General features: G+C 35.6%; 10 protein-coding genes across 11 annotated transcripts in view; 4 read left to right on the forward strand and 6 right to left on the reverse strand.

The window, feature by feature from the left end:
• Positions 1-1,704: 1,704 nt before the first annotated feature.
• Positions 1,705-4,358, forward strand: LOC306876967 (C-X-C chemokine receptor type 1-like). The gene is made up of 2 exons (XM_079428454.1): positions 1,705-1,812; positions 2,532-4,358. The coding sequence occupies exon 2, from the start codon at positions 2,554-2,556 to the stop codon at positions 3,571-3,573; it is 1,020 nt and encodes a 339-aa protein (XP_079284580.1). The 5' UTR covers positions 1,705-1,812; positions 2,532-2,553; the 3' UTR covers positions 3,574-4,358.
• Positions 4,359-9,695: 5,337 nt separating this feature from the next.
• mettl5 (methyltransferase 5, N6-adenosine) lies at positions 9,696-13,590 on the forward strand. The gene is made up of 8 exons (XM_079428016.1): positions 9,696-9,729; positions 9,845-9,991; positions 11,351-11,465; positions 11,556-11,737; positions 11,886-11,968; positions 12,061-12,112; positions 13,041-13,090; positions 13,201-13,590. Exons 2-8 carry the CDS (start codon positions 9,892-9,894, stop codon positions 13,240-13,242), a joined length of 624 nt encoding a protein of 207 aa, XP_079284142.1. The 5' UTR covers positions 9,696-9,729; positions 9,845-9,891; the 3' UTR covers positions 13,243-13,590.
• On the reverse strand, positions 13,387-20,897 carry LOC306876672 (kelch-like protein 23). Its single transcript, XM_079428015.1, has 4 exons — positions 20,553-20,897; positions 18,156-19,373; positions 15,312-15,464; positions 13,387-15,162 (listed from the first exon to the last, which is right to left on the reverse strand). The coding sequence occupies exons 2-4, from the start codon at positions 19,366-19,368 to the stop codon at positions 14,852-14,854; spliced, it is 1,677 nt and encodes a 558-aa protein (XP_079284141.1). The 5' UTR covers positions 19,369-19,373; positions 20,553-20,897; the 3' UTR covers positions 13,387-14,851.
• A 1,258-nt stretch (positions 20,898-22,155) lies between these two features.
• On the reverse strand, positions 22,156-34,494 carry LOC306877165 (D-3-phosphoglycerate dehydrogenase-like). The gene is made up of 12 exons (XM_079428731.1): positions 33,972-34,494; positions 33,232-33,383; positions 32,237-32,302; positions 31,880-31,934; positions 31,477-31,575; positions 31,250-31,382; positions 29,979-30,127; positions 29,708-29,860; positions 27,296-27,434; positions 23,597-23,724; positions 23,254-23,467; positions 22,156-22,534 (listed from the first exon to the last, which is right to left on the reverse strand). The coding sequence occupies exons 1-12, from the start codon at positions 34,107-34,109 to the stop codon at positions 22,380-22,382; spliced, it is 1,581 nt and encodes a 526-aa protein (XP_079284857.1). The 5' UTR covers positions 34,110-34,494; the 3' UTR covers positions 22,156-22,379.
• Positions 34,495-36,364: 1,870 nt separating this feature from the next.
• LOC306876606 (FAST kinase domain-containing protein 1, mitochondrial-like) lies at positions 36,365-47,636 on the forward strand. 2 transcript variants are annotated; one of them, XM_079427906.1, is made up of 15 exons: positions 36,365-36,621; positions 38,084-38,455; positions 39,105-39,173; positions 40,094-40,219; positions 40,297-40,695; positions 41,252-41,362; positions 42,227-42,358; positions 43,406-43,892; positions 44,551-44,665; positions 44,754-44,882; positions 45,624-45,755; positions 45,885-45,998; positions 46,679-46,826; positions 46,913-47,027; positions 47,098-47,636. In XM_079427906.1, the coding sequence occupies exons 2-15, from the start codon at positions 38,121-38,123 to the stop codon at positions 47,191-47,193; spliced, it is 2,508 nt and encodes an 835-aa protein (XP_079284032.1). In that variant the 5' UTR covers positions 36,365-36,621; positions 38,084-38,120; the 3' UTR covers positions 47,194-47,636. The 2 variants fall into 2 exon arrangements, with proteins under 2 accessions (XP_079284032.1, XP_079284033.1); XM_079427907.1 differs by having other exon boundaries at positions 43,406-43,781; positions 47,098-47,376.
• Positions 47,316-52,124, reverse strand: LOC306876607 (kelch-like protein 41a). Its single transcript, XM_079427908.1, has 6 exons — positions 50,950-52,124; positions 49,695-49,852; positions 49,514-49,621; positions 49,249-49,434; positions 48,330-48,476; positions 47,316-47,832 (listed from the first exon to the last, which is right to left on the reverse strand). Exons 1-6 carry the CDS (start codon positions 52,042-52,044, stop codon positions 47,721-47,723), a joined length of 1,806 nt encoding a protein of 601 aa, XP_079284034.1. The 5' UTR covers positions 52,045-52,124; the 3' UTR covers positions 47,316-47,720.
• An 823-nt stretch (positions 52,125-52,947) lies between these two features.
• Positions 52,948-57,716, reverse strand: LOC306876587 (BBSome complex member BBS5-like). The gene is made up of 12 exons (XM_079427883.1): positions 57,517-57,716; positions 56,451-56,533; positions 56,296-56,361; positions 56,063-56,112; positions 55,864-55,991; positions 55,138-55,273; positions 54,936-55,031; positions 54,781-54,843; positions 53,970-54,104; positions 53,799-53,882; positions 53,504-53,527; positions 52,948-53,418 (listed from the first exon to the last, which is right to left on the reverse strand). The coding sequence occupies exons 1-12, from the start codon at positions 57,576-57,578 to the stop codon at positions 53,317-53,319; spliced, it is 1,029 nt and encodes a 342-aa protein (XP_079284009.1). The 5' UTR covers positions 57,579-57,716; the 3' UTR covers positions 52,948-53,316.
• A 1,097-nt stretch (positions 57,717-58,813) lies between these two features.
• Positions 58,814-89,627, reverse strand: LOC306876671 (uncharacterized protein). Its single transcript, XM_079428014.1, has 36 exons — positions 89,531-89,627; positions 88,553-88,708; positions 86,052-86,626; positions 83,701-83,721; positions 83,281-83,340; positions 81,989-82,042; positions 81,710-81,754; positions 80,668-80,694; positions 80,535-80,579; positions 80,382-80,426; positions 78,022-78,075; positions 75,615-75,683; positions 74,444-74,512; positions 74,248-74,316; positions 72,664-72,732; positions 72,254-72,322; positions 71,320-71,388; positions 71,143-71,211; positions 70,941-71,012; positions 70,738-70,806; positions 70,532-70,603; positions 69,096-69,164; positions 68,856-68,924; positions 68,021-68,089; positions 67,809-67,877; positions 67,193-67,261; positions 66,946-67,014; positions 65,527-65,595; positions 65,204-65,284; positions 65,057-65,092; positions 64,824-64,860; positions 64,179-64,736; positions 61,142-61,395; positions 60,821-61,034; positions 60,030-60,221; positions 58,814-59,629 (listed from the first exon to the last, which is right to left on the reverse strand). Exons 2-36 carry the CDS (start codon positions 88,695-88,697, stop codon positions 59,622-59,624), a joined length of 3,630 nt encoding a protein of 1,209 aa, XP_079284140.1. The 5' UTR covers positions 88,698-88,708; positions 89,531-89,627; the 3' UTR covers positions 58,814-59,621.
• Positions 89,628-94,497: 4,870 nt separating this feature from the next.
• LOC306876778 (coiled-coil domain-containing protein 89) lies at positions 94,498-102,064 on the reverse strand. Its single transcript, XM_079428180.1, has 7 exons — positions 101,789-102,064; positions 99,031-99,503; positions 98,563-98,693; positions 98,007-98,143; positions 97,545-97,621; positions 96,990-97,089; positions 94,498-96,908 (listed from the first exon to the last, which is right to left on the reverse strand). Exons 1-7 carry the CDS (start codon positions 101,840-101,842, stop codon positions 96,822-96,824), a joined length of 1,059 nt encoding a protein of 352 aa, XP_079284306.1. The 5' UTR covers positions 101,843-102,064; the 3' UTR covers positions 94,498-96,821.
• Positions 102,065-103,258: 1,194 nt separating this feature from the next.
• Positions 103,259-143,809, forward strand: part of LOC306876874 (low-density lipoprotein receptor-related protein 2-like) — a gene marked incomplete at its 5' end in the record, with an annotated part of 108,373 nt that continues 67,822 nt past the window's right edge. The window contains 26 exons of the mRNA XM_079428315.1: positions 103,259-103,316; positions 114,850-114,963; positions 116,253-116,375; positions 116,810-116,926; positions 119,278-119,388; positions 120,279-120,392; positions 120,496-120,612; positions 120,720-120,863; positions 121,762-121,881; positions 121,970-122,098; positions 123,724-123,893; positions 129,689-129,912; positions 130,477-130,683; positions 130,786-130,988; positions 132,256-132,396; positions 132,557-132,760; positions 135,145-135,337; positions 137,009-137,134; positions 137,405-137,535; positions 138,171-138,308; positions 138,481-138,762; positions 139,168-139,407; positions 140,169-140,288; positions 140,459-140,575; positions 141,717-142,097; positions 143,213-143,227. Of these exons, the coding sequence (XP_079284441.1) occupies positions 103,259-103,316; positions 114,850-114,963; positions 116,253-116,375; positions 116,810-116,926; positions 119,278-119,388; positions 120,279-120,392; positions 120,496-120,612; positions 120,720-120,863; positions 121,762-121,881; positions 121,970-122,098; positions 123,724-123,893; positions 129,689-129,912; positions 130,477-130,683; positions 130,786-130,988; positions 132,256-132,396; positions 132,557-132,760; positions 135,145-135,337; positions 137,009-137,134; positions 137,405-137,535; positions 138,171-138,308; positions 138,481-138,762; positions 139,168-139,407; positions 140,169-140,288; positions 140,459-140,575; positions 141,717-142,097; positions 143,213-143,227 (4,039 nt within the window). The remainder of the gene's footprint in view (positions 103,317-114,849; positions 114,964-116,252; positions 116,376-116,809; positions 116,927-119,277; positions 119,389-120,278; positions 120,393-120,495; positions 120,613-120,719; positions 120,864-121,761; positions 121,882-121,969; positions 122,099-123,723; positions 123,894-129,688; positions 129,913-130,476; positions 130,684-130,785; positions 130,989-132,255; positions 132,397-132,556; positions 132,761-135,144; positions 135,338-137,008; positions 137,135-137,404; positions 137,536-138,170; positions 138,309-138,480; positions 138,763-139,167; positions 139,408-140,168; positions 140,289-140,458; positions 140,576-141,716; positions 142,098-143,212; positions 143,228-143,809) is intronic.

Raw genomic sequence — 143,809 nt, forward strand, 5'->3', positions numbered from 1 at the left:
TTATAAACCGTAATCTCTAGCTTCCGCTAACTGTCATATATGCTTTCACTTGAGAGTAGTGTTCTAGCGGATGACGTAGGATGTAGTGTACGCTCCAGGTGAGAATATGCTAGTCTTGCAAAAACCAAGTTTTGTTTACAGCAAAGGAAAACCAGTCTCCTCTTGGCTTATATCGAAATCCTCTCACATTTTTCTTTACAAATACTCGTTTTGTACTTCTGATTTTTGACTGTTTTTTTTTATTATTTGCTCTCTCCACTGTGCTTCAACATTCGTGGAATGCCACTCTCTAGTGAACATGCGTACAACAGTTAGCGGGATCTAGATTACGGTTTGTAAAGTTTTAAATATGGATATTTTTCTGACAAATGCATTTGCTTCAGAAGGTAATTGTTAACCCCTCAGAGCCGTATGGAGCACTTTTTTTGATGGATGGATGCACTTTTTTGGGCTTCAAAATCTCAACACCCATTCACTGCCATTATAAAACTCAGAAGAGCCAGGACATTTTTTAATGTAACGCTGATTGTATTCGTCTGAAAGAAGAAAGTCATATAAACCTAAGGTGACTTGAGAGTGAGTAAATCATAGGGTAATTTACATTTTTAGGTGAACTATCACTTTAACTTGAGTGCAAAGTTGTAGAATGCAATGTCATGGGCAAGGATGTGAGACTCGAGCGCAACGTTTAAAGACATCCATCTAGCATCGCGTTTACATTGAAAAACTGTGGAAAAGTATTGAAGTTGAATGGAAATATGCATTCTGTGTGAATTGAGATGGCAGAGTAATAATTTACATTTATGCATTTAGCAGACGCTTTTATCCAAAGCGACTTACATTGCATTCAAGTTACAGTTTTTACATTTTATCAGCTCTTGCTTTCCCTGGGAATCAAACCCATGACCTTGGCGTTGCTAGCGCCATGCTCTACTATTTGAGCTACAGGAAAGCATAGCTTCTAAATAATATTACATAAAACAAAAAAAAATTGTATAGACCAACATATTTGAAAATTCGACTCAGTTTTTATATCCAAGAAACACATTTTAGACCACCACATATTAATATGTCTTAGATAGGCCTACACAATTTCAGCAGTTTTACCATGAATACAGACAAGTGACACCACCAAAAGTAATTGTATCTGCTTTACTATAAAACATGCTCATTGTGACTGCTTCACTAACATGTAACACACACTCACTGCGACCCATTTAACAGATAATTTTATGGTATGTTAGAACAGCCACCGGTGACAAACAAGAACAATACAGTGAAATATTCAACCAACTACGATCCACCCTCTAAACATGAAAAAACATATACCATTAGCTTATGGAAGTACATTCTTTGTGGTGCAGGATGTTTGTGTCAAGAGTGCCAAAATATGCCTTTGTGAATCAGACTGTTCATAAATAAGTTTTTGCTGTAGTAGCCTAATATTAATGCTAGAGATCCTATGTACTTGACAATTGATTTTTTTAAATAGACTATTTTATTTCATTATTAAAATCTATTTTCATATTCATCTTGAGTGAGGAGGCAGCTGGGCCTGAATAAGTTTACTGTTGTTTTTGGTTAACTCTCTTGTGAAACCAAGGTGCTGATGATATCTCTGCTCTACGTAATTTTTGGATTATTCATACAGGAAGGAAAGGGATGGTTAGCCTAGTAATAATCAGTTGTTATCAAACCAGCCATTCTCAGAAAATTAACAGTTAGTATCTAGTAATTTTTCACTGAATGGTCCCTAAATCTCAGACTGCCAGACCTGAGCAATAAATCAATAAAATCACAGAAAATACGACGGTAAGAGAATACACTTTTGCTCTATACGTATATTGACAGTTTGTTCAACTTTTAATTAAAGATTAATGGATTAGCCATTATGACTTAATGTGAAATGTTTCACTGAATTAAGTATACGTTTTGATTTATGCATTTAAGACCAGTCAAAATTTAAGACATATCAACTTATTTCTTTATTATTATTTTTGCACTTTTATGTATGCATAAGCAGATTCACTGCAATAAACAAGAAAATAACTTATGTTGTACATATTCAATTATAAAACATGCATCATTTCAGATGTAAAGCAGCTCTAAAAAGACAAAAGTAAATTTTCATAGCACAAAATTCATTAAATTAACCTTTAAAAAAATGGTTGTTTCAACTAAACAATAAATGTTCATGTTGCCTTAAACATGAACCTTAGACAACTCAAATATCCAAGTTGTCATTTAGAGCAACGTAACATATTATTTGAACTAAATTTAAGAATTTTAAAGCAGCTTTTTCAAATTGAAACCATTTTTTTTGCAATGTGAAATAAGCTTACTTTGGGTATAAGCAGCTGTTCAGAGTTAAGAGAGTCATTAAAACTATAACATAACACAGAATATGTGAGTATATTTATTTATTTCATAAATTACATATTGTACAGAATGTCCAAACTTTTGACTGATAATGAATCATTTGAATGATTTATATCTAAACATGCTGGCTCTAATAAAGTTGTCCCCCACAGTTGGCAGTCAAACATCTTAAACATGGAAACTGCTACTCCAGATTATGATTTGGTGACTATCTGCCCAGACAGCATGCAGTATATGAACAGCACGGTTTTAGTCGTAGTTTATGTCATAGTCTTCTGTCTGAGCTTGACGGGCAACACAGTGGTGATCTTCGTGGTGAGATGTATGGAGAACAGCAGGACTTCTACAGACGTTTACCTGATGCACTTGGCCATCGCCGACCTGTTCTTTGCCTTGACTCTCCCATTCTGGGCTGCTTACCATCACGCCAGCCACTGGATGTTCGGCACATTTATGTGCAAACTGATTTCAGGCTTAGAGGAAGCCACATTTTACTGCTGCGTCTTCCTGCTGGCTTGCATTAGTGTTGATCGCTACCTGGCCATCGTGAAAGCAACCCAATTCCTCACCCAAAAACGCCATCTGGTCGGTATAGTGTGTGCGGTGGTGTGGCTATGTGCCTTTTTGTTGTCCCTGCCTGTTATGGTGAATCGTGAGGCCTTTATGTCTGGATATACGGAGGAGTATGTATGCCATGACAATTTGACCGCAGAAACCATGGACAGCTGGAGGATGGGTTTGCGGATTCTCCATCACACTTTGGGATTCTTCCTGCCATTAGCCATCATGATGTTCTGCTACGGTTTCACCATGTGCACGCTTTGCCGCACACGCAACAGCCAAAAGCAGAAGGCCATGCGGGTCATCCTGTGTGTCGTGCTGGCTTTTATCATCTGCTGGCTGCCCAATAATATCCTAGAGTTCATAGACACCCTGATGCGAGGCGGCCAGGTGATGGAAACGTGTGAGCTGAGGGACAGCATAGACTTGGCCTCGCACGTCACACAGGCAATGGCTTTTGCCCACTGTGCAATAAACCCCATTTTGTATGCCTTCATTGGAAAGAAATTCCGCAACCAGCTCCTGATGTCTCTCTTCAAGAAAGGCCTGTTGGGGAGAGACACAATGTCGAAATATCGAGTGGGATCTGTTTATAGCTCTGGAAGCACTAGGCAAATGTCAGTGACTCTGTAGTCAACTGTTATCCTCTTATAATATTAAAATTATACATATTCTTGGCTATACTGTTAAAGAAATAGTTTAGCCAGAAATGCTATCTCGTTACTATCTCATCCCTGTCGTAAAAATACAGTATTGAGGTTGTCAGTAATTACAGAATTGTCATTTTTAAATGAACTGTTCCTTTAAGAAAATTGTTTCCACATAAACTAAATTCTGTTTTTATAGAATTATAGATTTAAAAGTATAGATAAGAGTGTGTTTGTGTATGGTTGACTTTCTGTAGCTTTTTTTCAGATGATAATGATCTTTGAAAGGGTTTTCTGTGGCTTGAGGCAGCACACCACGCTTGTGTCCATATCAAAATGATCTGTAAAAAACACTCTGCAGAGGATTCAGGAAATTAGTAATTTTGGTTGGTTGGTAAAAATCTCGTTTGCTCACCAAGGCTGCTTATTTGATCAAAATACAGTAAAATATTAATATTGTTCAATATTATAATTTTTTTTTTAAAAGTTACTGTTTAAAAATGTAATTTATTCATGTGATGCAAAGAATTTCCAGCATCATTACTCCAGTCTTCAGTGTCACATGATGCTTCAGAAATCATTCTAATATGCTGATTTGCAGATTTCTTATTATCAAAAAATATCTTATTTTTTATATCTTATTGACCACAAACATTTGAAAAGTTTTATTAGTTGCTTGTTTCAGGACTTGCTATTTTTTGTTCTTATTCTAAAATAATGTAAAAAGCAAATTATGTTTTGGCTTCATGTGTGTAAATAAAGTTGCTTCAGAAAAATATGTCTCTCACACTTGTACATTAAACTCACACTTGTTTGAGTAAACAGTCTGCTCTAGGTCAGGCAATGACATGATTTCACTAATGTCTCCACTTCCTCTCCACAAAAAACAAAAAGACAAAAAACAGAGAGAAGTGAAGCAACCTGTTTTCCTCCTTCAAAGAGCACAAGCCTAAAAAACATTACAACATCATGCACAAACAGATATATGCAAAATATGGGTAAACTGTAAAAGTGGTATTAGGTTTTATATTCTAAATTATATTTTTTAAAAATTGTTGAATTAATTTTAATGGCTATTTTGACTAGGTGTTAACCAAGATAAAATTGCACCTGTCTATGTGCACGTCATTCATCGATCTGGTTTGCATAGTTAAAGTCTTGAGAAATGGAAACAGGAAAAGGGGCTTTTGAAACAATACAGTTCACTTCTGTCTTTTTGCATGAACAAACTCTTCTCTAATTCTTAATGCTGTGTCCATCCCGTAATCTCAGATTTATCCTCATTATTAGTGTTAACCTCATTTTAACCTATTAACCTATGTGCCTATTTCTGTGTGTGAGAATTAAAGCATCCCCCTAACCTGACCCCCCCCCCCCCCCCCCCCCCCCCACGCCCCCTTCAAAAATAAATAAAATAAAATAAATAAAACCTTATAAAATAATTCATATTTTTTTGCCTTGTCCTCATTATCGTTGAGAAAACCTAATTCTAAGATAAAAGCTTATTTTAGGATGATCTGTGAATTGATTATGTGCACCAAACAATCACTAAGCAAAGAAGAATTAAATATCTAGCCTAAGGGTGTGCGATATAGACAAAAAATCATATCTCGAGACAATATTTTGCTGAGTGTGTTGTGCTGCAGGACTGCCTTGGACAGCTGACTCCTAAAGTTTTTGATATTCTTCATATTCTGAGTGGTCAGTTCACAGCAGTGACAGAAATTAATCTTTTCCAACAAGTTTACCTTGATTTTTACCCTTTATGGACATTTTTACCTTTATAAAGCCTTTTTTTTAGAAGTGTGCATTATATTTTGCAATATCAATAAAGTCAAATAGAGTAATAAGATATTTGGGGCTGTAAAATAAAATCATTTTCAACAAAATTAATCTTTTCAATGCAAAGGAAACACAGAAGCTGCATTTAGATGCATTTACACACTGTTTAATGAAGGATATGAATGCATTTAACCTGCAGTTACAAATGCATAAATAATGTTTTGATATTTTAATCCTAAAACGTTGAGTACTGATATTTGAGAAAAAAAAAAAAAAAAAAAAAAGGTACTTTAAATGTGAAATTAAAGCAACTCACTGTTAATAAGCGAGTCATTGCGACTGAACCGAATCATTTAAACGGTTGATTCATTCAGGAACAATACAGCTGTTGCTCAGAGACACAAAACAGCACTGTGGCTTTGTTTGGAACCATTTTTGTCGGCTAAATAGAGCAAAAATATTAAAAAATAAGTCTGTTAATATCAACTTCTTCTTTATTGAACTGTTGAATAAAATCAATATCACATTTGTGATTTTTGTGGAAAAATGGCACTCCGTGTGATATTGATTATCTATATGAAATTATATAAATATACACATTTTCTGCCCCCATGTCTTGATTTCTGGGAGCATTCTAAATGCATCTTTTTCTTAATCTGACCGCCTCTGATTGGCCACTGCATTCCTAAACTCAACAGAATCGTGTGTGATCGGTTATGATAAGCAACGCTGTAAATACGCGTCAAAATGAAATAGGATGTAACATAAGCAGGTCTAAATATAATACAGCAATCAAATCTTTTTTCATTTTCACTAGTTTCATGTTTCAAGTATTATAGTGTTGTTGAAAATCCAGGGGACCCAGGCAGGGGACCCAGGGGACCCCCCCCCCCCCCCAAGTAGGCCTATATTTTGTGGGTGTTATGGGGGGTCCCTTAATGCTTATGGGAGGTTTAATACAATAGTTCATTAACAAGAAGTTAAAATTAAAGTGACGTAAATTGTCTGACTACAACAATATTGCCTTATTTTGCTCTATATATCTGCTCTAAATAGTTTCGACAAAGTAACAGCTGAGCGTCTGCACATCTCCATTCAAGCACAGCAGTGTTTCGTTTATGAACGAATCTAGTGAGTCAATGATTCATAAAGACGTACTTCGTTCCTGAATGAATCAGCCGATCAAACGAATCAAATAAATGAATGATTCAGTGATAAAATCAGTGACTTGCTGCCACCTTCTGGCAGTTTTAGTTTAATTTGTAAAGTATATTTCCTCATTTAAATCATTTAATATTTCTATATTCAAAATTTTATATTTCAAACATTAACCTCAAGATGAATTTATGAATTCAATTGCACTCTCAGCCTCATTAAACGTCTGAAAATACACCTGCAAGCCACTTGTGTGCTGTTCTGTGCCAGCTCTGTAGTTAAAATGTATTCCTTAAATACTGATTTCATTTGATTGATAACTTATTCTTATTCTACTTTTTAATTCGAAATGTTAAAAAGCTTATACATTTTTGAATTGATAAATAAAAAATGATATACTTTTAATAAAGTTAGAAAAATGCCATTACAAAGGTAAAAACTAAATTCCCTGTAAATCACTTTAAGGAGTCACATATCACCTCGTAATTGGAAGGTTAATTTTTGATCAGAATTTTTAATTATTGATTAGAAGGTGCTCCTAAATTTTTGACCGTGCTCCTAAAAAGAAAAGTAAGCGTAGAGCCCTGTTACTCCATCAGTTGATCTGTAAATTATTGCAACATTTCATGCATTCTTTAGCTCTTAAAGTCACATATGTAGAACAGTTTTTGTTTTGTCTGACAACAGAAACAGAAAATATGTAAATTAAGCACTGACAGCAGCATATTTCCACACAAATGTAGGGTTTATGATAAATAATCGAAATGAAGAGGAAGGCAGTCGACATATCCACCTTCTTCAGCAAAAGGTCTGTAAATTCTGAGAACACTTAGGGCTTCATTTACTTGTTTTGATGAAGTGGGTTAAACATCTATGCTTCTTGTTTACTTTTACTCTCATCTGAAATTAATTTACACTCCAAATAAACATGAGGGTACTTGCAGTTGAATTGCAGAGCGACTTTTTTTCTATTTTGCTCTATACAGAAAATAGTAATAGCCTACTGAAGTTTTGAAGCCTATAACTTTTTATGTTCCCAGAATGAATAGTAACACCAAAAATGGTCTGCCATTAGATTTAGGCATGCAACACTTTTTTGTATTGTGCCACCCTATAAAAAAAATCCTGGAGGCGCCACTGCCCAGAAGGTTCCAGGACGTGGTTTCTCACTCTGTATTAAGTCAAAAATAGTCTAAAAGAAGGTGGTTAGACTTTAGCAACAATTGCTGCATTATATGGTGAAAGTTCAAGAAAGTGCACTTCTTGTGTTTCCTCTTGTCAACAGATTTTAATAATAGACTTATTGATTCCCGTGTAAGAATAACAATTATCTTTCCAAAGATACACACACACACACACACACATTGGGATTCCATGTTTTATGAGGACGATCGGGCGTAATGCTTTTTCTGCTGTACAAACTGTATTTTCTATCCTCTAACCATACACCTAAATCTACTCCTCAAAGGAAACTTTCTGCATTTTTGGATGTTCAAAAAATGTAATTCTGTACGATTTGTAAGCTTGGTTCCTCATGGGGACCAAAAAATGCCCCCACAAGGACAAGGATTTTGGATATTGTCATTTTTTTGCTAAATGTCCCCATAATATAGGGTTACATAAAAGCCATTGCAAAAATAGCATGCGGGAGGCTTATAACGCAAAGAAATCATCTGAGGGACAGCATAGAAGTAGCCTCGCACGTCACACAGGCAATGGCTGTGCAATAAACCCTATACTGTATGTCTTTATTCTGAATAACCAGCTCCTGACGCCTCTCTTTAAGAAAGGCCTGTTGGGGAGAGACACAATGTCGAAATATCGAGTGGGAACTGTCAATAGCTTTAGCAGCAATAGGCAAATGTTGATCAGTCCATCTCCTTCTCCTCAACCAGGGGCTTTGATCCCTCAAGGGCCACACCAGTGAGTTTTTAGATCTTGCTCACCAAACCCTCTACCCATCAGTGGTCTTTGTATTCCCAGCCACAGCACGAGAACCATGACCCTTCTCGGACCTTTGACACTTCACCTCCACATCATCTTTTATCTGTTCAGCTTTTCTAGTTTAGTTCCTCAATTTGGTCTGTGTATTTCTACACCATTTAGTTCAGAAAAAACAAAATTTATTTGAAATATAATTTTTTTTGTGTTTTTGCTGTCACCTTTGATCAATCTAATGCATTAATTTCTTTAATAAAAAACTTACTGACTCAAATTTTAGTTGTTGCCTCCATTTGTTTCAGGGCATGTTATTTTACTTTTACTCTGAAAATGTAAAAAGCTCATTATTGTGTGTTGATTCTGCTTCACAGGTGCAAATAAAGTTGCTTCAGAGAAAAATAAAATAGTTTCTCACACTTGTGCATTAACGTCTGTCATGATTTCACCAATGTCTCCACTTCTCTGACAAAACAGGAGATATTACAGAGAGAAGAAGTGAGGCATCCTGGTTTCCTCCTTCACAGGGCACAGACATGCCAAATAAAGTTACGCTTATAACTTCATATGCAACTAAAGAATGTGCAAAAGTTTTATTAAATTCTATTCTTTAAATTGAAAATATATTAATCTGAAATATTTTTACACAAGGGTGTGTTCATATATAATTTCCTGATTTTTGTAAGATTTTATTAAAAAAAAGAAAAGGAAATGTCACTTGCATAAGACACTTGCATGAATAGGGTATTTTTAAAGGGAACAGTTAGCAGCTGTTCACATGAGGATGTCAACTCGAAATATGTTAAGCTGATAATAATTGTAACTGGATCCAGTTTCTGTAATTTTATGAAAGGATGGAGTGTTTTCAATTCACACAACCTAACTAACAGCACAAAGCATTGCAGAATGTGTTGCTGATATTTGTTTTTATTATAGGCTATTCCAGAAAATGTTAGAATTTGTGCTGAACTACATTATTAAAGTGAACTACAAAGGGAATAAGGAGTCATTTCAGGCATGGTTAGTAGTAGCAACAACAAAACACTTTTTTCTTCTTTGTGTGTGTGTGTGTGTGTGTGTGTGTGTTTTACTAGGCCTTTTTATTTAGGCTAATATATATATATATATATATATTCATTGCCATTTGTTCATGATTTTTTAATGATGACTGTGTGCCATGGCAGTAATCAGCCAGCAGATGGCGCTAACACCCTCAGCTGGCAAGATCAGCTTGCAGAAGTAGAAGAAGAAGAAGAAGAAAACACATGCAAGTGCACTACATGTTTTCATATTTGATCCAATGCATATTTTCTACTTGAAGGAAGTCACTATATCACTAGAAGTCTCAAGATCGATCGTGACAACATCTCTATGATCTACAGAAACACAGACTGATATGAGCAGGATTCATTGATCATCTGATGTAGATATGAAGCTCAAAGAGCTAGAAAGCTGTCTTCAACAGGTGGATGGATTTGAGGAGCCCAAAATACTCCTGGAGCAGTACCCCACCAGTCCGCATATAGCGGGTGAGCATTATATAGTGGTTTTATAGACCTGAGAATTTCTGGATGCGGTCGGTTTATGTATTAGCATTAGCATTAGCATACTTGTATACTGTTCTTACGATTCCTGTAGTATATACTGTGCGCAGTTTGCATAATATGCATAATGCAGCGTTAGGTTACTTGTGACCCTGGAGTATATTTGGGGTATATTTGAAGCAATAGCCAAAAATACATTGTATGGGTCAAAATGATAAATTTTTCTTTTATGACAAAAATCATTAGGATATTAAGTTGTCAGTTTCCTACTGTAAATATATCAAAACTTAATTTTTGATTAGTAATACGCATTGCTAAGAACTTAATTTGGACAACTTTTCTCAATATTCTGATTTTTTTGCACCCTCAGATTCCAGATGTTCAAACAGGCCAAATATTGTTTTATCATAACAAACCATACAACAATGGAAAGCTTATTTATTCAGCTTTCAGATGATGTATAAATCTCCAAACTTTGACCCTTATGACTGGTTTTGTGGTCCGGGGTCACAAATAACTATCAGTAACTATATTTTCTTTGCTCGTTTTTTTAAGAGGTTTAAGAAGTTTTAATAAAATTGTGTTAACAATAGAAACTGTTTTATGCAAAATTACAACTGGAAGTCTGTTTCTGCCACAGAAAAAAAAAAAAAAATGAATTGTGATTTTTTATCTCTCAATTAATCTCTTAATTTCTCGCAGTTCTGATTTTCTATCTCACAATTTTGAATAAAAAAAAACCTCGCAATTCTGACTTTGTTGCGTGTTCATCTCAATTCAGACGTGTTTTTCACAGAATTGTGAAGTTATAACAATTCTGAGTTTATATAAAAAATATACATTTCACAATTCTAACCTTTTTCTCAGAATTGCACATTTACAACAAAATCTTGACCTTATTTCTCACAATTTCGACTTTAATTTTTGAGTTCGCTCACTTTGCATATTTAACTTGCAATTGCGCAAAATAAAGTCATAATTGTTGTAAACTCGCAATTCTGAAACGAACTCAAAAGTACAAGAAATAAAGTAGATTTTTGAGAGAAAAAGTTTTCATCTTTATATTTTGGTTCACTGTAGCCACTCGCGGAATTAAATATGCACAAAATGAGGTCATGTGAAAATGTGAAAACTTTTTATCACTGCATAATGCATACTGTTTCACATGCTACTTTAAAAATAGTAGGCATTATACATTTTAGAGACAGTGTATGAATATTTAATTCATAATATTATTGTACATTGGTTGTCTTTTGTCTGGGACAGATGGCCTTGATTTGTTTTAATATACTCTATTGGCATAAGACACCATCCAGTTGTTCTCTGTGTTCTCTCTCACTGTAGGCTGTATGTTGTACACCATCCACAACACTTTTGATGACATACAGAATAAAGTAGTTGCAGACTTGGGCTGTGGATGTGGGGTGCTGTCTGTAGGAGCTGCAGTGCTTGATGCTGGGTAAGACCAACTCCATCTTTCCATCCGTGGCATAGAATTACTCGTTTCTAAAATATATGAATCAGCATCATTGTAATCTTTCCTCTTAAGACTGTGTGTCGGATTTGACATTGATGAAGACGCCTTGGACATATTCAAAGGAAATGTTGAGGATTTTGAACTGTCAAACATTGATATGGTCCAGTGTGATGTTTGCTCTATTGGATCCTCTTACGCCAAGAAGTTTGACACGGTCATCATGAACCCGCCATTTGGCACGAAGCACAATCAGGGTAAGAGTCATCTTAAAGTCAACATTGATGTTGACATAATCTGATGCATTTGCAAAACTGCCAAAATAATACCTGTTGTCGAACAGGCTTCCCATATTCCATTGGTTAATTTTGATTCACGTTACTGTATACATATCTTACATTTTAGGTATTGACATGCAGTTCCTGCAGACAGCGATTTCCATGGCAAGTACAGCAGTGTATTCCCTTCACAAGACCTCAACGCGAGATGTAAGTTGCCATATTACGTCATCATTCCACCGCTATATATATATATATATATATATAAGAAAAACTTACAATTGTATTGCATTTTCATGCAGCACATTGAGAAGAAAGCAAATGACTGGAAAGTGAAAATGGAAGTCATTGCAGGTAATATTTAATGAATCTATAAACATACACTGTAGTTCAAAAGACACATTAAATTGGTCAAAAGTAACAATAAATACATTTATAATGTTAAAAGGTTTTTATTGATCAGAGAATCCTGAAAAAACTGTTTCCTGCATTGATGATAATGCATTTTTCCTGAGCAGCAAATCAGCATATTAAGAATAATTGTTTTGAATATATATAATATTTTGAGACACTGAAGACTGGAGTAATGATGTTAAAAATTAAACTTTGCATCACAGAAATAAATTACATTTTAAAAAAAATATTCAAATAGAAAACAGTTATTTTAAACTGTAATACTATTTTACTATATTTCTGTTTTATTATATATTTTTATCAAATATATGCTGCCTCTATGACAGTGCTTGTCAAATTCCGGGCCTGGGCCCGCCTCCATTTCATATCTCAAGAGCACTAATTATATTTCCTACTTTGATAAAGTAATGTTAAACTTTTAAATCATTTGTTTAGTTTTATTTGATCACTTATATGGCCATACTTATAGAAGTGTCCAAGTGTTTCTCATAAATTATTTGTTATTAAACAGTTATTTGTGTCGGCCCGTCACTATATCAAAACTGACCGGCACAAATACCTACATTTTCCAAAAGACTTATACTTCGTTGAAACATGAGCATTGCACGTTTCAAAAAAATGCACCGCATGTGTTTTTATATGAATGTATCTTTGAAAAGAACCGACCGTTTTCTGAAAAACTCAGTCGTTTTTATTTAATCTTTCCTTCAAAAACATTATACAAAACTTTTAAACGGTGGTTTATGTTTTATAGTCTGAACACCAAGAGCATAAAGGATCTTATGCAGAACCCTGTAAGCTGTAATAAGCTTTATAGCACGTTATAATATGATGGTATTTATCCTCATCTGGTGTTATCCCTTCACAGAGCTCAGATATGACCTGCCAGCATCTTACAAGTTCCACAAAAAGAAGTCGGTAAGTCAATGTTTTGCCACAACAATATTGCACTGGACACATGTAGACACATTTTCTCAGACTTTACAAAGACAAACTAGTAAGGTTTTTTTTCTATCTTATTATTTTAGGTTGATATTCAAGTGGACTTCATTCGATTTACTCCGACATAGCAAAAAGGAGTTTGTGTTGCTTTGCAAAATTTTATGTTTTTTTATAGATGTATCATCTAAAAATACACTGTTCTTCATAATAAATTTTATAAATGACCATACTGCATCATTTCGGGTGGATACCACAGAAATACCAGTCTATGTAGGATTTACAAACACGCTTGTTGGAACTTTATTTAAATTTGTGCTTTTCATATTTTTGGCTGCATACATGGTTAATAAAACATCACAAAAACAATAAATTACACCACATATTTATAGTAAAATCCTAGGATCACAACTGTCTTACAAATACAGAATCATCCAAATAAATATAAATAATAAATACATTTCTTGATTTAAAACACCAAAACAGATTTGTTTTTTTTTTGCTGCAAAACATTACAGTCTACAAAAAGGTACTGTGCAAATAGTGAAGTGCTGTAATCTGTTATTTGGAAACAGCCCTTTATCTTCCAGCACAGATAACATACAAACTGTGTCTCACACATTATCAGTGACATGTGTTGAACAAATATAATATCATTTCGACATCACACTCACCAGTTTAGAATTATATAGCGAGGCCCAAAAGTCTGAGATTTTCAGGATAACAATTCAAGTGATCAATTGAATTGAAAATGAAGAATTCTTATTGGTCTGTCTCCCTTTTGGAGCTGATGTGAACAAAACCTGATGCCCATGTTCTCCAGCATGATTTGAGATCATCACCAAAGAGCATCTTGAGCTTCAGTGGACAAACATCTGACCATCTATACAAAGAGTAACATGATTCATGTAACAAATTTGCAGGAGTTTTAGTCATTTCCAAGTCTGGATAAGTATGGAAAAATATCTGTTTCCATATTTTTTTCTGTTTTCTAAAAAATTTATAATTTCCAAAAATAGTCATATTTTTCATCATTTGGAGCGGCAGTCTGTGCAGCCATAACTTTAGTAAATATGACAGTGGATTTTTCACTTTGTAAGTATTTACAGATAATGCTGAAAATAACCTAAAATAATGTTATGTGGATGAATACATTATGGATGAGGATGTGAATGGGAGTGATAAATATATTATACTGGATGGCATACATTTGCTATTATTTCGAAAATAATATATTCTCATACATTTCATGACGATAATATTTTAAAGACAGTATTATTTTTTACATTTAAATAAAGTAATCAGTGACATTATTTAGAGACACTATTACTATTTTGTATTTATTTTAACTTGTGATACGAATTTGAAATATTCCACAGGTTTGCAGTCGGTGTGAAAATGTGTTAAAATAGTCCTGTATTTTAGAATTTCAGGTTTTTTTTTAAAAGTCTACATGGCTACAATATTCCATTATTTGGCTAAATAATAACAGCTGGATTTTAAATAGGTTTATCAAATGTTAATTATGGTCTGGAAAAAAAAATCCATACCGGAAAAGTATGGCATTTTTAAATGGAAAATATGTAGGAACCCTGAATTAGTGCCAAATCTGAAGTATTGCCGATTCACTTTAAAACATTTGCTCTAACACTTCATTTCGATGTTTAAATAGATAAAAGTGGTCTCAGATTTTTAGACCCCACTGGAAGTGGCTCCACAGACAGTGATTGTGCTGTGATTTCACACGCTGAACACACAAACGCAGCCGTGAGAGCGTGCAGCCGATGGGAGGTTTCCTACAATCTCCCAGCAGTCGATCTCAGGGTCGTACCTCTCTATACTCTGCAGATACGCCCCTTTAGAGTATGAATACCCACCTGCTACATAGATGCACCCGTTTATAACAGCAGATCCGCACTCCATCCTTCTCTCCTTCATCGCACACATCTGTCTCCACTCATCTCGCTCGGGATCGTAAGAGTCTGTGATGGTGGTCTGACCACCGACCAGATAAAGCTTATTGTTCAAGGAGACTGAGCAAAGGCCGTACTCTGAAAGTAAAGAGTCAAGAGATGATTAAATCCAGATGGGCTCATTTCTGTTAGGATGCTGACGTAGAAGGCAGCAACCAACCTATGGTGGCTGTAGCCTAAAGATCTGAACCGTTTAGCTAAGCTTACACAAAATGTAGGTGGCTCACCAGGATGTGGACATATCGTTGTGATGCTCCACTCATTGATATCTGGCCGGTAAGTCTGAATCTTCTCGTAACTGCAGGTTCCTCTGTACCCATAATGCCCTCCGGTTACATAGACTCTGTCATTCACTACACAAGCGGTTGCATTTCCCACACCTTTAAAGTCAAAACAGAATATTTATGATATTTAAGTTTCTTATATGTAAGTTTTTCTAACATTTTTTAAAAAGCTGAAATCCTGGTGAAGAACTGCACTACGTATTAGATTTTAATTCTGAAAAAAGTATTATTCTCATCATGGCTACATTAATACATTTAATTTGAAAAATAAATACAATTTTAAATCACTGTTTTCTATTTGAATACATTTTAAAATGTAATTTATTCCTGTGATGCAAAGCTGAATTTTCAGCATCATTACTCCAGTCTTCAGCGTCACATGATCCTTCAGAAATCATTCTAATATGATGATTTGCTGCTGATTTACTGCTTTGCTACATTTGTGGAAACCATGATACATTTTTAGGATTCTTTGATGAATATAAAATTCAAGATAATTTATTTGATAGATATATATATATATATATATATATATATATATATGTGTGTGTGTGTGTGTGTGTGTGTATATTGTAAATGTAAATGCCTTTGTTTTTTATTTAAAATATCACTGAACTCAAACTTCTGAACAGTACTTTATATATACAGTCATGGCCAAAAATATTGGCACCCTTGGTAAATATGATCAAAGGCGGCTGTGAGAATTAATCTGCATTGTTAATCCTTTTGATCTTTTATTTTAAAAATTCACAAATCTAATAAGAATTTAAAATGGGGAAAATATTATGAAATAAATGTTTTTCCCTAATACACATTGGCCACAATTAATGGCACCCGTTTATTCAGTATTTTTTTAAACCTATATTTGTCAGTTTAACAGCTCTAAATTTTCTCCTATAATGCCTGATGAGGTTAGAGAACAACTGACAAGAGATCAGAGACCATTCCTTCATCCAGAATCACTCCAGACCCTTTAGATTCACAGATCCATGTTGGTGCTTCTTCTCTTCAGTTCACCTCACTCATTTTCTACAGGGTTCAGGTCAGAGGACTGAAATGGCCAGCAGAAGCTTGGTTTTGTGCCCAGTGACCCATTTTTGTGTTTGGATTATTGCACAGTTGGAAGATCCAAACATGGCCCATTATAAGATTTCTAACAGAGTCAGTCACTTATTGATTTTTATCTGTTGGTATTTGATAGAATCCATGTTGCCATGTGTCTAAACAAGATGTCCAGGACCTCCAGCAGAAATATAGGCCCACAACATCAAAAATACAGCAGTATATTTCATTGTACACATGGGGTACTTTTTATCCCTGCGTTCACCAAACCCATCTTGAGTGTTTGCTGCTAAAAAGCTCATTTTTTAGTTTCATCTGACCATAGAAGCCAGTCCCATTTGAAGTTCCAGTCGTGTCTGATAACTGAATATGCTTGAGTTTGTTTTTGGATGAGTGAGGAGAACTTTTCTTGAAACCCTCTCAAACAACATGTGGTGATGTAGATGCTGTTTGACAATTTTTTTTTAAGGTTTTCTGACCCCGAGACTCAACTATTTTCTGCAGTTCTCCAGCTGTGGTCCTTGGAGAGTCTTTAGCCACTCAAACTCTCCTCCTCACCGTGCATTAGGACGATATAGACACACGTCCTCTTCCAGGCAGTTTCGTAACATTTTCTGTTGATTGGAAATTCTTAATTATTGCCCTGATGGTGGAAATGGGAATTTTCACTGCTCTAGCTCTTTTCTTAAAGCCACTTCACTAATTTGTGAAGCTCAATTATCTTTTTCTGCACATCAGAAATATATTCTTTGGTTTTTCTCATTGTGATGGATGATTAAGGGAATTTGGGCTTTGTTTTCCCTCCTATTTATATTTCTATGAAACCGGAAGCCATGGCTGGATAATTTCATGTTCATAATCAACCTGGAGTGCTCAAAATTATGAATATGAATGGGAATATACTTCAGAGATATTTTACTCATAAGAATTTCTAGGGGTGCCAATAATTGTGTCCAATGTGTATTTGAGAAAAACATTTATTTCATAATGATATTTCCCCCCATTTTAAATTCTTATTATCCAATGAAAGGTTAGATTTTTGTGAATTTTTTAAATAAAAGATCAAAAGGATTAACATAGATTAATTTTCACAGCCTTCTTTGATCATATTTACCAAGGGTGCTGATATTTTTGGCCATGACTGATATATATGTCTGAATATTTTCCCATACATTTAAATTGATGTTTTTAGACTTTTAATTTGTGGTTTAATTTAAAATGTTTTCAAGTGAGATGAAAGAAATTTACTTAATTCAACAGTTCAGTAACTTGTTTACATTGCTTTCATCTCGCTTGTGATTTTTGGTAGAGCGTGCAGACATTTTTCAAGTATTTTACTTTTTTGGAAACTTTTTTTTTTTTTTTGAAGGCGCGGTGAGTCTCTGGCTGTTTTCCAATTAAAATGTTTTACCATGGTTTGTGATTTTTATTATGTAACAAATCAGTCATTCCAAATGACATGACGACATTTAAGTACCTTTGTACAAGACTTTTTACAAAGTGTTTTTTTTTGTCTATTTTATATACTTTTTGCTTAAAATTAAATGTTGTGATGTTGCCATTCATGTTGGATCTGGTAGATTTGGTTAATGCCTCTTAACTGAAGTATTTTTTGAAATCTCTAAAAAAATAAAACTTTCATCATCGCCACTAAAAAGGTCTCAGAACTCCTCTTTTAGACAACCAATCCAACAGCTGTGTGTAATTAAACTGAAATTCTCATACCTTCTATCATATCAGCCACAGGAAACCATCTCTTCTTCAAGGGATCATAGAATTCAGTTTCTTGCGTAGGAGCTCCTGCCGTATATCCACCAATGACGTATATGCATCCACATAAAGCCACGGAGCAGTGGTAATATCTGGCAGAGATCATGGGACATCCTTCTGTCCATTCATCCGAGTCTGTGTTATAAATCCACACGGTCTCTAAAGCATCCACAGTCTGTGTCCTGTATCCTCCAGTCACGTAGATATCAGGGCTTAGAAGTGCCACACTATAACTCTCTCTTTCAAAATCAGGCATGTCTTTGCCCTGAACCCACGTGTTGGAAACAGGGTCCCACATATTTACTTCGCACAACGGATGCCAGTAATATCCACCAATAACATATAAGCTGCACGTTAGTTTTTTGCAGCTCTGTGAGAGACCTTTGCTCGGCTTTAAGGAGGTGAGAATTGAAGATCGCAGTTTGTTTTCAGAGCAATGTCTGCGTAGATCCAAAGCAGTTTTGAGGCAAGCATCATCCACGTCGAGATGGATGCAGTTGAGAAGCTCTTGAAGGTGGTCTATCCGAGGAGCAGTGTCATGGACGACCCATTTGACCACCGCATCCAATAAAGTCGCTTCTTTCCACACATTGAGGTTTTCTGTAGCTAATATCTTCAATAGCTTTTGGAAATCCACCTCTAGGAACTCCTCCTGAAGTGTGAGTTCTTCAAAGCGACTCAGTATGATCCTCAAAGCCTCGCGCTGCAAATCACAGCACACGTGAAGCTCGGCGAAAGAGTGCATCCCGAGGCAGTTATCAACATCCAGCACACGAATCAAGAAGTTCTCGCAGGCTTTCTTGAGCGAGTTGAACTGCAACAGATCTGCGGCTTCCAGAAGACTTTGGACATTGTTCTGGCTTATGCTGATCTTTGAAGTGTAGATGTAGCTCACCAAATGTCCCAGAATCTCTCTGTTTATGCAAGGCAGGTTGATGGTGTCGTTCAAACGTTCTCTCATGTCTAAGGTGAACATTACCTTGAAATAGGAGCTGCGGGCAGATAGGACAGCCTTGTGGCAATAGAAGAGCTGTCCGGATGAAGACTGCAAGGTGACGTCCGTGAACAGACCGCTGCTGTGAAACTCATGAAGAGCTTCCAGCACCTCGGAGGAGTGAGAGGCATCACAGAACTCGTAGGAGTAACCGCTTTGAGCTTTTCCTGACATTGCAACTGGAAAGAGAAGATTTTCAAATGAGTTTAAGTGTCCTAACAAAATTAACTCGCTACTAAATTATCCCCCATGAAAATTCATAGAAGTTGTAGGAATTTAGTAAACAAACCTTAGAAAATAAATGTTTATAGTTCACCTCAGTTCTAGTTTTGTTTATTGTCCTTGACTATAATATATTATTATATGATATATTATGTATGATATAATGGATTACAGATAAACACAAAGCCAGATGCATGTTTTAGACACTATTTTTATTCCAGTAAATATTTCTCATTATTATTTTTGAAGGTAACTTTCTGTATTAACGCAAACCTGGTCCTATATTTTCACAAATGTTGACGTATGTTGTCGTATCATACGGGTAAGTTGTCTCACCGGCCATTAAACATTTTAGGTGTTTTTAGCAAAATGTAAACAGTAGAACAATTTTACACAACCCACAAAAGCTGAATGCAAAATGTAAATTGTAACATAAAAAATATGAAATTGTTTTGGCACAGTCATTTATTTTTCCTATAATAATCATTCAATTGTCTAAAACTACAACTTTAAGCGAATGTGTCAACTTGCACTGATATGACATTAATATAATTTTATATATAAAAAACATTTTACCATATTTTAAAAGACCATTTTAGCCTCTTCTCAATTTCAAACTTCATTATATACTTGACTCTTGTCTGAACGTATACTCGTGTGTTTTTACTGGGTTCATTGCCTAACAGGTTTTACATTATATATCTACATTTTAATCTCGAGTACAAAATTCACTAAAATTATCCTATTTAAAGGCCATTTTGAACCAGTGTTATTTAGCAACATTGAGATACATTTTGTAATACTTTGATTTAGCTTTTTCTTTTCTTCTAAATTTACTGTTTTATAATATGTCTATATAGCATAGTTTCTATGTATTTGAATTTTTTTCTGCATTTCAGTTTGTTATTTTTGTACATAAAGTGAGAATGAGAAAAGACGCCTCAACTAGCTGAAATAATTAGTTTTTAAATATGCATTTGATTTTAAACAAAAATCTTTTAAATGTTTTAGATTTAATAAACTAATAACCCCGTTTTGAACTACAGTAGGTTTTTGGAACCAACCCACAACAACACTGGTAATGAAAATGAATGCATTTTACATTGTGTAACAGCTAGTTCCTATGTAAAGCTTACCTGACCCGTATAATGAATGATTGACACTTGTCCTTTCTTCTCTGGAGAAGAGTTATCCCCAACAGTGTGCCTTGTGCTCGGTCAGATCAGACATGTGGCCCCTGTATTTAGCGTCAGACACTAGACTAGAGAATGTGGAGCTCCTATTTTGGTATCAGTGTTTATCAAGAGACTCGCTGCTGTCTGTCAGCCGCCACTAATGATTCAACACAGCCGTCCTTTAGCCATGTGACCAAACCGAATAAATAAAGGTTCAAAAAGCCGCAATTTTGATTTTTCAATCAACTGAGACATAATACCAGTTTTCACGTGTCAGTTGTTCAGTGTATAATCCTTATAAGGATTATTGCCGTTGCATAATAACGCCTGAGGGAAACGGTACCAAGGGCGGCCGAGCACCAAGAACTAATCTATTCTAAACGCTTCACCGTTTTCTGAACGCAAGAGCGTTTGTTTATAGCTTAGCGACGGTGAATTATTGGTGTGTAGTTGCCATTAAGTCCACAGGGTACAGTAAAAGGACAGAAATAACTCAGTTGCCATGGTCAGTCGATGAAGCGAGCTCCTTTTCCTGTTTGATAGAGGCGATTTTAACGCATATTTCTGTGAAGTGACTTCAAATTATTAATGTTTAAGTGTTAATAATTCAAGTGTTTAAATGGAATGAATTCTGCAATCTCACAATGAATAAACATTTTAATCCCAACAATGTTTGGTTCCTGGAACGTTCCTTGGAACATTAGTTTAAGGTCATAAAGGAAATAAATGCTCAAATTAACCAATATAAAATGCTCCATATTTGTTCTTATCAGATAAACCTTTCAGCAACATTCTGGGAATGTTACACGAACAATATTCTTATGTTAAGGAAAGGTTGTTTGGATGCATTTATACCTTGGGTAATAGTTTAATTTGACATTGCAAGCCTTGTGGTCATGGTCATGACACTAAAGAGTGTTTTTAAAGTGTATGCAACACAGACTCTGTTAAAAAAAAAAAATCATGTGATAAGCAGTGTCCATCATATCTGACTAAAGAGAAGCACCAAGTATATGGAAAAAGGGCCAGTATGAGTTTACAAAAAATATTTTGGGAAATGAAAAATAGCTAAGCGTGTAATATACACACTATATATACACATACATATATAGTTTACACAAAAAATATTTTTGGGAATGAAAAGGAGCTAAAGAGAGAGTGTGTGTGTGTGTGTGTGTGTATGACAGACACATACTCTACACACACAAAAGCAAGTTGGCAGTTACCATTAATTATGGTGAAGTAAAAGAATTGAACATTTTCACCTCATGCTCTATCAAAGGAAGTGAAATTCAATAAAAATGACTTCTTAAAATCTGTGAGTGAACCTTGGTGGATTTCCCCACCTGTGGCTCAAGACGCTGGATAAAGCCCCAGCTCCTCGCGACCCTAATAAGGACAAAGAGGATTTGAAACAAAAACAAAAAACTCATCTGTTAGTGTTTGGTGAATATCCATATTAGCAGCACAAATTGCCATCAGCTATTTAACGTCATTTTTACACAAAATGGACCGAAATAGAAACTCTTTAGCATGTTGAAAAAAGACACACTCCACTGCGAAGCACTGATTGTTGTTGTTGTTTTAATCAAACACTTTCACATATCTGGAATACAGTGGCTTTAGTAAACAGCAACAACAAAAAGTAAAATTAAGTATTTTTCCATACTGTCATTTTAGGAAATGTAGTGTTACGAACAATGTGAGCAACAGTTTGCAATGAAACTCAGGCTAGAGCTTAAGATGCTGGAATGTTACGTGGTTCAGATCAGGATCACTGACAGATATTCAGACAGTGAGCTGTGCTGCCTCTTTCACTAAGGACTTCAGGGCACCGATGTCCCCCAGCAGTGAAGATACGCCCATGCAGTACCACTGCTCACCCCTGCCGGCAGTAGAAGCACTGAAGGACTGAAGCTCCACACCTGCAGCTGCCAAAACCCCTGAGGAACATAGAAAAGCATCAATAAACTAAGCTTTTTCTGAGCCCTATTTTGTCACACAGACTTTAACGAGTCATTAGTCACCCTCAATCTATTCCAAACCCATATGTGACCCTAAAACCAGTCATAAGGGTCAATTTTTGGAAATTGAGATTTATACATCATCTTAAATAAGCTTTCCTTTGATGTATGGTTTGTTATGACAGGACAATATTTGGCCAAGATACAACTATTTGAAAATCTGGAATCTGAAGGTGCAAAAAAAAAAATCTAAATGTTGAGAAAAAGGCCTTTAAAATTATCCAAATGAAGTTCTTAGCAATGCATATTACTAATCAAAAATTAAGTTTTGATATATTCACGGTAGGAAATATCTTCATGGAACATGATCTTTACTTGATGTTCTAATGATTTTTGACATAAAAGACAAATCTTAAATTTTGACCCATACAATGTATTTTTGGCTTTTTCTACAAATATACCCCAGCGACTTAAGACTGGTTTTGTGGTCCAGGGTCACATGTGTCTTTCTCTCTTTCAAGAAATTTTAAAGAAGCTTCACACTGCTTTAGCCCATATAATGAAAGCATATAGTGACCAAGGGTCAATGACATACATATGGCTTCAGATGACATGCAATATGTTATGCAAGTATACATGTATAAATTATATACGTGTATAGATATTCTTATTTGTGCAGAATGTGAATCAGTCTTTACTGGTTACAGAGAGCAGGAGCTCAGTGGAGTTGACGGCTTTAAAGAACAGCAGGTGTCCAGTGAGAGGAACAGGCTGTCGAAACACACTTCCATTCAGCTCCAGCAGCACAGGAACCCCGGCCTGCACCGAGCCAACAGCCTTATAGCTCCTGCCGTTCACAGAGACCTCCAGCACACACGTCTCACACTCATTGTCTTTATGATCCGTCTGCACCTGTTTGTGAAATAGGGACAGATTAGAGCAATACTGGGAAAATAATCCACCTAGATGGCGCTTGTGCTTTAACTTAACATGTTAAGTATGAAAAAAATATGAAACTCTGCTTTTGTAAAGTAGTCTTACTGTAATTCCTGTCTCTGCAGCTAGAGGCAGTGCATTCACCAGGTTAGGGCCTTTCTGAGGACCTTCAGTGAGCAAACCAACTACAGCTGCTGAGCTTAAAAACCCAGTAGACTTCTTCAAGGACTCCCCTGAACAGCAATAAATAAATAAATACATATTTTAAATATTTTTTAATTTTATATTTACATTATAATAAAATGTTATAAAACTGTGTGTGTGTGTGTGTATATATATAGCCACAAGATGGCATCATTGTAATGATAAAATGTAATGCCATTTAAAATTAGAGGCAACCACTGCATTTTAATCATGATCCAAACAGAGATGCTGCATAGATGCAACATGAACAGTTTATAATCTAAATTACATTGTATAATTTTGAAATTTGAAGCAAAAACAGAATGGTCTGTCAGAATGGTAGTTTTGTGAAACTACTGTATACATAAAAAAAATATCTGCATGAAATGAAACAGCAGAGGAGCTGAATGAGACGCAGATAATCAAGGAATTTTGCTGCCGTTCCATGGGTGCAGCAGGCGCAATGATATTACTCAGCGCCTGAAAGTAGTCCCTATATATATCATAACTAGTTACCTAGCTGGGGACTACTACATATTTCAATTGATTTTCTTTTTTTTTTTTTTTTTTTTTTTTTTTTTTTTTTTTTTTTTTTTTTTTGGCCTGTCAGTAACACAGATAACACATGACAGTACGTATGTGTAGTTATGCTATCATCATTCACAGCCTTTTTTTTTTTTTTTAATATAATTTTTTTTTTTTATTAATTAATTAATTAAATTTTATATACCCTTTTATTTAACCATACTATGACCGACAAGACCAGGGGACAGAGAAAACAAGAGAGAGAAAAAAAATAAAAAAAATAATAATAATAATAATAATAATAATAATAATAATAAAAAAATATTATAATTATAATGATAATAATAAAAATAATAATAATAATAAAAAAAATAAAAAAATTGTGGATAAAGTCAACAGAGAAGGGGGGGAGAGAGAGAGAGGAAAAAAAAAGAGAATGGGGGATAGAGAGAGAGAGGAAAAAAACAAAACAAAAAAGAAAACAGACAATTTGCTTCGATACCTGCTGACAAAAAGAGAAAACAACAGAAGACACAACAGAAGACACAACATCAGAGAAACTGCAGCAACAACCAACATCTGTATGAATCACAATAAATTCTAAATGTTAAATGTTATTGAGCAACACGCATAACTAATATTACAAAATAAGTTTTGAAGCAACAGCAGATCAGAACAATGTGTGTCTGTGAGCACCCGTTCTTACACCAATGTGAATGCTTGAGTGTACACCTGTGTGTGTGAGCGCGCTTGTGTTCATAAGGTTCCTCCATGTAAATGTTTAATAGTGTGTGTGTGGGGAACAACAGCCCCATCCCGCAAGGCATGAAGCAGGCATGGAAGAGACCCAGGCCCCAAACATCCGGAGGCCCCCCAGGGCACGGGACCCCCAGGGGAACCACCGCAGGGACAACTGCGGCCCCCACCCAGAAAAGGGCAGAGGAGAGCCCGAAGGTGGGACATCCGACAGCCACAGTGTAGACACCCCAGGGTGCCGTGGCGGCAAGCCCGCAGGCTCCGCCGGCAGCCGACCACACCAGGGCAGACCGAGCCCTGGGCCCGGAGATCCAAGGGCCCCCCACCCCCCAACCGGGGCCCAGCAAGGCCAGTAGGGCCAGGCCCCGCCAAGCGACCGCCGAGAGTGGGCCAGCGCTCACCCGAGCATCCTGCCCCGGCGCGAGAAACCACCAATGCACCGGCGGCATCCTCCACCGGCAGGGCATGGTGGTGGGGTGGGGGTCGACTGAGATGATGAGTGAGGTGGAGTCTAAGGCCCGACCTGACACATAGACGTAGACGAACAAGCACACATATACACAAGCATACGTTCCCACCCTCATGCACGCAACGAATATTCTCACCCTCGCCCCACATGTAGACACACAAAAATGGACATGGTACCCACACTCACACTCCCTATATGCACTCTATACTCCTAGATCCAGGCACCACCACCCCCAGAGGGGTAATCAGCGCCCGATCCCGGAGCTGAACCCCCTTCGCTCTGGCGTGGGGACAGGAAGACCACCCCGGTCCCCGCAGCAGCAGAGAAGACCACCAGCCCAGACCCCGACCGGGCGGCCAGCTCATCCTCGCAGCCCCCGGCCCCGGACAGAGAACAGAGAACAGGGGTGTGAGATAAAAAAAAAAAAAGAGACCCCATGCTTCACCTCACCCGCTCAAATGTAGTGTTGGTGTGTGTTGTTCTAAGGTGCTTTAAAACAGGGGTGCTTTAAAACAGGGGAGGGGCACCCTCCACAAGCTTGTGTCAGCTCGTCCCCTCCCTAGAGCCCTCAATGTCTATGTGCAACTTAAAATTGAGAAGTGGGCACTGGCACCAGAGGGAAGGCTGAATGAACAGACCGCCCTCCGGATGCCATTCAGTGTGCCCACCCCCAAGGCCCTATATGTATGTGTCATGTGACAGTAAGTAATGAGAATGTCTAAGCTGTAATGTGTGATTGAGATGCAGGTGGCCACGAGGAGACAGAGGAGTACCACCTCCCCCGCATCCCAGCGACACACCCGCACCTCAAAACCCTACCTATGTGTTGGTGTGATGGAGCGGGAGAAGTGAAGCCTTAGGGATGGGGAGGAAAGCATCAGAGGGGGCAAAATACCCCCCCCTTCGGAGCCAGCTCCCCCGCTGACCCCCATAGGCACCCCCGTTACCCCAAATCTGCCCAGGGCGGGGGGCCCAGGCCCATCCAGACCAGGGCCCATGGCAGCCCGGGGCGGCCCACCAGACCCCACAGCAGAGGAAAAACTACCCCACCCCATCACTCATTCAACTCCCAGACTACATAAGACAATAAGACACCCAGGTTAGGCCCGTTTTCCCTGCCTCTATTGGATCCCCCCCGCGGAGGCACCGATGCATCGAAGACCCCCACACCAGGGCCGGGCCCAAGCGCATGCACCAACCCATGCTCCCGGCGGCACACCAACCAGGACCCAAGCCCCCCAGGCCCAGCCGTAACCCCAACCGGGAGGCAGAGCGCCCCCAGAACCCCAAGCCCCCCCCGGACCAACCCTGGAATAGTGCAGCCGCCAGGCCGGCAACCTACGTCCGCCGGCACAGGCATCCCCAGTAGCGCCGCATGCAGCCGCCAGAAAAACAGCACCCAAGAGTCACCAATACCCCATCCAGACCAAGATCGCAGCCCCAGCGCCGAACCCCCCAAGAAACCCACCCCCAGGGAACTCCCAGATGCCCCAAGCCCATATGGCCACCCCAACAGCAAAAACCACAGCCGGACAGAATCAATTTCAATTGATTTTCAACCTGCTCGTGGTTAATAGTTGCATCCCTACTATTAACAGAATAATTCTCAGAAGAGTAGAACTATTACAATCCAATAAAATGTGTTTGATAGACAACAAGCTCTGATATGTACATATGGGAGGGTTTCTTCCTGAGTAAATACGCAAGTCTTGTTTATCCTGTCCTGCATCATGTGGAAATGACTTCTCCCAAAAGTAAAAGAAAGTGTACATACTGTCCTAACAATAGGATTGAGTTTTTTTGAACGCATTCAGTTAGTGAGTGAATGACAACAATTTTGACAACATATTTGGGTGAATTAATCCACCTACCAAGTGATGTGACATGGACCTGACTGTAGGCTTCTTTAGAAGCGGTGCAGGCCTTCAACACTCTGCCCATGGACTCTCCCAGCAGGATCCACTGATGAGAGTCAGGAGAGAAAGAACTGACCAACACCTGAGCATTCACCTGAGATGGAAAAAAAGTTCAATTCAATTCAAGTTTATTTGTATAGCGCTTTTTACGATATAAATCGTTGCAAAGCAGCTCTACAGGAATTTAAGTTTCCACAATATATTTATATATTGCAGAACCTTAATATATTTAACTTATGGCAAAATTAATTCATTAAGCTGATAAAATGTAGAAACTGTAACTTGAATGCAATGTAAGTCACTTTGGATAAAAGCGTCTGATAAATGTGATATGTTGATGTGTTTTGGGGTGGTGATGGCGCAGTGGATAAGACACATGCCTTTGGTGTGAGAGACCCGGGTTCGAATCCACTGTGAGACACCAATGTGTCCCTGAGCAAGACACTTAACCCCCTAGTTGCTCCAGAGGCGTGCGACCTCTGACATATATAGCAATTGTAAGTCGCTTTGGATAAAAGCGTCAGCTAAATGAATAAATGTAAATGAATAAATGTAAATTAAAAATCCTCTTTCCTTCTGTATTGTGACATACATCAGAGTGAAAAAGAAAAGAACGCAGGACAGGGACTGGGTTTTATATATCGGTTGTTCATTGGATGGAGGTGGAGCTGAATGTGATATATATATATGTTTTTTTTTTTTTTCCTGAAAGAAACTGTTTAAAAAAAGTTCATTAAAGTACTTTGAGTAAAAATATTTCCTCGTCCCCGAGGCCCAGTTTAATGGAGCTGTTCACTGATAACAAGTGCATTGTCGTTTAAAGGCAGGGCAAGTCATTTTTCAAAAACGTTTTAGAAAACTGAGTCAGGGCCGAGTACCAAAACAAACTTGTAGCCAGGAGAGAGCGTTTAGTGAACAGCCGAGCCGAGCGACAGAAAGATATAGATGGTGGATAAAAAACAAAAGAGGAAAACGACTGCGGTATGATAAGGCAAGAAGTAGGACCCGTGTAAATATCAGATCAGCTTTCCAGCGCTGGAGAGAACTCAAGGAGCGGAAGGCCTGTGATCGGATGCCGAGGTTACTTTGTTTCTTCTCGATAGGTGAGTAACACCGTATCTACACCAGACGTGGCACGCCACAACAGCTAAAGTCTGCCTACACTGGACGCGTGTATTTCAGGCGAGAATGTAGTTGTTTAAAACTCAAATCTGCGGTTTATTTTTAAAAACAGCGTCTATTTGAAAATGTGCTTCTCCGATTTCGGAGCCGTGTGCACCACGCGATCACCGGTCGCTCAGTGCTCATGTATCCCAATGAGAGGAGCATAACCTCGGCTAGTCCTTCTGACATTTGCCGCTGGCTCTGATGTCTCTGTAGTGGATAAACTTAAGATATATTTTGTTTTGGGTAAATCTAACCGGTAATCTTTGGTCTTTATTCTATTGTTCTATTAATATGTTTAAATGAAAACGAAAAGAGGCAGTGGTGTTTGATATATTTCGTCTGTAAATACAGTGAGGAAGATTACAGCAGCCAAGGCGAGCTGACTGACGTTATCAAGTACGCTGCTCTTTGCAGAATTACCGGACTTGTGTCGTTCCATTCGCGGGAGCTCACACTCCGGAGTCTAACTCGTGAAGTCCGAACTACCGAGGATGCAAGTCCGAGTACTTGGTATTGAGAAATGCACGCAGACCTAACGTTCCGTCACCAGACTATTAGCCTAATCTTCTCGGTACTTTAGACTGCGATGGAAACGCAGACAGCAACGGGTCGGGGGGGGTCCTGGGACATATTGGTTCCAGGTAATTTCGGTGGAAAAGCGGCTTATGTTTCACAGAACTAACCGTTGCCTGGGTTGCGTAGGCTACATGTGGGGCGGATCTATCAAAATAGGGGCGAGACCATTTTGGGGTAGGGGCGTATTTGTTTCGGTGATTTCAAATATCAACATTGGCTTCCAGAAATCGCTTACCCTGCCTTTAAAGGTAGGAATTTGATAAAATGTTCCTGATATTTCCAGGTTTTCTCTGACAATGGGAACCTGTTTCTGGAATTTTATTTAGGTTTTTAGAAAAGCAGTTTTAGATACATATCTGTGGTGAAAATCACTTCAAGAGTCTTTGATGTTTGTCCTGAAAAAATAAATGTGCTACTTCTGTATTTGATAATTGTTCAAATTAAACATTTTTATTTTCAATTAACTACTTGGCATATATGAATAGTTTCCATGAATTGATGTGGTTAAGAAAAAATAATATGTCCTCATAAACATACAAAATGTCCCTGAAAAACTTGCAAGGGGAAAATAACACCCTTTCATAAAAAGTAATTTGTGTCACTGTAAAACTAAGCGTGACTCACGGCTCCCACTAACGCTTTGCCCGTGGCCATGTCCACAATCTGCAGGGCGATCTCCTTCCCACAGCGAGCCTGTGCTTCTTTAGTGCTGGCTCCCAGATGAGGACAGCTGATCGCATTGGGGTGGTTCACCAGCGCCCGGTCCTTTGGAGGCTCCTGAACTCGCCCAAAAATACATTATCAGTATTATTTTAAATATGTTTGCATGTAATGCCATTTACCAGTGGCAAGATGCTAAAGCCATTCTCAGTCTAAGTAATCGACAAACTCTGACCTCCACAAACACATCCAGCCCTGCTCCTCCACACTGTCCTGACTCCAGAGCCCGGAGGAGAGCGGCTTCATCGATGATGCCGCCACGGGCACAGTTCACCACCTTCACACCCTTCTTACACTTAGCAAATGAAGTGTCATTAAGGAGACCTATGTAGCACAACACCAAATGTTTGATTTTACACTGGGGCAATTCAGACAAAATTAATTAAATTAGAACTGCAATATATTCTATCATTTTGCCAAGTAATTGGTTTAATTGATTCAGTGTTTTGAAAAGCTTTGTTTCTCCTATCACCAAGTATACCAATGATACAAAAAAAAAAAAAAAATCACTCAGGATTTTAGTCTTTAAAGGGTTACTCTACCCCAAAATGATCATTTATCATTAATCATTTACCCCCATGTCTTTCCAAACCCGTAAAAGTTTCATTCGTCTTTGGAACACAGTTTAAGATATTTTTGATGCTTTCTGACAGCTCTCTGACCCTCCCATAGACAGCAATGTAATTAACACGATCAACGATCGGTAAAATAATCCATGTGTCATCAGGGGTTCAACTGTAAAGTTACGAAGCTACGAGAATACTTTTTGTAAATACTTTTCAGCGCCATTTTGGAGAATATTCACTACGCTGACGCAGAGGAGACGCATTGTTGAATAAAGTCACTATTTTTGTTTTCTTTTCCGTACAAAAAGTATTCTCTTAGCTTCGTAACTTTACGGTTGAACCCTGATGTCACATGGATTATTTTACCGATCTCTTTGCTACGTTTCTGGACGTTGATCGTGTTAATTACATTGCTGTCTATGGGAGGGTCAGAGAGCATCAAAAAGATCTTAAATTGTGTTCTGAAGACGAAGAAAGCTTTTACGGGTTTGGAACGACATGGGGGTAAGTGATTAATGACAAAGTTTTCATTTTGGGGTGGAGTAACCCTGGTCCTTGCACAATGAGTCCGAAATTTTCGTATGCGTTTTTTTTTCGTATTCGTCATCCTTTCCTATCAAATGCTTGCTGCGGATGCGAAAACGCAGAAAATCTAACCGGATCCAAAAAAATTTATGACGGACGAAAGTTTCGGAGGCAGTGTGTAAAGACACAAGACACAATGTGAGCTTGTATTTATTTTTTAACGTGAATTTTGGAGTCAGTGTGCAAAGACCTTTAGTCTTGGCACATAAGCAGCAGCAATATGAGGCCAAATAATCACTATTTTTTTTTTACTGAATTGTGCAGCAAGCTGTCAAAATGTTTTGTTTGTGTGTACCTGTGGTGGAGGGCATGAGTGGAGTGTGGACTGTGATATAATCACACTGTGGCCACAGTTCCTCCAGAGACATCTGCTCCACGCCCCAGCTCGCAGTAACCTCTGGAGGGGTGATGGGATCGTAACCAATGGTCTATCAGGAATGCAATAAGTAAAAAAGAAAAATTAAAGTTTAAATTGCATTTGCATTTCGAGTCAGAAGAGGTTTTAGGACACAATGATCTTACCTTCATACCGAAGGACTGCATTCTTGTCGCCACCTCTTTGCCGATTCTTCCAAGCCCCACAATCCCAAGAACTTTTCCATACAGCTCTGCGCCCATGAACTGCAAAATCATTAGCAAAGCACTCAGCTATCTAACACAACAATGTGGAGCAACACATTCAGTGATCACAATCGATTAGTGATGACTGGCTTGACACAGACGGGAAAGTATGGCTATGGAATCACAACGGTTTCTGCACTATGTACTGTATGTTATGCACAAACTTTCAGTCTGTGTAGAATACCTGGATGATTTGCCAAAATGTGCAATATACAACATGATTGTGAATGCAATACTCTATCCCATAATGCAAAGCCTTTAACATACTGCCAACAGCCACACAGAGGACAAAATGTGCACATACCTTTTTCCGATCCCATTTCCCATCCTTCATCGACATGACAGCTTGTGGAATATGTCTAGGAAATACAGAAAACCTTAATAAATATTTTTAATATTTCTTTAGGTATGTAATAGGAATATAACAATAAATCCAACTTAGAGGGGTTATATCAGGTCTTTTTTTCCTTCTGAGGTCCACCTATACGTCTAGAGTCCAAAACTCAGTTTAAAACCCAATTTTTATTTGCCTTTTTTTTTTTAACCCTCTTTCAGACCCATAGACATCACAGATTTTTGAGTTCTGAAAATTAAAACATTTAATAATATAATTATCTCAAAACCCTTAAAACAATAAACAGAATTAATTTAGCCAGTTTACCTTGATAAGCTCATCAAAAGAGCACAGGTGAGCTCAGCAGCACTGATTGTGTTTCCACTCGGAGTGCTAAAATATGAAGAGGAGGGAAAAAAAAAAGAAGAATAAACAAAAGACATAAAAAAAAAAAAAACATTTAGGAAAGGATTCCTGGCCATTCTACTTGAAGGAATAGTTCATCCAAAAATGAAAATGATGAAAATGTTCTCCACCACAGGCCATCCAAGATGTAGAGGAGTTTGTTTCTTCAACAAAACCTATCTGGAGAAATGCTCAACAATTGATCCTCTGCAGTGAATGGGTGCCATCAGAATAAGAGTCCAAACAGCTGATAAAAACATCACAATAATCCACACCACTCCATCAATTCATGCCTTGGGAAGTGAAAAGCTGTTTGTTTGATCACCTTCTGGTCCCCACTGACATCCATAGTACTTTTTTCCATAGAAGTCAATGGGAACCAGCAACTATTTGGTTACAGGTTTGGAACAATTTGAGGGGGAGTAAATGATGACAGATTATTTATTTATTTTTATTTAGTCAAATTCCTTTCCTTTATGATGGATTTGTTTCTTACAAACACAGCTTTTTGCTTTTCAATGTTAACTAATGGACTGGAGTGGATTATTGTGATGTTTTTATCAGCTGTTTAGAGTCTCATTCTGACGGCACCCATTCACTGCAGAGGATCCATTGGTGAAGAAGTGATGTAATGCTAAATTTCTCCAAATCTGTTCCCATGAAGAAACAAACTCATCTACATCTTGGATGGCTTGAGGGCAGGTTCCTTTCCAGCAAATACCAATTTGTTAAAGGAATAGTTCACCCACATCTCCAAAGATGTTAGCATGAGAGGCAATAAATGTTGACAATTTCATATTTGAGTGAACTATTAAATTAAGAAAAGAAGTAAGAAGAGTGCCCGACTAGAGCAACCTGCTTTAGCACTGAAAACAAACAGAACTGAGGTCAGAGCAAGACTCAACATGCTTCATTACTTCATGACAATAATGCCTCTCTTAGTTGCTGCATCCACATCCACATTATCAACTCCAGTTCCGGCCCGTCCAATGATCTTCAAGTTACTGCCAGCATTGATGATATCAGCAGTAACTTTGGTTGCTGATCGGACGACTAAACCATCATAATTCTTGGGAGAAAAAAAAAAGAAAAATATTTGAGACAGGTAAACTAAATTGCCATGTTACTTCCTAAGCAGAGCACGTGGCATGACAATAGTGACAAGTCAACATGCATTTGGCTTTTTACGTAATGCACATGCCTTCCTGATAAAGAAAAATGCATTTTATTTACATCACATCCAAGCAAATACCTAATAATTAAAAAACAACAAAAATGTACAAACTAAAAACACATGCACAGAGCAAAACACACGTTACAATACTTCGAATACATAAACTGATGGTTTACTTGGGGTCTTTATTAGTTAGGAAACGATTCATATGGTGCAGATACAGGCTGCTGTTGCATCAGACTCGTGAAGAGGAGGAGGAGGAAGAGGAGGAGGAGGAGGAGGAGGAGGGGGGGTGACAGTCTCACACACACACACACACACACACACAATCTTCAGCACATTCACATGCTAATATCTCATCACACACACCGAGTTGATGTCACTGCTGCTGCTTTGGAGGACGCTTCAAATCAAGGCACTTGATATTCCGGAGAAGTTGCTGCTGAACTTGAGAGTCAATCAGTTGAAGAATCACTCACTTACCTGAATCTCTGCAATCAACTCTTCTTTAGTCATCTGCTGCTTCTCCGTCACTTCAATGCCGTTCTCCTGCAGAATCGTTTTGCAGCATGGATCGACGCTTTCACTGATTAAAACGCGTTTGACTAACACCGGAGCCATTCCTGTTGATTCGTCACTCCTCTATGACTGACTGATGCTCCTCCGAGGCGCGTTCAATAAAGATCAACTCCGCCCTTCACGCGCCTCCCTAAAGTTCCTCCAGAAGCACATCACAGCAAACATTGCCACACCGACTCATGCATGCCCAAACCGGCAGAATAACTAAATAAAGCAATAAATCACTAACAATTACAGGTAATAAGTAAATGCAATGCAATAAAAGTTTTTAATTTTATTAAACTTAGTCCTAATTTATTATTTTCTGTGTTTAATTTTATTATTCTTGCACGTATGTATGTGTTCAGTTATTTTTATATTTATTCCCACATGTATTTGTTTTCACATTTGTTATTAGTTTTAACTTGACTTTTATTTATATTTATTTACTGCAGGTTTGAGTCTCTATACTATGATAGTTTAATATATAAATAATCTATTTATTTGAGATTAAAGTGAATAGAGGATGAAAAGAAGGTTATAACAGGTCAGGTGGACTAATTCTTCACAAAAGCTCATGCATCTGAGAGGTTTAAATAATTAAAAACGCTATTTACTAGAATAAAACATGTGACAACTAGTCATGCATAAACTAGGCAATACATAAAAACATTTTTAACTTTCATTTTAATTAAAGTTTTGTAGTGGATAACTTCCATATTTAATTATTTAATAATTATTTAATTATTTCACTCCATTTTTGTAATATTTTGTTTAAGTCTGATTAAGTATGGCTTTGTTTAAGGTGTATTTTTAACTGTATCTGGTGCCTGTTCGGGTTTTTTTTTTGTATTTTCTTTTGGATAGTATACGTTTTGTATACAGTTTGTGGGATTTTGTTTTGTTTTGTTTTGTGTTTTCAGAAAAACTGTTATAAATACAATAACAAATACAAAACAAATTCATATTAATATATAAATATATATTAATATATGTTATAAATTACTTTTGGATTACTGAGATGTTTTTATCAGCTGTTTGGACTCTCACTCTGACGGCACCCATTCACTGCAGAGTATCCAATGGTTAGCAAGTAATATAAAGCTAAATATCTCCAAATCTGTTTCAAAAGAAAAACAAACCTCTCTGCATCTTAGATGGCCTGAGGGTGAGTAACTTTTCAGCAAATTTCTATCTTTGGGTGAACTATTCCTATAATGTGTTTTATACTATGCATTTAACTATGATTTCGCTCCTAAAGGCTGCCAGAGAGGGCATCGGAGGGGGTCTGGGACCCGTGTTTGGTGGACTTAGACCAAGTTATCTAGTCCATAATGAGTCGGGTGTTGAGATGCCCACTTATGTGAGCGGTACCACTCAAAACATAAAAGAGCTGAACGAGACCCCTGACATTCATCAGTCCAAGAAAAGACTAGGATTCACCTTGTAAAACATCACAACATCTAGTTGTTAAAATGACTCTCTAGTACTATTGCAGTAATAAAGATCTTATGCAAAAGAAATTGTAATTGCTGTGTTTTTATTAAACTATTGCTTTTTAACCCCAAAACAAATTTCTTGTTACACAATTTAGATGTTTTTATTTAGAAATATTCTGATGTATGAAAAAAAAACTTGGTTATAAAAAAAGTATTATTCCTGGAAACTTAGTAATAGTCAAAACAAGCAAAATTAAAAGTCAAATTAGAGTATGATTTGCTTTGGGATGCCTGTATAAAAATATTTAAATATAAATAAATTATAACTAATAATTATTTTCCTATTGTTAAAACAATTTTAAATTTTAGAAAAAAAAATGTATACAAGAAAAACAGACCAAGATAGACATTATTTCTACAATAAAACAAGATTATTAATATTAATATGATGACAACATTGTTAACAGCTATACCCTCAATCCTGGATATCCTATTTTTTTTAATGTTTTGTATTTTCCCCCTTTTTAACAGCAAATATGTAACATGTTTTTGAGCATCTTCAAAAGTAGCCACACTTTGCCTAGATAGCAGCTCTGTAATTAACATATTTGAAATCATGAAATAAATACATTGTATGTCCAAAATAGTCAACCAAAAATACAATTAAATATTTAAAAAATGCAATTAAGTATTGGGAATTAAAAATGAATTTTATTTATTAATTGCAATATGAATATAATAATATATTCTTATAATGATAATGATTTGCATATGCTATTATTTATTCATATATTTCTACCTACTATCTCCATAATCATTTTGTTTTCATGTTTTCTACCACAAGGCGTGACTTTTATTTTGACACACACCGTGACTTTTAGCTGTGCGCTGCCTTAAACAGGAAGCAAGGTGTAGCATTGACCATGTCACTCAAGTTTTGCTCTTTTCTGTACACATGGTCGCTAAAACATTGTTCTTACATGCACGTTAAGCAGCTGCACATCAAGCACAAGCAGTAGCGCGCATCTGTGGGGCTGTAAACTCCTCTGAGCACATCTGTCCTCTTGCACGTGATCTGCTGCAGCACATGACTCTCGTTACATGTGTGCTTATGTCATGGCTGTCTGATATTGAAGGTACTGTGAATCTCTCTTATCCCGGTTTATTTAGGCCTATATGGCACATGATCCTGTCCAACACATCTGCTGCTGTCAGATGGAGAAAGCTTACTCTAACTCTTAAATATGTGTTTGCTAGACATGTTTAAGGGCATTAGGTAAGAGTTTAAAAGACTGGTGACAAATAAGAATTCAGCTGATTTGAGTTATGGCAAAACTAAGAAGCGTTTAAAAAGATTGTGATAATATATACATGGTGGCATTATGCACATATATGTATGCATAATATATATAATGTTGTATATTGTATAGTATTGTAATCATGTACACTACCAGTCAAAAGTTTTTGAATTATTACTGCTTATGAAATACAGCAATAGCAGTGATGTGAAATATTTTTGCTGTTTAAATAACTGCTTTCTATTTGAATATATTATAAAATGTAATTTATTCCTGTTATCAAAGCTGAATTTTCAGCATCATTACAGTGTCACATAATCCTTCTAATAAACCATTCTAATATGCTGATTTGCTGTTCAAGAAAGATTTATTATTATTATCAATATTTAAATAATTGAGCTTTTTTACAGGATTCTTTGATGAATAGAAAGATCCAAAAATGACTATTTATCTGAAATAAAAAAAGCTTTTGTAACATTATACAGTTTGCCATTCAAAAGCTTGGAGTCAGTATAATATTTAATATTATTAAACAATATACAATTTTATTTTAAGTATAATTTTATATATTACAGAAATTAATACTTTTATTTAGCAAGGATGCTTTAAATTGACCAAAAGTGAAGACATTTATAATGTTACAAAATATTTGTATTTCTGATAATTGCTGTTCTTCTGAACTTTCTGTTCATCAAAAAAACTTGAAAAACGATTCTCCTCCGCTGTTTTCAACATAATAATAATAATAATAATAATAAATGTTTTTTGAGCAGCAAATCAGAATATTAGAATGATTTCTGAAGGATGATGTGACGGGAGTAAGGTTCCAAAAATTCAGCTTTGATAACAGGAATAAATTACATTTTATAATATATTCAAATAAAAAAAAACATTTATTTTAAATAGTAAAAAATATGTAAAAGTTTTTCTGTTTTTGCTGTACTTTGGATAAAAAAAATACAGGCTTGGTGAGTCTTTAAAAAAATAAAAACAGTTCAAAAACTTGACTGGTAGTGTATTTTTTGTAATATGAAAAAAAGCATGATATTTACACAACTTTTTCATACATTATTACAATTATTGTAATCAAAATTTAGACTAGTTGTTATGAATGTAATTTTTAAAGTCTTTTCTAATTTAATTTGATAAAAATTATATTATTAGCATAATAACAACGAGTGTAAAATTTACATCTATTTCAGAATGTCTGTTACTATCTTTTGCTTTTATAATGACAGTATTCAAGCTGACATGGACTAAACCTGATGATCTGATTCTGGGGTGCGTCTGATCTGTCTAGTATGTGGAGTGTATCCTGACACCGGCCGTCCTCTGCCATGTTCCGGCTCCGATCGCTTCGGCCATGTTCCCGCAGACTGTTCCACCGCGGGGCCGTCAGCCGTGATCAGGTCCTAGAGCAGCTCCAGACGTGCTCTGCTGAAGACCAGGTGTTCGATGTGGTGGGCCGGAACAAAGCCAAGCTGTCCGTGAGCCATGTGAGCTGTGCTATTGGACAGCTGTGGAAGTTTCAAAGAGAGCGAGCACACATGCTCAGGACAATCGAGCAGGTCCGGAATCACCCGCAGTTCCTGACGCTTCGAGTTCTGGCTGAAAACAAGATCAGCCTCATGGATGACGCTTCAGTGGTGGATATGCTTTATGTTGTGCTCAGGTACAGAGTGAAAATATCAAGGTCAAAGAAAAACTTTTGTTCCAAAAGAATAAAACTAGATATTATTTTAAGGTATTATAGGTAGGCATCAAGCTGCGTTTTGAGATACCTTGCCTGAGTCAAATTCTTACACAGAATCGCATGAATTCTTTGGGGAAAAGCAAATACAGTAATGCACTGCATTGGAATGAAAAAGTTCTTCTAACATGTCAGATGAAAGAGATTCTTATTAAAATATTTGGCTCAATATTTAGTGTTTATTTCAATTTATTTGAATCAAAAAGTTTTCTTGGCATTTGGTTATGTTTCATTTCAGTCACAATGCTCCCTTAGTAGGCAGCTATCTATGTAGACAGCTTCTGGAACAGAGCTATTGTCTAAACCAGGGGTAGGCAATGTTGGTCCTGGAGTGCCGATGTCCTGCTGAGTTTAGCTCCAACCCTGAAAAAAACCCCACCTGCCTGTAGCCCTAGTAATTCTGAAGACCTTGATTATCTTGTTCAGGTGTGTTTGATTAGGGTTGGAGCTAAACTCTACAGGACAGACGTTGCCTACCCCTGGTCTAAACTGCACTGTATATATGGCGTCCTAATTAAATGTTTGTGGGTAAATAGCCAGTCTTTGATCTCTTTGATGTCTTGTTTTGCAGGCTTCAAGTAGAACACCATGACTCTCTTGTGCAGCAGCTGGTGACAGAGGCTTGGAACAGACTAGAGAGGTTCATGGAAAAAGCTGCACATAAATGCATAATTGTGTGTGTGTATATATATATATTGCAATGGGTGTAAATATGCAATATATTTTTTGATTTTATGCAAAATATGCACATATATATTTTATATACATAAATGTGAAATATGCTATATATTTTTGTTTATTGCAAAATATGCACATAAATCTGCTTATCCAAAATGCACATAAATATTCATATAAATGTAACACAGTATGTTTTATGTTTATGGCAAAATGCATATATATATATATATATATATATATATATGGATAATTATTTATTTATACAAAACATGCATATTATTCCATATAAATACAGTAGATGTAAAATTTATAGTGTTTTATGCTTGGTATAAAATATACATATATATCTGCATTTATATATGTATTCAAAGTATTAATATAGACTCTATGAAAATATATTTGAAATATACAGTAAATATCTGCATAATTATTTATGCCAAATATTCTTAAATATTCTAAAAATTACAAAATATTTAGTTATAAAATATGCTTATATATGCATTTATTTTTATATATATATATATATGTATGTAAGTCGCTTTGGATAAAAGCGTCTGCTAAATGACTAAATAAATAAAATAAATATATACACATACACACACAATATAATTACAAAAATGTACAGTAAATAAATAATAAATGTCTGAAATACAATTTTGAATATCAGTATATATATGCACATTTTGAGTAAATATACAGGTAGTTTGATAGCATATGGAGACCGAATCTTCCTATGTCATTTGCAGTTTCTCGTGGTTAATGTAGTTTTCACCAGGAATTCTGCTGTTAAACATGATTATTTCAAAACATAAGTTGCCTATAAATGCCCCATAAACGTGCAATGAAATATTTATGTCTAAGTCAAGCTTTCTGTGTTTTCAGATTCCAGATGACGACACTTTCAAAGTTTGCGGTTTGTCTGAGCGATCAGTTCCTGCAGCACAGCCCGCTGATGGGTCAGATTACACAGATAGTGAGTCAAAGACTGGACTCCATTCAAGACGCCAGGTCTGTTTTTTTTTTTAACCATCACTCACTTTGAAGGTATAGTACAACAAAATTACAAATGTATTTACTCCTTACAGAGTGCTCACACCCTTGATGAACTGTATTTTTGCCCTGGTGTCGCCACAACTGCGGGATGCACTGTTCAAAAAAGCGGACTCCCTTTTGGACAAAATGAACCCGTTGCACTTCAACAACCCCAGAAGGGTTGTGCAGTTCATCCGAAATGTCAAACAGATTCACCGCCCCCTCCTGGAGAAATGCAACCAGCTTCTCCTGCAGAACGTCCCCCGGATGGACATAGAGCACATCAGCATCATTCTGGGACTGTATCACTCGATGCAGTACAATAACTGTGGCTTCCAGCTGGCTGTGAGACAGAGACTCATGGAGCTGGTGGACACATGCACAGATCCTGCCACTTTCACCAAACTCTTTGCTTCTTTAGGACCAATGGCAAGGCAAGGTGTCAGAGAGGGGTGAGCAGGGGAAAGTGTCCCTTATTGTTTTCGCTGATGTTATTTTAGTATTATTTATTGATATTTTAATTAGCTTTTATTTTGCTGTGTTCATTTAACTTTTGCTTTAATTTCTATTAATTTAGTTGTCCTTTTGTCATTTTTCAATATATATTTCTTTTTAGCTTTAATTTATATTTATTTCAGTTTTAGTAATTTTGGTACTTAAAATTGTATTTCTGTTACTTAATAATTTGAAAAATTTTAAAATATTGATTGTATTTATATTTAACCATATATATATTTATATTTCTACTTAACTTAATTTTTTTCAGCTATAGCTTTAGTAATTTTAGTATTCCATCTGAAACAAAAATGAGAAATGTTGCCTTGTTTGTTTATTTTTATTTAAATTGACTCCTTGGCATTCTTACTGTATAGTTCAACAGTGAGTGTATTTATCGTTCTCTCCATAGGGATTAGGTGTAAAAGTGGTTAAACCATGAACCAGACAAACCAGCTCGGAGGAGAATCACAACAGTATGATTTGATTTGATTTGATTGATTGGTCTTGCAGGTTAGAGAGTACAGCACTGCTATTGGCTGATGAGCTGAATCCCCATCAGGCTTTAGGTGTTGTGGAGACAATGGAGGAGATGCAATGCAGAAACCTTCAGTTAATAAACAAGTAAGATAAGTACTTTCTGCATTACATTCAGAGACAAATAATTATTAGAGTTGGGGTAGGTGGCATGACTAAAATCTTATGTCACTGCAAACAGTTTATATTTGAAATGGAACACAACTATTCAAAAGTTTGGGGTCAGTAAGTTTTTTTTTTTTTTTTTAAGTAATTAAAACTTTTGTTCATCAAGGATGCATTAAATTTATGAAAAGTGACAGTAAATTTACATTTTTCTTAGACTTCTTGCATTACTCTTCTTAGATTGTATTTAAAATAAATGCTGTTCTTTCTCTTTTTAAAAAAATCCTTAAAATGTTTTCAACTTTGATAATAAGTTTTAATAATTAGATGTTTCTTCAGCATCAAATCAGCATATTAGAAGGATTTCTGAAGACTGGAGTAATGATGCTGAAAATTCAGCTTTGCATCACAGGAATAAATTACGTTTTAAATATATTCAATTTTTATCATTGTAAAAATCCTCCTGACCCCAAATATGTGAATGGTATGCATATATACTCATTTTTCCTGTAAATAGATATGATGATATGTAGTATAGCATATTTGTGAATATTTCAGTATATTAAGTTCATCACATTTGATTTTTTTTCTTCAAAAACCAAAATACAAGATTATTTATCATGAAAGTTAATTCTTACTTTTTGTCCTTAAACTAAAGGACTCTAAAATCTAATTTGATTGGATAAGATTAAATATGTCTGCTCTGTTAAAAAAAAAAAGCATACAGATGACATATTTCTACCAACACATGGTTTGTATTTTCATACCATCCAGCCTCAACAGTGCAGAAATTGTTGTGTGTCAGAACAATGTAATTGCATGGCAGTACCATGTGTTTTTTGGCAGGATGGTAGCAGTACTCTTAAGGAATCTGGAGATGTATAGGGCAGTGGAAATCGCTCGAATCACTCAATCGCTCATCCTGCTGCACTGCCAGAATCCAGAGATCTTCTCCAGACTGAAAGCCAAACTGCTGCAGTAAGTGCTTCCAAAACCAGAGAGATCGTTTGTTTTTTAAACTTCAATTTCAGAGTCTTAGAATTAAAGCAATAGTTCATACAGCATGTAAAATTCTGTCATTATTTACTCAACTTTGTGTCATTCTGAACCTGTGGTGTTTTTTACGCTACTGTTAAAAAGTGTGCGGTTGGGAAGATATTTGAATACAGAAAGTACTGTAATTGAATACTGTAAAAGCAGCAGTATTGTGAAATATTATTGCAATTTAAATAACTTTTTTTAATCGATTAGGCTGTATTTTACAATGTAATTTATTCCTGTGATCAAATCTGTATTTTCAGCATCATTACTCCAGTCTTCAGTGTCACATGATCCTTCAGAAATCATTCTAATATGCTGATTTGCTGCTGAAGAAACATTTATTATTATTATTATTATTAATGCTGAATACAGCTTTGCTGCTTAATACTGTGTTTTTGAGGAAACTGATATTTTTTAGGATTCTCTGATGTATAAAATGTTCAAAAGAAAAGTGTTTAATTAAAATAGATATCTTTTTTTAACATTAAAAATGTAATAGATCAAATTTAATGCATCTTTGCTGAATAAAATTATTAATTAAAATAAAAATCTTACTCACCTGAAATGTCTGAACAGCAGTGTATAATCATTTAAAGTCATGTTTTTTTGGAGTCTTTAAGGTTAACGTGAACTAACAATAAACAGTACTATTTAATAATTTATTAATACCTTTGTTAAATCAAACTTTGTATGCTAACAAGGACAAACAATGAAATGTGTATTATTATTATTATAAAAAAGTATTATTATGATCAAATTATATTATAATGCTAATTATAGAATTATTATTTAAATATAATTGTTTTATTTTTATTAACTAACATTAACAAAGACAAATAAATATATTGTTCACCATTGTTGAAAATCCTTTAACAAGTAACTAATGAGACCTTATTATAAAGAAATAACACTATTGAACCATCTTATTTAACATGAATGTTTTTAACGGTTGTTTTTCTGTCTTTCTCTGATCATCATTCATAGTTACCTGCAGGGCAGTGTGTATCCGTATGAGGTGACCATGCTAACCAGGGTTCTGTCCATGTTTCCTTCTCCCCGTCCTGACGAGGCCGTCCTTTCCCGGGTGAACGCCGTGATCCCGCAGTGCAACCTAAATGACCTCAACACTTACGCCACGGTCGTCGCCAAGTGGATTCGGAACGATTCCTCGTACCGGCACAGCACCTCCAGCAAGTACGCTCGCCTGCTCCAGACCCTGGACCGCTGCAGTCGTGAGCGGCTGCACAGCTTCGAGAGTCTGGACGTGGTGCTGGACGAAGTGAAGTGTTTGTCGGGGGTGTGGTTTGATGAGATGCTGCTGGAAGAGTCTAAGGTCGCCATGCAGAAACTGATTGACCAGGTATCCTGGACTAATGTGTATGAGCTGGGCATTTATCTGACCAGGACTAACTACCTCTGTACCGCACTGATGGACCGTATCGCTAGTGTGATGACTGAAAATATAGACAAGGTGGGAGTCATCTTAAATGTTGTATGAATACATTTTATTTATTATGAGTTTAATTTTTAAGGTTATATTAGGTTTCAGTTTTTTTCATTTTAGTTTAAGCTTTTGTAATTTTGCTATGTGCTTTTGTCTTTTTTTTTAGTTTTAGGTTTGTTTTAAATTATATTTAGCTTTAATTTATTTCATTTCAGTTTTATTACTTTTATTATTTAAACTTATTTTAGTTAGTTCAGTGCATTTTGCTATGTAATGTATGTATATAATATATCATTCATATAAATGCTTGTTTTTTTGATTGATTGCAATTTAATGAGATATACTTTACTGTTTGGCCCCAATAAGATTTTTTAAAAATGTTTTTGAAAGAAGTCTCTCATGCTCACCAAGGCTATATTTATTTAATAATAAAAAATACAGTAAAAAATGTAATATGAAATATTATTTTTCTATTTGAATATATTTTAAAATGTAATTTATTCCTGTGATGCAAAGCTGAATTTTCAGCATCATTACTCCAGTCTTCAGTGTCTCATGATCCTTCAGAAATCATTCTAATATGCTGATTTGCTGCTCAAAAAACATGATTATTATTGTTATTAATTTAAAAAAATGCATCAGAAACACCTGTTGTTAAATTTGCATGTTTGTCTCTTCCGAACAGATTCATTACTCTGCAATCTATTCCACTTTGCTGCCTTTCGCTGTGCTAAATTATGATCCACCGAAAGCGGAGGAGTTTTTTGATGTGTGCATTCGACATTTCACTCCGTATATTAGTAAGATTCTTCCATTAGGCATTTATAAAAGTTTCTAATCTTAAATACTTGACGTTGAACTGTAACCTGTGTTTGCTACTTCAAACAGGTTCTTTTGACCCTCACCTGCTGGTTCTCATGGCTTACGCACTGGCTTTGGCTGATTATTTCCCTGAGGAGGTGGTCAGAGAGATCTTCAATGTGGACTTTCTTGCAAAGTTGGATGCCCATCTGGAGAGTATGTCTATGTGCACACATATGAAACTTAAAGGAATAGTTCATCCAAAAAATTTAAATTTGGAAAAAGTCTATTCACCCTCAGGCCATCCAAAAAGGACATTAGTTTATTTATTTTGGGGAAAGTGTAGCATTACGTCACTTGCTCACCAATGGATCCTTTGCAGTGAATGGGTGCCGTCAGAATCAGAGTCCAAACAGCTGATAAAAACATCACAATAATCCACACCAGTCCATCAATTAACATCTTGTGAAGCGAAAAGCTGCGTGTTTGTGAGAAACAAATCCATCATGAAGACATTAACTTCAAACTTCTGCTTCCAAACAAAGTAGTCTATAATCCATAATAACGCTTCCCTCAGTGAAAAAGTCGCCTTGTCTGAATCAGGAGAGAAATATGCACAGATCAAGCACCGTTTATAAGTGAAAATAGTCTAGAATGGTTCTAAACAGATATTTTTGTGGATTTTGATGTGAGAGGACAACAGGAGACAGATTTTTTCACTGCAGGAAGCATTATTATGGATTATGGACTCTTAACGATGGATTTGTTTCTTACAAACATGCAGCTTTTCACTTTACAAGACGTTAATTGATAGACTGGAGTGGTGAGGATTACTTACTGTGATGTTTTTATCAGGTGTTTCTTTGCAATTCTTAATGTTATCAATCACCTGAGAAGTATGGTGATATTTAAGAGTTCTTTGTTGTTTAGTGTTGTGTTTTTTCTCATTGCTGACAGCCTTTCCGGATGCTCTAAACATGCGCATCCGTCTCCGTCTCATGGAGCTGAATCGGGCCGTGTGTCTGGAGTGTCCTGAGTTCCAGGTGCCCTGGTTTCACGAGCGCTACTGTAAACAGCTGCAGAAGAGAGGTCAGCATCGTGACTCCTGTCTTCAGTGTCACGTGATCCTTCTTTGCTGCTCAAGATACAAATTACACATAGATTTAAAAGGTTTAATGTAAGTGATTTTATTTAGAAATCATGTTTTCCACACTGTAGCCAACAGCTCCATTAGTCCAGCTCAGCAGCAGATCCATAAGATGCTCGGGGACGTCCTGGGTGGGATGAACTGTGCAAAAGTAGCAGTGCTGACGCCATACTTCTATACTGTCGGTGAGTTTTGAATCAGCATTAAATGTAAAACAGAATGTTTTGATGAGTGTTTTTCCAGTGGCCAATATAGTACGGTTAAATTGAACCTAATTAAATTTTTGCTTTTTAAAAACACATTCCCTGGTCTCATTGTGCACGTACACGAAATAGCCTACCTTTTCATCAAAAATCCCTCTCAAAATAGCTAAAAGCCATGGTTCCACTGTTTCAAATTCACTTTAAATATATGACAAAATACAGTTTAACGATGAAATGAGATGTACACAAAAGGTATTTATTTTATTTTACATGTTAATTTCCATGCTTAAGCATTACCTTGTCAAATAAAGACAAAAAAAAATTGTTTAGGATTAGCATCTGCTTTAATTGAAAAAATATCTCTATATTTTATGCAACAAGTTTATTTTCATGCTTAAGCATTAATTAAAGACGGAATTATTTGCCTTAGGTCTAACCTGTTTTAACCGAAAAATTATAATTTTTTTTTTTATTGGTACACAAGTTCATTTCCATGCATTTCATACCATGACCTTGTCAGTATTTTACCTGTCAGTATGATTTGCGCTATGTACCATTAAGTATATTAGAGTTGATTTGATGTACAGTGTAATATTTCATTGACTAAATACATTCATCCTGGTACAGTAGGCACATGACAACTGTGATATTTTTGTCATCAGATTTTGAACTTGTCCTGGATCGCCATCTTCATCCGGTACCATACAGCGAACCCAGTCAGCTGCAGATCAGTGAGAACGGAAACGTTCACTGGCAGTCCGGATCGGAAGACGGTGGAGAGAGGACAGAGCTGCCGTCCGGAGCTCGCCGGTATGCGTCATGTGACCTGCACTCGCTCTATTGCGCACGAGAACATTTAAAAAACAGACATAATATGATTCTCTAAATCTGTCTAGCATTGCCTTGGATTTCCTGGACTCCAAATCTTTCTGCAAAAATTCCTGGCACATGAAAGGAGAGGCCATGATGAAGAAAAGACATCTGGAAATTTTAGGGTATCATGTATTACAGGTCAGTAGAAAGATAACGCATAATTCTGACGACAAAAGTGTGGTTTTGCTAATAATGCGTATTCCTACAGATTCCTCACTTTGAATGGAACTCAATGGAGCTTTCCACAGAAGATGCATGGAAAGAATATCTGAGGAAGAAAATATTCTCAGAGACATTATCTTGAAACTTTGATTTTTTGCAGACTGTCTAATATTAGTACTGCAATCTTATTTGAATTGCTCATTTTGTAATAAGTGATATTACTTGTGACTTTTTGTTTGTTCACAAGGAAGAAATGCATAGCTGTTTGCCCTTAAATATGTATTTATTATGCATTTTATATCAAATAAAAGAGGTGTGTATGGATAAAAAAAAGTCAATTAAATTTTTGCATCCATTGTAGAAATGTTTTCCTCAACTGCACCACATTTCACAACAGAACCTAACATGAAACAGAAATCTGTGGTCATTTTTACTCTTAAAGTCAACATGAGACATAATTCGCTATACTTTTTACTTTGTTAAAGAAGAGGGATGAATGATTTGTAATGTCAGCATCAAAAGAAATGTATTTTTTTTTAGATGTGGAGAAAGTTGCAATTTTGATTAAAACTTTCAAAGACTGGGAATGTGCATTATAGTAAATATACTGCTTTAAAATATAGTTACACTTTGTTATTGGACACAAACTATAAGTGATGAGAATGTTTTTTAAAGTTTAGGCATCTTTGCTGCATTTAATCTCATAGAAACGCAGGAGGCGCCGGCAGCATATCGCATCTCTCCTACCATTCCAGTCCACTGTTTCTTGTCCTCCTCATACCTGTTAAAAAAAGTGTTTTTTTATTTAGTCCCAATTGGAATGATACATTACCTGTTAAAATTGAGATGCTCTTGACATATACATTACAGTTCAAAAGCTTGGGGTCAATAAGTTTTCTTTGTTTTTGAACGAAGTCTCTTGTGCTCACCAAAGCTGCATTTATTTGCTCAAAAATACAGTAAAAACAGTAGTATTTTGAAATATTATTACCATTTAAACTGTTTTCTATTTGAATATATTTTAAAATGTAATTTATTCCTGTGATGCAATGCTGGATTACTCCAGTCTTCAGTGTCGCTTCACAAATCATCCTAATATGCTGATTTTTTTATTTTTTTTGTATACTGTGCACATTTTCTTCTAGGATTCTTTGATGAATAGAAAGTGAAAAAATCTGCATTTATTGAAAAAATAAATATTTGTTAAATATTTGATCCCAAAATGTGAGTGGTAGTGTGTGGTGAATATAAATCAGCTGTGTAAAGCACAACACTTACTGCCAGATGTCAGTGTTTTCCGATGGGACACACTGTTTGTCCTCGTTCTCCTGCATGGCGAAGCCGCCCACCGCATACAGAGCACCAGCAGCACTGACCAAATTCACAGAACTTCTCTCCTGCACAAACTCAGGGAATGGCTCCCATCTATTGGGGGGGAAAAGCAAGGTTTAAACTGATTCTGATAGTTCTGTAGAGGATCACTTAAAAGCCACAATATCCCATAAAAGTAAACATAGGGGTGAATTTTCAATAATATTTTTGCCTGTTTTTGTCATTTATGTCTCATGAAAAACTGGCAAGTTATTATGAATATTATAATAATCTCTAATCTATATGGTTCAAACAAAACATTTTGTTGAGAATATTTTGTTTTAATTGGTGATCATGTTGTAGGTTTTCTATGTGTCCTCAATATCATTTTATGTTAACAAGAGCCAGTTCCTTTGTGACCTCATCCTCCAGGAAGTGACATAATTTTGGAGGGAAAACAAGAACAACAGCTCAAATCAGTAAGTGTTCTCAATAGATTTGCAGAATTCTGTGATGTTCGGTGGTGTTAAATGTATTATCTATGATGTCTATATTTTAAAAGATTGCTGGAAAATACCAAATTTGCAAGGTAACTGTCAATTAGTGCTGAAACAAAGCTTTGAAACCAATTAAACCAGTTGCTTTGAAAAATGATTCACTGTTTCGAAGTGCTCCAAACCAGAATGGTGAAATGCAATGACACCTCAGCCCGAACATGCATAAAAACCATATTGACCATGGTTCATGGTTTTATAGAGATCGACACACAGCGGTGAACCTGAAATTTTGAAACAATGTTGAACACTTTTTTTTTTTTCTTTTTTTTTTGAAAGACTTGTGGTTTCAGGATTAAGTATTAGTTAAAAACTAGCGATGTATTACATACTTGTTTGTCCCAAAGTCATAGGCTTCACTAGAGGATAAAAGGCCATCTTCATTGACCCCTCCAACCACAATGATCTTTCCTTTGTGGACTACAGCTCCAAACATGGACCTGGGTGTCTTCATGGCTGCCAGCTCTTTCCATTCGGACTTCTTGTGGTTGTATGCAAACATCTTGCTGATGGTTTTACTGTTCCAGAGATTGAAACAAGCAATGAAGCCTAATCTCTGTCTTTTATTAAGCTTACGTGAACTAAAATCTGACTTACTTCTCATCCGTCTTTCCTCCTATGCAGTGAACTAGTCCGTTTTGTGAGATCACACTGTGACCGTGAATTCTTAAGGGCAGTTTTTTGGTCTCCTGCCACTTCATCTTACTACCAAGAGCAACAGAAAGTAATTAGATGGACTTGTTTGGCTTATGTAGCAGAAAACGTAGAAGAAACTTACTCAACATCATAACACAGCACTGAGTCCAGAGACTCATTGCTCTGCAGGTCTTTACCAGCAACTGCAAACAAGAGGTTTTCAAACTCCCCCATGGCAAACAGACACCTGGGCGATGGCATCGGTGGCAGGGCTATCCAGTTTGGAGAATGAGTGTCCAGCTGAAGAATATGCATGAATTACAAATGTAAATAATTTTCCTTTATTTTATTTTCCCTGATGATATAGGCCTTTGAGCTAGGCCTGTAAATGATTTGGGACTTTTCTGCACCTAAAACCGCTTCCTAGAAATATAAAGTCATTCAATTAAACGAATAGTGCACCCAAAATTAAAAAATTTGTCATAATTTCTTCACCTTCATGTCATTCCAAACCAGTATGTAACACAAAAGTGGGGGTTTTACCCTTGAAAATGTTAATCCAGGGTAATTCTTAACTAAAACCATACAAATATTCATTACTTAGGCTAAAATATGCACTTAAAATATAAAATATGAAAAACCTATTTTGTTTCAGCTAGTTGCCAAGGAAAGATTTTTTATTTCAATTTAGCTTGATGTACTAAAATAACTAAAACTGAAATTAAAAGTCATAAAAATTACTGTATATTGACATAATCAAAAAAGTAATAAAAATACAAAAACAACAAAACGTTCCCTGAAAACATGATTTGTGTTTAAAACCAAGAGAGTAGGATTTCATAACCAAGGGTTATGACAACACATGGTTCAGTGCAATGTGAAAAGCTCTAAGACAGGGCTGTCCAAACTCGGTCCTGGAGGGCCGGTGTCCTGCAGAGTTTAGCTCCAACCCTAATCAAACACACCTGAAGCAGCTAATCAAGCTCTTACTAGGCATACTAGAAGCTTCCATGCAGGTGTGTTGAGGCAAGTTGGAGCTAAACTCTGCAGGACACCGGCCCTCCGGGACCGAGTTTGGACAGCCCTGCTCTAAGAAGTTCAGAGACAAAATATTACTCTTTTCGATGTAATGTAAGTGAAAGGGACTGGGGCTGTAAAGCTCCAAAAATGGCAAAAAAACGAAACAAAAACGTAACGTTCCCATACAATTAAAGTTAGTCTTGTGTGCTAAATCCCAGGTATGGCTAACGTTAGTCCTGTTACCAAAAGTATAACATGTTTGAAACAACCTGAAGGTGAGTAAAATGATGAGGGAATTTCCATTTTGAATAAATGTCTTTTTTTTAAAACAATAATTATAAATAGCATCTACAACTTCGTAGAGTGACTAGCCTAACCTGGAAGAAATAGCATTGCAGTGGTGAATCCTTGTTGTCTTCATCAACAAACAGTCCTCCCAAAACATAGAGCAGGTTCTTCTTCGACGTAATGCTAACATGATTTCGAGGTATCTGCTCTGCTATGGCTGCTAGGAAGCATTCGTTTTCTTCAGCGTCGTAGGCCACAGCCGCCGTGTCGTTTATCATCAGGATGAGGTCCCTGTTGAACATCCCCAGCCGTTTGTTGTTATTGAGATAACCAGGCAAGACTTTTTCCCCGTCTTCTCCTTCGCCTTTCTCGCCCTCCTTGTTTTGCGGAAGTTTTCCAGCAAACGCCTCTTTGATGACCTTCAGCTTCTTGGCGAGCTCTGGGTCGGCCTTGATGATATCGTCCTTTTCCACCTTCTCCTTGAAGTATTTCTCAGGTATTAATCGAAAGCGGATGTGTTCGAAAGCATCTCCCAAAGCTTTCGTCCGGTTCTCCTTGTTCTTCTGGACCCATTTCATCAAGAGCTCGAACACGACCTCTTCTTTTTCCACGTTCAGAGCATCGCACCCGATGATAGCGAACAACTCGGGAGCGTTGAACTCAAGAAAGTCCTCATCCTTGGATAAAGTCTCAAAGCGCTCCGCTATGAAGCCCCTAGCAGCGATAGCGAGTCTAGGGCAGTTCAAAACCAGTCCCATTCTGAAGATGGCCAAACAGTTACCCAAAGAAAGCTTGTTTTGTAGATAGTTGACGCAAACGGTGAACACGGATGGGATTTGGAATCTGTTGGCGACTGCGAAGACGTCTTGTACATTCTCATCTGTGATTTCGATGTCTGCCGAATAGAGATAGTTCACAATCATGTCCATAATGGTGGGATCCACATTCTCCAGCTCTACTTCCTTGCTGGAGTCTTTCTTCTCAACGCCATCTTCAGTAAAGTACAGCTCTCGGAAATATGGGCTGCATGCAGCCATGATGAGTCTGTGGCAGGGCAAACTCTGATCTCCAATCTTCAGAATACAATCCACAAACTTGTTCTCCTTCAGAAGTTCCTTCAAACCATCCTGGAGCAGGGTGCTCTGGAAGAGCCTCAGGTCCTCCTTGATACTCATGGGTTCCATCTCAAATTGTGCAGGTCTCGAAGAGGAGGCTGTACTTCCTCTTGTCTTGCCGTCTCAGTTGTAAGAGGCTGAAATAACACAGAGCTCCAACACAAACCCCCCGCAATTTAAGTCCGCCCCTCTAAATATAGACCCCTCATACAGTCAGAAAGAATTTAGGCTGACCAAACGGTAGCCCAGTGTCGCATCAAGTAGCTGTCAAAGACTGAAAAAGACAACTGTGAACCTTGGACACACTCCGAGGTCAGGGGTGTTTTGTAAATGAATGTGTGTTTGGTGCTGTATGACTAAAGGATGGAAGGAGTGACGTGTCAATAGGAAAGCAACAGGTGTCTAAGAGTTTTAAATAATTGTAAAGGTGTGTGTCATTACCTCCGTTTTGCACATGGTGTCATTTGTACGATTAGTAAGTTTATAGGTCTGTGACTCATTCATGTTGTGGTTTCTATTTTAAAGAAAAGTTCAGCCAGAAATGAAAATGGTGTCATTATGCACTTTCATGATATAAAATGTATGGTTTTTTTGTTCTTTTTGGGGCTTGACAGACCATAAAAGGTAATTGTAAATAGAAAATGAGTATACAATTTTCAAAATTTACATTTTGGCTCCACAGAAAACATAACAGCACACAAGTTTGGAACAACATGAGGGTGAGTAAATAATTATTTTTGTGAAGTATTCCTTTAAATGCTCTTTTTATTTTATAACCTTCTGTTGCCTATAAGGTCAGCTAACAACAGCTGCTGTCAGACAGGAGTAATTAATCAGCTCTTCTGGTCATTTGTGAAGTAGTTGGCACATTTTTAAACAGACCTGTCAAACCTGAGCCAACAAACTGCATGTGTTGGTTTGATCAACCCACTGCTATGAAAACTGCTTAAAGAGGTATCGAAAAACAAGATTAAACGTTTTCACTCGTACTTTATTTACAACACAACAGCAAAATTAGTATGTAAAGTTCTCTACATAAAACAAGCTCACAGTTTCTAATATACAAATATTATTTTATATTTAACACATTTATGAATGTTTCTATTTCTGTGTCCATTCATATTACACAAAAGATTAAAACTGAACTTTTATTTTTTTTCCAGCATTTTTCTCCTAACTTACACTTGGTTCACATTTGATTTGTAAACATGTCATTATAAAATATAAAAAAATACTCTGAAAATAAATAACATTTAGACATTTTGCTAATGAGAAATTCTTTATATTGGATGTAAACAATGCAATGCCAAAATACATAATGGTATGGAGAGTCTGCACGTTTTAACCCATGACTTCCCAGAGTCCCTGTAGTGTGAATCCATCTTTTAGTTTCTCTATAGCCAGACCCAGGTCTTCAGAGAACACCGGCTCACGATCATGTTGCTTAAGAAGAAGAAAAGATGTCATTAAATGGAAAGTTCCTATAGATAGACAGACAGATTGAGAGATAGACAGACATCGAATTTACCTTATTTCCATCTGCAAAATAAGCCTTGAGGTGAAAAAGAAGAAGAAATAGCACATCAGTGATTGTATGTGTAACAAACTACTATAAGTATGAAATAAGATAACATTCCTGATGTCAGAATCATCAGAGCTCTGTGTAAACATTTTTGATACCAGGCAACAAAAGTCTGTGTTGATGGGACATTGTGAGTTGTGGCTTAAGCGATCAGCTATTTTCAGCATGTGAGACACACACACAGCACTGTGTTGAAAGCAGTGCCGTTATCTCTGAGAGTAGCAGATGAGGTAAAACTCACGGTAAAAGCGTCTGTGTGCTCATCTGGCTCAATCTCCACGTCATCAGGCGGCTGCTCTACTGTCAGCTCCTCCAGAGGCTGAGGCTGAGACAGAAATCTCATACATTTTTTACATGTTATTTACCTTTTTTGCTTTCAATTTACTGAAAAGTAAAAAATCTTCAATACTACCTTTTCTTCCATTGCATATTCCACACCAAAAATGGGGTTTGCCGAGTACACTTTGTGTAAGGAGTTGATTTCCTTCACTGCATCTTGTAACTTGTCCATTGGGTCGATCTTGAATCCCAGCACATATCCTCCTGTCTAAGAGAGAGAAAACAGCACAAAATGTCACTACATTCACACCACAGAATTAATTCTACATTGACAACCATTCAAAAGTTTTGGGTCAATAAGATCTTTTAATGTTTTTGAAAGAAGTTTCTCATACTCACCAAGACTGCATTTATTTGATTAAATACAGTAATATTGTGAAATATTATTACAGTTTAAAATAACCGTTTTATTTATTTGAATTTATTTTAAAATGTAATTTATTCCTGTGATGCAAACCTGAATTTTCAGCATCATTACTCCAGTCTTCAGTGTCACATGATCCTTCAGAAATCATTCTAATATACTGATTTGCATCTCAAGAAACATTTCTTATTATCAATGTTGAAAACATTTTTGTGGAATACGTGATTTTTAAAAGATTCTTTAATAAGCAGAAAGATTATAAGAACAGCATTTATTGAAAAATGTAAATATTTCGTAACATAAATATCTTTACTGTCACTTTTGGTCAAATTAATGTGTCCTTGCTAAATCATTTCTTTGAAAAACATTTGCCTGGTAGTGTACAAATTACTATCCCTTTATTCATCACATCAAAAAATGATGATAAATGTGTGCTTTTAATGAAATGTTAGGGGCATTATAGGTCACATAATATGATAAATGTTTTTTTCTGGTGGTCTTAATGTTGGTCCAAACTCACCTGTTGAGAGCTCTCAATCACAAGAGCAAGTCCAAATTTAGAGTCTCTAATCCTTATGGAGCGCTTCAAACAAAATAATAAGAAAAAGAAAGCAGTTTTAATAATTACAACTCATTACTGATGGCTGAGTCTTTTGAAGCAAAAGAAACACTCACAATTTGTAGATAAGGAATGCTGACGTTGAAGCTCTCGTTCATGTTGGCATGCCACACTATCCTCACGTTAGTAATGAAAAACGTTCCAAGATTACCCTGAAACACAAGGCCATGCTTTGTTGTTTAAGGGCACAGCAACAGACATTTTCTCAGTTAAATTCCTATTAAACAATCAATAATACTGTCAATCCACTGAAAACACCTGATCACTAGACAGGTTCCAGACTCCATTAATTTTATCATAAATCTGCTCCTGTGGCAGAAGCCTCAGCTGTTTATTCTGAATAAGAGCTCCTCTTAGCTTCAGATCCCGATACATTTTGGAAGTTTCATAAGCTCTGAAAGAAAGAAACACAAATAGTTGGGTTACTGTACTAATACTTTACATGCTTTAAGTAAAGGCATGGCTATGGCTTAATATTTCTTATTATTTGTGTCAGGTGAATTAATAAAATTAAATAAATAAATATATTTGATTGACATTCCAGTAATTTCAGCATAATATTTTGTTCCATGTTTTTAAAGTTTATCTTATGCAACATTTCTTATAGGCTTTATATAATAATATTTCCTCTGAGTAATTTATTTTATTAAAAGGTCCAGTTCAACCAATCAAAAACAATTTTTTTTATTAGTTTTGTCAGATTATGTGGTATTTCTTTATGTCCCTCTGTAAAACTAATAATTAAAATTATTTGAAAGTATTAAACATTTCTTCAAAGTGCTGCTTAAAATACATTTAACTGTAAAAAAAATTCACAATTCACAGAATATTGCATATATTGAGCTACAGATTTAAATACTAAATATAAATAATAGTTTGTTAATTTAGTAAATATGCCAACTCAAATTCTGGGGGAAAAAAAAAGCAAAAGAAAAAAAAAATATTTAAACAGTCTAATTGTGTCATTATGTATAGCAGAAGTACCTGTGAACAGCAATGACAGATGTAAACAGTCTTGGACTTCCTGGGACCACATTGGTGAATATGAACTCAAATCTAGTGTTATTAGATTTGGTTAATATGTAAAGTGCTTCAGTCTGACCTCTCAGTTTCTGGAAAAAAGAGGGAATTTGACATCATCCATATGAGCCATATGAGAAAAACATGCATCAAGATGACTCACTGAATTAGCTGTCCTCGTGGTGATATTAATAATACAGTTGTATCCCACAGCTGTTAAAATAGAAGATAAATAAAAAGGTCAATATGAAAGACAAGATGAGTCGGATAATGATTCATCGGTGAGCATCAACTGATGTTAAGCAGCTTTCTGATGCATGAATGATTTACTTAAAGAAACAAGAAAAGAATCAAAATTATGTTTTATGAGAGCGCAATAAAAGATGTAATACTCACACAAGTTGACTCTTGGCAGTGCCAGTGAATGCCAGATTATCCTCAAATTAGTCACCAGGAGTCTTCCTGTATAAAGACAAAACAAGATGTCACAATTATGACAACTTAATATACATAACCACAGGTAACAAGACTGAAATAATACATTTAATCACCTCTGTCGCCATTATTTCCCTTTGTGTCCTCGATTGAATCCAGGCAGTCGATAAGCGCTTCACCTGGTCTGGTTTTCATCTGCCTAAAATGAAACATATTATCACTTGCTTCAGTCTGAGAGGAGAATAAAATACTAAATAGTTCATTTAAAAAAAAAAAATGCTGATCAGTCCTGCACAATAACATGTAGGAGTTTTAGTGCAGAGCCACTTAAACTCTGTGATGTTGGTGGGTTTCCTCCTATGAACTGCTTGCTTAGGTCCTTCCACAACATTTTAATTGGATTAAGGTCTGGACTTTGAACTTTGAAAACAGGCCCAAGCTATGATACCACCACCATGTTTCACAGATGGGATAAGATTCTTAAGCTGGAACGCAGTGTGTTCTTTTCTCCGAACATAATAGCTTCTCATTTAAACCAATTAGTTCTATTTTGGTTTCATCCATCCATTAAACCTTTCTCCAATAGTCCTCTGGCTTGTCCACATGATCTTTAGCAAGCAATTTTCTTTTTGGAGAACAGTGGCTTTCTTCTTGCACCTCTGCCATGCACACCATGGTTGCTCTGTGTTCTCCTGATGGTGGGCTCATGAACATTAACATTAGCCAATGTGAGAAAGGCCTTCAGTTGCTTAGAAGTTACCTGGGAACTAAAGGGTTGACAAACTTCCAGCAGAACTGTATGTAATATTCAGTATTTTAATATTACTTGGATATAATGATAGTTTTTATTCAGAATTTAAATGAGCTTTTATGTTTATATTTTGAGTTGCATTTCCATGTTTCATCTTTATTTGAATTAACACACGTTTTATTAGTTTTGTTATAATTTAGTTAACAATAATACTCCTGGTATTAGTTTATAAACCTTAGTGATACGAGAATGTTAAAACCTTTAAAGATCATTTAATCTCTTTCATTCGTTGACTGTGATTACAATAAACACATCATATGAAACACTAGCACGCTATAATGTACATCTGTCGAAAGTTCACTCTTCATGTGTCTGATTTAATAAATGAATGTCATTAGCTTCTGAGCTAGCAGGTTAGCCTGAGGACTTACTGCGAAGTAATGTCAAATCTCACGTCTCTGTCCTCCCAGAGTGCGTCTAACACCGACGCCATGGCCAGTGCTTACTGTCAGCGGGTTATAAGCGAATTAAACCGAAGTAAATATGTTTTTCCTTCGATAATACTGACTGAACTCAGTCGCTCTGTAAGAGGATTTAGCGCAGAGCGTCTTCACGTCACCACGGCAACATCAGCGAGTACAGCGGGCCGGGAGGGACCAACCGCGAATATCTCAAACTAGATTTATCATGCTGGTTATATTACCTGTGAATTTGTATTTGGTCACATTATAACAATAGCTGTCGGGAGTAATAATGTGACCGTAGACCATAAAACCAGTCATAAGTGTAAATTTTTCGAAATTGAGGTTTGTTAGGATTGGACAGTATTTGGCTGAGATATCTGGAATCTGAGGGTGCAAAAAAAAATAAAAAATCTAAATCTAAATACTGAGAAAATTGCCTTTAAAGTTGTCCAAATGAAGTTCTTAGCAATGCATATTACTAATCAAAAATGAAGTTATACTATATAAAGGACCGGTTTCACAGACTGGTCTTAGACTAAACCAGGATTAGGCCATAGTTCAATTAGGACATTTAAGTCATTTTTATGAACGTACTTAGAAAAAAAAAACATTGCAGGTGTGCATCTTGAGACAAAACAAAGGCACTGATATATTTTAAGATCAGACAGTCAGTGCAAGTTTTTCTTTCAGTTGAAACAGTTCAGAATTACATTTTAGTCTAGGATTAGGCTTAAACCTGGTCTGTGAAACCAGGGGCTACAGTAGGACATTTACAAAATATCTTCATGGAACATGATCTTTACTTAATATCCTGTTATATATATGAGTTTGGCATAAAAGAAAAATGGATAATTTTGACCCAAACAATGTATTTTTGGCTATTGCTACAAATATACCCCAGCGACTTAAGACTGGTTTTGTGCTCCAGAGTCACATTTGTGTTTAAAGCAGAAGTCTATGTGTGATCTATATGAGATCATCCGTCCATCCGTCATACATCCATCCATCCACCCACCATCCATCCACCCATCCATCCATCCATCCATCCATCCATCCATCCATCCATCCATCCATCCACCCACCATCCATCCATCCATCCATCCATCCATCCATCCATCCATCCACCCACCATCCATCCATCCATCCATCCATCCACCCATCCACCATCCATCCATCCATCCACCCATCCATCCATCCATCCACCCATCCATCCACCCATCCATCCATCCACCCACCCTTCTCATTCAATAACAAGCACGAAGTTAGACATCATTAACCAAACATTTTATTCAAGAATTCCACAAAAGAACACATTCAAAAATATCATTTATATAAAACAGTCCAAAAAATTATGTCTACAATTCAATAACGGCTTATTTCAGACAACGGTTAGGAAAGGGTTGGTTCATTAAAAAAGGCAAACATTGTTTTGAATACAAAATTCAGGAATGCAACTCTATTTTGTCTGAATATTATTATAAAGAAACTGTGACACATGAAAAAGAATATATACAAAATATTTTCCTTTTTGAAAATCATAATTGCATTTAAATTATTAGGACTTAGTGACTTAACTATTTTATTTGTTTGTTTATTTGTTTTATTCCCTGCAAAATGATAATATCCCCATAAAACCACTAAGAGATCATTTATGAGTTTCAGTCTACTAAATCTGCCTGTGGCTTTACTCAAGTCACAAATTGTGTATCAATTTTAAATAAAACATATATACAATCAATTCAGTGAATAATATTTCTGCATGTCACAAGTAGAGCAGTGCACAGATTCTCAGTGGATACCAAGAAATATAAGAAATGTGAGTAATGGCCTTTGAAGCTTCATAACACCTGCATTTCACTTTAGCAGGTACTTGTTTATGAAAATCTTTTGACTTATTTGGGGCATAAACATTTTCTCCAGATCCTGAGCTCAAAGATAGGGAACATTTTTATGAAATTATAATAAGAACTGCTGACGGCTGTAGGCATCTGTCATTGCGGTACACCATCACCAGCATAAAGTTCATTTATTGGGGCTCAGTGTAGAATGACCGATGTAGATCTTCATCCCGTTTAGCCTGCTATAAAAATAAAAGCAGAAAAAGATGCAAAACCTGTCACATTTTGAAGGAAAGTTCAGTATGTGTGATATAATGTTCTGAAAAAATATCAACCAAGAAAAGTGGTTCAGCTTTAATTTATTCATTTATATTCTATTATATTTTTTTCATATTATATATATTATTTTATTAATTCATATATATATTTTAATTTAGATTTTTCATCTAATATTTCATATTATTTCAGCTTCATTTCAGTTATCAAAATGGTATTTTAGTATTGGTTAAATAACAATATTAAGCTTATATTGGCTAAATGTAACAAAAATATTTGTAATAAATCTAATCATTAATAACACTAGTGTTGACAGAGCTTATCTTGTATTAACTCTTCATTCATGTCCGTAGGAGTGAATAATACCTGTGGCTGTGAGGACACACGTCTTCTTGCATTCTTCTTCTGTCTGGAAGCGGTTATCGTTGCCCTGACAGCCTCCGTACCAGAACTGAGCACAAGCGTTTGCCTGTTTGTCGTAGTACCAGCGAATGACGTAGTCTCTACAGGTGCCCTGACTCAGACTGAGCGAACACCGGGGATCCAGCGGAGCTGATTCTGACCAAAGAAGAGAAAGGGATATCACTAAACACTTTCAGAAAATAAAAATAAAAATTATATATTTTTTTTATATTATAAAAGTACAATTTGTAATATTTTTCAATATTGCCAATAGGTTTTAGAACAACCTTTGTATACAAAATTAATATTATATATTATTTGTATGATAAAATATGTTTTAGCCTATTGGTCATATTTAATATTGTCAATATTTATGTTTTAAAACAGCTTTTTTTTTTTTTTTAAACTATTATATATAAAATTATACTATTATACATTTATATTTCTTTATGTATTTATATTATAAAATATAATTGTTGTTATATTTTTCGTCTTATTTGTAATATTCCGTATTGTCAACATTTATGTTTTATGTATAAAAGATTATATGATTATATTAAAAGCTATTTTTATTTATTATTGTATAATATTATTTGTTTTATCACATATACATTTTTATTATTCGTTATTTTATATTATAGAAACATAATTTGTAACATTTAATAATTTTCAATATATAATATTTTCAGACTATTGACATTATTCAATATCGTCAATAATTATATTGTGTAAGAACATTTGTATGAAACAATTACCTTTTATCACTACAGGACGAGGCTTTGCATTCACATTCACTGAAGTAGAATGTGTTGATACTGATGAAGATGATGATGAAGAGGAGGAGGATGAAGATGATGAAGAGGTTCCTGGCTGTACAGGTTGGACAGTTTTATTGACAACAGCAATAGTGCTTCCACTTTGAGTTTGTGTTTTAATGTCTAGATCTTCGCCTTCATAGTCATTCTCCACCTGCAGAGAAGCATCAACACAGAATCAGACAGCGGTCTGGTTCAAATCAGTCTGCATTAGTCTAGCGTGCAAAAGAAATTCACAGGAAGTTAGTTGTGTTAGCTGACCTGTGCTTTGAGAGGGCCGGGGTTGATGGGGAGAGGTATGCTGTGTTCTCTGCCTCTAGAGTGAGTCTGAGATCTATCCAGTAAAATCTCCTGAAATCTGTTCCCATAAACATTATTCCCATATGAGGAAATGTCCTTTTGGCCGTTACCATAGCCATATCCATTGTTTCCGTTCAAGCCGTTGGTAATCCGATTGAAGTAAAGGGCCCCGTTCTCATCCTCACAGAACTGGCTGACCAGTTTAGACTCCAGAGCTGCATGATGAGACCAAACACAGAGCAAGATGCAATTATATAACTTCAACTTTACCTTTTAATCTTTGCAGTTAGGATTATTCATTATGATCTTGCTGGTGATACAAAATTAAGTAACACTATTGCAGTGATTTTTTTAAATTTATTTAAAAACATTTATTTGGCCAGTCTTAAACTGTGTATTATTAGACTAAGTATGAGTTAAGACTTGTTTAAAGATGTTTCTGTAGTGTCTCTGATTTATGTTCAGTCTGAAAAATGTAGTTAAAATTGGTAAAAAAAACATTTTAGGAAATCCAAACTGTTCAAATGGTCCATTTCAATTAACCGATTCGAAACTCAAACATTCTCATGAAAGTCTCTGGGTGGCATTTTTTCATTTATTAAGTTGTTCATATGTAGACGTGTATGCATATAAAAATAGTTAAATAAATACAGAAAACATGTTTTGTTTTTTTGTTTTTAACTAGATACCTTTTTAATATGTAACCTTTTTCATATTTAGGGCTGTCAAATCATTTAATCGTGATTAATCGCATCCAAAATAAAAGTTTGTTTACATAATATATTTTTAAGAAATATGTAATTATATATATATATATATATATATATATATATATATATATATATATATATATATATGTATATGTAAATATTTCTTATATATATATATACATGTATGTGTATTTATATACATATAAATGTACAAAGTACACACACATTTCACGTAAACAAAACATTTTTCATGATTAATCGATTTAACAGCCCTGATTATATCATATTTATTACATTATATTGTATTATATTATATAGCAAATAAATATGATTTATTTTATATTATAAAAATGTTTAAATATTTTTTAGCTTAGTGACAATATTGTTAATATATTTTGCATGTCTGAATGTATGAAATATTTTATATTTAATACATTTTATTACTTTATCTTGAAAATAGTATTTTATATCAAATAGAATATTTTCAGTTTTTCATCCTGTTGACAGTATTCACTGTCAATATTTGTTTTATGACAACTGTATGAAAATACATTTTATATGATTCTCATCGCATGCACTTAACTGGATAGAGTCATATCTATCAGATAGATTTCAGTGTGTTAGAGTACAACATCACCTATCCAATGATTTAGGTACATCAACTGGTGTTCTGCAAGGATCTATCTTGGGTCTAATGCTTTTTGCTATGTATATAAATGATTTTCATCTTGCATGTCCTGGCATTAATATACAAATGTATGCAGATGATACAGTCATTTATATACATGGTAATAGTCTGGCACAGGTTGCAAATGAACTTACGAATTCTATGGTTAATGTGTCGGCATGGCTAAAAGAGAATTTCTTACAACTAAATGTGTCAAAAACAGTATGTATGTTTTTCTCTAAGTCTAACAGTATTATTAAAGAGCCGGATGTTTACGTGTCAGGGGTGATGCTGCAGGAAATGCCTCAATATAAATATACTGACTGATTCTAAACTTACATTTAAAGCTCAAGTTAAAAAGGTTTGTAAGCAGGTTAAGTTTAATCTCTATCATTTTAAATTTATTAGAGATTATTCTATGTATTCTATGGTTATTTCTCACATGACTTACTGTTTAACCACCTGGTCTCAGGCGAGTTCAGTGACTCTAACCCCATTAGAGTCCTTTTACAAATGTGCACTTAAAGTCTTCGATAAGAAATCAGTACATTATCATCATTGTCCAATACTGAAAAAATATAATTTAAGTTGGGAAAACATGATCAAGTATGCAAATGTATGCTTGATGTATAAAATTATTTATGGTTTATCTTCTTATCCCTCTTGGTCAGTTAGTTTGTATTAGAACAACTGATTATCGCTCTATAAGAGGAGGCTGTATCATATCGCTTAGACGAAGTAAATTTAATCTGTTTTTTTCAGTCAAAGCTGCACGAGAATGGAATACTATTCCGACAACTATAAGAGATCTAGACACACATGCTTTATTTAGGGTTCAATTGAAGAATTGGTTATTTAGTACTCAGATTTGTCAACACTAGAATCTTATATCTGCTAGCTATCCTATTATTGTTTGTATTTTGTTTGCATTGTTTTTAATTGATCCTATATTGTTTTCAGTAGACTACTGTATGATTTGGATTGTGTAATTATAAAATTTTCTAGTATGTATTTGTAATAAAATTTTCTTTAGGGTGACTTGTAACATCTTGTCCAGGGACTACAGATGAAAAATAGCCTTTGGCTAGTTCTGGTACATTTACAGGAATGTTTTATTAATGTACAATGTCCCTGTCAACTAAATAAATAAAAAGTGACCCTGGACCACAAAATCAGTCATAAGTGTACATTTTTCGAAATTGAGAGCTATACATCAAGCTGAATAAATAAGTTTTCCATTGATATATGGTTTGTTATGATCGGACAATATTTGGCCGAGATACAACTATTTGAAAATCTGGAATCTGAGGGTGCAAAAAAATCAAAATATTGAGAAAATCACCTATTAAGTTGTCCAAATGAAGTTCTTAGTAATGTATATTAATAATCAAAAAATAAGTTAATATATTTATGGTAGGAAATTTACAAAATATCTTCATGGAACAAAAAAGAAAAATCGATAATTTTGACCCATACAATGTATTTTTGGCTATTGCTACAAATATATCACAGCGACTTAAGACTGGTTTTGTGGTCCAGGGTCACATATATGCAAAAACAAGCAAACAAACAAATTAACATTTCTGTGTGTGTATACAGGTTCATTTTCTTCCATGCTCACCTGGCAGTGTGTTGTAGTCATCAATGAGGAACATATGTTCACTGTCAGGGTCAGAAGCGATGAGGTTAAGCTCCCTCAGAAACTCAGCCTGTGTTGGGTCAGAGGTGTTCACGATTCCCAGCGCATACATCTCAATGTTCGCTACTTGAGCCTCACGTACTGCCATATCAAGCTTAACAGACTCTCTTTTGTCCGTCTGCCCATCCGTAATGACAATGGCTACTTTTCTGACCCCGTTCCTGGCGCTGTAAAAGGCTTCTTGTGTGGCTTTGCGGATGGCAGTGCCAGTGTAGGTTCCCTCACCCATGTAAGGCATGTTCCTGATCGCCTTCTTAACATCCTGCTTGGACATATACCTGGCCAGGTTAAACTCCAGATGGACGTCCAAGCTGTAAAGAACCAGACCGATTCTCGTGGCATTACGACCCACTGTGACGCGGTCCACTAAAGCTGTGACAAAGTCCTTGATGATCTCAAAGTTTTCCGGGCCCACGCTTTCAGAGCTGTCAATCACAAACACCAGCTCCATGGGCCTTTCCTTGCACTTAATACCACATCCTAGAAATATATGCAGTCATATCATGACACACCTGTTTTTTCATTATCAAATCATTTGTTCTGTCATACTGAAAGTGTAAAACTCACCACAAATCTCCTTAATCAGCTTGATTATGTCTTCTCTCTGAAACATAATAAAACAATTATTGTATTTACAAATATTTACATTGCGTAGTTTTCCTAAAATTAACTCCTTAATCAGCTTGATTGTCTTCTCTTTGATAAAACCCTTAAAATGACTGAATTTGCTAATATTTACAATGCATATGTTTGCATAGTTTTTCTAAATTAACTCATTGTGCAAGTGTATTTGATCTTACCGTGAGCCCTTGTTCGCCCTTGATTCCTGTTCTTCCCTAAAGGGAGAGATTAAAACACTCATGATCTACAATGTGATTTAGTATTCACATTTAAAACTCTGTCTGCTCTTCCACAAAAGAAGGTTTATAGTGACTAAATTAACTCACAGCTAGTCCTGGAGTCCCTGGGTCACCCATGTCACCTTTCATTCCTTTGAAGCCCCTCTCGCCCTGCAAACCACGATCACCCTGCAGGACAGAGAAGTTTACAGATGAATTAAAGGATTCGTGTCATACGTTTTTACTAATAATTAAATTTTTATTCCTGAAGTCGAGTTCAATTGGATCATTTATTGCTATTGTGCCTCTAAGACATCTATGTAAATGCCCTCTACTCATGTAATATGTGATAGAGTGCTTCTCTTATTCACAGGTTGCATGTTTGCTGCCGAGTCTTTATGTTGCTAGTATGATGTAAACCAAAGTCTCACCTTGGAGCCTGGAAGTCCCTCTCCAGACGGGCCCCTCGGCCCTGTCACTCCCGGAGCCCCCTGATCACCCTGATGGATTTAACAAACAAGTTTATTTTCTGACCTGGTCATCATGACTTGAACACCATGTTGCAGTAGAGCTGGGTGGTATTTTGAATATTCATGATTTTGCTTCTGATATGAAATCTATCTATCTATCTATCTATCTATCTATCTATCTATCTATCTATCTATCTATCTATCTATCTATCTATCTATCTATCTCTCTCTCTCTCTCTTCTCTCTTCTCTCTTCTCTCTTCTCTCTCTCTCTCTCTCTCTCTCTCTCTCTCTCTAACTAATTCATTGTTATGCTGATGATACTCATTATTGGACCAAAAAACAGTACACAGAAAATGCATTCATGACCTCTAGACTGGACTATTGTAATGCACTGCTAGCTGGTTGTCCTGCATCTTCAATAAACAAGCTACAGATAGTCCAAAATGCAGCGGCTAGAGTTCTTACCAGGTCAAGAAAATATGATCATATTACCCCAATTTTACAGTCTCTGCACTGGCTACCTATTCAGTTCCATATCATTTACAAATTATTATTACTTGCCTATAAGGCCCTAAATGGTTTAGCTCCTGCGTACCTAACTTGTCTTCTACCACGCTATAATCCAACCCGCTCTCTAAGGTCGCAAAACTCTGGACTTTTGGTAGTACCTAGGATAGCAAAGTCCACTAAAGGAGGTAGTGCTTTTTCACATTTGGCTCCCAAACTCTGGAATAGCCTTCCTGATAACGTTCGGGGTTCAGACACACTCTATCTGTTTAAATCTAGATTAAAGACATCTCTTTAGCCAAGCATTCACATAATGCATCTTATAATCTTGTATATATATATATATATATATATATATATATATATATATAGTTTAGTTAAAGGTATAGTCCACCCAAAAATTAAATTACAATTCTGTCATTATTTATTCACTCTAATGTTGTTCCAAACCTGTATGATTTCTGTGTCCTGCAGAACCTAAAAGAAGTTTCAGCAGTTTCGGTTTCCATTGACTTCCATTATATGGATAAAAAAATACAATGGAAGTCAAAGGCAATCGAAAATGTTCGGTCACCAACATTCTTCAAAATATGTATATTTTGTGTTCTGTAGAAGGAAGAGTCATACAGGTTTGGAACGACATGTGAGTGACCAAATAATGACAGAATATTCATTTTTGGGTGAACTATCTCTTTAAAAACAGTGTCTTGGTCATTTTTGAAGTACATTTTCAATTGTTTGGCTGACATTATGAAAACAAAACAACTTTTTAAAGCGTAAATACAGAAATATCCAGACTAAATGTGAAAAAATATATAATTTTAGCTATATCGCCCCACCCTATATTGCAGGTAGTTGATAGTTAACCTACTTTGTGTCCCTGAATGCCTTCCCCTGGGGGTCCTTGTGGTCCTGGAGGACCTGGTCTTCCCATGTTGCCCTGAAACAGCAAGACAGCAGAATTAATATGGGAGGAACAGACAACTTGTCTTCCTCAATCCCCACAGCAACACAGACTGTGCATGCCTCTTGTTCTGGACATGTTCAGTATCACGGTCTCATTACTGTAGTCAGAGAGATTCATGGGAAAGTTTATTTCAGATAAATATCAATCTTACCGGTGGTCCCTGCAGTCCTTCACCAGGTGGTCCTGGCAAACCAAGCAAACCCCTGAATCCAACATCTCCCTGAAATGAAAGTGAAGTTTTATCAAAAGCACCATTTAAATTTATTCCAACTATGCTGGACATTTGAATGTTTCCATCAATTGTGTCCATTTTTACCTTTTTTTCTATCACTTTACATCCTGTTACATCCATTTTACTACCAAATGCTATTTCATGACATCATTCACCATGAAATTACATAATTTAAGTGTACTCAACAACACAAAGGCCAGTAATAGCAATAGTAAAGTTCTGTGATGTTTTGTGCTACAAACTCTCAAACAATTGCTCATGATTGATACATTTACAGAAATCAGTTTGAAAATATTAGCATTTCAAAGGATTTTTTTATATAAAAAAATAATACACAATTAACTTCAGTCCCTCACAGAGCAATGACTAACCTAAGCTCTTTATTTCCATTCTGTTCATTTCCATGAAGATAATTGTGTAGACACTGTGTTAATAATAAAGCCATATTTAATGAAACTGAAGTGCTTTAACACATTTCTGAAAGCCACAATTTACCCTCCTACATCATCATAAATACATGAAGTGGTAATTTCACCTTTGGTCCAGGAACACCAATGCCGTCAGGGCCGGGCTCACCTGGTGGTCCTGGTAAACCAGGCAGACCCTGTGTAAAATAAACACACATGCTCAAATACCCAGCAACAAACCTGATACATGGGAATTATGATAAAAATGACTGAAAATGTTAAGTGAAGTATGGGCATGCAGTGATGTTATATGGAAATAGGGATGTAAGAAGTTGCTAACCACTGGACCAGGAAATCCTTCACCTTTAGGCCCAAATGGTCCGGGCGGTCCTGGGTTACCTCGATCACCCTAAATGTGATAAGGAAGGAATATCACTTCATATATACTGGTTAAATGTTTGGAATAATTACATTATTTTAAAATGTTTTTAAAAGGAGTCTTTGCTCACCAAGGCTGCATTTTAAAATAAAAAATACAGTAAAAACAGTAATATTGTGAACAATTATTATAATTTAAAGCTTAAAAGAAAGCAGCTAAAACTGGTGTTGACATTGATAATATTAAGAAACTTTATTAATATTTGAGCATCCATAATAATAATAACTGAGTAGCAAATCGGTATATTAGAATGATTTCTGAAGGATCTGGAGTAATGATGATGAAAATTCAGCTTTGCATCACAGGAATAAATTACATTTTATAATATATTCAAATAGAAATCAGTTATTTTAAATTGTAATAATATTTCACATTATTATTATTTTCTGAATAAATGTTAACTTGGCGAGTATAAGAGACTTGTTTCAAAAACATTAAAATTATCCCAATTGTCTATATAAAATGTTTGCTGTTTCATGATTAGCATAAACAAAATGTCTCATTATAAATACATTTCTTTCAAAAACATGTAAAAAAAAAACACACTTTTGACCAGTAAAAAGAAAGCTATATAATGCTGCTTTATGATTAGCATAGTCAAAATCTCTTATTTCAATATATATTTTTTTCACAATCATTACAATACATTGTAAAATCTGAGTTATTCCACACTTTTGATCAGTTATACATATTGCTCAATCAAGCTCTTCATTTTTCTACAGGTTAAAAAGCACACCTTTGGTCCAGGCAAACCGTAACCAGTCTCTCCAATCGGTCCGGGAGGACCAGCGGGACCCACATCACCCTGAAGACACAAGAAGTTGAGGTCATACTATTACTTCTCTGTTTTATTGCTAAGTTGGCTACGATGAATGTGAAATAGAAACGTTCTGATTCATAGTGTTGGCAGTGGGCCATTAATACAATCTCCCAGCCTGTAGGGACTGGCACAGTTGTAGTAGATTGGCGTTGTTACCTTTGATCCTGAAAGAGCTCGTCCAGGTAATCCTGGCATGCCCAGCCTTCCTGGCGTACCTGGCTCTCCCTGCAAAACAACAGTGTAATGTTGCAGTGATGTCACTGCATTACTGCTAAAACTATGTGAGAAACCACAGGCATTTATTGCACTGCTACTTCAAACAATGAGTGCTTGGAGTTAAAAATCCAATTTTCTCACATTTCATCTTTTTGTTTTATTTTAAATATTATATTTAGTTCTTTTAGTTATTCTTTATTGTTTTAATCCTTCCCTATAGAGCACAACAGGAAGGTTCTGGAATAGAAACCTCATTCCTTTTCTCCCTGTACTCTTTCATGTTTGCAGAAATTTTAATATTTTGCAGTAAACATACACTACCGTTCAAAAATGTTAGTAAGGTTTTTGTAAAATGATCAAAATATGATCAAAATTACTGTTAAAACATTTAAAATAACTATTTTTGTGGAAATGATGAATCATGATGAAGTGTTTGATGAAGAACAGCATTTATTTAAAATATATATATATATATTTTCTTTTTACTTTATAAAGCCTCTACTGTCACTTTTAATTAATTTAATGTGTTCTTGCGGAATAGAAGTAATTTGTTTTAAAAAAAACCTTAGGCTGCGTGTCGGCAAGCACTCACGGCAAGCACTCACGAAAAAAAATGTTTCTACAAGCGTTGTGTTTCATACCAATAATATAGTAGTCCACCAGTTCCATCTGTTAAAGACATAAATACTCGGAGACAAGCAATATTAAAACTTCTCCAATGTTGTTCAGTCGTAGTACAAGCAGGGTGGTCGGTATTAGTCCCGCCCCTCCTGCACTGTGATTGATTAGCTGACTAGATAATGACAGTGATGAGCGCAGTGCTTTACCCAAAGTTTGAACACTCTTCAACTCTGGCCGCCGAGGAAAAACGCCCAAGCACTCAGCACGAAAAAGACACTCTCGGCACACTCCTGACGTTTTAAAAACGCAACTCTTCCATTGAGAACAATTGAAAAAAATACGCCAGCCTCTGGAAAAAACGCTTTGGTGGCCTTACTGACTCCAAACATTTGAACAGTAGTGTGTACTGCGTTGTAAAATATACTGTTTTTTATACTTATACTCAGTGATTATAAATAGATAGTTTTACTGTGAGAACATTTCTGTGTTTATTAAATCATTTGCGATGCTTCATGGCATGCAAAGTTAATTATATAAGACAATCAGGCTTTTGCATTTGTTTTGTATTTTTTTGTCTTTGTCTTCTGATTTTCAAATACTTTCAATCAAAGTTCATAATGATGCAATTCTCTGACTTGGTTGCTTTTTTTCACAGCATAGTTATTTAACTTGTTATTTAAAACTTTTTGTAATAGAGAAAATGTTAAAATACTTCCAGAACCAATGTTGTGCTCCATTTCTTTAGTTATTCTCACCTTTGGTCCGGATGGGCCACTTATGCCAGGAGGACCTGGCAACCCTCGAATGCCACGTTGGCCTTGATCTCCCTATTAAGATTAGAACACAGAATATCAGTCAACATATACTGTAGATAATGATACTTAAGCCTTTTTTGACATCCCAGATGATAATCACAATATACTCATACAGAAAGAAAATCTGAAAGTCTGAAGTACTGTACCTTCTCTCCTTGAGTGCCGATTCCTGGAGCCCCCTCAGATCCCCTAAAACCTGTCGCCCCAAGCTCACCCTGATGAAGAGAAACGCAATGCATTTAATATCCGCTTAACTTGCCTATTTGCCTAGAGACTTATCAGCAGAACACTCAATCTCAGTCATGTTTGATGACCTCACACCAGTCCAGACATCAGAAAGCGGAGTTACCTTTTGTCCTGGAGCTCCATCCTCTCCAGGAAGTCCAGGTACACCAGCCAGTCCTGATGCACCAGGTTCACCCTGAAGAAATAATATCAGTACTTAATAGTGCCATCTTGTAAAGTCTTCATCATGGTAAAAAAACTAGCTTCCATCCTAAATTTCCCATACATTTTTGAGCCTACACCACCCCGGGTTAAAGAACACAAACCTTTGGTCCAGGTTCGCCCTGCCCTCTCTGTCCCGGGGTTCCCATCTCTCCTGGTAAACCTTGTTCTCCCTAGAGAACAAAATGGAAAATAATCAAAATATTAAGCCAAGAACAAATTTTATATTTCCTATTACAGCTTGCCATTAATTATAATCTTTAGCCTTTTGCAGTACCAACCTTGGGACCGGGGAAACCTTCTCCTGGTGTTCCTCTTCCTCCAGGAGGCCCTCTCGGACCCTCAACACCCTGATATTGAGAAATATTGCATTAGAAAACCCAACATATAAGATCGATAGAAATAATAAACATAGCATTGCATTACATTTTTTATGTTTTTTGCATTTAAAAACATAGGAAAGTCTTTCACATATATAAATCAAATGTTTAGAAGTTGTTTTTTTTAAATGTTTTTGTAAGAAATCTCTTATGGCCACAAATGCTAACTTATTTGATCAAAAACTTTTGCAATATTTTGAAATATTATTACAATTTCAACTAAATGTTTTCTATTTGAATATATTTTTATGAGTAATTTATTCCTGTGACGCAAAGCTGAATTTTCAGCATCATTACTCCAGTCTTCAGTGTCACATTATCCTTCTGAAATCACTGAATATGCTGATTTGCTGCTTAGTTATTATCGATTAATATTATTGATGCTCAAAGATTAATAAAGGTTCATATTATTATCAATGTCAACAACAGTGTTTGCTGGTTCGTTTTTTGTGGAAACCGTGATTTTATTTTTTTAAAGGATTCTTTGATAAAGTTCAAAAGTACAGCATTTATTTGAATTAGAAGTCTTTTGTAATATTATAAATGTCTTTACTGTCACTTTCAATCAATTTAATGCTATTTAAGTTTTTATTTTCTTTATATATTTTAATATTACGTGAACCAAACATTTGAATGGTAGAATGATAACAAGAAATGTTTCTTAAATCAGCATTTTAGAATGATTTCTGAAGGATTATGTAACTATTCATCTGTCTGTTTGTTATGGCAAGGTACAGTTTAACTGAGCACTGAGTTTAACTGAGTTCATTGGACCCTCTAAACAAGGCAAGGACAGTTAAGAACACATAAGTCAAGGACAGACACGTCGTATCACCTTTTCTCCCTGAATGCCAAGCCCTGGGAGTCCAATCGGTCCTGGTAAACCTGGAGGCCCAAACTCACCCTGAAGACACAAAAGAGATGAGTCCGTTTCAGATAGAGTAATGCATCTCTAAAATCCTGAGATTTAATTTAGGGACGTAATAATCTGTCTATTTTGAGCATAAGAAATGACTGGTGTTTTATTCAGTATTAGCAGGTGAGCAGAACTCATCTTTTCCCACAGTAAGTTGAGCTGCGCCGCCCTCCCATCTGCTCTTTCTCACTCTTTATTACCGTCCCATAAGTCCCCGGCATTTAAATGGGAACTTAGGGCCAGTTTACATACTTCATTAAGCCTTTTGTGTGTTGTAGGTAGTGTGGTTGTGTGAATCCCATTCATGGGCTGATATATTTACAGCCCACCTTATCGCCTTTGATTCCAGTGCCCGGCTGTCCTCTTGGTCCCTTCAGCCCCTCCAGACCCCGGTCCCCCTGTCAAACAAAAGAGGCGTCATCAGCCCAGTGTCTCTGAATTGCTAGCCTCCTGTTCTCTGCCATTCAGATGCATTTACTGCATTGCATGTATTGTTTCTTCATCTGTGGGATTTAGAAAACACCTGATTTCCCCGGTAACGCTTTAGGCTACACTCTGGGCTACACAAAGCAGCACTGCGCTCACAAATGCTGCTTTATCAGGCATTACAGGCATGATGAAATGAAAATGTACCAATCGGACCAATCACCGCAGATTAGCGTCACGCAAAGGAGTGGTTTGGAAAAATGAATCGTTAGACGAATCGTTTGAACTAGCATGCATGTCAACCTGTTGTTGGGGAATCCCAAAACCAAAATATGAACCTTTCATTACCCATAGGGGCACTTTAATTAACAGTAATTAAAATAAAACCTTCAAATGCAATACATTCCAATGTTATTTTTTTATATTTTAAAATGTATTATTGTCTCCTAAATGTATTCAATTTAGTTTTATTTTAAAAATTTTACTTAGTTTTAGTATTTTATTTTTTTTCATGTAGAGAAATATTTGAAAAAAAGTTTATTTAGTTTTAGTTTTTAATTTTAAAAAACTAGTTTTTAAATAAGTTTTTTTAAAACTTAATTTTTATTTTTTTATTTTATTTTATTTTATTTCATTTATTTTATTTTATTTTTATTTCATTTATTTTATTTTTATTCAATTACTGAAAACTATTTTTAATGGTTTTAGTTGCAGCTAACGATAACACTTATTTCTTATTGTCAAATGCATTTAATTTGTAAATATTAGCATAAAATAAACTGATGAAAGAACATTGATAAGAAAAGTCAACATGTAAGTATATGAAAAAAAATTACAAATGCAAGATGGCTTGATTAAATGTGATATCATTTTCGCAATAATTCCCTTAAAGATAAAGGAAGTTATGATAATGTTCACAAAACATTTGATATATCTAGAGCACTTATGAATCCAAAGCAATACATTTATTTCTCTGGAAAAAATGGGTCAAAATTATTGATTAAACATCCTAAAAATGCCCCTCAGTTCATTCACTTCAAATTGATTCAAAACTTGATTGGCATCTTCATGAATACTGAATATCATCATAAATCTGAGATATAATTTAGTTTAGCTACTGTGTGAAGGTTTTCAAGCAACCGAGGTTCTCCTTGACATGAATCACATTTCTTTGCTGTATTTTTCATTTACGATTACATTTTATGCACAGTTCTGGCTTAGATGTAGACCTAGTTAGACTGCTTCTGTCTTGCATCCTCAGGCTGGTAATGCTTTGCTAATTTATATGGAACATACAATAATTAATAGCCTTGGTTTTGGAAATGAGGATTTACCAGGGAACTTTAAGCCTCTAATGAGGTATTATAAAAATTATGAGTCTTTAATGCATTTGTTGATCTTCTCAGATTGCCTTTGGCTTGATCTCCAGGTAGATTAAAGAGCATAGAGACATTAGTGAGAACATGGCGTGTTTGGGCTAACCTTACCTTTGGACCTGGAAAGCCCTCTCCTGCTGGTCCTTTCTCTCCTTGAACCCCCTGTGGCCCTTGAGGCCCCTGATTTGGTGAAGAAATATGAGTAAAAATGTCATATAATAAATTCAATGGGTGTAAATTCAATGTGTGCTGATCAGTAAACAGTTGTGGAATCTGAATTTGTTTGAATTTCTGCTTCTGTACTTACAGGCAGACCTGGCTCGCCTATGCCATGCGGACCCGGAGGACCTGGTCTCCCCTGAAATCCCATATCTCCCTGCAGACAGATCAAAGACGTGAACAATTCAGGAGAAAAAGTAAGAAATACTCTATAGAAAATACTCTATTTTCACAATGAAAATCACCTTTTATTCAAACTGAGAAAAAATACTGTACGCAATTTGGTGCGGATGGTGATATTTGTAAGGCCAAAAAGTCAAATGAAATTCTTATGGCTTGAAATGTAAATGAGATCTTTATATAACAGACTACTTATATAAAATGCATATACATATCAGTTTTCACTCTTTATCTCACAATAATATGTCTTAGTAAGATGATATTAAATGCTTAGTTTTATGATGAAAGCTTTGTAGTTTCAAAACATGCAATGCAATGATGGAGCGACTAGACAACTACATTCCTCAAAAGCTACTTTTTGATACTTTTTTAATATGATTTTTCTAATGAATGATATATGGATAGTTAAGTACACCTACGTTGCTTCAGTCCAGTAAATATTACTAATAATATAAAAGCTATTCTTATGCTTACTGTATAAAAATCAGTAACGATTTCACAGTAAAACACACTCAAACCCTGACCTGATGTTGGACATTTATACAATTAGACTAAAAGGACTTTTACTTGCTACTGACTTTTTTTTTGTTGTTTTAATACTACAATTGATTGCTTCTGTTGTCCTCGTTTGTAAGTCGCTTTGGATAAAAGCATCTGCTAAATGACTAAATGATAATAAAAAAGTATAAACCTCAATCGGACAATAGAGGACATGTTGTCGATTGTGTGCAACGGTTTTTAAGTAAAGGTTTGTTAATGTTGATCATATGGAGGCCTTAAAAATTTGTGTAACAAATATGATACAGTAGGCTTTGTAGGGTGCATGGTTAAGGTGGCTCACTGACCATGAAAAGTCAAAGGAAACAAAAAACATCTTAAACCAGCCTAAGGTGGTTTGTTGCTCAAAGTTGATCTTACATCTCAGCCAAGCTGGTGTTATGATAGTCTAGCTGGTCTCCTAAACACACTAAAACCAGTAAATCAGCTTAGGCATTTTCCCCAGCTTTGAAGTCCTTTTGTTTGCTGCGATTTTGGAGAATTTAAGTGAATTTGCAGTCAAAAAGATAAATACGGCTGACCTTTGATCCAGGAAGTCCAATTCCACTGTCACCCTGAATTCCAGGTGGGCCAGCAGGGCCGCGCTCACCCTGTGATTAAATACAAACAAAACTAACTGATTAGATGCATCTAATTCATTAAACATCACATTCATAAGAGAAATGAGAGAAATCAGGTCTCATGTATGTATGTATGTGTTTATTTAAAAGGATAGTACATCCAAAAATAAAAAATTGTCATCATTTATTCACTCTCATGTTGTACCAGACCTGTTTCTTTCATTTGAGGAATGTTAATTTGTTGCTGGTAGCCACCGACTTCCATGGTATCTTTTTCCATACTATGGAAGTCGATGGCTACCTGTCACTGTTTGCCATCATTCTTCCAAATATCTTCTATTGTGCTAAAGAGAAGGAAGAAATTCATACAGGTTTGGAACAACAATGAGAGTGAGTAAATGATATATAAATCATTATATAAATATATATATCACCTCAGAACTACTAAAAGTAGTCTTTGTAATTGGGGAATTAAAGTCGGAACCAGAACCGTTAAATGATTTACGATGCCTGTCCATATTTAGGGTGCTTAAGTAGCATTGCACCATCTGTAAAAGTGTTATTATGGATCATGACCTTGTATTTTGGCCAGAAGTAACAGTTTATAGTAAAATCGTCTCAATGATGGATTTGCTTTTGTACAAACAAGCAGCCTTGCACTTCATAAGATTTAAATGAATGGACTGTATTTGTGTGGATTATCGTGATGCTTTTATCAGCTGTTTGGACTCTCATTCTGACGGCACCCATTCACTGTAGAGGATACATTGGTGAGCAAGTGATGGAATGCTACATTTCTCCAAATCTGTTCCCATGAAAAAAAATACTCATCATCATGGATGGCCTGAGTACATTTTCAGCTCATTTTCATTTTTGGGTGAACTATTCCTTTCATTTTCAACCAGGAGTTGAACCACATAAAGATGAACTGTTGTCAGAAAATACAAAATACAATCCAATTTAATCAAGTAGCTTAGTGCAAGCAGTCACAAATCTGCTCATGACATTTACAATATCCCCTTACTGTGCTGCATTTCCACAGGCTGGAAATTCTCTTTGTTCACGTCACCTGCGTGTCTGTGCATGAATTTATACTTTGCACAGCATTTTTCCATCATGCACATTTGTACTGTTATTAGCTTCCAGGACAATAATCTCAGACCACCCATAGTCCATTTGGTGACCTGACAAGCACTTTCTAGCATCTCACTGGTTGACTGGTTAACCTCAGGGAGTAAGGATTATTATTTAAAATAATAATGACTGTTTATTATCGCGGTCTATTTTTAGATGATAAACAGGAAGTACAAAACAATTTGTCTTACATGACGGTCTGTGACACTAGTTTTTTTAAACTGTGCATAAGAAGGATCCCTAATTAGTGAGGACATCTGCAGAGGTGTCTAAACTTCTGAATGCTCCCTGCAGTTAAATAAAACAAGGGGAAACTACTGGCAGAGCAGCAGACCTATATTAAAGGAAATCCAAAACATGTCAAAACACGTTCATTCACCTTCGCCCCCTCTTTGAGCACAAGTGCAAGGCATGCTTATACTAAACTGGATGCAGTTTGTGAACCCTTTGCACTACAGACATAACCACTTAGAGGATCTGGTCTAACATACAGGATTAGTTCACCTAACAATTCAAATAACTTATTCACTCATCCTCATGTTTTTTTGTTTTTGTTTTCATTGGAATCATTGACAAAAGAGAAATTTCAAAGAATTGCATCTATTTTCAATATAATAATAGTTCATAGCCAAAGTCAATATAAAAAAAAAGCATGTTATTAACTTTTAAATATTTGTTTTTACTTGCTTTGTATTCCACAGAAAAATTATAATAATAGCATACGAGTTTAAAACAACATGAGGAGTAAATAATGAAAGAAATTAATTGCTGGATGAACTATTCCTTTAAAAGTATGACTAAAACAAGTAAGAAAATCTCAAATGCATTGTAAATGGATGCATAAAATATTTACATAAATATATCATACTGTCCTTGTCAAGGTCTAGAAACATAATGGAGTGAAATCTAAAAGTCTGTCTGTATTCTGCACCTCCTGTTACCTTCAGAGTGCATCATTTAGTCAGAAATGACATAAATGATAATTCCTTCTAAAGAAATATGAATGCATCAATATTTCTCATTCATTTTGGCCAGAATGTTCTAATGGATTTTATCTAATGGATATAGCAAACAAACAAGCTTCCAGTGCATGGGTTTTCTCATGCATAATAGCATGCTGAATAAGCAATGGCTTCTGGAGTCATTGGAGACAGTGAAACTTTTCCAGGTGTGCGTGTTAAACATAATGAGCTGAAATTTTTAGGATAATGGTTTGTGATTATAAGCCACAGACCTTCTTTCCCTGTGGGCCTTCTGGTCCGATGTCACCCTGTGGTCCTGATAAACCCTGCAGGGGAAACATGAAAGGGTATGTTACAGTGTCTAGCATGAACATTTGAGTCTCTAGGACATTATCTGTAGACACCAAAGCATTATGCTGCTTTACAATACAGTAAAATGTATGGTTAATCATATGTTGGGGGAAATTGAACGTGTTTTAAAGGTGCCATAGAATGGAAAACTGTCTTTATCTTGGCATAGTTGAATAATAAGAGTTCTGTGCATGGAAATGACATACAGCGAGCCTCAGGCACCATTGTTTCCTCCTTATGTAAATCTCATGAATAAAAAAGACCACTGAAAAATAGGCGAATCAGAACAGTTCTGCAGGTATTGTGAAGAAATACGAGCGAGGACAACAGTGAAAATGGCAGATCATGGAAATAAATGTAATGTTCCAGGCTGTGCAGGACTAATAACATGGTAGTCAGCATTATAATAGCTGCTTTTTGCGGTGCAAATTTTGTTTGTGATGAAAATAACTACCTTTTCGTCATTCGATCGATGCATTTCTTACAGATTTCTGCTCATTCGAAATCGGATACAGATGAAGTAGCACTGTAAGATTACATTTGTTTGAATATTGAGAGAGCGATTGCATGTGAACAAGTGTTGTAGTACTTGTTTAAATCATGCTTTCAGCTCAAAATATTCAGTATCTAGACTAGAAGGAACTTCCCTCTCATGTCCATTGCGTCATCATATAGTCACATTCTTTCTGATTTGAGTGATCCTTCTCTATCAAGCTAGCTAAATATTAACATGTGAATTCTTGCTAAATATGCAGTTATATTACGGGTCGTTGGCATGAATTGTACTCCTGATGGAGCGCTCTTGGAGTGAGTGAAAACCACGACACTCCCAATCTGCTCCTCGGTCCACTCCGCTCCCATACTGTTGCCGACCACTGCACTGAAGGGACATGGTTAGCTCCTTGCTGGCTGTAGATTTCACTTATCACATAAACAGGGTAAGGAGAGATGCCTGCGGATGATGGCAAATGATTTACAGATCCTGAGAACCACTGACAAGCATCTGATCTTGTAAAATGTGTGTTAAGTACTGCCGCTCCATAGTATAAACAGAGTGCATTCGATCTCGAAACTGAAAGTAAAACGCGATCGTGCATTCTAAAGCACTTTCAATGCCCAGCATATTAATAACGGATCCCTGATGGCTGCATTTTATTTACAGTATAATTACCCAACGATATAACTGCGCAAGAAAGTATTGAAAAATATATTTTCCCTGTGTTTCCTTCCTGTGAGCTACTGAAATGAGCCGCCAATCAGAGCAGAGCTCAACATTATTATTCATGACCCTTCCAAATAAGCCAATAACAGACCGTTTCATTCTGGGGAGAAATTTAGGGTTAAATGGACATGTAAAACTATTTCTGGAGAATTTTTCCCCTTATCTAAGCCACATACCTTCTATGTAGATATCAGAGAACAATTTAAAATATTGTATCAATGCATTCTATGGCACCTTTAACATTTACCTCCTTTGGAATATATTGAAGCCAGTTTCCACCACGGGATTAAAAATTAGGTAATTAGTAACAGCAACCTTTTATCTCACAATTCTAACTTTTTTTTTCTCTAACAAATTCAGAGGGGAAAAAAGTCAGAATTGTGAGATATAAACTCCAAATTCATTTATATCACACATTTTTGAGTTTATATATCACAATTCTGAGTTTACATCTGGCAATTCTGTTTTTTTTTTTTTTTCTCAGAATTGCAAGACAAAAGTCTGAATTGTGAGAGAAACTCAGAATGACTAGAAAAAAGTTCTCATTGTGATATAAAATGTCGCAATTATGTTTTAATTTTTAGTTTTGGAAGTGTTGGAAACAAGCATTCTTAAAAATAAGCTCTCAGATTTAGTTTGAAATAATGAATGGAAAGTTTTTAGTTTGAAATACATGAATGGTACAAACATCTGTCTCAGGTGATCTAAATACAGGTGTAAACAACTCACTCAAACCTCATTTGCATATTCAAAAATGAACGGCCACCTATTCAATTGTCAATCAATTGCACACTGAAAAGAATCTGGTGTAGGATTTACTTTAAACAATTCACACTCAGAAATCGCTACTACATTTCACAAATAATTTACAACTATCAAAACAATTTTTGTTACAACACTTTAAAAGTTAAAGTCTTTAAACCACAGTATGGCTTTAAAAGAAGACAACTGTAAACGGTAAACAACGTGATTAAACATTTTCGATATACATATGCATATGTTTAAATATAAAGACAGATTTATTTAAAAATAAATATGAAATAAATGTATCAGACCCACCTGCAGACCTCTGGACCCTTGAGTACCGACTGGACCTTCAGGACCCTATCAGATGGTGCAATATAAACAAATTTAGCATTTGAAAAATATACACTATTATTGTGTTCACATCATATTGGAGAAGTGTGCAGAAACTTCTGAAGGGTTACGCACTCTGTCTCCTTTGATCCCTGGAGTGCCACATTCTCCTCTTTCACCCTGTAGACGGTCAGAAAAAAATCATAGTCGTGACAATCTCATATGCTTCCACATAAATATATTATGAATAGGTGCAGGGATTTAGTACCTTATGTCCTTTGTAGCCTGGTTTCCCCTGGGAGCAAAACAGGAAGATGTTATTCATAGTATGCATCAATTAATTAATTAATTAATTAATTCATTCATTCTTGCATATTGGGCAATGATGTGACACTAATCTACAACCCGAATTCCGGAAATGTAATTAAGTTGTTGTTTTTAGCATGTGTGTTTGGCTCAGTGTTATTTCTTAGGATTACTGATAAACTATACTGTCGTGATTTGTATTTGTTATCTATTTTAATTTTAGTTAAATAATGTCTGAATTTATTTCTTTTATTAAGTTTTAGTTTTATTTAATTTGAATTATTTTAATACTTCAACAAACTAAATGGAAATTAAATACACATTTATAAATTCTATATATATATATATATATATATATATGTATATAGTTTTTGTGGTATAGTTGTGTGTGGTTGTACTTATACATATATATAGTTTTTTTTTTTTGGTGTTTGGCTTAGTGTTATGTTAGAATCATTATTATACTCATACCTTTTGTTCTTTAATAGTTTGAATTGTTTTTAGCTTTATTTATTTTTATTTTTTTCATTTAAATGTTAAGTTTTGAAATTTTGTTGTATGCATTTGTCATTTTTATTTAATTTCTTTATTTTTAAAATGTGTATAGGTAGTATTTATAAAGTTTTAGCTTTTAGTTTTGGATCTATTTTAGTTGTTTTAATACTATAATTGATTGCTTCTGTTGTCATTTGTAAGTTGCTTTGGATAAAAGCGTCTGCTAAATGACTAAATAATAATAATATATGTATGTGTGTGTGTGTGTAAATAAACGTAAAATAGAAAAAATATATATTTTTCACAATAATTTAACCGTTTTTAAACCAAATTCTTTGAAAATTATTATTGTGTACAATATCTGATTAATATTTTGTTGATGATTACACCACCTGACATTTTTAGGTTTAGAAAACCTTTTTTTTTCTTTGGTACATACTTCATTTTACTCAAATATTTTTCAATCGTTCAGTCATGTAGCACAATATCAGTGATTTTGTGACCCTCACCTCTGTACCCTCACGACCAGGAAGTCCACTCAAACCAGAATCACCCTAACAAGAACACAAAACAAGTATTTTTCATAAAATACGGTTTGTCAGTCTTGATTCCTGTACTGTTCATTATGAAAAAGTGTTTATGAAATCTAAAGTAAAAATATGAAGCGACAAAAACATAACAGTATAACCATCAGCTTCCTCATCACATTTCTCATGTGCATCTACAGAAGCAAGCACACGGCACAGAGAATGACAGATAGACAGCAGTAATAAAAATAAAATACTGACCTTTTGACCTTTAGCCCCAGGGGTTCCGTCCTCACCTGGGCGACCCTTCTTTCCCTGCGGAGGAAATAGGAGAAAGTGAGAAGCAGTGTCAACTCCACCCAAAATATTTGCTCAATAGAAAAATGAATGACCTCGTATGTCCGATGGGTTTATTAGACCCATAAAACTAACCAATCAAAATTCAGAGCATGCACTTAAAGGGATAGTCCAACCTGTATGCATTTCTTTCTTCAATAGAAGATACTGGAGAATGTTTGTAATCAAACGGTTTCAGGTCTCATTGACTTCCATTGTGTGGACAAAAAATATGGAAGTCAATGGGACTGTTTGCTTAAACTATTTGGTTATCAACATTCTTCAAGCTATGTTCCTATGTCCAGAAGAAAGAAACTCATACAGGTTCGCAATGACATAAGGGTAAAATAATTATGACAAAATTTTCATTTTTGGATGAAATATCCCATATAACTCTTTTTTTTGCAATATGAATGAACAAGGACAGTCTGGAGTTTGAGTTTATTATACGACTTCACTTGGCACCTGGTCAGTGCTAAAAGTGCTGACCAGAGGAGGTTAAACTAATGAGAACAATTACTGAGGCCTGTTATTTATGAGAATGTGTGGAATCCCAGAGAGGTGAAAGCACCTGGATAATGATGGTTAGGTGTCTGTCATTGAATAACTGACTCTAACATGATCCGGCCCTCTATACTTTTTTTTTTTTACACTACAGGTTAGCATTATAAACCATGTTAAAAGAGTAATCAGTTTCATATAATTTAATTTCAAGTCAATCTGAATATGTTCAGTGCATCTATGTTATCAAACTTAATTTAAAGTGGTAATGGTGGTCAAAAAAGCAAGGAAAAAAATGCTAAATAACTGCAAAAATATATATATTACTAAGGCTATTAACCCATTATTGGCAGGTGTGGCAAAACATTAATTTTGGACCCATAGATGTTTGAAAGTCAAGGTTTTCAGCCAAAACATGCAATTACATTCTCTTCACTTTCAACAGTCTGAACATGAAGGAGACTTCTTTTGAGGAATCTTATTTTGTGTTTTGCCCAAGGTGGTGCTGAGGGGTCCTGACAATGATAATTATCCAGACTTTTACAAAGCGAAGCAGTTATCCAAAATGTCAGAATCATGCCTGTCTCTTCCCACTGTTGACGTTCCTCAAAGGAATCCATACCTCTTAGGAATAGAAAAAAGGAGAAAAATTCTCCTGTGGGCTCGCATGGAAACATCTTCCCATGTTGGAGGAAGTTTAAAGCGAAAATACTTACCGCCGGTCCGCTGGGACCTTTCTCACCCTTCTCGCAAGCACACTTCTGGGACAGAGGACACTAAATATAGAGAAAAGAGTGTAAATAAATGGAAAAAGTCTTATTTGTTTTGTGTTTCAATAAGGCAGAGATGTGTAAAAACTACTTTCTGGCACTTTTTGTGTGTGTGTGTGTGTGGGTGTGTGTGTATATATATATATATATATAACTAGATACATAATAATTCCGTGTGGAGACTCCCATCAGTGAGTCATCTTTCAAATCAGTTTATTTAAATTGCTAATCGGAGTGAACTGGTTCACTAGAATGAATCAGACTTTCTTATTCTGCACAATGCAGCGTATGGGAGAATAATTAGCTATTCCTCAATGCTGCAGTAATGCATAATATCATAAAAGACTTTTAATATTATTTACTTACCCCATCGTTTGCCAGCTGAGCCTGTGTAGAGAGTAACAAGAAGAAACTTTTAGCTGATATATTATAATTGCTGCTTGTTGGCAAGCCTTTCGTTCGTGCAGTTTGGGTAAACAGTATGAACAGTTAATATCAGGCCATACATTATACAAATCTCCCAGAGCAACAAATGTGATTTAAAGGAAACAGTATCATTTAACATGCCTAGTCTTGCTTTACATTGGAATTATATCAAAGTGTTTCTGCACAAATGAGAAATATGAAACGTGCTTTAACATATCAGTATAACAACAAGGATTTATGGAATATATAAACCCAGATGCATGTCAAAAAAGCCACAGGATGTGTTTACTTTAATTATAGTAAATGAAGTGTAGAAAGGCTAATCATTAGGTCTCGGGGTCCCAAAACTCTAGAAAAACAGCACATAATTATATTATCTTCTGTGTGTCCAAATACAGTGTCAAATGTGGTTAGCTGGTCTTATCTGCTTTAAACTGGTTTAGAAGGTCTCCCAGCCTGATCAACTAGCAAATCCAACCCTAAAAACCAGACAACTAAGACCAGCAAACCGATTTTCCAATTATTCATTTTGAACGATCTCCAAACATTGGGAACGAAATCCCAACATTAACTGTTTACTCTGTCAGCGTTTAATACACAGCATAAGAATAACTCTTTTGAATCGGTAATTTGATTCTTAGTGAATCAAACAGCACAACAAGGGTGTTTCTCAAACGGAAGGCTGCATCCTTCCTAGTTCAGTCCTTCAGAGTCTTGTAGGTTAGACTCCTCCTCTGCATATAAACGCTAGAATGAGACCGTCTAGTAAGTGTGCTTGGCTACGTCACATATGTTCACCGTCACGACACAAAAACACTAATAAAACTTAATTTTGGAAAAATACTTTGTATTACAAATCTTTATATTATTTGGCTTTCTATTAATGCAATACAATGAATCACAGCCTTCTACAATCTCCCTGTGGCTTAAATTATTGGCAGTTTAGCGTTTAGTAAGTAATTTACAGCAAAACAAAAGATAACATCTATCCTTTCATGTCCGAAAACATTATTTTTGTCTTATATTTCATAATAAATTCAGACAAGCTCAGTACTGACTCGTTTTGTTTTTTGTGATTTACGGTCGCGGAGGATACATCCCATGCATCCTTCAAATTTAGCTAAATGAAAGACGCGAAACGAAGGCTGTCTTCCAAGGATCCTTCCGATTGAGATGGCCTTCAGTGACGTTTGATGACGAGAAATGCAGCCTTTGTAGGATGCAGCCTTCCGTTTGAGAAACACCCCAAATAACTCTTATGAGTTTACTCAGTTCTTTAAATGAATCATTCAAAAAGATTCAGACGTTTGAATCAGTCTGAGGGATCATCTGAATAGACCCAATAATAATAATAATAATAATGTAAAAGAATATAAAAAAGAGAGAATATATAAATGTCACTTTTAGAATTTTAAGAACTGAGTCATGAGTGTTCATTTGGATTGAACTGACCACAACCTTGAACTAGAACCTTGTTTGGAATTCCAGATGACTCTTTTGAACCAATTCTTTTTAGAGAATCAAAAACATACAGTGCAAAAACTATTAATATCCAGAGCAAAAGAAAAGATTAGATCACAAAGATTCAGCAGTTAGCTACCGTTTGAATTAGTCTAATGGATCGTCCAGCTTATATTATTAATTGGCTGTGTGAAAACGTATGATCTTCAGTAATTTTGTAATCTACCAATGGATAATAAAACTAAAATATGCACAAATCAAGTTAAATCCTGGAACTAAAATGGAAGCTTGTGAACTGAAACGGAATGAAATCTGGAAATATGTATAGATACCCAAACATGTACACAGAGATGGCTGCTTCTCTGCTGGAGAAGTGTTTGTAGCTTGTAACTCTTATAACGCTTTCACTCTTGAACAAGCCCAGACAGAATCAGGAGACTTTTTGCATTTCCTGAACTCAGTTTAGGGGAAAAATGGTCCTTGTGTCCTTGTTACAGTGTACATTCACTTACTATATGGTTAGTGTTAGGGTTTGGCTTAGGGTTACTTGCGTAATTATGCATAATTTAGTACGTAAGTAAGTACAATGTAACTTGTGGAACAAGGAGACCTTAAAATTAAATATTACCAAACAAATCTGTGAAATGGCTTTAAACATGGTGAACAGTAATAAATGAAGCTGAATATACCCTTATTGGTAGCCGAAGCCAAAATAATGAACACAAATATAAGTTGCTGGAATTTGAGCAGTTCTAAGAAATTTGTGGAGAATTTTGTGTGGGCCTGCCTAGTGTGAGAGCACAATGATTGATTGGCAAAACCATACTTACAATCTGAATTATGACTTTTTCCATGATGTTCGTGTCCTGTAGATTATAGAGGAATTTGGTGGCTGGCGTACTGGACAGCAGTCTCAGGTTTGCTGTGTTGGCAGGTTCATTGGCGCTACGGGTGATGCCAATCGTGAAGACCTTCACGCCCTGGTTCTTTGCGTCAGCCATAGCAGAGAAGATATCAGGGTTTCTGGGATGAAAAGTCCCGTCTGTGAGGAGCAGGGCGATCTTGATGCTTTCTGGGCTCGATTCTTCCAAAAATATCTTGGTCATGTTGGTGATGGCGTAGGTGGTGTAAGTGCCGTGGCCGATGTAGGCCATCGGAGCGATGCTGCTCTTGAAGTTCTCCGAGCCTTTCCACTGTTTGAGGGTCTGCTCGATAATGACGTGGCTGCTGTACTGAAGCAGGGCCGCTCTCCAGCTGAGTTTGCGGCCTGTGTCCAAGCGGATGCTCTGAAGGCCCTCTATAATGTCCATAGTGAACTTTTTCTCCTGCTGGTGGTTGTCCTTGGCCGTCTCAGAGCTGTCCAGCAGGAAGGCCAACTCCAGACTGCAGTCCTCATCCAAGATAGCTGATGCCACAGCATGGGAAAAAAAGGGAAAGAGCAGTGCTAAAGAAAGATTCAACTATTATACAGTTGGGTAAATTCAGAATGACTTGAATAGGCAGGAGTTTACTGAGTTGCAATTCGAACAACATCACCACAGTCAAACAACAAAGGAAATTCATTAGTCCACCATATGTTTTGTGACAAAACATAAATGTGTAAAAAATAAAACATAAATATGATTCATTTTGACTAATTATTAATTTGTTCCCTGTTATGTAGAATATGATTCAGCATATTTCGCTGTACTAAGTTTAATATCGTCATTAAGTAACAGCTATCAACACCACAAAATGGCCAAAACTTAGTTTTCAGATTTATAAAAAATAAATATAAAAAATTTATATATAACACAATCAAAATTGATATAATAAATATATAATATTTTATAAAATATTATGTAAATTAGAGATGTTACATATATTGAGTAAATTAAATAAATAGATATGTAATATTTCATAATATATTGAGTAAATTAGACCATTGTGAGAAATTAAGTGTTTTGTAAAGTGAAAGTCAGTTTATTATATTTAATATATATATATATTAGTCAATAATAAAATAATGTGTGTGTTTGTGTTACCAGAAATAATATCTAATATGTTGTACGTAAAATAACAGTCATTATGCATATTAAGAAAAGAATAAATATTTGATAAAATATTAAATAAATTAAATATATTATATATACTGAGTAAATTAAATAATTAGATACATAATATTTTACAATATTTTAAGTAAATTACATTGTATACATATACATATGTACATAAATATATTTATTTATTTATTTATTTAGTCATTTAGCAGACGCTTTTATCCAAAGCGACTTACAAATGAGGAAATATATGTATAACATATATACATATACATATATTTACATATTAGATATATTGAGTAAATTGATTGAATGATAACATTTTGTAAAATAAATAAATTATATAATTGTTCATAATGAATTGATCTATAAAATAAGTTATTTATTTAAAAACGAACAAAAAGTAGACTGAATGCAGCAATATGCATTTCTTTGCATGTCATTCCATTTTTCATGCTTCATTCAATTCAAATTCCAGAATTCCAGTTCTGCATCCTTACATCTTCAATTCATTTGGGAATTTAAAATGCAAATTCACTTCTAAATAATTTCTGAATAGTGCTCAGACCTGTCCTTTATCTAGATATTTGTCTTTTTTTCTGAAAAAGTTACATTATTCTAGAATATTTCAGAAAATGTCAATGTTTTCTTAAAAAAAAAAAAAAAAGAACACTAATCCACTAAGTCTCCTAATGATCCTTTTTGGACTCACGAAGCAATGCAATCTGTCATCTGATCTTACTTTCAACACAGCAGCTCATCAGTCTTCATGTCACCAGTGACAAGACATGGCCTACCGGGTCTTATACAGATATGAATAAATCATGTTCATGTTAGGAGAACTGAACGCGTCAGGGCACCAAAATCACTACATCCAGACACATCCTCCTCCTAGACGCCCTTTAAATATGCTGCTAGTATGTCCTGACATGACATTGCATGTTTAAGGCATAAAACTAGCTTTATGTTTCTTAGACAGCATGAGATGCACTGATGGTGACCCATGAGTTTATAGCTCATACATAGTAAAGAAGAGAAACAAATATCCTTATTAGGTGTCAAGAACAACCGCATTCATGGTTTAAAGTCAACATCAAATGCATTTGCAACCCATTGACAAATTTGAGTGAAACAGGATATTCAATAAGAAAACATGTAGGACAGGACTTGATTTTATCCGTTGACAATTGATTGGATCATTAAAATATCTACAATATCTACAACAGACTTGCTTACTAACTACAAATTAAATCAATGCATGCATACTGTCACACAACAAAGAGACGCCTCACCTTGACCCTCATGTTTCTGCAGAGCGGCTGCCGTCTGTCCTCTAGTCTTAACTCTTGTTGGTCCAGTTTTTTGCTCATAGAAATCCTGAGCCCAAACGCTCAGCAAAACAAAACACAACACAGACCAGCTCAACGTATGAGCCATGACTGCCACTCCTGCAAAATCATTATATATTTGAAACTGGAAAAGAACATGTCCAGATCACAATTTACCCCAAAAAACAAAAGAGGAAAATAACATTTTTCATGAGGGGAATTAATCTTATTTTAAGGCCATTGATTGTTATTTTCTTTATTTTATTACATTACAAAACCATTTATAATACAAAATGTTAACAAATTGCAGCAATGTTTAAATGTCATAAAAATAGTCACTTTTTTTCTCATTTTCTTTAGGCAAAATACATTTTCTTTCTCTGCAAGATCATATTTCATGCCAAAATCAAAGGACAAAAATTAGACATTTATATTTTGCATGAAGAGAATTTAGCTTAGTTCAAGGCTGTATATATAAAATGTCAATAAGAAAAAAAGTAATTAGTGTGAAAAAATATGGAAAAAATGCACAATTTAAAAACAAAAGTGCAGAAAATTAAAGCATTATTTCCTTTAGTTTAATACATTACAAAACATTTATAATAATGCAAATGTAAAAAGAAAGCATGCTTAAATGACATGAAAATGTCACATGCACAAAAAGATCATTTATTCTCATTTTATTTATATGCAAAACACATTTTCGTATTTTCTTTGTGAATTAATGCATTTTTTCCTCAAACATGAACAATTTCCAAGGGCACATAAAACCTTTAACTCACACTGATATTATTTTTATACAAACCTGCTTGGCATGTACTGTACATTATGGTATTATATTACCTTCCATAGAGACTTTATTACCCGACTAAAAATGCAAAGCTCAAAGACAGCAGTAAAAGAAAGGCTCATATTTTTATTAGATGTTGAAAAGTGACTCACCTCTGGCAGCAAAGCCTCTTTCCACAAGCGAGCAGTGCAGGTGTGCAGCTCAGCTTTCCTCAGGTGACGTGTGAGTGAGTGAAGCAGACTCTGAAGTGAACTGCACTTCTGCCTGATTCAACAGAAGTAGACGGCGTCCTGTCACAGCCCATTTCCCTCCCACTGTTTAGGGGAGGACCCACCAAACTCTTTACTAGTTCTGCATGTCTCCCCTCAAGATTGCAGAGAGAGTGAATCTAAAAGCATACAGCAGTAAGCACTATAGATGTGTCTCATGTACCTTTGCCAATTATTTCATAAAAAAACAAATCATGCTCAAAAGATATTTAGGCCTAAATGTAAGATTTATGTATTTGCACATCAAATTTCCTTCCATTTGGATTACACAGTTTTAACATACAGTAATATAAACTTAATGTGATGCATACTTTTCAGTCATACATAAATGAAATGGTAAAATTTCTAAAAATTGAATGTATTTTGAATACACAATAGCCAGGTATATATATATTTACCATCAATTAATCCAATTTGTTTCAATCTCATACATTTTAATTAATTGAATATTGCTTATTCCACTGCTTTTAAGCATTTTAACTCAATATATTTAATTGTTTTAACTGATTCTAAACTATTTGAATTAATGCACTTTGAAAATATGCAAATTTAATCAAATCAAAGATGCAAATAGTATAACTACACCAGGAGTGCAGAAATCTTAACTCTTTGATTTGATTGACAAATATGCATCACATTAAGTTTATTAGTTCATGTTGAAGCTGTGTAATCCAAATGGATGGACATTTTATATGCAATTCAAATACATAAATCTTAAATTTAAGCCTAAATATTATATTAAGTTCATTAAAGTTTCATTTAAACTGATCCACAAAGGAAAAGTCTGTCAGTTTTTCATGAAACTGAACTGCTGAACTTCAAACACAAAGCTGTAGTATGGCTTCAGAAGACATGCAATATAGCGCACAAGTCTAAATATGGATTACCTTTATGATTTTGTTCTACTTTTTGGCCTTTTTGGACCCGAATCGTTCATGGTGAACTGTCATTGTGAATTTGAAAAGATATGCGGATGTACAGATACTCACAGAACTATTCTGCTGATCTACTACTGCTGGTTTGAGCTTTTATTCAACAAGACAGACTCAAGATATATGAGACGAAGCAAACAAAGGGGGATATGGGTGGAGTTAGTTTTACAAGTCTTTCTTCAGACATTCCACTAGATGCTACGGTGGTTGTCATGGTGATCAGAGGGCTTGACCTCTTCTAGTCTTTTCTTTAGCATTGTCCCGTCTCTGTCCAGGTCATCAGGGGTGTTGAACTGGCCTAAAATACGACCTCAATGTGAGAAAGTGAGATCATCCCTGCGTTCTGAAAGAAATACTGAGCCGTTTCCACAAAACTATGGTGTATATACTACTGTTTGAGTTGATATTTAAAGTCTCTTTTGCTCAACGAGGCAGCATTTATTTGATTAAAATATAGTAAAAACTGTAATATTATAAAATGTTCTATTTGAATATATTTTAAAATATAATTTATTCCTGTGATACAAAACTTTTCAGTCACATGATCCTTCAGAAATGCTGATTTGCTATTATCTAATCCATTTTTAATACAGCCGCATAATATTTTTGTGTAAACTGTAATGCATTTTCTTCAGCATTCTTTGATGAATAAAAGTAAAAAAAAAAAACATGTATTTGAAATAGAATATTTTGCAACATTATGTCTTTACTGTCACTTTTAATCAATTTAAAAAAGTTAAAGTATTTTAAAAAATGCATGGCATCAAACACTATTTGATAAAAGACTATCAAAACAGAAACATACGTTCACTAAATAGTCTTATAAATTATTAATAATAAGGAGAATACTTTTTCCACTTTACGGATAGAGCTGTACATTTTATAAAATAGCACAAACAGAAAAATAGCAGTATGGCAACAAAAAAGAAAAGAGGAATGTTTGCACAGTTTATATATTATCTGGGGCATTTTTATCACTTTTGGTGCCATTTCACCCCCAAGTCCCAGTTGGTTTCTGACCCGAGTGTGAGCGTATGTGACCTGTGACCAAAGTGCAAGTATGATACAAGTGTTTGCATGTCCAGAAGCCGAAGCTATTTTCTTCAGCTGTGCTGTGGGTGACAGAGATTTCAGTTTCAGACTCCGCAGGCTATGACTGACACTATGGAATGCTTTGTTTCTGCAACAGCACATTTTTCCCTCTCAATACCATTGTGAACCATAAATAAGGATTATGGTAGAAATCTATGAATGTAAGAAATCAGAAAAGAAATATCTTTATTATCTCAACAGCAACAAGAATGAAAAGCAGAAGATTCTTTCTCAGATGTTCTCCCCAGTGTTCATTTTTACAGTTTTTGCCAGCTTTTGCATTATGGCGGAAATATCATTTAAATGTAGTCAATGTTCCATCATGTCAAATTTGTTATTTTAGTCAGTTATATTAACCTAAAATGGCATCTGATAGTATCCCAGTGATAACATTCTTAGAACTTTGACTAGATTCTCTGAAAGTTCTGAACAAATGTTCTTACTTTCACATTATTACAATGTTCATTCAAAGTTTTTTGGTGTTTAATAATCTTCTCAAAATGTTTGCACACACACAAATTATTTGTGCATTGTTTATAGAATGTTATTTTTTGTAAACATTATTTGGATGCTTGTCTAACATTTCTAAACTTGTTTCATATTGTTCAGAGAACATTCAAAGGCAAAATTCTTATAATGTTTGCAAAATGATAAAATAGAACATTCTATTTGCCTGCTACAGGTCTCAAAAAAGTTGGCACGAGGCCAACAAAGGGCTGAAAAAGCCAGGAATTTTGAAAAGATTCAGTTGGGAGAATATCTAGCAACTAATTAAGTTAATTGACATCAGGTCTGTAACATGATTAGCTATAAAAGGGATGTCTTAGAGAGGCATAGTCTCTCAGAAATAAAGATGGGCAGAGGCTCTCCAATCTGTGAAAGAGATGCAAATCTCTCCAGATCTTTCACCTATAGAGAACATTTGGCGCATCATTAAACAAAACGTACGTCAAAGACGACCACAAACTCTTCAGCAGCTGGAAACCTATATCAGGCAAGAATGGGACCACATTCAAACACCAAAACTCCAGAAACTCATAACCTCGATGCACACACGTCTTCAAACTGTTTTGAAAAGAAGAGGAGATGCTACACCATGGTAAACATGCCCCCGTCCCAACTATTTTGAGACCTGTAGTAGGCATCAAATTTGAAATGAGCTCATTTAGTGGATAAAAGTGTAAAATGTCTCAGTTTAAACATTTGTTATATTATCTATGTTCTATTGTGAACCTTTCATCAATGCAACAAAATATTTATATTTACTAAAGAACATTTTGTTTCTCAAAGGTAAAGCCAAACAATCCTCTTGACCTAAAGGACTAAGGCAATCTTAAAGGTGCAGCTCAGCCACAAATGGTGCATTTTTCTCTGAAGAATGAGTAAATCAAGTAAAGGCATGCAACGGTGCTCAGTAACTGCTCTGCTCTTTCCATTGTTAGAAATTCCAGCTGTGGTGAGAATGAACAGCGACACACTGGAATGACTGTTAAGGCAGCATTTCTTTAATAATAAGCATCGAAGGTGAGAGTCTGGGTGAAAGTGCAGCTGCTGGGGCGTGGCTTCAGCTGTGGGTGGAGCCAACATTTGTGGTGGGAGTTTTCCAGAAATGCAAGTTTGGACCCCTGTCATTTTAGGAGGTGGTCCACCATCATCACCTTTCAGTTTGCAATTCAAGCTCCGTTATCCAGCTTATTTTTCAACACGGAAGTAAGCTATTCACCGTGTATGTGCAAGACTTCTGATTTATTAGCCACTAGGCCTTTAGGTAAATAACTAAGAATTTGCGATACAAACTAGTGATCATATATCAAAATAAAAATTTAAATCATATATTAAAATAATTTGATAACAAATAGCAGTTTGCAATATCATGCAACTTAACGGACTGTTTGGTACAGCTAAAAAACTGGATGTAAACTTCTATGTTATGTTGGATTTACTATAATTATGAGTTTCCGGCTAAGCGTTACAACTTTGTCAAGCTCGTAATTACAAGTTGGAAACTCGGAAATGGTGGTGGCTTGAACAGTTAAGGAAGTTATGTGGCAACTGGATGCATTATGGAAATAATTATCTTATTCTCTCAATGCTGCATTTATTTGCTAAAAAATACAGTAATATTGCAAAATATTATTAGGATTTAAAACACCAGTTTTGTAATTTAATATATATTAAAATGTATTTCTTTCTGTGATGCAAAGCTGCATTTTTAGCAGCCAGTACTCCAGTCTTCAGTGTCACATTCTAATATTCTGATTTGCTTTCTTATTACTATCAATGCTAAAAGTTTAGAATTGATAGTAATAAGAGAATATCATGGCCTGACACCCAGAAATGCAGATATAAAATTAATATGCCAAAAAAATCCAATAAATAAAAAAGCTTGAATGAGTGCCACTGACTATTTGCACATTATACAAATATTATTGCATATTTTATGTTGTTCACTATTTGTGATCCATTATTGTGACTTTTTTTTCATATTTAAATCTCACGATTTAGACATTAAAAAAAGCAGTATGACAAAAGGGGGTCCAAAAGGGGCCTCACGACACCATAATCCATCCTTTTGCTGTTTTGGCAAAATTCTAGACCATGCTTGAACCATTATAACAATGAGACTTTTCTTTTAATTTTGGAGTAAAATGTGACCTGGACATCACTGCTTAAAAAACTGGATTTTGAAGCTAACCTTGAAAGCTGATCTCCCAGAAAACATCTCTAAAACCAGCTTCAAGACTCGCAAACCAGCTTAGGCCAGTTGAAGACGTATTTTTTTTCAGGGATGTTCTTATAAGAAAGTTGGAGGACCACAAACAATTACAAAAAAAATGTACTTCTCATTTTGATTTTATTTGTACTTGAAATGCTTTACATATCATCTAAAATAAATGATCTTAACAGTCAAGTCCTCTCTACATCAGTATGTTTGGAAAGAATTACAACTGACAAAACAAAGAGGTCACAGAAACAGAGTCATTCACACCATTCCAGTGATTCCCATATAAGGCAATTCCCATATTCGCAGCACTTCCGAGGAAAAAGATTGTCATGGCAATGGGGTGATGAACCACTGACCAGGTCAAATGCAATAAAAGGGCAGGTGCACTGGTCAGTTATGGCACGGATGCAAACTTGCCTCAACTTGATAAGATGCATGAAATGGTGACACCGGCTACAGCAACGTGCAGTTACGAGAACACAACAAGAATCCAGCATTTTGACCGCAACCTCACGATCATTAAAAACTCACACGGATGATATAAGGACTAACATACCTAACCTTAAAGGTTAAAGATCTGAGCTAGTTCCCGGGTTAACACCCTAGAAGCACCATCATTTCTGGAGAAGAAAAGGCTCTGCTACATAACTAAATATCCTCAAATTAGGACTCAAATATTTCATCAGTAAATGCAATGAAAACATCTTTAACTAGTTAACTCAAGACTAACATGCTATCAGGTATGAACATCTATAAATCCATCCAGATGTTCTATTCTATAAAACACATATACAGATGCAGACCGGATGACCACTATACAATTACGCTAACTACCTGTTTTTTGCCCACAAATGAGTTCAGGAAAGACACTAACATTACTACACTAAAAATTACCAAGAGCAAACATCAGCAAAATACTGTGATTTTATACCGAAGCTTGCTGTTTGCGAAGACATGCTGTTGTTACCTGACAGGAACACAGTTTCATTCTGTTATGTTATCAGAGCACGGAGGAATACATGGTGAATGTATGACCTAAAGTGCTGGAAAGAAGTGGAACTGGAAGGTGAGCATTGCATTTCTACGTGCTATATGGCTTGAGAGCTTTTACTAACACAGTTGAATGGTTTTATCTTCTCGGGAACGAGGCTACATACAGAACAGTCCGATTTATTGCATATATACGGATGAGCATTAGATAGAGCTGTCACGATGATTCAATTCCAAAATAGTGGTAATCTGTACCAATTTAATCTATTTTTCAGGTTTTTTAAATGTTTGGAATAATGCAAATGCATTTCTTTTTTCTGAAGAACAAAAAAGAAGATATTTTGAAGAATTGTGGAATCCAAACACCATTTATTTTCATTGTATTGACAAAAAAGAGTGAGCAAATAATAACTGAATGTTATTTTTGGGGTGAACTATTCACTATTCTGCATGTCTTAAAATGTCCTTCCACAAATTAAGTCCTTAAAAAAAAGTCTTAAATCGGAGCAGAACGTCATAAATTCATAAAGTCAAGCCAATGTTGCATTGCACTGCAAAAAAGTATTGTTTTCTAATACAAATATCTAAACATTCTTAAATCTTGATAAGCAAATAGAAAATATGAAGTCTTGTTTTCTGAAATATTTAACTAAATTAAATGAGTTCATGCTTAAAACATGCCCACTGGCAGGTATTTGTTTGTTTAATCATAAACAGATTTTAATCATAATCATAAACAAAATCAGTTTCTCATAAAACAAGACATAAAATGTAATTTTGGAGATTGGTTGGAAGTTGTATTTTCAGACTTTGAAGTGTAATACAAGGCATTTACTTTCAGAGACCAGACTGATGTATTTTGTTCCATTTAAATTATTCCATAAATTCTCTTTACTTGGTCTTAAAAAGACATTTTACAAAACCTGCAGAAACCCTGAATAATCTGATAAGCATCATATGATATGCTCATCTTGGTAGAAGAGAGCTAAAAACGTTGTGGCATTTGAAAATCTTCTAAATTGGCAAATTAGTTAAAAAATTCCCTTATTTGAAAAACAATATTTAACTTGAATTTAAGGCTCACGATGATCAGAGATTTTTTTAAAAGAATCACATTTTTAGGAGTTTTTCTAATAATCATGACAGAGCCTGTGACAGTCGACGCTAAACCACAGTGGAAGTTTAAAAATGCTCATTTTTATTTATAAAAGTCACAGTTTAGCCAACCTATTTGCAAACTATCAAACTCACCTTTCCCTACAGAAATACTATAAACTGCCTCCTACTGATGGAAAAAAGTTCTCTAAATCTCAATTGACCCTTCATTATTTACAACCAGTCCATGTGCGATGAGCCAGCTCCGCTGTCAGATCAGAAAGTGAATGCTTTTCGCTATATTATGGCTGATTTTGATGATACACATGGAATGGATGGCTCAGATGATCATGTGGCGAAGTTTGCAGTTTAACTCCTTCTCTTTTCCAAGCAGTTCACTGCTGTGCTTTTTAAATGCCTCAAACTCCTAAAATGTGATATGTAAAAACATTGATATGCCATTGAGATCAAAATGTCCAATATACATGCAGGTTTTCTTTTAACAGACCTTTTTCAACTCATTGCAGGTGTCCTCTGCCCTCTCTAAGGCGTCCTGTAGTTCCTTCACTCTTAATTCACTGTTCACAGCTGCTGCTTCCGTTTCAAACCTGAAAAAAAATATGGATAATGGTAATTTCATGTGTGAATGGAAACTCAAAAGTGATAAAGAAAGACTGAACTGATCTATTGTCTGTCATATTGGTTTATGCAAATTTACCCTTATGCCGTTCTGACTATATATTATGTTCTTTTTACCCTTTTACCTAAAGACGACTGCCTTTATCATACTGTTATGCTACTTTCTTGAGCCTGACAGTGTTATTCATTATGGACTTTCCTCAAATGGAAAAAGAAGCATTCTGCCTAACATCAAATTTTATGTTTCATGGAAGGAAAAAAGACAAAAAAATGACAGGGTTGGAATGACTTGAAGCTGCGTGAATGATAATGAAAGTTTCACTTTTGGGTGAACTATTCCTTTAATAAACATGGCATGTGTTATCCATACAAAAAGTCTAGTGTTTATGTATAAAAGTCTTTTTATGTGTTTTGAGATTCATACCTGTTTTCTGCATCTAGTCTGCAGTTCTCAGCTTCCTGCCTTTTCCGCTCCAGCTCCTGAATTTCAACTTGCTTGTCCTTTAAAACATTACAATGAAATCATTAGAACTCCATCTGAAAACAAACAGTAATGTAACTGATAATTAACATGAAATCACCATACATCCTCTTTTCCTAGAAGTGTCCTGGCCGGGATCCTTCATACTTGCTGAAGGTAATGACTAAAGAAGTAGTTTGACTAATAGCATGCAGGCATTGTGCATAATCAACCAGTCGTGGCATGCGAGAAGGTGGGATCTACGCAGAACGGTCAAAGCACTGCAAATATGCGTACATGTAACGTATGTCGTAAGCGTAAGCCAAAACCCCGGCATTTTATGCAATCAAAAATTCTGGACATGTCCAGGAAAAAGAGGTCGTATGGTCACTCTAGTGAAATCTGAACAATTGTTTCATTGCTTACCAGTATCATTTTCCCACGCTGCATTGAGAGATCAATAAGCTCATCCTTTTCCTTCATGAGTTTCTCCAGTCTCTCTTGAGTGTCTGTCTCCCTCATTGACTCTTTTTCCTGAGTTTGTCTTAGTTTGAGATCCAACTCTGTTGGAAAGAAATGTGTAAGGTGTATTGCAGTGTACCAGGACAACAACACAAAAATACTTTATCAATCAAGCATTAAAATTAATTCATTAGTTTATTAGATAAATATAAACCAAAGCACTGTATAGAGTTTAATTGAATGTACATCAACAACAAAATATGTTTTCTCTTTGAAAATAAGCTATTTTACTATTTAAGAAGCTAATTATTTTGCTATACTAAGGTGCACTATATTTTTGCATTTTAATATTTGCATTTATTGTTGTTTTTCCACAATCCTAACTGAGAAACACCATTTTAAATGTCATTTAACATGAACTACAGTTATGCATTTAACAACCCTACAATCAAGTTTCTTATTTGAAGAAGAGTTTGTTATTATTATTTGGTTTTGGTAAAATGTCGAATACATACTGTACCTGCACACATCTCTACAGCATTCTTCAGCTGTTTTTGGGTGTCACTCAGTTCGTTCTTCAAAGAAGCCTCTTTGATCTGATGGAGGTTGATCAGTTCTTTCAGTTTAATCTGGAAACCTGTTGTTTTCTCCCTGTTGGGATCATACAATTATTGGCAAATACTTATTTCACTGAAGGACATCAAGTAAACAGTGACCATCCACTTTTTCAGTTCTGGAAGTATATTTCCCATTTATTTTTTCCATATGTATTTAAAAAAAACAAATCAATAAATTGTTCTAATAAGCATGAGCTCATGAAAAAGGTCTCTCTTCAGCATTATGAATTCTATGTTAGTGTAATCTTTACCAGAAATAAGTCAATTTTGGCTGTTTTGTAAGTGGTGTTCTCATTAAAAATGTATTTCTCTATGGACACCAATGAGGCTTTTACTTCCAGAACAGACTGAAACTGAGAACCGTTCCTTACTGATACTCTGTTTCTAGTATCTTGTGTTGCTCTGCCAATTCCTTGAGCTCTTGAGTAAGTTTGAGGATGGTCTTCTCTTTTTCTAGCACTTCCTGACTGAAAAGTGTTTCATTTTCCTTCCTGAGTCTCTCGTTCTCTTTCTCCAGCTTCGCATTCTGGCTCTTGTACTCGTTCTTGAAGTTGATCAGCTCTCGGTGGTTGGAGGCCAGGTGCATGAATCTCTGCTCCAGCAGTTCAGATTTCTTCCTCTCGTTCTCCAGCTCCAGCTGCACATTGGCTCTCAGGTTCTCCAGCTCTGTGTTGATCTTCTCCAGAGCCTGACAGCGCAGAAGCATCTCGTCTGCTCTCTGTTTCAGGATGCAGATGAGAGTCGACTGCTCGTCGATTCTTGAACGCAGCACTTCTGCCTCTGTCCTTTCTACCTGGGAGAGACTTCTGAGCTTTTCCAAGGCTTGGTGCACATCGTCCATATCCTTATAGGAAAGATTAAGATCTGGGGTTAAACCTGTGCTAATACGATTTCATTTCAGTCAGTCATTATATTCAACAACAAAAGTGATTTTACAAGATGCTAAGTGATGGACAGGAGTGGTGTGGATTATTGTGATGTTTTTATCAGCTGTTTGGACTCTCATTCTGACGGCACCCATTCACTGCAGAGCATCCATTGGAGAGCAAGTGATGGAATGCTACATTTCTCCAAATCTGTTCTCATGAAGAAACAAACTCATCTAAATCCTGGATGGCCTGAGGGTGGGAACATTTCCAGCCAGTTTTCATCTTTGGGTGAATTATTTCTTTAATTAGTCATAGCATGTAATTTAAAGTACACGAAATAACACTTTTTATTATAACCATTACTCAAAATTCACTCAAAAATATGTAAACATTATTTGAATATTTGTGCCATGACAAAAATGTTGGCAGAATGACTTTAAATGGCCAAATATTGCAGATTAATCAGCCTGGATGATACGTCTATCACTCACTTTTATAATTTCAAAAAATAAAAAGCACTGCAATTTATAGTGCAAATGTAATGAACTGAAAAGCCAAGGAGGTTTAAATAGCAAAAACTTTGTCTTAAACTTTTAAATTACAATCCTTTTTCTCAATCCTCCAAACAAAAACTTTAATATCATCATATTGTAAAATGCTGAAGATGAACAAACTTTAATGGGCATGTAATGTACTAAACATTTTAATAATCTGACGACTGGTCCTGTGAAAACAGCAACAATGTTTCCCTGTGTAATAAAAACATCCGGGTATTTGCATGGATTTTAATTAAAAGCCTTTAAAACTACATTTTATACAGTGTATAGCCTAATATGCTTTTAAAAATGTAGAGTATACAGAATGTATGCCATATTTTGAATACAGAAACAGAGAGAAACGGTACTTAATAACCTTAGAGTTTAATGAAGGATGCACACTTCTTATATATCTTCAGCTGTAGAATTACAGAAGTGGCTGCTGGTACAATCAGGCAAAAAGGGGCTTTGGCACCACCTTCTGCCACTCCAGCAGGAAATGGGACTGTACCATTTCAGTCAGGAGGGAGGCTCACATTCACCTGTTCACATCATTTTGTTATAGTTTTGTTGATTCATTAGTTTAGTTATGGATACATGCATATTATTGTGAGGTTTGTCTTTTTGCTGTTTAATACCTTCTATGCTTTTGGTAGAGTCAGGTCTGTATGCTGTTTATATAATCTATGTTTGGGAGAGTTTTCTCTCTCTTTAATCTTATTATTTGATAGTAATTGTTCATCAAGGGCTTCTATTATATCTGAGAGACATTATAATCCGGTATTTTTGCAAGTTTTCATGGATTTTCCCATTTCCTCATGATTGCTTGTTTATTTATTTGCAAAACTTTTCCATAGCTGCGCCTTTTCTAGTTATTATTATTATTAATTAAAATTCCCTCCTTGTTTTGCAATGCTTGTGACCCAGGTTTATCGCCTAGGCTGCTCTATTAGATAAATTAACAATAAAATCACACTGGGATACACAAGGCAAGCAAGCAATCAAAATATATTATAAGGGCAGATTTGAAATGATCTGTGTTTTCATAACTGGGGCAAGTTGTCACATTTTAAATACATAAGTATTATTAATATAATTTTATACTGCGTACTAACTGTAATATTTTTTGACCAAAACAATGGTTTATTATTTTTGTAAGTTACACTTTGCATTTGCTTGCATTATGCTATTTATGCCCATTATGACAACTTCACAACGTCACTGAGGCATGTTATGACAAAAAGTCGATGCGTGTTATATGAACTGTATTGTTTATTTTTATTTTCTTAAGTAGTATTGGTGGAAACTGAAGTGGGAGAAGTAACATGAAAATGGTAGCCTAAACGGGGTTAAAAAATTTAAAAATAAATAAAAATGTGACAACAAGCCCCGGTGTTTACAATACTGGGAGAATTTGGGGTTTAAAAAGCTCACAAACTGCAAGGAGAGTATCACGCCTCAGGTATTATACAATTTTAATGCAGATATTTAAAACTTTTGATTTAACTAAAATGAAGTAAATCTGAATTTCGGGGGGGCTTTTCTTTATTATTATTTTTTTTTTGTAATTTAGTAATGCGCCACCAGTTGCTTTGTCATTGTTTGGGCGAATTATGTGTTTCAAATCACGATTTTATCACGAATGCAAAATCAAAACAGTCGACAGGCAAACACAGATCATGCGTGTCAGTTGCAGAAATGAGCGTAAACAGAACATCGCTTACCTGTTTAGTGTCTTTGATCATCGTTTTGAGGTCTATTTTCTGAGGAGATGTCATGCTGAATCTTTCAAAGCTGTATTTTTGCAGAAAAACAAACCCAGGTTTCTTCACAAAGGCGCCTCGACCGCAGCGACGGCTTCTGTGGCTGTTCAAAGCGTCCCCGGTTGCCCCTAGCAACAGCGCATCCAGTCGCGTGCTTTCACTACATTTGCGAATGTAATTCAGCTTTTTAATCAACTCACATTTATAACACGTCCTGCTGATGTAGATATGTCTGTGTTGTGTTTCCCCCTCAGGTTAAGCAGATTGGGCTGAAAAAAGCAGGTGTAGTGCCCGGGTTTCACCACTAGATGTCGCCACGACTCTGTGGTTGGTGCGAAAGGTGCAGACTTGTTTTGACACATTTGCATTAGATTGAGTAAATAATTGATTTGATTAACATTAAATTATAACCTTATAACCTAAGCCAGTCAGATTGAGAAACTAGACAAAATCTTAGGTTAGTTTAAAATGTTTAATTCAGTGGGAAAATTGTAAATTGAGGATCACATTAAGAGTTTCGGACATAAAAGGTTCCCTTTAACACTTTAGGATCATTTGTTAGCTAAGCATGAGATCTTGGACACCTTATAGAAACTCACTGACCTTAAGTAGCACATTTAAAACTGTGTTCGGCATTATATTCCGTATTTTTTTATTTAGTTACTTCAACTGGTATGACAATGATGTACACTTTGCTGACACAATATTTCTCATAATTGAGTAGTTTATTGACAAAATGAATAGGCTGAATGAACATTTCTATTAATTGTTAAATCAAACACAAGTTTAAATTGGAAGCAGACAGCGGTGCTATATTGCCAAAAGTATTGGGTCACCCCCTTCTAATGAACAGGTTTGACTACTTTAGTAATTTCTATGAGTACAAATCTTAATGTTTAAGCATATAATGATATTCTAGGGAATTGTGTGCTTCTAATTTTATTGCAACAGTTTGGACAGGACCCTTTTCTATTCTAACATGACAGTGCCTCGGTGTATAAGGCAAGGTTAAAAAAGAAATGATTGATTCAGTCAGTGTGGAAGAACTTGACTGGTCTGCAGAAAACAAAGTCCTGATCTCATCTGAACACCTCTGGTGTGACTTTAAATGCAGACCTTGAGCTGAAAACTCATCACCAAACACCAATCAATTTATTATTATTGTTATTACAGCAATAATACCAGTGATTTGTAAATATTTCACATACTGTGACTGTTGCACCATGCACACATTATGCAGGAGAGTCAATGAGCTCAACAGGTTCCTGGGAGCCAGTTAAGGATTTGATCCTGTGTGTCGAGCCGAGGGGGGAGCGTCATGTGCACGCCCTTTTTCATCAGCCCAGGACAAGTGAGTAAGAGCCACTTCACTGCATCTCAGTCCCAAGAGCTCCATCTGGCCGGCTTCATGAGCCGGGACCGTGCGTCACTATGCACCTCCAACTTCTCCTCATTATAACTTTATGCGTGCTTCATTGCGATTGTCAAGGTACGTTGCGACTTTTGTTATTAACTTCAGATTTGTTTTAGATACGGTCCCCTTTAGTGGACTTTTTTTCTAACAATAGACGTAACGGGCAAGTAACTCTGCATAATATCACAATTATTCTGGTTTAATTGACCTACATAACTGGGAAATAATGCAATTAGATTATCAAAGTGTGTTGAAAAATGAACAATCGCTCATTTATTCGTGCGAATAACGGCATTATTTTATTTATGCATGCTAGAAATTAATATATTTTCGCTCAAAATAAAACTGGATCGTGAAAATGAAACAAAACAAGTGTGCATTTGTTTAAGAAAATAGTTCTTAGGTAATTGTTGCCGTGGCGCACTAAGCCTCCCTCAGATCTGAGATTCTCGGAGAACTTTTGCATGGGCTTTGGCGTTGCCAGGTAACAGAGACGAGCATGTGACTTCAAGACAATCTCTAGCAGACCCCAAGCTGCTGGTACAAAGCAAATTCAACACGTTTCTGCGCTTGGGCTTGTTTGTAAAAGACTTAACCAGTCTGCTGTGGAGGGGAGCTAGAGTTTGAGACAGCAACAGGTTGCTCTGTGTGGTTGCATGGCTAGAGCTTCTCCAAATGTAATCTGCTTTCTTTTTGCCCAACCCTTAGTATGTAAGCTTCTTATGTGAACCAAGCAACTAATTACTCTGCAGCTGCTGCTCAAGACGACCATTGCCGCTCATGAAACACTCTGTTGACCCAGTGAAAAATTAGCTGTGGTTGTCTTTATTGAGATGAAATCATTGCAGATTGTTTGATTATAGGTAGAATTGGGATGTTGCATCTTTTGGGATTTCGTGCTGCTATATGTTTGCATCACGTTTAAGTTTGTTGATTTAAGTTGATTGATCTCCTCAGAAATGCGAGCCAGGAATGAGTTCCTGTAATCCAGCTTTATTCAGCATGAGTTTTTGGAGGAAATGACCAAAAAGGTCTTGATGGAGGGGGGACAGGTTACTTTCTCTAATCCGCTGAGCTTCACTTCCTGCTGGTTCCTCAAGCTCTCAGTTTCAGGCCTGAGGGTCAAAGGTCTTTAAAGGTAGCTACTTGTTACCTTGTTTAGCATGCATTTAATTTAAACTTGGGCTTTTTTGTTTAAATAACCCTGAGCTGGCACAGTCTAAACAGTTTTGACACCTCAATTCATGGTGTTTATTAACCAACTTGTGAAACCATCCAGTGTAAATTAATATTTACAGCCAATAGCGTGTTACTCATTGCCTGCAAAAGTGAAGATTATGCTGATTTATAACTTGTTTTTCACTTTCATTAGTCACGTATTTGCTGTTTTTGGATTCTAAAGGACACTTTCACGCAGTGTCACATTCACCAGCAGCCTTTTTATTATTATGTGCAGACAATACCGTGAAGATCAGCGAACAATGATATCTCATTCAGTTGGCTCAATCAGATGTGGATCAGTGAGGGGCCTCATGGTCAGTAACAGGATTTCCATGCATGAAATTAAGAGAGGAAATCAGTTTGATTCTGGACAGAGGATCTTATCTGAACCTGGCTGTCAGCAAGCTTTAAAGTTCATAACTTAAACACTTTTGCATTTGACTCCTTTAAAACTGTAAACATCAATGGAAGCCCTTTTCCACCACAGAAAAAAACAATAAATAAAAAAGGCAATTCTGACTTTTAATCTTACAATTATGACTCTCTCTTTTTTTGCAATTCTAAGAAAAAAGTCAGAATTGTGAGATAAAAAGATGCATCCTTGCCTCCATAGAGAAATCAAAGTTATCTTTTTTTAATCGATAATATCTTTAAATGCTTTCCAACTGTTTATATGTTCTATATATTTAATAATTTTGCAATGAACTTTGCATATTTATGTTGTTGCAAAATATAAACAATATATTTACGACAATACATTTTAAGTTGGATCCAACTTTATCCGCACACATACAGCACACTCACGTAAAGCAGTATATACTACATAACAAATCTCAAATTTGTCGCAAATGTAACTATATTATCGCAAATTAGTCAAGTATATCCAACTTTGCCTGCATACATACTGTACATTTACATAAAACAATATATACTACATAGCTCAGCTCATTGCCACAGAATGCAAACTATATAATCAAGTTGTCTATAAAGTGCATCTAATTTTATCCAAATCATGAAGCAAACTCATAAGCGTAGAAATATTAGACATATAGCAAAGATATACGGGAAATCTCAACTTAATTGTTTATATTGTCGAAAAATCTTACTGTCCAGCTCTAATCTTCTCTTATATGAGACTATAAGACATGAAGATTTTATGATATTTGAAATATTAACATCATAAAGCTTACAAATCTTTATTGAAGAATACTTTGAAATCCTTATGGAGCAAATGAATATACAAGGCTGCTTAAAAAGTGGGCTGTAACTGTTGCCACTCTTGCCGTCTTGAAACAGATAGCACAAGTACTCGTAGAGCAACTCAAAAGTTACTAGGCTCCAAAGATTCTTCTTGTCTTAAGTATCTTTTTAAAGTTACAGCTATGAGTGAGAAAATGTGCCTGCTAGGTAGCACGACTTTCAGATTGTCATTGTTTATTGTTCTAGAAAGTATTGCATGTCCGCTTGACGCGTGTTTGGTGTTCATTCTTCTGTGTAGGTTATTATACAAATGTGTGAACAAGCTAAACAAACAGTAATGACGTCTGGATTTCGAACAGTGAGAAAATCACCGAAATCCCATTTTTCCTCTTCTGCACGTGCTCCTTAAACCTCACACATGCTTCTGGGGCTTTCCGGTAACCGTCCTTGAGCAACTGGGCTGCTGTGTTAGAAACAGAAGTTAACACAGTTGGCACTAATGAAGACTTCTAATCCTCTCAGCGTAAACAGCACCCTCACTGGCCGTATTAGTCACTGCTGCGATGCCATCAGAAAGCTGAGAGGCCTGTGTGATGGTGATCACGTCTGATGACACTGGATTGAGGGAGTATGTGCTGTAAATCATTGCATCTTAAAAGCGACCAAAAATTAACCACCTGTAGTCAATTTCTCACCGTCATGTCATTCCAAACCAGTATAAATCTCTTACTTCTGTGAACACAAAAGATGTTTTTGTTAGTCAGTATGAAAGTCAATGGGGTTTAATGTTGTTTTGGGCCCCATTGACTTTCAAAATAGCTTCTTTTATGGTTTAACAACATGAAGGTGAGTAAATGATGATGTGTTTTCATTTTATTCCTTTAATGGATTAAAATTTCTGGGTAACACTAGGTTATTCTTAAACATTAGTTAATGATGATTTAAAAACTGAACTAAATTCAGTGCTATTTTATTATCATTGAAATATCTATATAGTTTTTGTTAATATTTTGAATTTGATTTGAATATTTTATCTTAATATTTTGTTTTAATTTTACTTTTAGTTAAAGTTTTAGTAATTTAGTTGTTTTTTGTCTGTTTGTTATATTTTGAAACATGATTATATGGCTTTTATTAAGTTTTAGTTTATATAATTTTAGTTATGTCATTACTTCAACTAAACAAAAGTGAGAAATGTTGCCTTGGCACTTGGCCTTTTTAATATTTTATTTTAAATTTAGTTAATGTTTGTTTTATTTTAAGTAATGGAATTTGTTTACGGTTTTAATTTTAAATGAACTCTAATATCTCTGGCTAAATTAACAGCATTTTTACAGCATTTATTAATCTAGGTTAATGTTCATTTCTGCATACTAATGCATTTTTTGAATTAGTAGTGAATATTATTTTTATAGATTCAAATTAGATAAATAAAAGATACAAAAATGTTGTTTATTGTTCATTTTTACGCTATTTATGATGTTTGCCTGTAGATTTTGGAACTAACTCATCTATTGGTGCTGATTATTTAAAAAACTACAAATAATTTGGATGTTATTTCGGTATCAAACATTGCAAATTCGTTCTAATGGCAGTCAACTTCGCCGATCTGAATGGTTTAATAGGCTTCCCGACTCTATGTTTGCCTCCTTTCCACTCGCCGCCAATGCCAGCCGCCTTGGCGTACCAGTAGGTCTTTTCTCCACGACTCCGTTTATGCCGTGCGAGCCAAAGTCAGTTGTAAAGCAATTGACTGCATTATGCGTCGTCCATTTCCATATGAAACGGGCTGCGGCACTCAGCTCCACGATATGGTCAGCCAGCTCTGGCGCTGGGCTCTGCCAGCCATTCCTGCACATGCATTCACTTCGGCCGCCCCCCAAAACAAGGCGGCATTGATGAAAGAAGCGGCACCTCTCCCATGGCCCCCGCAGGACTGGACAGAGATGTTTTGGGGGCTTTGCTAGTGGCTGGCAAGTGTCTTTAGTTTTTTTTAAAGGGAAAGAGGGATGGCAGAATGGAGGAGGATGGGCCTCTTTTCGGCTTTCTTTCTCGCAGGAAGCTCTACTGTATTCCCCCATTCTGTTATCCGTCTCCATCGGGCCTTTTGGCGTGCTGACACTTTCAGTTATGGGGCTGCAGCCCCGCCAACCAGGCCATTGTGCCATTGTGGTCTCACAGTGGGGTCTAAGCCTTTGGGAGGCTTCATTCTAATGAAAATTCCTCCACCGCACTCTCTTTGTGGCCCGACGTTGGCGCGTCCTTGTTTTTCCCCTCAGATAGTTTCGGGGATTCTTGCCTGCTGAGGATTTAAGTTGGCTAATTAGAAAAGACATGCCCAGAGAGGAGATGGGGACGGAGGGGGGCAAAAAAGGAAACAGCGAACGGAACAAAACAGGGTAAGCAAAGACATTAATGAAGGAAGGAAAAACAAGCGCAGACGCCATCAACAGGAGGACGGCATTTGCATAATACAAGCCAATGTATTGACAATGGCCCGCCGGGACAATCGCATAACTGTTGTCATTCGCGCAATCTTAGTTAAGACGTCCAAATAAAACCCTTTTAAAGACACCCCAGGAAATGACGGAGCTAAATGCTTCATTTTGCTGAGTGCAGGAACAGGATAGGCCCACCGCTGTTCACTTTACCTGTCGCTTTTCCCAGTTGCTGATACCGTCAGGAAACACTGGCTTTATTTTCCAGGCTCTCGGCGGATAGGTTTCGGCTCTTGGCAACGACTGATAGGTTGTATAGATGACTCGTACTGTTAAACTGAGAGAAAACAATCATTTGCAAGTGAAAATCAGTGTTATTTTAGTGTATATAGTAATAATAATAATATTTTGAATAATCTTTTATTTTTATATTTTTTGTTGCCAGCTTAATTTTAGTTCAAATTGTAGTAATTTTGTTGTGGGGTTTTATCATTTTTATTTATTTATTTATTTTCTCTTAAATATGTCTGTTCTATATGTTTTAATTCATTTTTATTTCAGTTTTAGTTTTATCATTGTGGTACTTCAGCTTAAACTTAATAAAAATGAGGAATAAATAATAAATTAATTAATGTGTATAATAAGTGTCAAAAAATTAATACAATTTAATAAATAAAATAAAAAATAAATGAGTAAAAACTTATATATATATATATATATATATATATATATATATATATATATATATAGTATTTTAGTTTCGTTAACGTTTATTCCAAGTAGCATTTTTACATTTTTATGTCTGTATTGAAATAAAGAGTTTTATTTTTACTTATTTTAATACTTCAACATAATCTAAATAAAAATTAGAATAGAAGTAAATATGAAATAAAAATGAATAGAAACTAATTAAAATAATTAGAAATGAAAAATGAATGAAAATAAAATAAATATTTAAAAAGAAAAAATGTATTTGTATTATACTTATTTCTGTTATGTTTATTTCAAGTAATTAATTTTAATTAATTAATCTGTATAGTTTTTATTCGTTTTTATTACAGATTTAGTTTTAGTTATTTTAGTTCTTTAACTTGAATAGGAATGGAAAGAAAAATTAGGAATAAAAATGAATAAAAAATAGTATAAAATTAATCAAAATGAAAAAAAAAAGAAATTAATCAATAAAAATGAATTAAAAATGTTTTATATTTTATTTTATTTCAATCAACATTTATTTCAACAAAAATGTCTTTTTTGTGGTTTTAGTCAATGAGAACAACCCTGGTGAAAATCAGATATAAAAATATAGCATTCTCATTCACTTATATCTTGTCAGCGCGTGTGGAAACAGTCTGTGGCTGATGTTTAAAATTCTATTCCTTGCGAGCGGGTGTCAGTAATAGCGTCTCACCTCCCAGATCCTGTATATGCCAATTGTCTTCCTGTGCGTTACAGACGCTGCTGAAACCTCCGGGATCATGTCCTACCAACAAAGGCTTCCTTTGAGCGAGTAGAGCAGCAATTTTATCATTAGTAAACTGAGCAGGAAAAAGGCTCGTTTCCCAATTGGCTGCTGAAGGAGTTAAAAAGGAAGCCCATTTGGCTGGCATGCTTTAAAAGCGTTTGCTGTGGTGTTTGGTCTAGACCTCTCGCTATGAGGAGGCCCTCGCTGAGCTTTTAGTGCCGCGGCTCAAGCACAAACCCCCGTGGCCCTTTGGCAGAGGACGAAATCCATTATTAAAGAGCGCATCATGGGGAACGAGGCTGATAAACTTCTGACTCATACATAATAAATGCTCTGCTAATACAGTGTTTGTTTTGCAATGGCACAGAACCAACATGCTGTCTACTATGATATGTTTAAATTAATATTGAAGAGCCATTTATGACAGGATTGAGAGTAGTAATATTTTACGAACTACCTGTGTACAGAAGTATGGAAGCCTGTTTCTGCTACTGAATAAGAAAAAAAAGGTAATTTCAACTTTTTATCTCACAATTCTGACTTTTTTCTCGCAATTGCATGATATAAACGGCACCAGTGTGCTCACCACACACCAGCTACAGGTGAAGAGGAGAGAGTGATAGAGCCAATCAAGTGGATGGAGATTATTAGGAGGCCATGATAGACAAGGGCCAGTAGAGGGAATTTATCCAGGACACCGGGGTTACACCCCTACTCTTTACGAGAAGTGCCATGGGATTTTTGCCGTTGAGGAGAGACCCCCCCCACATGATTGTAAAGTGCTTTGGGTGTACAGCAATGCACAATAAAGCGCTATATAAATGCATCATTCATTCATTCATTCATTCATCAGAATTGCAAAAATTGTGAGAAAAAAGTCAGAATTGCAAGATATAAACTCACAATTGTGATAAATAAAATCTGAATTGTGAGTAAACATTATGCAATTCAGCAAAATAAAAAAGGCCGAATTGCACATTTATATCATGCAATTGATATTTTATAACAAGCACTGCAAGTTATAAAGTCAGAATACTCATTTTTTACCCCCTCAGTATTGCACTTTTTAACTCACAATTGCCAATTTATATCTCACAGTTCCAAGAAAAGAAGTCAGAATTGGGAGATATAAACTTGAAAATGTGAGGAAAAAAACAGGCTTCCATACTCAAGGAAGCACATTAAAGGAATAATTCTCCCAAAAAATCTGAGAACAAAACCTGGAAAACAAAAGAAGGAATTTGAATATTTGACTTTTTTTGGAGCCTTATAGTCATTATTATAATAAACTGTTGTTGTATGGCATTTCTGGGTGAACTGTTCCTTTAAATCTTTGCTAAAATGCTTCCACAACAAGAGGGAGTTGTTCCTCCATCCATTTAGAGATGACTTTATTGCACTGTAAGACTCATTTTTAGTCATTCGGATGTCTAAACATATTACCTCAGATTTTCAGCAAGGTTTCTGGTCGGCTAAATGTCAATGATGACCTCATAGTTTAGTGCAGTTCTCAGTTTCTTATTGGCGGGCGCCGTGCGCTTGAGCTGTCTGATTGAGTCACACGAGTTTCCTAAAAGGCCGCAGGTCAGATAAGATTCTTGTTATACCGATGCAAACAGCCACACTTGCTGAAAAATTCAAAAGTGGTTGTTAGTACATTATCATTTACTGAAACATTACACGGTAAACTGACGTTCTTAAAAAAAAAAATGAATGAAAGATCAATTACAATTATCAATTTGATTATCAATTAAAAGTACAAATATCCATGAACATTAATAATAGCAAATCAAAAAATATAATTAACTGAACTTATTTAAAAAAATATTTTTAGATATCATTTTATTATACTTCTCAGTGAAAGGGTGTGTTCTCTAACCTTTGAGAAGTATAAATAAATAAACAAACAAATAAATACTCAGTGAGAGGGTAGTAGTAAGTATATAAATAAAGAAATATTATATTTTTATATATATAATTTTATATATATATATATATATAATTATTTTTTTTTTTTCTGTATATATATATATATATATACAGTCATATATGGAGAGTTTATTTGCAAAAACAGATAACTAAATAAAATAATAATAAAATTTTCAAAAATCATGTTTTTTATGTTATCATGTTTTACTGTGTTAGTTAGCTGTTTTTTTTAAGTTATTTTTTAACCTAGCCAAAAACCAACAACTGCATTTTCATTGAGATTAATTGGAATGCACAATGAAAAAACTATTTTTGTACTCTTCATATATATATATATATTCATATGTATGTATATTTATATATATATATATATTGTGTGTGGTTTTTTGCGAAAAATTTTTTTTTGTTTTCCAAAGAAAATGTTAATAGTGTTTGCCTGTGCAAAGCCAATCAACCCGATCTCATGAAAGTGCGTATAAATAGTACGCCAAATAAAAACAAAAAAATTCAAATGTAAGTTCCGGTAACTTTTGAGTTTGATTGCTGCAGCTTCTTTTGGGAAGATCACATACATTTGACCATGGACTGTCTGTCTGTGTGTGTGTTTAGGTAAGTGGTGATAAGACATACTCGCTCACCCCCTCTCTCCAGCCCTCCTGCCCTTCACCACGTCATTCCACCTTGCATCTCCCTTTGCTTTTGGAATTTGGGTGTAAGGGCTACGGTACCACCCGGTACCGATATTTATCCTAATTACATTTCTGACAAGGAACAGCACGCACCATTCATCAGTGTCAGCAAGAGACAATCAGAATCCCCTGATGGAGGGCTCCTTTGCTGAGCTATGCTGATGGTGTCGATATGTCCCGGAGCCCGTCGGGGAAGGTAGAGGGGTGGTACGTTATCTCCTCAGATGTCACTCACAGGGAGAGATCAAAAGCAAGGCGATTTAGGGCTGTAGAATTGCTTGCTCACAGACTGGCACGCTTGGCTCCGCTGGCTGTCAATTCGGTTGTACAAATGCTTCATCAGTGCAATCACATGCACACTTAAAAATATGTGAGCGCACTACTTTTCAGAATTGAAATGGGTGCTGCTTTGATTTGACCGCAAACATCTGTTTTCGTATTTATGTCCTGATTTTCAGTACAAATATCTACACATCCTTAAAACAAAATACATTTAGTTGAGATGCAAAATTAATATAATAAATAAAACCATTTGTTTACAGAGAACATACGTTGAATTAAGACTATATCTGAGCTCATTGGGCTTATTTTTTCACTAAATTTAGCTTGTTTTATCTTATGCAAATTTGCTTCTATTCACTGTAAAAAAAACACACAAATTAAATAGTTAAAGGGTTACTCCACCCCAAAATGAAAATTTTGCCATAAATCACTTACCCCCATTTCGTTCCAAACCCGAAATATCTTAAATTGTGTTCCCGAAGACGAACGAACGACATGGGTTTTGAACGACATGGGGGTAAGTGATTAATGACAAAATTTTCATTTGGGGGGGGGGGGGGGTAACCCTTTGAATTCATATAGTTAACTAAAACTAAGGATATTTATAGTACGTTTTTGAAGAAAATTATATTTAAGTCTTTCCATTCCAAAATGTTATATTTAATCACTTACAGTATGTATTATTTACTATTTTTTATTATCTTTATTTATAAATTATTTAGATATTACTATATAGATCAGTGCCCTATTCACATTTAAATTTATTGAAAATGTGTTACTGTTGATGCTGTTTATTTGTGAAATTTACTAACCATTTTTTGAGTGAAAATTGTTTCTACGCTTTTTTTTTAAGTGTGGTAATTTTGATTTATTAAAAAAAAAAAAAAGAAAAAAGATAAAATTTCGGGAAAACAAGATGTAATGAGCATCAAGAAAGTTTTTTTTTTTGCTGCAGTGTTGTGAGTCTTTGTCACGGAAGAAGCTTTTAAATCATCAAAGTATTTTAAGTGTTATTTTGCATCATTTTTAGCTCCTTTTTAATGACTTATTTTTACGTTCTTTCAGTCTCAGTATATATACAGAATGTAATTTCACTTTAGACAAAAACTGAATGTTTACTCTGAACAGTCTGTAAATAACACCTCCAATGTACTTAACTTTCAGAGTTTCATTTATTGCACATACATTTTAAACTGTTATGCGAAACAGGTTTTTCAATAAAAATGTACAAAATAAACAATATGAGATACAGTAGTTTAGACAAAGTAGAAGTACATTTTTAGACAAGGATGCATCTAAAATAATTCTCACGGATCTGCAACATTGATCATTTTATATTGCATGATTGCATCTAGAATGGTCAAGAGGTCTTTGGATGGGTTGTGTACAGAAGGGCATTGTCCATGTCGGGGAGATCTTTGAACTTGATCTTGTGTAGTAACTCCTGCAATGTTTACATTATTTCTTATTACATTACATTATCTGGATGTCTCAAACCCATCATGGTCAGGTTTTATGATCTGTGGGAGTAGATCTTTGGTTGCTATCTTGTAGTCGGCATTGAGTAAGCCCATAGGCCAGTAAGATGAATGTGGGTTTTCTCCTTTTTTTAAAAGCTAATGGATGATAAAAATTTAGAGCTGGCAAAATCATAGGTCAAAGCTCAGGAAGGAATGCTACATAGAATTAATGTGGGAAATTATGCTGTTCTTTGACCTTACCAGCTGTTATCCCATCAAAAAAAATCATGTATAATTCTGACTATCTATATTGATATTTATTGATGCTTTTATTACATAACATTTATTTAAAGCAGCTCATCAGAATATTTCGAGAGGGCCATCTCTATCTTTCTGTCGCTCGGCTCGGCTGTTCACTGAACGCTCTCTCCTCCACATCATGAGTAGACACGACCCTTACTGCTGATTTGCTACAAGTTTGTTTTGGTACTCGGCCCCAACTCAGTTTTCTAAAGCGTTTTTGAAAACGTACATACCCCACCTTTAATTTACCCTAGTTAGCAGTAAACTGGTAGCATTATGTTCTAGATTTGTGTTGGATGTTATATTTGGAATGGAAATATAATGACATTTTATTTGCAAACATCATACTTTTTTGCTTATTTCAGGTAAATGTCATAAAACTAGCAAACTAAGGTAGTAATGATGGTGTCTGAAAAACGTAATCCAGAAAAATATACATATAATTAAAAAAAAATGGAATTTGGAAAAGAATTAAATGGAATTTGAAAAAAGTTTTTCTTATTATCTTATAAGTGCATATTAGTATCTTTTGACAAAGTATAGCTGCAGTGACAGCATTTGTACCTTTGAACAGATCAGATTTGAACAGATGATCTGAATATCCTGTCATTTTCTGTGAAGGTTCAGGTTGTGGGACGGGGTCTTTCCACTGTGGGACAGGCCGTTGTATTCCAGCAAGCCAGAGGTGCGATGGAACAACCGACTGTTCGGATAACTCAGACGAAATTGGTTGCCGTAAGTAACTCTTCCTCCACAGTCACAAGGTCACACTGACAGAGTGACAAGTGTGAAAAACATTAGCAGTAGCCATGTGTTCACTCAGCAATTTCAAATAGGTTTTTAGTATAGTAGGTGTCTGTTGACTTTAAAAGTAACATAGTTAGCATTTCTAACCACTTTTTTTGACTTAAAAGTCTTGTTTTATACACCATTTTATGTTTTAAAAACAAGTTTCTTACCAGTTTTAGGGCTGTTTTCACACATTCATACTAGCCTATGTATTCAAGAAATGAAAATAAGAAATTAAATCAATTCCTGTGTAAATCTCGCTAGCTTTCTATGGATAGCAAATCTCTGGAAGTTATGGCTCAAAATCTAGTTTGGCAAAGACCAAAAGAGTTTTGAGGGGTGAAAACCTACAAATCTAGTCAGATGACTATCACAGATCCACTCCAGAATGAACAGTTTAATTAGTTTATTAATTAGTGAAAAGATTAGTAGGCACATTGCATGGTGGTATACAATGCCCAGTGCAGTTTTCACTGCTGTATACTGCATATTTTGGCAAATTTAGACATCCTGAAAGGTATGCTGCAAAAAAAGATTTTATCAGAATTTTTGTCATGTTTTTTTGGTCCAAATATATATTTTTTTTAAAGGGCCCCTATTATGGGTAATCAAAGGTTGATATTTTGGTTTTGGGAGTCCCTAACAACAGGTTGACATGCATGCAAGGTCAAAAAACACTTTCATTGTCTTATAATATGTGGGTTTTTGCTTAAAAAAAGAAAAAATATCTATCAGCAGGATAAGAAAAATAATCTTGTTTTCTCTTAAATTGTATTTTACGTAGCTCACTGACATTTTTCTTGTTTTTAAGCAAAAAAAATCACTTAATTGTCCAGCATACTATATATAAAGAGTTCTTTGTGCATTCCAATTAATCTCAATCAAACTTCAGTTGGGTTATTTTGAGTAAGTAAAAAAATAACAAAAAAATACAGCTAACTAACATAATAAAACACAAAAACATGATAACAATAAAAAACATGATTTTTGAAAATTTAAAAAAATTGAGTTTTTGCAATAAACTCTTCATATATACTTCAGAAAAAGGATTGGTTATATACTATTTCAAAAATGTTTGAACCAATAAATAAAGAAAATAGTTTGTAAAAATATCATGTGGCATGTTTATTTCAATATATGGTCCTTCTTACTTTTTGAAAGAAAAACGCAGGCTAGCACAGGCCAGCTCATTTTAATGCTTTGTTTAATAATACCGTTTCATTACGCTCCTCCAGCCCAGCCCACCTGCGAGAGCGCTCAGTTCCAGTGCTTGAGTGACGGCGAGTGCATTCCTCAGCACTGGGTCTGCGATGATGAAGAAGATTGCGAGGATGGCTCCGATGAAAGGCAGCACTGCCGTGAGTACTCCTTATCTCCATCCGCCCGTCTCTCCCTCGCTTTCTGCTTCCATTTCAATTACGACTGCCCGTCAGAGCTGAGAGCTCCATTGACTCACAGTAATGTTCGGGGATGTAATTTCCATCATGTCGGAGAAACATGATATCTCAGATGTGCAGGCAACAGTATGAAAAACAAAAGGCAAAGCGTGCATGTGTTGTAGGGAGAGCATGCCACTTTAGTGAAGATGAGGACCACCCAAGGAGCCAATGAATGAGGAGTTAGTTGGTCATCAGCAAACGAGTATCAGGTGCCAGTAATCAACTCCTATTAAAGCAGCAGCACAGGAAAGAGAAAAGAAAACAGAGAACATACTCTTAACTGACTCCAGAACAGTACAAATTATGTAACAGCACTAATATTATAATCATGTGTCTTTGATCTTTGCTGGCAGCTGGAAGGACATGCACCAGCTCACAGTTCACCTGTACGAATGGGGCCTGCATCCCGGGAGGATACAGGTGCGACCGTGTGCCTGACTGCCTAGATGGAGCAGATGAGAGAAACTGCCGTAAGTATGCTGTCGGTATGTGTGTGACTGGATAAGAGCTGGACAATAGAGCTAATATATTATTATTATTATTTAGTCATTTAGCATTTTAGTCATTTTATCCAAAGCGACTTACAAATGAGGACAACAGAAGCAATCAATTATAGTATTAAAACAACTAAAATAGATCCAAAACTAAAAGCTAAAACGTTATAAATACCATATATACACATTTAAAAAAAATTAAGAAATTAAATGGAATGACAAATGCATACAACAAAATATCAAAACTTCATTCAAATGAAAACAAAAAATAAAGCTAAAAACAATTCAAAATATTCAAGAACAAAAGGTATAAAAGTATAATAATGATTCTAAGCCAAACACTAAAGAACAACTACATATGTGTATGTACAACCACACACACACACACATACACATTTATAAATTCAATGTTCTTTCATTTCCATGTAGTTTGCTGAAGTACTAATATAACTCAAATAAAAACAAAAAAATAATAAAAAACTTATACAGACATAATAAAACACTAATACAATGACAAACATTACTCCAACTTTAACTAAAATTCAAATTAAAAATAAACTTAAAGGGGTCATCGGGTGCGACATGCACTTTTGAACTGAAATGTGTTGGAAGTGTGTGTACACAACCACCCTATACTGATAAAGATCCACCCAGTGTTTTTTCATCATTTCTCCTTTCTCATATCAAGCCATTCTCATATGCCTGTCTGTGTGACGTCACACAGATCTGGGCCCCTCCCACGATTAATGATTGACACTAGCATTTTACCTTAGACCTGCCCTGAGTGAGCTGTCATCAGTCCACCATTGTTTAGATGCCAGAGCAGATGTAAGAATGTCTCCGATTAAGCGATTGAGGTGTTCTGTTGTTGGATGTAATAATGAACATAGCAGTCGTCATTTACTCCCGACATCTGAGCCGCTGAAGACACAGTGGATTACCTTTGTTTCTGAAGGGAATGCGCCCCCGAACTACCTAAATGTGTTTATGTTCGCGCAAATCATTCGTGATCCAGCCTCACCTACAGAAGAAGTGAGTATAAGATTATTTTATGAATCTTTTCAAATCGCCTTTCCTAATAACGTGCTAGTTAGCAAGTTCCGTGGCTAAAGTTAACAGTCACCCCACGGAAGAGAGGGGCGGGGTCAGCAGAGCTCATTAGCATTTAAAGGAATATGGACTAAAACGGCTTGCTGATTTTGACAGGGTAAAAAGGGTGTTGTTTTACACTACCATTGAGAAATTTGAACCAAAGCATGTTATAGACGTTTCCTTAAGACCCTAAAGAATCATATCAACTTGAGGAAAATGGGTATCCGATGACCCCTTTAAAACGAATTCAAAATAACTACAATAACTATGTAATTAACTTTAATAGTATCTCAAGAATACTAAAATAACCCTGCTTAAAGCTACAATTTTTCATTAAACAAATAAATATAAATGTAATTGCTGTTTAATAATTTTAATTTCTATGCAATATTTTGAGTGCTAAAGCAGATGAATATCTGAATTAGTTTTGCATCAACTGTGAATTAGTTTGAACTGATTCACAGTTTGGAATCAAATTGACCAATTCTGTTGCCATTTTCACTAATAGTTTAAATCAGATGTCAAAATAAATCGAAATAGAGCCTTACTTTATGAATTCACATCAAACACATTGCAACCCTTCTCCTTTAAGCACCTTCATTCTGGCATGCTTTTTACCATCCAGCCAGTTCCCAGTGGTTAAACTAATTTCCTTGTTCCTTAAATATCCTATTTCATGTGGAAATGCATTGGATTAAGGATGCAGAACGGTCACGACATTGCATTGCATTTCATGAATTTAACGCTCTCATACTTGCACTAGTCAGTCGACATTTAAATATCATAAAGTGCATAAACATCATAGCAAGATATTGTGAATAAATTATGAATATTTGATATATTGCCCAGCCCTATATAGTGTGTGTGTGTGTGTTTCCTTCCCCTTGAAGGCTCCTTTGGCATTTTAATCAATTTGTAAGATTAAGAGTCTCGCTGATGGACAGAAATGGCCACAATATGCTTCTTGTTTGTCAGAGTTGATTGCAGATTCCTCTGTGGATTAGTGCTGAGCTCTTATCACACACTGCTTTACTCTAACAGACCTGCTATACACATAATGCTCATTTGGCTGCAGAAGTTTGTGTTTGTTTCCTACATTAGCTCTATGCTGTTTCTTTGCTCGCACATTAAGATCACTCACTCAATGCCGTACCGCAGTGGAACGCTGTATCGTATTACAGAGTGATTATATTTAATTGAATGAGTGAGTGATGGAGGTGCTCTCTTTCTCTCAGTCTACCCAGAGTGCTCGGAGCTGAGGTGTGCTAACGGGGCATGTTATAACAGGAGCCAGCGCTGTGACCAGGTGCTCAACTGCCGAGACGGCTCAGACGAGGCCAATTGCAGTGAGTGTATTTCCCTGGCAGGACACACTCATTGACACAGTCATCTACTGGATGGCCTGGAAAACGTCTGCGCTTCTTGTACAATTGCAATTTTACAATTCATTTTGAAGCTATAATGTTTAGTCATGTGATTTTTGTTTTCTTGATTACACTTTTAAAAATAAAGTTTTTTAATGGCATGATTCCATCAAGAACTTTGAACATTCAAGGAGTCTTTCCATGGGGCAAAAGATTCTAAATAGTGTAAAAAAAAAAGTTCTATAGATTTTTAAAATATGATTTATTCTAAGAAAAAAAGAGATTTATTTTTTAGAATTGTTCACTAAAAACTTTCTTTGGCGAACCAAAAATGGTTATTCTATGGCATCACTGTGAAAAACCTTTTGTAACCATTATTTTTTAAGAGTGTAGAATAATATTTTACTCAAAAAAATATATATATATATATTTAACATTTTTACTCATGCTTATGTTGTTCTGTTATTTGAAGTAGTATTTATATGCTATTATAGTTTTTATTCATATTTAGAATTAGACTTTATTTGCATATTTTTTTACATTTACATTCAATTTTGTTACTTTTTTGTTGTCATAACACCCTGCGATTATTCGACTCTGAGATTGGGAGTCGAATCAGGCTTCTCCTATCGAAGCGTCGACTATTCGGGGTCACCCCTACACCATAAAAGTACCGTAAAACTATCAATAAATGTGACTTTCATGCTATATTTCAAGTGTTATAAAGCCATTTCATAATTGTTTTGATTAACAAAGCACATTTAATTTGTTGTTGATTGATTATCCTATTTGCAGTCTCATTTTTTGTCACGATTCGTCACAATATACGAAAACCAATGGCAACCAATGACGTATTTCTTGTTTGTTTTCAGCCCAGCGGTGCAGCAGCGGTCAGTTTCAGTGCAGTAACGGCGAGTGTATTCCTCGTGGATACATCTGCGATCACGACGATGATTGTGGAGACAGAAGTGATGAACAGAACTGCAGTATGTATATTTCATTCCACAGTTTCTCAAATCCAGCCGTGGATGACATGAAGTAGTAGATTTTACTCAAGTGTGAATGTTCACAGTAATGTATTATCTACAGCCTACCCAACCTGCAGAGGAACGTACTTCACCTGTCCCAGCGGCCGCTGCATTCATCAGGTCTGGCTGTGTGATGGAGAGGATGACTGCGAGGACAATGCAGACGAAAAAGGCTGTGGTGCGTCCCTAAAATGTCCTTCTTCGTGCTAAATATTTTGAAATATTGCAAGTTTTTCAGGACATGAAACTATCTTGACTGACATGGACTGAACATGGTGTGTTTAGATAATGTCCAGCGTGAGTGTTATCCCGGGGAATGGCCGTGTCCTTCTTCTGGTGTTTGCATCCCTCTGGACCATCTCTGTGATGGGACGGCACAATGTCCGGACGGAGAAGATGAAACCAACACCACTGCTGGACGCAACTGCAGTCAGTTACCACCTAAAAAACACTAAAGCTGATTTCTGCCAGTGTTGTTTTAGTATTATTCATATACGTTTGTAGTATTAATTAATATTTCGAATGACCTTTTTTTAAAATCTTCAGTTTTTATTTTGTAATGTGTGTCATTTTGTCATTTGTCTCTTTTTTTTATATATATTATAAAATATAGCTGATATAGCTTTAATTTATTTTATTTGAATTTGAGTTTTTAGTCATATATTAATGTTAATTGATTTTTAATTTACTGAAAAAATTGTGTGGAAACAGATTTCACAAATGTGACCCTGGACCACAAAACCAGTCATAAGGGAAAATTTTGGGAAATTGAGATGTATACATAATATGAAAGCTGAATAAATAAGCTTTTAAAGTTGTCCAAATAAAGTTCTTAGCTATGCATATTACTAATCAAAAATTAAGTTTTAACATATTTACGGTAGGAAATTTACAAAATATCTTAATGGAACATGATCTTAATGTTCCATTATGATACTTAATATAATGATTTTTGGCATAAAAGAAAAATCTATAATTATGACTGGTTTTGTGGGCCAGGGTCACAAATAATTAAAAAGAAAAGCAGGTAACACTTTGAAATAAATGTGATAAGTAAAATAATCAAATTTTCATGTAAAATGTACTCTAAGAATCTGTATTTAGTGAACAATGAAAAATATTTTTTACAGTGTAGTTTCAGTTTTAGATGACAGTAACAATAATTCTAGCCTAACACACTGTTAAAGACATTGCTGCTGTCTTAGTTTTTGGTTTGGTATGACTTTAATCTGCCAGAATTCTGTTTACTTTAACGCTTTGTACATTTTCGGTTTCCTCTAAGGTCTTCCTAACATTTCGAGTGCTGTATGGCTGTGTTTTGTGACAGGTATCTGGCGCTGTGCATCTCTAAGCTGTGAGCATCACTGTCGCTCCTCTCCTGACGGAGGAACCTGTGCCTGTCCGCCGGGATACTTGGTCAGCAGAAACGACAGCCGCTCATGCATTGGTAAAACATTTGATTGGTGATTACAAATAGTTGCTCATATTCAGTCAAACCGGTGACTTTGCATCAACTCTCCCTGTATTCTGTGCAGATTATGATGACTGTAGTCTGTGGGGCATGTGTGACCAGCTGTGTGAGGATCGGATCGGAAGCCATCGCTGCAGCTGTCGGGACGGTTACCTTCTGGAGCAGCACAAATACTGCCGCGCAAATCCCTCGTGTGAGTCCCTTCAGGCCTAATATGCTGCCTACAGTATATACTCAATCTCTGTGTTTGATGAAGTGCTGTAACTGATTCACTTCAAGTTTATTTGTATAAAGTACAATTTTTTTTTCAAAGCAGCTTCACAGAGCATTCATGTTTCAATGTTACAGTCACAAAGTATTCTGAGTCAGAGATTAGTGTCAAAGTGTCATCCATATAGCAGTAATATACAGCTATAAGATAATTCAAGTAAGGTGCACTGAAAATTTTTTACTCAGAAATTGCTAGTAAATTTCACAATTAATTACAAACAAATGGCAAGTAACACATAAAATAAAAAAAAATATTTTGAAGTTGAAAGACCCAAAGAGTATGTATACTCCAATTTTCATCATCAAATAATTTTTTTTTTCACAGTATGGTTATGAAACATCATGTATTCAGATTAAACAGCTCGTAAAAGCAATTGTAGCCTATAGTTGTTTTAATGCAATTTAAATATAGCTAAAATCTAGTTAGCTATAAAATAAATGCACAGTTGATAAAAATGTTGCTTAAATTTTTGTTTTGGATTTTATAGTGCAAGCTAAATATTTTCATTTGTTCTGTGAATGTTTGAAATATATATATTTGTCGCCCAGTTCTAATGGACTTACAGCTCTGTTCTTTTTTTATGATAAATCACATAAAAAAAATATATATTTATTTTAAATATATTTTACACAGATTTACAAGTATATTTTAATCGTATTTATTTGTACTTTTTTCTCATAATAAGTCATATTGGATTAATTCATATTTCTTTTAAATATTTGTATTATTTTACTCTTATAGTGTACTTTTACTCTCATAATAAATATTATTAAATTAAATTAGTTTTACACATTAAAACAAATATTTACGCAGTATCCTTTTTTTCTTGTATTAAATCACATTCAATTAATTAATATTTATTTTAAAAATTTATTCACTCAGGGTAATTTTTTATATAAATAAGTACACCAAATAAAAACGAAAGCTCGTGAAAATGGACTTTGGCGTGTATATGCTATGCGATGGGTAGGGTTAGGGTTGTGGGGTAGATGCGTATCATATGTACACGAAAACTGCGTATCATATGCATGCCAACAAATTTCATATCATATGCATGCGAAAACTGCATATTATATGCACGCCAAACACGCGTCATATATATGTCAAAGTCCATTTTTTCGTATTAATACCACAAGTTTTAATTTTTATTTTGGCACGCTATTTATACGCATTTTCATGAGACCGGGCTGATTTTCCTGCAGGCTTTCACATAAGTATCTTTGAGACTAATATTCCTGGTGTTAACTGTTATCTTATATGTCCATTAATCAGGCTTTTTGCAGCCTATCTCTCTTCAAGCGCCTCAGTTTGCATTGAATACCATTGTGTTATTAAGATCCTAAAATGTCTGCCTCCCAACCATTTGTTTGGCAGGCCCTGGAAATGAATAACAAACACTGGCACCACACAGCCAACCCCAAACTCTCTCACATTAGTTATGTCTTATCAAAAGTACATTATATTATGTGAGTTCTCCAAAGATTGTCAAACTGTATCCTTCATTTTGAAGCTTACCACATTAATTTACTTTGTTTGGCAATCTTCAGCTGGGGTGCCTTCGCTTATATTCTCCAACGGGAGAGACTTGCTGATTGCTGATGTCCACGGACACAACGCTCAAACCCTGGTCGAGTCCCAGAACAGAGGAGTTGCTGTTGGTGTGGACTTCCATTACCAACTGCAAAGAGTCTTTTGGACCGACACAATCCAAAATAAGGTAAATGGACGACAGACTAACAACAACAGTCCTTCTGAAGTTACATATAGTTGCTAAAAAAAATCAAGTTTCAAGTTCAAGTGTTTTATTTATATAGCACACTTAAAAGCAGCAAGCACGGCTGACCAAAGTGCTGAACAAACAAATACATATAACACAGGACAACCCAGAGTTTCATAGCATAAACTCACAGTGAATTAAAAGCCAAAGAAAAGAAATAGGTTTTAAGAGATGATTTAAAAACAGTTAAAGACTGTGCCGATCCGATATAGGCTGGAAGGCTGTATCACAGCCTAGGGCCAGCAACCGCAACGGCTCTATCCCCTCTATGCTTTAAACGTGATCTGGGGAAAGAGAGAAGTCTTTGATCACCAGACCTCAGATTTCGAGTAGGATTGTATGGATAAAGTTGATCAGATAGATAGCTGGGTGCCAGATTATTTATAGATTTAAAAACAAAGAGAAGAATTTTGAACTCAATTCTAAGATGCGCAGGTAGCCAATGTAACGATTTCATAATTGGAGTAACGTGATCAAATTTACAATGTCCTTTGAGGAATTTAGCAGTGGCGTTTTGTACTAATTGGAGACGAGCGATGGAAGATTTAGAAATGCCAAGATAGAGAGAGTTGCAGTAATCCAAGCGAGTTGTAATGAGCGCATGGATAGCAATCTCTAAAGTTTTCACAGAGAGAAAAGATTTAATTTTGGAGAGAAGGTGTAGCTGGAAAAAACAGGAACTAATAACTGCATTTATTTGTTATTTGTCATTATCAAATTTAACTTCATCTAGGCATGCAAAAAGAGATTCCAGAGCAGCATGTTTATTTTGTTTCATGGGTAAATAAATTTGGGTATCATCTGCATAGCAGTGAAATGATACACCGTGCTTTCTGAAAATGAGCCCAAAGGAAGTAAATACAATGAAAAAAGAATGGGTGCAAGAATAGAACCCTGTGGCACTCCACAGGAAAGTTTAGCAGGCAATGAAGAAGAATTACCCAATCTGACAGAGAAACTTCTGTTTGTTAAATATGATTTGAACAGTTCCCTGTATGCCCACAAAATATTCTTGTTGAGGTAAAAGAGTTTTATGATCAACTGTATCAAAAGCCGAGGTTAAGTCTAACAGATTTAGGATAACAGAGTCACCAGAGTCAGTCGCCAACAAAGTATCATTAGGGACCCATAATAAAGCAGACTCTGTGCTATGCAGAGGCTTAAAACCGTAAACTGGAAGGTTTCAAAAATATAATTTGCACTAAGGAAAGACTGTAGCTGAATAAACACAGTTTTCTCCAGTGCTTTTGTAATAAACGGAAGATTTGAGATGGGTTGAAAATTATGAAAATTACTAACATCAAGAGAAAAATAGCATTAGGACTGGCATTTATAAAGTAAAGACATTTATAATGTTACATAGGCCTAAGATTTCTATTTCAGTTAAATGCTGCTCTTTTAAACTTTCCATTAAACAAAGCATCCTCAAAAAAACAAAATGTATCACAGTTTCCACAAAAATATGAAGCAGCACTGTTTTCAACGTTGGTTAAAATAAGAAATATTTATTGAGCAGCAAATCAGCGTATTAGAATGATTTCTGAAGGATCATGTGACACTGAAGACTGGAGTAAAGATGCTGAAAATTCAGCTTTGATCACAGGAATAAATTACAATTTAAAGTATATTAAAAAAGAAAACAGTTATTTTAAATTGCAATAATATTTCACATTATTACTGATTTTACTGTATTTTTTAACAAGACTTTTTTTTTATACTTTAAATGTTTTTTTATTTTTTATTTTACCGATACTTTTAAATCTTGATATTTTATTTATGACACTTTTGATATATCATTATGACACTCTTAATGTATTTGCAATTTTTTTTTTTTTATTGAGTCATTTCCATTAACAGCCATTATATTCTAGTAGATGTTTAATGCAAGTTGAATACAGTTAACCTGTAGTTAATTAATGACAATATTTACAGTGTTGCTTAATTTTATACATTATGGCCTGGTTTCATAGACAGGGCTTAGCCTAAACCAGGATTAGGCCATAGTTCAATTAGGACATTTAAGTAATTTTTATAAACATGCCTTAGAAAAAAACATTACTGGTGTGCATCGTAAGACAAAACAAAGACACTGACATGTTTTAAGATCAGTCAGTGCAAGTTTCTTTCAGTTGAAACAGCTCAGATTTACATTTTAGTCTAGGACTAGGTTTAAGCCTTGTCTGTGAAACCGGGGGTATGTTTTATAGTTCCAGTTTAATCTAATAATCATCATATATATGTATTGCTGATGGGCTTAGACCACTGTTTATTATATTTCATGGCTAAGTGTGTGGCATTAATGTTTCCCGCTTGCATTCATTTAATGCTCTGGCACCTGTTACGGGTTCTCAGTTTTCCCGACTTTAATAAGTGACCTTTCACAGATTACTGAAGTTCTAACCTTGTCAGGCAGAGTGATATCGATGTTACATTTGTTGTTGAAAACAAAGCTCTGCATTATAACAGCTCTTCCTCCTTGTACATGTACTAACGTCCCTGACCCTCAACACACACACACACACACACACACACACACACATCTTCATTGTGCCAGTCTGCTCTGATCTCACCTCTCATACACCCCAGCAACAACGTTTGGCTAAAGGCCCAAATAAAGTCTGCCTGTCTCAAATAGACTGTTCCAGTATCTTTCAAGCCTCCCTAAACTCTTCCTGAAGCAATCAGGATTGAGCAATATTACATTAACCCTCAGAGACCCACTTTGAAATTAAAACATTTAAAGTGTTTAAATAATGGGTTAAAATTTTCAATTTTCAAATACATATTAGGAGCAAGTTAACAACTTTATAATGTGAATTTTCCAGCATCTAGGAGTCACACAGCAGGGTCACTGGCAGCACTAATGACTGCTTTGTATTAAACACTACCATTCAAAAGTTTGTAGTCGATAAGATTTTTAAATATTTTTGAAAGAAGTCTCACCAAGGCTGCATTTGTTTGATTAAAAATGCAGTAAAAACAGTAATTTTGTGAAATATTATTACATTTTAAAATAACTGGTTTCTATTTGAATATATTTTAAAATGTAATTTATTCCTGTAATTAAAGCTGAATTTTCAGCATCATTACTCCAGTCTTCAGTGTCTCATGTTCCTTCAGAAATCATTCTAATATTCTGATTTGCTGCTCAAGAAACATTTCTGATTATTATCAATGTCTTTACTGTCACTTTTGATCAATTTAATGCATCCTTAATTTACAGCCTTAAAAAAACATATACAGTCATGGCCAAAAATATCGGCACCCTTGGTAAATCAAAGAAGGTTGTGAAAATCTGCATTGTTAATCCTTTTGATCTTTTAGTTTTAAAAATTACAAAAATCTAACCGTTGGATAATAAGAATTTAAAAGGGGGGGGAATATCATTATGAAATAAATGTTTTTGCTCAAATACACGTTGGACACAATTATTGGCACCCCTAGAAATTCTCTCTGAAGATCTCTCTAAATCTCTGAAGTATACTCCCATTCATATTCAAAATTTTGAGCACTCCAGGGTGATTATGAACATGAAATCATCCAGCCATGGCTTCCTGTTTCACAGAAATATAAATAGGAGTGAAAACAAAGCCCAAATTCCCTTAATCATCCGTCACAATGAGAAAAACCAAAGAATATATTTCTGATGTGCAGCAAAAGATAATTGAGCTTCACAAATTAGTGAAGTGGCTTTAAGAAAAGAGTTAGAGCAGTGAAAATTCCCATTTCCACCATCAGGGCAATAATTAATCTTAATATCTTAATTCTTAATATCCAATCTATCTATCTATCTATATATAATTTAATCTTTTTTTTCTTCATACCAGCACAAAAAAATGTGAAGAAAATATATATATTTTTTTAGATATCAGTGCTTGGTCTCTGAGGATTAAAGAAAAAAGCTATGAAGGAAGTTGGCTCTTCATCAGCGGAAAGGGGATTCTTCAGCTGATGCCTAGATACTGCTAATACGTTAATAATGGGCGACCAGTCTGGCTCCCGAAAGGCCTCAGTCACGGTAACTGGCTCGGATTGGTACTAGACTCCGCGTTTTCTAATCTCCAGAAAGTGTCTGATATGCGGGGAAATGCTTGCATATTTCTGCGTAATTTTATGCAACCTGAGAGTATCTGGAGTGAGCGTGCAGTATTCATCCGTTTTTTACGCATTCTTTGGCCAGCTCAAAGAGCTTTGTTTCAAACTCTTGGCTACTTTGTGATTTGGAGATCAGCCATGGAGTAAAAAAAGTGGGTACATGCAAGAAAACGGGTTTCTGAGTGTCGTGGCCGGAGGTCTCAGAGAGCCACACCACCAGACCACCTTCAGAATCACAGTCTTTTAGACATTTGGCTCTGGTTTCCAAAGGGTGAAGCCTGCAAAGAGTATTGGTGCCTTAGCTTGTGTTATGATGCCAAGGGATCCAGCCTGAGAAACTGGTGCCATCTTTTAATCAATAGGGCAGTGGTTTCAGAGTACCACCTCTGGGGCAGCGGAGAAAGCCAAACTCGCAGATGTCAGATGATATAAGCCAGACCACAGTCTTATTAGCCATGATTATTTAAGAAGAGAATTTTCTCAAGTTTTGATTATGTTCTTGTAGGATTACTGCTGAAAATACCACCTTAGATCAGTTTTTATAGACTGATTTTGTACTGCATACTAAAGAAAAAACTAGTTTTAGCCATTTATTATCTGAACCTGAGGCTGGTTGACCATGATGGTCTTTCAAGTGAAGCTGGTTAGCCAAGGGATTTCTGCTGGTTGAACCTGCTTTTTTTAATATTATTTACATACTTTTATTCGTTTTTATATTACTATTTTGAATTTTCAGTTTTAAATTGTTTAATGTCATTGTTTTTGTCATTTAAAAAAAAATCCTATTTACAGTAGGTTTAGTTTAGATTTATTTTTATTTTTAGTTGTTTTACATTTTATTTATTTAGCAATTTCATTTTTATTTATTTATTTACAATGTTTGTTTTATTTATTTAGGAAACTATTTAGTAATTTCAACATTTCATTTTCATTTAGTTTAAAATATTTCATCTAATAACTATATTTTATTTAATTTTATTCCATTTAACAAAAATGTTTTAGTTGTTATTTATTTAGTAATTTCAGTTAAATAGTTAATTATATTCTATTATTTATATTTATCATTTAAATGTACAATATAATTGTTTTAGTTTTGATTAATTTAGTATTTTAAGTATTTTATACTATTTATAATATTTATTTGGTATGATATTAATTTTATTGAGTAATTTAGTTAATAATTTCAGTTCTTTACCTTTCCTTAACAACATTTCTAATTTGCATGTAATTAAAGTTTTCATCTAAGATTTTATTTGATTTCAATTAACATGATTTTTAACATGCTTATATTTTTCAGTAGTTTTACTCTTTGTATATTTAGTAATTTCCGTTAATTTATGATATTTATTATTTATTTATTAACATTTTACTATATAAATCATATCTACTTACTAATTTAGTTAGTAATTCCAGTTCTTCAACTTGCCAAGGCAACATTTCTAATTTCACTTTATTTGAATTAGTAAAAAGGTTTTTAATAGTTTTAGTTTCAGTTAACAGTAATAACTCTGGTTTGAACTAGTCAGTTTTAACATATTAAGAACCCTAGTGGCAAACCAACATTCACAGCATATGCTGGTCTATTCAGCAGGATGTCAAAACCTCAACGACAGCTTCTCCAACTTGTTTGCTCCAAATAGGTGTTTTCTGTGGATATGGACGGGTCGCGTTTGCAGGTGGTGCTGAACGTATCCGTGGACTATCCTGAAAACCTGGCCGTGGACTGGGTGAATAATAAGCTGTACGTAGTGGAGGCCAGCGTCAACAGAATCGACATGGTGGACTTGGACGGGAGCAATCGGGTGACGTTGATCGCAGAGCACCTGGGCAACCCGAGAGGTCTCGCGCTTGACCCGACCGTGGGGTGAGTTTCCGAGGGAGACGTCAGACGCTTCCCGGCGACTTTAATCTTACCCTTGCTTCCTCCGCCTAATCCGCGTCCATTGTAAGCGCAATCATGAATCTGATCTCGGATCTGGAGCCTCAGATGCTGAGAACGGGAATGTTGTACACTGTCTGTGAGGATTAGTCAGAAGTAATTAAGCAAAGATGAGCTTCGCAGAAACCCGATAGGGTCGTACGGCCAGGTGGCCTCTTGTTAAATTGAGAAGTGACAATAAATGCGTATAGTTGCATGGCTTTAGTGTTTGAAAATAACGTTCTTTGCGTATTCATTTCAAAATCTCGTTCTTATCCAAAGGGTTTTATCCGTAACCCAATGCTGTCCAAGCTGAGCACTAACAATATATTTGTGCAAATACCATTGAAGTTCAAGTTGCTCTTCATCTCTTTTAGTGCAACATGAGATTAATAAATCATGATTCATCATTATAATAGGATAGCATCATTTAGGATTAGTTCCTCTTTCTATTTTAGATGATTAAAACAATGTCTTGTGTCACAATGAGGTTGTTGTGTTTGAGTTTAGGTACATTTTCTTCTCTGACTGGGATACTTTGAATGGGGAACCGGGTTTGGAGAGGGCCTACATGGATGGGACCAATCGCTATGGGATCATCAGGACCAAACTCGGCTGGCCTGCTGGGATTACTTTGGACCTTGAGGCTAAAAGAGTGTATTGGGTGGACAGCCGTTACGATTATATCGAAACTACCACTTATGATGGCTTGCACAGGTATCTTCTGCAGAGATGTTTTATTTGGAAATGCATGCTGATTTTTATAATTTGTTCACACTTTCTGGAAGTCTATGAACTCTTATTTCAATTCTCCAATAGGAAAACTGTGGTCCATGGTGGGTCTGTGATTCCTCATCCGTTTGGCATTACTCTGTTTGAGCATTCGGTCTACTACACTGACTGGACCAAGATGGCCGTTATGAAGGCTAATAAATACAGCGACAACAGCCCACAAGAGCTCTACAGGACCTCTCAGAGACCACATGGCCTGACTGTGGTCCATGCATACAGACAGCCCTTTGGTAAGGAGCTGTGCTCTGTACATTAAAGTGTTGAATGTTGGCAACAAGATTGCAGTGCAGTTTTGGTTATGGAAATTTGACTGATTTTAAATACAAAATACTTACAAAAGTTATTTTGCATGTTAAAATGTACATATGCAAATGCATAAACACACATCAAGTATATGCAAATAAATATATAAATACTGTATATACAAAATTTTTAATATTTTAATATATTAAACTGTACATATGGTGCAATTTCTGTTCCCAATGACTTTGTTTACATTTTGTTTTTGGTAATGCATTAACAAGTCATCAGTGCTAAATACAGGTGAAAACGTGGCCCGAAAAGTTTTGTTATTAGTCACTGAATAGTCACTATTAGTCGTGTTTGCCTGAAGAAGTTCTTTGACCGAAACGTTGCTACTTTTACATTTTTTAATAAAGGGAGATTAACATTGTGTGCAGATCGTTTTTCTATTTTTTGATGATACTCTTTGATCTTGCACCTGGCCAAGACATTTTTTGGATGTGCGTACCTTGATCCTTCTTTTATTAGTCACTGAAACCACACATGATGATAGCCAGAAATGCTATCGAGTTCATTTATCGAGTTCATTTAAATCCATCACTCAAACCACTTCAGGAGGTGGTCTGAACTGGACATGTGTAAATGCATCTGGTTGTTGATACCACATATGCTAATTTTACTCCTCCCAAAATATTAAAATAATAAACGTGTGAAAGCGTTTTATAGGCTATATGGCATGTTATACTCAGATATGACAGCGCTAATGCAACAAGCATCACCGCGGCTGAGTAGCTGAGTATCTCCTCAGCAAGTCCGCATGCAAACTGCCGCAAATGAAACTGAAAGTGCGGTCTCTGATATTGAAATTAGCTGATAATGAATAAAATGCAGCGCATATCTATTGCTTTCATTGACGTGAACTCTGTTAAATTGGCATAGCCTATAGCACAGGAATTGAAGAATGGATTTATATCCGTTTTGCGAAGACACATTTATGTGGCCAAGTGTAAATGGAAATGTTTTAACAAATCAAATAGATATCCGATCAACGAAAACGCATGAAGCGACCAGGTGTAAACAGGCCCTAAACGTCAAGTTAATCTGTCCTGTTTTATCCAGGACAGCAGGGTTGAATCACTGTGCTTAGGAGAGGTTTTAAACGTAGCCACTTTAAACAAAAATGCTGCAGACATCATTCAATTATTGCTATTGTTTTTGTGATTTATTGACATGTACGTTTGTTTGATCGGACAGTAAGTAACCCCTGTGGCACAGATCGAGGAGGATGTGAACACATCTGTATTCTGAGTCACAGAACTGATAACGGCGGTCTGGGATATCGCTGCCGCTGCCGGATGGGCTACGATCTGCATGCTGACGGCAAGAGATGCGCGTGTAAGACAGATCTCAGTCATACCTTGTGTTTTTGGTTACCATTGCATCTTTGCATCTTATGCTTTTTAATCAGGTCATATAATGAAAAATCATCATTTTGAGATGCAACAGCTTGATGTTTAAAGAAAACAATATCCAATATGCAATATGTGCCTTGCAGCTGTGAGGCAGTTTCTGCTGTTCTCCAGTCAGCTGGCGGTCAGAGGAATCCCTTTCAACCTGTCCACGCAGGAAGACATCATTCTCCCCATCACAGGAACTCCATCTTATTTCGTTGGAGTGGACTTCAGTGCTTTGGATAATTCGATTTTCTTCTCTGATACGGTGAAGGACATAATCTGCAAACAGAAAGTTGATGGAACCGGTGAGAATGGCTAGTTTTTTTTATATGCATATTTCAGTAATGCTGCTGTAAGCAGTTTCAACTAACTTCTTCCAGACATATATACATTTTATACCTTTGTAAAAGTATGCATGCCATATTTTTAATGTAAAAATATATAAATTCAATCAATTAATTCAATCAGTCAGAATAATATAGGCTGTTGTCAATAAAATATGATCAACAGCCATCATTGCATTGCCAAGGTGCCACAGCAGCTGTATCTGACATGGCATGTTTATTTACACAGACTGTTTAACGCTGCTCAAAGGTGGCATACATACCTATACAGTGCCCTCCATAAGTATTGGAACAGTAAAGACAAAATTGCTCTGTTGGCTGTGGAGTAAAGACATTTGCAAATATGATTAAAAGATGAATATGAGACAAAACTACAGAATGTCACATTTTATTATTAGCCGTTTCAACACATACATGTTTTACCAAATAAAAAGAACAGCACTTTTAGAGTTCATCCCACTCATTGATGTGAGCATAAGTATTGGGACAGTTGAACATAAGGCAGATATAAAAGATTAAAAGCTATTATTTAGTTGCAGATCCCTTGCACACAATCACAGCAGTGAGTCTGTGACCCATAGACATCACCAGACTCTTGGTCTCATCCTTTGAAATGCTTTTCCCAGCCTTTAATGCAGCCAATCCCAATTGTTGCTTGTTTTGGGGAGTTTCTGCCTTTACTCTCCTCTCCAGCTGCTGAAATTCATGTTCAATCAGATTTAAATCTGGAGATTGACTTGGGCAATCTAAGACTTTCCATTTCTTTGCCCTTATATATTCCTTGACTGAACTGGCAGGGTGTTTTGGGTCATTGTCCTGATGCAATATGAAGCACTTCCCAATGAATCTGGTGGCATTTTCTTGAATATTGGTAGGCAAGATGGTTTTGTACCCTTCCAAATTCATTCTGCTACTGTCATCATACATTAAGTCATCAGTAAAGTTGAGAGGGCCTGTTCCAGAGGCAGCCATGCATGCCCATGCCAAATGCACAAAATAATGATCTTTAAAAAAGCATCATATGACCATTTTTTGCCCTGTATCTTGAATTTGGGAGCCAGTTTTATAGTAGTGTAGGTGATTTCATAGAGGCTAGCAATAGCAAGCTAGCTTTAAAAGCATAAGATCCCACCCTCCCTGCAAATCACTCTCCAAAGCCACGCCTCCTCCGAAACGCATGAACGCACACAGGCAGACCAGAGATGAGAGATGACATTGTGGAGGGTTCAATGTAGCACTGTCAGATTACCTTATATTTTATTCACCGGTGAGAAAACTTTACAGTACAAAGCGCATAATATTACGCCTTACGTTCTCGCTTGTTCTGCAGTAGCATAATGTAACGCACTGATGACGTATCATATCAGCGCGGAGGTATGCAAATTCTTACATTGACAGGGAAGCAGGCCAGCCTATCGTAGCCCTTGGATAGATATGATTGGATGAATATTTTACGGTCCTATGCCTTCCACAGACGATATAAATTCATATAAATACATTTAGACCACTGAGTGATTGCAATCAGAGTGTGAAGAGACTTTCAACCAGCAAACAAAAAATGTTTTTGAATCAAATCACCTACCCTGCCTTTATTCTCTGACCCTAATATATAATTGCTTGTATTCACTGGAGTGTTCTTCAGTTCAGACTTTCTTATTCATTTTGTTGGTGAAAAAAAGCACAAAATCTGTGCTCTGCTTGATGAAATGTCCTTGACTTCTAAGCAGATAAAGTGAGAAACTGATACCTACTGAATACTCCACTCAGCCCTCGGGATATTTGCTGTGTGCCAACAACACATTTTGCTGCATGTGATCTCGCCTATCAGCTGCCTTCAAAGGCCAACTACATGAGATAATGTGTTCGCCGGTGTTGGACTACATTTCTAATAGAAATCCATCCAGGACACTAATACCTTCCTCCCCTGACTCAACCCAAAACAATATAGACAGTTTGCTTGTTTCATTCAACCCCTGTGAGCCACATATAAGCGATAGCACATTAATTTGCACTATTTTTGCTTGGTAGCAAGGCTGCATTTATTTGATCCAAAAAAGTAATAGTAATTTAATTTAAATTCTATTTAAATATATTTTAAAATATAATTTATTCCAGTGTTGCAATGCTGAATTTTCAGCATCATTACTCCAGTCCTCAGTGTCACATGATGCTTCAGAAATCATTAGTGATTTGCTGCTCAAGAAACATGTATTTTCATTATCAATATTAAAAACAGTTGTGCTGCATAATATTTTTGTGAAAACTGTTTTATTTTCTGGATTCCATCAAATTCAAGGAGTGGACTGCGCTCTAATCTTTGTGTTTCTTTGCTTTAAACTGCACAGGCAGGGAGGTACTAGCAGCCAATCGGGTGGATGGTGTGGAAGATCTTGCTTATGATTGGATATCGAAGAACCTGTACTGGACAGATCCACGCTTCAGGAGTATATCTGTCATGAAGGTCGCGGATAAGTCCAGACGAGCCATTGTACGAAACCTCAACAACCCCAGATCCATAGTGGTCCACCCAGTGGCTGGGTGAGTGGTTTATTGGCTAGTCTTGTTTATAATATTGCAATTTTTATTTTATTTTTTTAATTAATTAATGTATTTATTTATTTATTTTTATCTGGCGTCTTGCTTTCAGACAGTCACCCGAAATATTTTATTTTATTTTATTTAATAGTTTTAGTTGATGTAAACTGTTAATGAATTATATTTATAATCAATATTTGTTTTGCATTACAGGATACATAAATATTCTATAGTTATGCTGCTATTGTATCTTGTGAAAAAGCTTCTGTTATGATGCCTTAATATGATGTCTTTATAGGCAGCTTACGAGATTTTGGAACTGAACCATTGCTACTGTAGGCCAAAAGATGCATTCATAAAAAACACACTCAAACTTCCTCCTTCGTGGAAAAAAGGGCTGTGACCGTGAGTTTGAAATCGCAGGCACGTTCAAATGTCAACAGACACAATTCAGCGAGCGACCGTGAGCCAGAAACACAGCTCGGGGGAGCCCTGCTTTCACCTCGCCTCTCTGTTTCCCTAAGATCATGAAAAAGCATTAACAATCGGGCCACTTGTGTCCAGTCACACCTTTCATAATGCAGGAGGTGCCCAGCCATTCATAGATTGCTCCTGCTTTGAACCTGGCACAGATAAAGGAGCTCTTTATGCTGTGCTAGTGGGACATTTCCAATGGCTTCAAAGTCATGAGGCCTCTGGGCCCAGGAGACTAGATTAGTGCTGCATGAAGGCCGGTATTGTAGTGCACACTAAGAACTTGGCTTAATGGGGGAAAACCCCGCAGAGCACTCCGATAAACTGTCTATACCTCACAGTTTATAAATAAAACCCAGCGGATGGTTTCGAATGCATCCCCACCTATTAATTTGGCTTTCGGTGAGGGCACGGGGTGAAGATTTGTGGTGATTTTGCCATTGTTCCCTCACCCACATGCCGTCCCAAACCTGTATGACTTTTGGCCCCTCTATTCTGTTTAATGAATGAGAAACTCCAAAGTGAAAGGTATATTATAAAAGTAGTCCATATGACTTCTGAAGGCTTCAGATATTGAAGAAATACAAAAGAAATAAAAAGAACAATTTGAACAATTGAACATTTGTATATATAAAAAATATATATATACTGTACAGGGCTGTTCAAAGTTGTTTTTATTGAAAAAAAAATAGTTTTATTCAGCAAAGATTCATTAAATGAATGAAAAGTGACAGTTAATACAATTAATGTGTAACAAAATATTTCCATTTCAAATAGAAACTTTATATTCATCAAAGAATCCTGAAAAATAATATTAATAAATTTAATTTTAAAATTTAAATTGTAATAATATTTCACAATATTTTTGTTTTTAATGTATCTGTTATCAAATAAAGCATAAGAGACTTCTTTTTAAAACATTTTAAATAATCTTAACTTTGGAACGGTAGTGTATATATGTTTAAATTACTCACAAGTAATATTAACAACTTTTATTGTACGTTTAAGGTGAATTCGTGTCCTTTTTGAAGCTTAAAAGCTCTAGTGCCCATTCATTGTAATTGCATGTAAAGAAGCTTGTGCTAGTCTGTGGAAATATAGTAAAAAGAAATTGGTATGAGGGTGAGTAAATGATGACAGAATGTTTATTTTTGGGTGAACTATTTATTTTAAAGCTGTGTGTGTCTTTGTGCTTGGCAGTTATATTTTCTGGACTGACTGGTACCGTCCTGCGAAGATTATGCGGGCCTGGGGTGATGGGTCACATGCTCAGTCGATTGTAAACACCACTCTCGGCTGGCCGAATGGCTTGGCCATTGACTGGAGGTGAGTTACAGTTCCCAGAATTAAACTACAACAATACAGCATTCAGGTGTGCTCATAATACTACAAACAATGATCCATTTCTGTTTCATTCATAAACCTTCCTCTCTTTGCTTTAACTTCAATGGCTTCCTAAAGCTGTGACTCATCATTATTTGTTTTGTTGCACATTCAACAGCACACTCACTCCTAATCTCCTTAAGATTCCTTATTCCTCCTTAATGTTTCTCAGCATTGGTCTAACTCTCTCTTGATGATGTCTCTGCCTCTCAGTGCCATGCGGCTGTATTGGGTGGACGCCTTCTTTGACAAGATCGAGCACAGCAACTTTGACGGACAAAATAGGTTGTCTTTGGATCGCATCACTCAGATCTCCCATCCGTTTGGACTTACTGTCTTTGGAGGTGCATCTATCTATCTATCTATCTATCTATCTATCTATCTATCTATCTATCTATCTATCTATCTATCTATCTATCTATCTATCTATCTATCTATCTATCTATCTATCTATCTATCTATCTATCTATCTATCTATCTATCTATCTATCTGTCTGTCTGTCTGTCTGTCTGTCTGTCTGTCTGTCTGTCTGTCTGTCTGTCTGTCTGTCTGTCTGTCTGTCATACAATCTATCATACATCTATATATTGTTCTTTCGTTCTACCATTGTATCATTCTGTCTGTCTGTCTATCATTGTATTATTCTATATCTGTTGTATCTGTATATCTGTCTACACAGAGATGTGGCTGACTTTTAGAAAGCAGCCTAAATTAAACCCATTGACTGACGAAATGTTAATTTTGCCATTCATTGATGTCTGTCATCATCTCAATGTCATTCTAATCATGTTAGTCCCATTGGCCTCTTCTTTGATGATGGATAGCCACGTCTGGTATCTGTGAAATGAAGGTCACTACAACCTCAGTGTAATTCGTCAGTTCGGTGCTGAAAGATAAAAGGGCAGAAGTCAGAGTTCATCGACTGGTATTTCTCAGAGATGGCCTGTTTGATTACATTAATGAAGTTTGCTGGTCCAGGTTATGTGTACTTCACCGACTGGAGGCTGGGTGGAATCGTGAGGGTCCGTAAAACAGACGGAGGGGAGATGATGATCATACGCAGAGGGATCAGCCACATCATGCATGTCAAATCCTTCAACGCTGACTCACAGATTGGTGAGACTCGCTTTCTATTGATTAATTTACTGTACTCATTTTTGCCTTGAATGTAATTCCTCCACAAAAGTATTAGTGTTTGTTATGGCCATTTATTAAAATACAGCAAATTAATCAAATATGGTTGCAATACAACTCAATGATCATTGTGCATTGTTTATACTCCCAACAGGATCTAACTTCTGTAGCAGGCAAACAAACCCAAATGGAGACTGCAGTCATTTCTGTTTCCCAGCACCGTACTCCCAGCGAGTGTGTGGCTGTCCATACGGAATGAAGCTGGAAGCGAATCAGCAGACGTGTGTGGACGATCCATCCAATGAGCCGCCGACCCTCCAGTGTGGCTCTAACTCCTTCTCGTGCACTAACGGGAAATGTGTCCCCCAGAGCTACCAATGTGACGGCGTTGATGACTGTCATGACAACAGCGACGAGGCCAACTGTGGCACTAATAGTAATGTTTTACTTTATATTTCATGTGAATATTCATGTGCTGATACTGGGCTAGGACATTATTTAGGTCACTTTTTCAAAACTCTTCACACAGTTCTTCTTACAAACTTTCAACTTGGCACAGCATTAAAAATGCACTGAAACTACCAAAACACTTCATACTCGAGAAGCTAATATGACAATAAAAATAAATACAACCCAAGCAAATTACATTTGCATCATGCAGTTATATCGTATCATGTATGTTCAGAGAATCATTACTAGTGCCATGCTCTACTCTTTGAGTTAAAATAAGGCATGCATTTCTATGAGATTTGTTTTATATTTTATGAGTTTTTTTTAAGTATTTTCCCACTTACCATGAAAATAAGCGTGTTTATTTTTTCCTCACTCTGCTGGCTCATAGATAACACATGCTCGCCCATGGCCTTCACCTGTGCCAATCAGCGCTGTGTGCCCAGAAGCTGGCACTGCGACGGACACAATGACTGTTTTGATGGCAGTGACGAGAGCGACTGTCCCACCCAAACCCCTGGCACTTGCCAGGCTGACCAGTTCAGCTGTGCCAACCATCACTGCATCCCCCGCACATGGCTCTGTGACACCGACAATGACTGCGGAGACGGATCCGATGAGAACAACTGCGGTGAGACATAGGGATATTATAGTTAACTAAAACTAAATCCATTAAAAACATTTTCGTAATTTGAAATAAATTGAAATATAAAAAAAAATATTTTATTTCAGCTACAACATTTTTAATTCTCGTTTTGTTTTGTAACTTGAAGTACTAAAATAACTAACACTAAATAAATTAACATTAATTGATAATAATAAATCAAAAACATATTTAAATTTAAAAACACTCAAAAATATTACAAAAAATTTAACTAAAATTAAGGTGATAACAAAAAATATATATAAAAATTAAATCTAATTTAAAATGTTAACAAAATCTATAATAGTATATCAATACTTTAAATGAAATAAGTGAGATCAATGAAAATAACACCTTGGGCACTGTTGATCAAAGTGGCTATAAACTCACTGAGAATGTTCAAATATAAAAATAATATATAAAATACAGTATATAAATAAAAGATAGCTTTGACGCTAAATTCTGATTGGATGAGATGCATTTCGAAGGCTTTGTAATATAGCATACATAATATATATATACATATTATTAAAAAGTCAGATCTCAAAATGAAATCAAATATTTCTTATCAAATTGTGTTATAACCAAATGATCTGAGCTCTGTGCTGGTCATATTCCACTGTATATTCTTGTGAAAACTTTGTGTCCATTTTTATTTCTATTAAGGCATTTTAGGAGAAACATCTGAATGAAACATAACTGAGAATCCCATGCGATGAACTTTTCTTTCTTATGGTCTCTTCTTCTAGATTCGATTGGCACATGCCACCCTGGTCAGTTCCAGTGTCCGGACCACCGCTGCATTGACCCCAATTACGTGTGTGATGGAGACAGAGATTGTGCAGACGGAGCGGATGAACACGGCTGTGGTAAGAGTTCATTACATGCCCACCAATAGCTGTGCAAGCACAGATGAATGCATAGAATCTTTCACAATATAAACGGTATAATAAAATCTCTTATGGAAGTTTAAATCAGATCAAACAGGTTTTTAGTTGTTTTTCTTGATCTGAGTGATTCTTGTTCTTCTGGTCATCAGTGTACAACTGCACAGCGTATGAGTTTAAGTGTGCAAACGGCCATCAGTGTGTCAATTCCTACTACCGATGTGATGGGGTGTTTGATTGTAACGATCGCTCGGATGAATCTGGTTGTCGTAAGTATAAACAAATGAATCTTCAATTTGCCTTTTATTTCTGATCATCTTCAACAATGCATTAGTTGCATTACATATAAAGTTTATAAATGAATGAATCTCACAAAAACATTTCCAGGTCACTGTTCACCCTATGAACTAAAGATCTAGCAATGTGACATTATTTTGGATGGCTTAATTTTTTTACATTTTATAATTATAGATTTAAAATTTCCATTATTCTGAATGGTGAATCTTATTAAATTTACATTGTTATAATTGTCTTTTTTTAACTGTTTAACACAAGTACTGTAGCAATAATTAAAAAAAATGTATCATTTTTATTTTAAATGAAAGTGAAATTGATAAAACATATACTGCATGAATACTTTATTTTATTCATTACATTTGTGACCCTGGACCACAAAACCATTCTTAAGTGTCAATTTTTCAAAATTGATATATATGTGTATATATATATAATCTGAAAGCTGAATAAATAAGCTTTCCATTGTATGGTATGTATGGTTTGTTAGGATCAGACAATGTTTGGCCGAGATACAACTATTTGAAAATCTGGAATCTGAATTTTTTTCTGCAAAAAAATCGAAATATTGAGAAAATCGTCAATAAAGTTGTCCAAATGAAGTTCTTAGCAATGCATATTACTAATCAAAAATTAAGTTTTAATATATTTACAGTAGGAAATTTATAAAATGTCTTCATGGAACATGATCTTTACTTAATATCCTAATGATTTTTGGCATTAAAGAAAAAATTATAATTTTGACCCAAACAATGTATTTTTGGCTATTGCTACAAATATACCTCAGTGACTTAAGACCGGTTTTGTGGTCCAGGGTCACATTTATTTATCCTACAGTACTGATAATGCAAAATGTTTTGCATTAAAGCAGTGAAATGTAGGGTGAAATGTGCTTAAGTGTATTGAAAATTATTTTGAAAAAACATTTCTAAAGATGTTACAAAATACTAAGTTTTAATTTAATCATTGTAATTTTGTTTTTTGAGTGGAATATGACCTGGACCTCTTCTTGATTCATTCTTAAAGAATATTAAATTGAACATTTATTATAATCCTCGGGAAGCTTGTATTATGATGTACGTAAGATTAAGCTAGCACGACCTTTGACCCTTCCAGCCACGAGGCCGCCCGGCATGTGTCACCACGAGAGTGAGTTTCAGTGCCAGTCAGACGGAAGTTGTGTTCCCTCAAACTGGGAATGTGATGGGCACCCAGACTGTGAAGATGGCTCAGACGAGCACCACGCGTGCCCACCACGGACATGCCCCACCTCGCAGTTCCGCTGTGATAATGGGAACTGTGTTTTCCGTGGCTGGATATGTGACGGTGATAACGACTGTCGGGATGGCAGCGATGAGCGAGACTGTCCCACGCCGCCGTTCCGCTGTCCCAGCTGGCAGTGGCAGTGCCCTGGACACAGTGTGTGTGTTAACCTCAGCAGGGTGTGCGACAACACGCCAGACTGTCCCAACGGCGCCGATGAATCCCCTCTCTGCAGTAAGCCATATGTTTTACTCAGATTTACAACAGTATGTAAGACATGTACGGTACTGTTCAAAAGTTTGGGGCAGCATTTTTATTTAATGGTTTTGAAATAAGTCTCACCAAGGCTACATTTATTTGATCAAAAATACAGTAAAAACAGTAAAAATGTGAAATATTATTACAGTTTAAAATAGCTGTTTTCTATTTGTATATATTTTAAAATGTAATTTATTCCTGTGATGCAAAGCTCATTTTCAGCATCATTACTCCAGTCTTCAGTGTCACATGATCCTCCAGAAATCATTCTCATATGCTGCTCAATAAACATTTCTTCTTATTATTATTATTATTATCAGTGTTAAAAACAATTTTGCTGCTTAATATTTTTGTGGAAACTATTTTTTATTGGATTTTTAAATTAATAGAACAGCATTTATTTGAACATTATTAATGTCTTTACTGTCACCTTTGATCAATTTAATGTATTGTTGCTGAATAAAGTATTAATTTCTTTCTTTTTTAATTGTATTTGAATGGTAGTGTATAAACTGTATAAGATAAAGCATGCAGTATAAGATATTGACTAGTATTTGTTAAGATTAGAAGTTGATGATTAGTCTTTAGCTGGTAGCTCCCTAATAAACATCTTGGCTTTGTTCTAAATCCTAATGAGCTGCATATATAGGCAGATATTCTTTAAGGGATAGTTCACCCAAAAATGAACATTCTGTCATCATTTACTCACTCTCAAGTTGTTTCAAAACTGTTTGAGTTTCCTTCTTTCTAAAAGAAGGTATTTTGAAGAATGTGGGTATCCCAACAGTTACTGGTCCCCATTAACTTCTCTAGTATTTTTTCTCCATACTATGGAAGTCAATGAGGTCCAGCAGTTGTTTGGTTACACATTCATGTTTTGTTAGAGCTTAACTTGTCTTGAATCCAGAACATTCATTTACATTGAAATCTTAAATATTTCTATTGATATTGTGGTCAGTCAGTTGATTCAAATACATGGAGTATTGTGTTATAAATCCCATGTGTCAAATCATGCATGTGTTTAGCTAATCTGGAAATTAACATTGAAATGATCTGTGATTTTCCTTCCATGTTGCTCTCCCTTCTCACAGATGAACCCTTACCAGGTAGGCTAAATCCCTAATCAACCACAATCCTCTGCACGAAGCACTAATCTATCTCTGTCTGGCTGTACTCACTAACCGTCCAATTAGGATCAGAGTGTCTAAATATGGCAAGATTGTGTGTGTTAGCATTATAGACACTTAGAGATGTAGTGTGTAGTACTGTTTTTGAAATATGTTACATGTGTTAGTCCATAGAAATGGAACACAACCACCAAAGTAGCTTAGATTTCAACAGTAAACATTAGGGCTGGGCAATATATTGAATATTCACAATGTATTTGCAGTGATTTTAAAAATTAAGCAATATCATGAATATTACTCTTATTGAAACTCAAGTAGCAAAAACGACATTAGAATCGGTAAGTTTGATTCCTTTTCCAACAGCCGAACCAATTCATTGATTCGTTTCCTCCATCAATAATGTTCACCAAACTGCCCATGTGACTTTTTTAAAAATTGTAAATTAAAATGCTTTAATATAAATTTTGAAACAAGTGATAGGTGACAAAACTTATTGCAAGTCTTCAGATTTTAAGAGTTTATATGTCATTTTCAGGTTTCTCTGTGATCATAATATGGCAA

This window comes from Barbus barbus, assembly GCF_936440315.1.
Source record: "Barbus barbus genome assembly, chromosome: 11".
In the NCBI taxonomy this organism is placed as follows: Eukaryota; Metazoa; Chordata; class Actinopteri; order Cypriniformes; family Cyprinidae; genus Barbus; species Barbus barbus.

What these genes read in the sequence shown, in the direction of transcription:
- LOC306876967 (XM_079428454.1), top strand. Translation starts at nt 2,554, where the DNA reads ATGGAAACTGCTACTCCAGATTATGATTTGGTGACTATCTGCCCAGAC.
- mettl5 (XM_079428016.1), top strand. Translation starts at nt 9,892, where the DNA reads ATGAAGCTCAAAGAGCTAGAAAGCTGTCTTCAACAGGTGGATGGATTT. An exon ending in CACCAGTCCGCATATAGCGG is followed by an intron (nt 9,992 to 11,350) that starts GTGAGCATTATA and finishes CTCTCACTGTAG; the next exon opens with GCTGTATGTTGTACACCATC. An exon ending in AGTTCCACAAAAAGAAGTCG is followed by an intron (nt 13,091 to 13,200) that starts GTAAGTCAATGT and finishes TTATTATTTTAG; the next exon opens with GTTGATATTCAAGTGGACTT.
- LOC306876672 (XM_079428015.1), bottom strand. Translation starts at nt 19,368, where the DNA reads ATGTCAGGAAAAGCTCAAAGCGGTTACTCCTACGAGTTCTGTGATGCC. An exon ending in TGTGGCTGATATGATAGAAG is followed by an intron (nt 15,465 to 18,155) that starts GTATGAGAATTT and finishes TTGACTTTAAAG; the next exon opens with GTGTGGGAAATGCAACCGCT. An exon ending in AACGATATGTCCACATCCTG is followed by an intron (nt 15,163 to 15,311) that starts GTGAGCCACCTA and finishes CTTTACTTTCAG; the next exon opens with AGTACGGCCTTTGCTCAGTC.
- LOC306877165 (XM_079428731.1), bottom strand. Translation starts at nt 34,109, where the DNA reads ATGGCTCCGGTGTTAGTCAAACGCGTTTTAATCAGTGAAAGCGTCGAT. An exon ending in AGTTGATTGCAGAGATTCAG is followed by an intron (nt 33,384 to 33,971) that starts GTAAGTGAGTGA and finishes TTTTCTCCCAAG; the next exon opens with AATTATGATGGTTTAGTCGT. An exon ending in GCTCCTGCTCTCTGTAACCA is followed by an intron (nt 22,535 to 23,253) that starts GTAAAGACTGAT and finishes TATGTTCCTCAG; the next exon opens with GGGTTTTGGCAGCTGCAGGT.
- LOC306876606 (XM_079427906.1), top strand. Translation starts at nt 38,121, where the DNA reads ATGTTCCGGCTCCGATCGCTTCGGCCATGTTCCCGCAGACTGTTCCAC. An exon ending in GCTTGGAACAGACTAGAGAG is followed by an intron (nt 39,174 to 40,093) that starts GTTCATGGAAAA and finishes CTGTGTTTTCAG; the next exon opens with ATTCCAGATGACGACACTTT. An exon ending in CTGCCGTCCGGAGCTCGCCG is followed by an intron (nt 46,827 to 46,912) that starts GTATGCGTCATG and finishes AAATCTGTCTAG; the next exon opens with CATTGCCTTGGATTTCCTGG.
- LOC306876607 (XM_079427908.1), bottom strand. Translation starts at nt 52,044, where the DNA reads ATGGAACCCATGAGTATCAAGGAGGACCTGAGGCTCTTCCAGAGCACC. An exon ending in GGAGGAAAGACGGATGAGAA is followed by an intron (nt 49,435 to 49,513) that starts GTAAGTCAGATT and finishes TCTCTGGAACAG; the next exon opens with TAAAACCATCAGCAAGATGT. An exon ending in GAAAACACTGACATCTGGCA is followed by an intron (nt 47,833 to 48,329) that starts GTAAGTGTTGTG and finishes TTTTTTTAACAG; the next exon opens with GTATGAGGAGGACAAGAAAC.
- LOC306876587 (XM_079427883.1), bottom strand. Translation starts at nt 57,578, where the DNA reads ATGGCGTCGGTGTTAGACGCACTCTGGGAGGACAGAGACGTGAGATTT. An exon ending in GGGAAATAATGGCGACAGAG is followed by an intron (nt 56,362 to 56,450) that starts GTGATTAAATGT and finishes GTCTTTATACAG; the next exon opens with GAAGACTCCTGGTGACTAAT. An exon ending in TGATTGAGAGCTCTCAACAG is followed by an intron (nt 54,105 to 54,780) that starts GTGAGTTTGGAC and finishes TCTCTCTCTTAG; the next exon opens with ACAGGAGGATATGTGCTGGG.
- LOC306876671 (XM_079428014.1), bottom strand. Translation starts at nt 88,697, where the DNA reads ATGGCTCATACGTTGAGCTGGTCTGTGTTGTGTTTTGTTTTGCTGAGC. An exon ending in AAGGATTTCCTGGTCCAGTG is followed by an intron (nt 67,878 to 68,020) that starts GTTAGCAACTTC and finishes TATTTTACACAG; the next exon opens with GGTCTGCCTGGTTTACCAGG. An exon ending in AAGGACTGCAGGGACCACCG is followed by an intron (nt 67,015 to 67,192) that starts GTAAGATTGATA and finishes TTGCTGTTTCAG; the next exon opens with GGCAACATGGGAAGACCAGG.
- LOC306876778 (XM_079428180.1), bottom strand. Translation starts at nt 101,842, where the DNA reads ATGACATCTCCTCAGAAAATAGACCTCAAAACGATGATCAAAGACACT. An exon ending in ATACTAGAAACAGAGTATCA is followed by an intron (nt 98,694 to 99,030) that starts GTAAGGAACGGT and finishes TGATCCCAACAG; the next exon opens with GGAGAAAACAACAGGTTTCC. An exon ending in CCTGCAATGAGTTGAAAAAG is followed by an intron (nt 96,909 to 96,989) that starts GTCTGTTAAAAG and finishes ATCACATTTTAG; the next exon opens with GAGTTTGAGGCATTTAAAAA.